At 32.4% G+C, this 144,179-nt stretch overlaps 1 protein-coding gene and 1 long non-coding RNA gene across 2 annotated transcripts; one reads left to right on the plus strand and one right to left on the minus strand.

Moving 5' to 3' along the window:
* The first annotated feature begins 42,794 nt into the window (after positions 1–42,794).
* Positions 42,795–97,813, plus strand: VAChT (Vesicular acetylcholine transporter). The gene is made up of 2 exons (XM_075292883.1): positions 42,795–43,843; positions 95,349–97,813. The coding sequence occupies exon 2, from the start codon at positions 95,851–95,853 to the stop codon at positions 97,648–97,650; it is 1,800 nt and encodes a 599-aa protein (XP_075148998.1). The 5' UTR covers positions 42,795–43,843; positions 95,349–95,850; the 3' UTR covers positions 97,651–97,813.
* Positions 97,814–99,864: 2,051 nt separating this feature from the next.
* Positions 99,865–100,286, minus strand: LOC142219488 (uncharacterized). The gene is made up of 2 exons (XR_012717600.1): positions 100,230–100,286; positions 99,865–100,089 (listed from the first exon to the last, which is right to left on the minus strand). It is a non-coding gene; the product is annotated as an uncharacterized LOC142219488 (long non-coding RNA).
* Between the last annotated feature and the right edge of the window lie 43,893 nt (positions 100,287–144,179).

Below are 144,179 nucleotides of genomic sequence, written 5' to 3' on the forward strand. Positions count from 1 at the left end.
GCACACCCCTAGCTTTGGATAAGGGAAAGGTAGGAACACGTGGCTAGAGTGGTCGCACACCTCTAGCGTTGGAGTAGGGAAGGATAAGGGAAAGGTAGGAACACGTGACTAGAGTGGTCGCACACCCCTAGCTGTGGGAGATAGGATGAGGAATAGGTAGGAACGCGTGGCTAGAGTGGTCGCACACCCCTAGCTGTGGGAGATGGAAGAAGGAATAGGTAGGAACACGTGACTAGAGTGGTCGCACACCTCTAGCTTTGGAATAGGGAAGGATAAGGGAAAGGTAAGAACACGTGACTAGAGTGGTCGCACACCTCTAGTTGTGGGATAAAGGAAAAGGAATAGGTAGGAACACGTGACTAGAGTGGTCGCACACCTCTAGCTTTGGAATAGGGAAGGATAAGGGAAAGGTAGGAACACGTGACTAGAGTGGTCGCACACCCCTAGCTGTGGGAGATAGGATGAGGAATAGGTAGGAACGCGTGGCTAGAGTGGTCGCACACCCCTAGCTGTGGGAGATAGAAGGAGGAATAGGCAGGAACACGCGACTAGAGTGGTCGCACACCTCTAGCTTTGGAATAGGGAAGGATAAGGGAAAGGTAGGAACACGTGACTAGAGTGGTCGCACACCCCTAGCTGTGGGAGATAGGATGAGGAATAGGTAGGAACGCGTGGCTAGAGTGGTCGCACACCCCTAGCTGTGGGAGATAGAAGGAGGAATAGGCAGGAACACGCGACTAGAGTGGTCGCACACCTCTAGTTGTGGGATAAAGAAAGAAGGAATAGGTAGGAACACGTGACTAGAGTGGTCGCACACCTCTAGTTGTGGGTTAAAGGAAAAAGGGATAGGTAGGAACACGTGGCTAGAGTGGTCGCACACCTCTAGCTGTGGGAGATAGAAGGAGGAATAGGTCGGAACACTCGACTAGAGTGGTCGCACACCTCTAGTTGTGGGATAAAGGAAAAGGAATAGGTAGGAACACGCGACTAGAGTGGTCGCACACCTCTAGCTGTGGGAGATAGAAGGAGGAATAGGTTGGAACACGTGGCTAGAGTGGTCGCACACCTCTAGCTGGAGTAGGGAAGGATAAGGGAAAGGTAAGAACTTGCTACAGAGTCTATGTTAACTTCGTCGTGTCTCCACTAAGTTTTTCTGAACATCCACTTACCACGTCGATGTGTCCTGCTTGACTGCTGTGGATTGACTGCCCCGATCTCACACACTGCACGCCTTTTATACTTTTCCTCGTCACGTGTTCTAACGGCAACTTGTTTACTTCTAAATGTAGTAGGTGCTGCTCACTCATGATGTTGTTGGTGTATAACGGTAACTTGTTTACTCCAATTGCTTACGCTATGTTACATACAGTCTTATAACAAAAAGGTAGTTCATTCTTATTATGAGAAACAATTTAACTTATGTATTTAGTAATTTCATATCAATAATAATTTAACTTAAACATAACGCAAATTCAATATTATACAATAAAACTAAACAATTTCAATAAAATTAAAATGATTTCTTAATAAAAAAAAAAAAATACAAAACATAAATGCAAAAATTCCTGCAAAATGGTGTGGCTGGAAACAAGGGTCACCGACTTCCAGCGTCACAGTATCCTCTTAATTTTTGGAAAAAATGTTTAGAAATTATTTCTCTACACAGAAAAAACTATCACCAAAATATTGCCAATTAAAATTTTGATTGCAACTAAACATTTATTCAATTAAAACAGTAATTCATATAATTTTAATCAAACAGGGAAATCTAATTCAGTTAAAAAATGATTGACATTTTTAATTCAACATTTAAATGAAACAATAAATTTTTTGAATTGATTAATTTTGTTACGTTTTTAATTAAAAAAATAATTGAGTTTTACAATTAACATCAAATATATTTTTAATTGATCAACTAAAAAATTAATTGTAATTTATTAATGAAATCAATTAATTTTTTAATCAAGTACTTGTTTATGCCCAATTAAATTTGTAATTGATATTGTGTTTTTCGTGATTGAATACATTTCAATTAAAAAAATAATTGGATCAATTAATTCCGTGATTGAATGAGAACATACATTGTCATTGGCAACTGTTGCCGCAACCTAAGTAATTCGATTGTGGATAACAGTTTTTAATATAACTTTGTACGCAATCTATGGTGGAGAGTAAATATCACTTGCACCAAAAAAAATTAAACTGTTTTATAGGAAGAATGAACAACCTCGCGCGAAAATTGAACTATTTTGTACTCCATGTATTGAGATTTCCACGAAGTGTTGTTAAAACCAGGAAATTTTAGTATGATGTTGTACTTTTTAACTGTTGTTCTCGAAATTACTCCCTCTCATAGAAGAAAAAATTAACTAAAAGTAAATAAGAAAATAATTGGCTCCAAATCGTGACCATTTGAATCATACAATAGTTCATTCTTACTATTTTCGAGAATCGTACGAAAATTTTCATTTGTTTTAGTTAAAAATGGATTTATTATGGTCATTGAACTTTATACTCGCGTTTAGTTCATAAAATGTTTGAGACATACTTAAAAAAAAACACGAAAATTTCTTTGGACTGTTGAAAGTTTCGCAAAAAATAATAAAATTGAACTACAAATAAATAACTTTTTTTTTATAAAAATAAGTTAAATTTGGCGTTAGTTTAACTACGGACATTTTTTTCTGTGTGGCCTGGCCGAACTTTCGGCTCCGGTAAATAAGCCCCCAAGAAATAAGACCTGAAGAGAAAAAATTTGATTGTCTTCGAGTTTAAAAGTTGTATGCATTTCGCTCGGACACACTAAGGGATCAGTCTGTCAGTCTGTCTGTCTGTTACAGCCATCAATAATGAAGCTATAGTCATGAAATTAGGCACATATTCGTTTTTTTTTGTCTGCAGACAGGTCAAGTTCGAACATGGATAGCCAGCCCATCGGTCCAGATTTTGATATATTCTCCATATAAGCCGAGCCCCCGATTGGGGGTCTTGAGTGTCTAGACATCACAATTTTTATTCGATTTCAAAATCTAGAGGTATTTTTTGTGCATAAATGAGTGTGCCGAAAATGGTGTGTTTCGGTCCACATTTTGTTATAGCCCTCATATGGCCCGATCTCCCGATTTTACTTCGTGGGCTTCCAGACGCCGCAATTTTTATCAAATTTGCCTGAAATTAAATATTTTGAGGTACTTTCGGTTCATAAATAGGTGTGGCGAATATGGTGTAATTCGCTCTACAGTTGGATATAGCCCTTTCCCGAATTGACTTGTTTTATGTCTCGACACCCGAAGTTTTATCCGATTCGCCTGAAAATCAAAATCTAGAGGTATTTAGGGTCCATAAATAAGTGTGACGAATATTGTGTGTATGAGTCCATGTTTTGGTATCTCCCTCATATAGACCGATCTCCCGATTTGAACTCTTGAGCGTCTAGACATCTGAATTTTTATTCGATTTGCCTGAAATTCAAAATCTAGAGATATTTTTGGCCCATAAATAAGTGTGCCGAATATGGTGTGTATCATCCATATTTTGCTATACCCCCATATAGACCAATCTCCCGATTTGGATTCTTGAGCTTCTTGACAAATAAATGATAGCGTCCTCTCAGAGTTACAATAGAAATATTTGCTTTAGATAATTTAATGAATGAATCAATTAATGTTTTAATTGAAATTATTAATTGTTTTAATTGAACTATTATTTTTTTTTTTTTTAAGTTCAATTCACACTATTTACTTTTTAATTGAATACGTCACAATTGACATTGGAAAATTTTTCTAAAAAAAAAAATTTCAAGTTTTTAATTGTGTCCATTAAATTTCTAATGGAATTCGTTTTCACAAAAAAAAACAAATGGATCTAGGTTTTATTACACAATGCAACACAAAAATTCCAAACACAAAATAACTTATCCCGGCCGAAAAAACTCAATGAGATGAGAAAAGTAATTTCTGGATATTGCAAGATTGGTTGCCCTTCGGTTTTTATGAGCCCATTAGCGTAGCTAGACAATTTTCCTAGGGGGGGCTATAGCCCCCCTAGCTAAAAATTTATAGACTGAACTTATAGGTTCAATTAATGTTTTATTTCATAAAATTGAATAAAAAATTAGACATCAAAATAACTCGACAATTAATTTATAATGAAGCAACTAAAAGTAGTTCCACACTTTTCCCAGCAAAAAAATTTTGAGTTGTTCTAAAGGCACAACTTTAAAAGCACTTCCAAAAATGTCCTCAATTATTTTAACTACACAGGAAGTTGTTTTACTTCATTTTTTCATATTTTAATGTGTAATTTTTTGTTTTCTTTCAAATAGTTTAAAAAAAAGAGTAAGAATAAATAAATTGGTACAAATTATTCAAATTTTGCCATAAAACTGCTAAACCCATTAAAGAAAAATCGATAATTTTGGAAATTATTCGAGGAAAAACGTTTCAAACAAGCGCCAGAATGCAATAAAAATCATAAAAACAATAAAAAATTATTTATTTGGGAAAATATCACAAAATTTTTTAATTCACATTCAAAACACTGAATTCTGATCTCACCTTAAGAAGTGATGCAAATTCAAATTCAACGGCTGTTGAAACGGTGGACATTTGTCCTATGACAAGCTCATATTACATTAATTGCTTCTCCGCCAATTTTGCACCACTTCTAGACCCAAAAAAAAAACATTTTCACTACTTTTTTGGCGACGCTTTTTTCGCAGCATTATTAAGATATTAATTTATGAAAGAATAGTTTTAATATCAATTACTATTTTTTAATTACATTGACTAAACCAAATCACTCAAAAGGTCAACCACAGCTTTATTTCATAAATATCTGACTTCAAACATTGCCATCGACAACTACTACCACAACCCAAGTAATTCTATTGTTCATGAAATTCTTTAGCGGAACTTTGACATTTATTGAAAAATGGAAAATCATGAACAGAGTTTCAAATTCTGGGAGGGGCTAAAATTTTTCTGGGGGGGTCTAAGCCCCCTCCCCAGAGGCCTTCCTACGCTTATGTATGAGCCTCTATAGTTTTTTCCGCCAAAATCGATTTTGAGTACTTTTTTGCAATTTTTTTTTATACCCACCACCATAGAGTGGTGACGGGGGTATAATAAGTTTGTCTTTCCGTTTGTAACACATCAAAATATCGATTTCCGACTATATAAAGTATATATATTCTTGATCAGGGAGAAATTCAATGACGATATAACCATATCCGTCTGTCTGTCTGTTGTAATCACGCTACAGTCTTCAATAATGAAGCAATCGTGTCGTATTTTTGCACAACATCGTCTTTTATCTGCAGGCAGGTCAAGTTCGAAGATGGGCTATATCGGTGCAGGTTTTGATATAGTCCCCATATAAACCGACCTCCCGATTTGGGGTCTTGGGCTTATAGAAATCATAGTTTTTATCCAATTTGCCTGAAATTTGAAATCTAGAGGTATTTTATGACCATAAAGAGGTGTGCCAAAAACGGTGAGTATCGGTCCATATTTTAGTATAGCCCCCATATAGACCGATTTCCCTATTTTACTTCTTGGGCTTCTATAATCCGTAGTTTTTATCCAATTTGCCTGAAATTGTAAATATTCTAGTATTTTAGGCTCACAAAAACGTGCATCGGATTAAGTTTTTATCGGTCCATTTGGTAATGCCTCCATATAGACCGATTTCACTTCTTGAGGGTATGGAAGGTGCACCAATCATCAAAATTGCTTGAAACTCAATGTCAATCAAGACGTCATTTTATAATTTTCTAGCACACTTACAAAAGATGTTAATAATTCCTCTAAAACTCAAACAAAAATGGTTCTTATAAATCTAGAATCTGATATAGTCTTCATAGGTAAAATCTTTAAATTTATCTTCGTGAAGTGTACTGGTTGAACTACTCTGCTTGATCTGTCCTCAAACACCAGTGCAATTTCAAAGGAAAACCTAATATCTGATTCATGGTGGTGGGCATTTAAGATTCGGCCCGGCCGAACTTACTGCTGTATATACTTGTTTACTTTTACTTTTCGCCATGACCATAGCTCGAAAATATGCCTTAATTTTTTTTGCAGTCTTCAGCAAAGTTATAGTTCTTGACTCGGGCAAAAATGCTGAATACAATAAGTCTGAGAAATTGCATATTCATGCTCAAAACCCCAAAAATGTCGAAAAATTACTACTTTTTTTTTTTATTTATTATTATTCATATATACAATTACAAAATAAAATTCAAGGCCTCTGCGCCAAAAAAAGGCTTAAAAGAAGCAAAATGGCAACAAGTTAACTGCATATAAATATAATGTATATACCAAGATATAACTTTTTAATTCATATAAATACAAGAATAAATTCTAAAATAGTACATAGTATAAATATATATTATAATATTAATATAAATTTAAAAAAAAATGCTACTTGCTATATACACTTAAAATGTAAGGAGCATCTCTACATTTTGGATTAGAAAGTCTTTTAACTCACTCTTAAATCGTGATATACAATTAATGTTTTTCAGATCCCTTGGCAATAAGTTGTATTCGAAGGGTCCAGCATATTTTATACGCTGTTTTGTCATCTCAAGGCGACATCTAACAGTATTAAGTTCCATTGCTTGTCTTGTCATACGATGGGTGTGCGCTAAGTTGGAACCAAATTGCAATGTATGCTTTCCTATACCTCTAACACATTTAGAAACATAAGTATTAATTTGTTGCTTGTACAAACCTCTCACGGGAAGGATACCACTTGCAAAGTTCCTAAATAAATCCCGAGTACGATATCGACGAGGAAGGTTGAAAACTATCTTAAGTGCTCTATTCTGTGCAGATTGAAGAGATCTTATTAGGGAACAACATTTACTAGCATATACTCCCGGCAGGTATGTCAGGTGAGAATGAATAAGGGATTGGTAAAGCATCATTTTCTGCTCCACATTGAGCTTATTTCTCATCCTATTCAATATCCCTATTCCAGATGATATAGTTGACTTTAAGTGCGTTATATGCGTATCCCATGACAAGTTCCTACTAATGTGCATCCCAAGATATTTTACAGCATCACATTCCTTAATAATGTCTCCATCAATATGTACACTCAAGGTAGTATCCTCTCTGGATACATGTGGCCTAAATCGTATCAGTTTTGTCTTCTTCCCGTTCAACTTAAGTCTGTTGACCCTCAAAAACTCCGACAAGATCGACGCATCATATTCAATATGTGTTCGTAAAACTTCCGAATGATTATAACAATATAATAGACATATGTCGTCCGCATATAAAAATAGTTTTCCCCTAAAGGGGATATTTGACAGATCATTAATATATAATTTAAATAACAACGGCCCAAGAACGCTGCCTTGCGGGACACCTGACAAAACGGGCAATTTATCACTGTCAAATTCACCGATTGAAACGTACTGCCACCTATTCTGTAAATAATTCTCAAACAATTCCAATGTTGCTGGAGAAAATCCCAATAAACCTAATTTCGTTATCAATATAGAATGATCGACAAGGTCAAATGCCTTTGTAAGGTCATAAAACACTCCCGCTACTCCTTTATAGCCATTGTCAAACCCATCGCAAATTGAGTCAATTACATTAAGAACAGCCTCTTCTGTTCCTGTACCCTTCATAAATCCATATTGACTCTCAGACAATATGCATTTCTCATCTACATAATCCAACAGTTGTCCAACAATTATTTTTTCCAATATCTTATCAACAAGAGACAAGGTAGTAATCGGACGATAATTCTCAATTGAACTAAGCAGTTTAGCTTTAGGAATTGGTGTTATCTTCTGCAACTTAAGAATTTCAGGATAAACCGAACCGACTTTTTCCGTTTTTCGAATACGGGTGAAAATTTTACCAACAAAAATTATGAATAACTTTCAATTATATGATACGACCACTCCTTGACAAACATGTTTGCAATTTTATTTTTTTTTTTTTAGTTTTTTTTTTGCGAAAAATAGAAGAAAATTGCCAAAAGTGCTTAATCGAGTTTTGAGAAAAAAAAAAAAATATAGAAGCTCATAAAAACCGAACGGAAACACATCTAGCAAAATCCGGAAATTATTTTTCTCCGCTCATCGAGTATTTTCGGATAGGATAAGTGTTTTTTTTGTTTGGAGTCAAAAAGTTGAATATTGCGTCACAGTGTTATATTTGTTACTTATTGTTTGGTAAAAGAATTTTGTTGTTGGAATATTATATTTGCAAAAATGTTTAGCTTAATTATCTAAAGATAAGATTTAAAGAATCTATCATACCTCATCAATCTTCATCGACTGGTCATGGTCATAGTTGGATCGTGATGGGGAGTAATAAAAATCAAGGTTTTACTTTTTGATCAAAAGTACAAACTTTTTTCTACCGTATTGGAATGGAATGAATGCGTGTTACACAGCCATATATTTCGGTTAACTTAAAGTTCAGTCTCTCCAAGAAGCAGAGAAAAAAGGTAATAACGACATTCGTATTAACTGCTACATCAAGCACATAAATCGAATGATTATGAATTTCCTTTGGTTTTTTCGATTTTGGCTATTGCCAACATGACAACCAACAATAGCCATCAATGGTACATGGAGTGGCCTGAAGCTTAGATAGATGTGGGGAATGTGTGAAGGTTTTCTTTTCGAATTTCCCATTTGAATGGCAGGATTGCTTGCTGTTCGAAGTTGTAGTACCACCACCATGGCTACACTAAAATATCGACAACGAAAAACATGTTCTCGATAGTGTCTTGTCCTGTGTTACAAATGTGAGCTCGTTATGAAGGACTTGGTCGTTGTTTTTTTTGGTCTAACCTGGAGTCTTTCCCTGGGCTCTACCTTTATTGCCTCAAGGTTCACATTAAAATAAATGCTTTCGAGTGGGAGATATTTAAGAAAGAAATGTGGAAATATACGGTGGATGGGGAGGAGGGGGTTGGTTGGTTTATTCTTCACAATAAATTTGAACGATGGTTGCTATTCTCTCTCACTCTCTTATTTTTCTAAAGCATGCTACACAGTATGGCTTTTTATTTTGACTGGCAAGGGTGGTTGTTATTTGGAATATCCATGCCTTAGAATTTCGATTTGCTTGTTTTATGACCTACGTTTTTTGGTTTTCTATGTAGCACCACTACATGTGGGTGGTATTCGGTAGTTTTTCTCTTCTCCACCTTGTATTCTAAAACACCTGGCAGTTTTTTTTTTGTTTCGTTTTGGAAAATTGCAAAATCATTGTAGCTTCTTTTTTTCTATTCTATGAGCATTTTTGTTTTCTAGAAAAACAATAGCCCTACTACAAATCTACGAAAATTTGTGTTAGCTTTCCTAAAAATCCTGCTGTAGTCCTTTGGTACAATATTCATAATTAAAAGGCCTGAAGGCCTCTTTTTGAATTTAATTGAAAGCAAATATTAAACAATAGGTTATAACATAATTATCCAGTTGCTTCATGGTAAATTGCTTTCATACTTAAGTTTACTCTTGGTTTTAGCTTAATGGCCTTATTGTGAATTGTTGAATGGAATTCTTCCCAGTTTTTTTTTTTTTGGAAAACAAAGTCTTTATTTACTTTGTTCGTAATTATAATTTTGTTAGGATATGAGTATCTGGAAACGACACAAGAATTTGTTAGAATACAATTCTTGGAAAATTTATCATTGGTAAAGAACAATTCCATAAAATGTATTACATTGAACAAGTATAAACGGCCGTAAGTTCGGCCAGGCCGAATCTTATGTACCCTCCACCATGGATTGCGTAGAAACTTCTACGAAAGACTGCCATCCACAATCGAATTACTTGGGTTGTGGTATCTTAAATCGTTTTCTAAATTGTGAGTTAGTCCATACGTGGTATACATTAGACAAAAAAAAAATGTGTAGGTAAGTCTTCAAATAATTACGGATCGATATGGACTTTTGCACGGTACGTAGGGAGCCAGAATTGACATATGGGGGTCGCTTATATGGGGGCTATATACAATTAGTGATATGGATCTGAGGGCTATATATAACTATAAACCGATATGGACCTAGCTAGGCATGGTTGTTAACGGCCATATACTAGCACAATGTACCAAATTTCAACTGACTCGGATGAAATTTGCTCCTCCAAGAGGCTCCAAAACCAAATCTCGGGATCGGTTTATATGGGGGCTATATGTGATTATGGACTGATATGGACCACTTTTGGCATGGTTGTTAAATGTCATATACTATACACGTACAAAATTTCAACCAGATCGGATAAATTTTGCTTCTCCAAAAGGCACCGGAGGTCAAATCTGGGGATCGGTTTATATGGGTGCTATATATAATTATGGACTGATATGAACCAATTCCTGCAAATTTCAACCGAATCGGATGAATTTTGCTCTTCCAATGGGCTCCGGAGGTCAAATCTGGGGATCGGTTTATATGGGGGCTATATATAATTATGGACCGATGTGGACCAATTTTTGCATAGTTGTTAGAGACCATATACTAACACCATGTACCAAATTCCAGCCGGATCGGATGAAATTTGCTTCTCTTAGAGGCCTCGCAAGCCAAATCGGGGGATCGGTTTATATGAAGGCTATATATAATTATGGACCGATGTGGACCACTTTTTGCATGGTTGTTAGAGACCATATACTAACACCATGTACCAAATTTCAGCCGGATCGGATGAAATTTGCTTCACTTAGAGGCCTCGCAAGCCAAATCGGGGGATCGGTTTATATGGGGGCTATATATAATTATGGACCGATGTGGACCAATTTTTGCATGGTTGTTAGAGACCATAGACTAACACCATGTACCAAATTTCAGTCGGATCGGATGGAATTTGCTTCTCTTAAAGGCCTCGCAAGCCACATTTGGGGGTCCGTTTATATGGGGGCTATACGTAAAAGTGGACCGATATGGCCCATTTGCAATACCATCCGACCTACATCAATAACAACTACTTGTGCCAAGTTTCAAGTCGATAGCTTGTTTCGTTCGGAAGTTAGCGTGATTTCAACAGACGGACGGACGGACGGACGGACATGCTCAGATCGACTCAGAATTTCACCACGACCCAGAATATATATACTTTATGGGGTCTTAGAGCAATATTTCGATGTGTTACAAACGGAATGACAAAGTTAATATACCCCCCATCCTATGGTGGAGGGTATAAAAAGAATCAATATAAACCATTTATCCACCATGGATTAATTACAAACTTATACTAAAAAGCTGACTGTCGAATTACAAAGGCTTTGGTAACAGTTGCCCATGGCAAGGTATCTTAAACCTTCTTAATATTGTCTTTTACATTAAAGGTTAGTCCATGTGGAGTCTATGTTAGACAGAACAAGTATATACAGGCTTAAGTTCGACCGGACCGAATATTAGATACCCACCACCATGAATCACTTATAATAGTTTTCTCTCCAAGACCCACGTCGTAGCTTATTACTTGAAAATATATAGAATTTCAAGTGGATTTTAAGAGATAACTATCTCGCAATGCGTACAAACAATATCTTCAGATGGCAACTTCACCATCTCCAAGCAGTCCATTTCCTTTGTGGACATGTTTTGCTATTTGGGTAGTTTGATGTCTAAAGGGTGATACGGTCAAAATTTGGTCAAGGGAAAACGCGTGTAAATCGGTGAAATCGTTTATTTAAAAAATCAAATTAAATTTCTTTTTCAAGTTCAATTAGTATAAAAATCAGGAAAGATATTCAGTTAGGCTTTCGCTTTTCCAAATCCGAATTTCCGGGCCTCACGCTTGACACCTGCCATCAGATTTTGTACAGCCACCTTGTCCACCTTCTTCGCCGCAGAAAGCCAGTTTACCTTGAACTGCTGCTCGTCCTTAGCAGTTTTTTTGGTCTTCTTTAGGTTCCGCTTGACAATAGCCCAGTATTTCTCAATTGGGCGGAGCTCTGGCGTGTTGGGAGGGTTCTTGTCCTTGGGAACCACCTGCACGTTGTTGGCGGCGTACCACTTGATGGCCTTTTTACCGTAATGGCAAGATGCCAAATCCGGCCAAAACAGTACGGAACAACCGTGTTTCTTCAGGAAAGGCAGCAGACGTTTATTCAAACACTCTTTCACGTAAATTTCTTTGTTGACAGTCCCGGAAGCTATGAAAATGCTGCTTTTCAAGCCACAGGTACAGATGGCTTGCCAAACCAGATATTTCTTTGCGAACTTTGGCAGTTTTATGTGCTTGAAAATATCTGCTACCTTTCCCCTTCCTTTTGCCGTATAAAACTCCTGTCCCGGAAGCTGCTTGTAGTCGGCTTTAACGTAGGTTTCGTCGTCCATTACCACGCAGTCAAACTTCGTCAGCATCGTCGTGTACAGCCTACGGGATCGCGCTTTGGCCGTCGTATTTTGTTTATCATCGCGATTTGGAGTCACTACCTTCTTGTAAGTCGATAGACCGGCTCGTTTTTAGGCTCGATGCACGGTTGTTGACGATACACCCAGCTTATTTGCGGCATCTCGGAGAGAGAGGTTAGGGTTTCGTTTGAAACTACCGGCAACTCTATTTGTCGCCTCAGCGGCTTCCGGTTTTCGATTTCCCCCCGATCCAGACTTCCTGGCTGTCGACAAACGTTCCCCAAACACTTTAATTACATTTGTAACGGTTGATTTGGCAACTTTTAGCGATTTTGCCAGCTTTGCGTGCGAGTAGCTCGGATTTCGCGACGCGCGAGCAAAATTTTGATACGCTGCTCTTCTTGCTTGGACGGCATTTTGACAACTGAAGAGTGAATTCCTAAATCAAAATAGGAGCAACATTCTACACACACGCACCTTCAAAATGAGGGGTGTTCAGGTTTTTTAACTGCAAAATTGAAAAAAAATACGTCAAGTTTATATTGACCAAATTTTGACCGTATCACCCTTTAGTAACAATGGTATAAAAGAGGATATTGGCAACCGACTGAAAAAAGCCAGATCGGTATTTAGCCGTCTGAGAAAATATGGAAAGCTATAAAAATAATACAGAACACAAAAGTCAAAATCTTGAACTCGCGCGTGAATTATACTTCTATATGGAAGCGCAACTTCAAACTTTTGTCAATAAATGCCTTCGCATAATATGTAGTATATTTTGGCCCAATACAATAACAAATTTAGATCTTCATACAAAAGTAAATCAAGAACAAATTTCAAGAAAAAAGACTATAGGGAAATAGAGATGGATTGGTCATTAAATAAGAAAGCCGGCAAACAGCATCTCTAGATGGGCTCTGGAATGGAAACCCCCAAGTATTGAGAATACCAGGACGTCCCAAAAATACTCCCAAAAGGAACATTGGAGGAAAACAAAAAAACCTAAAGAGGTGCAAATGGTACATAAAAAAATAATTCTTTCCTACCAATCGAAATTTTAGACAAACAAAGTACGTTTCTCATTTGCTTTTCGTTGAAAGGAAGTGTATTTGGAAGAAAAGTATATACTTTTTGTGATAAGCGTTTATTCTTTTCCAGGATGTAAAAACAATTTCATAAAGACTACCTCAAAAAAAATTTTTTTCTAGCTAATTGCATTTTGCCTCACATGTTTCTCACTTCCACTAAGCTTTTTAGTTATTAGCTCCTTTTTCTGTAATACAAACAATGTAGAAGAAATTATACCATTTTATAAATTTTAATTTTTTTTTTTACCTTTCGCCTGGACGGAGAATCGAACCGCGGACCATGCAATTTGTAAGCCAACACACTATCCACTGAGCTATGTAGCCGTTATTGTCATCAATAGACAATTACCCATATAAGTTATATTTATATAGCATAGCTTGCGGCGCCCACGAGCCGATTAAACAAAGTTTATTTAACAGAAAAATACATTTAGTTGGGCACCGTAGAGCAGTGGTTGCTACGTCCGACTTGCATGCCAAGGGTCGTGGGTTCGATCCCTGCTTCGATCAAAGTTTTTTTTTACATATATTCCAGATATGGTCGGAAGATTCCGAAAAAATGTTCAACATTACATTCTACTATATTACATTTTTACTATGAACTGTAAAATCTGTCTTATTAAAGACCTAAAGTCAGAAAAGAACAGTGTTTGATATAAACGAAATGGACTGTGTTGTTGGTTCAAAACTAACTTTTTTTATTGAAAAAATAAAAATTTTGTAACAAACGAATTTTTTTGGTGATAAAAGTGTATACTTTTCGAAGCAATTCGAAAACCTCTAACAAAAGAAAAATTTTTCGGTACACGTTTTTCAAACGTTTTTTTCTTTGCGTGTACATAAATTTTTTAGAGGAATATCGAATAGCGTACAAGAAAATGGTTAAAGAACGCGTTGATTTAAAATACAAATTTTGTATATTCTTACCACCATTCTGGAAAATTTACTTTTAGATTCGAACAATTTTGAAGACCGCTGTGCTTCTTATCATCTCAAGAACTGAAATCGGGAGATCGGTCTATATGGAGGCTTGGCACAAAAAATGGACCGATGAAAACTAAATTCGATTCACGTCTTTGTGGTCCTAAACTACCTTCGGTATTTTTAATTTCAGGCAAATCGGATAAATATTCAAGGAAAATCGGATTGCAGAGCCAAGAAGCCAAAGAAGTCAATCCGGGAGATATACACCGGTATATGGGGGCTATACCTAAATACGGACCAATTCATCTATATTCGGCAAACCTATTCTGGCCCTCAAATATCTCTAGATTTCCAATATCAGGCAAATTGAATAATCACGGTTTTTAGAAATCAAAGACCCCAAATCGAAGGGTCGTTTTGTATTGAGCCTATATGAAAACTTTGACCGACATAGTCCACCATACATCTTGACCTGCCTGTCAACAAAAACCGAAGCGGTTCCAAATTTTAGATCAGACAGACACACGGTCATACTTATATCATCTGAGAATTTTTCCCTGATTATATACTTTATATAGTCGGAAATCTATATTTCGATGTGTTATCGGTTCATATCGGGAAGTCTACAAATAATTATGAACCGATAAGACCCATTTTTCGCATGGTTATTAGAGACCAGTGTTGCCAGAAATAGGGGAAATTCCCTACATGTAGGGAAACAAACAAATATTTCTATAGATAATTTTGTCAAATTTTCACAAAATTTTATTTCTATAGAAAATTTTCTCAAAATTTTATTTCTATAGAAAATTTTCTCAAAATTTTATTTCTATAGAAAATTTCTCAAAATTTTATTTCTATAGAAAATTTTCTCAAAATTTTATTTCTATAGAAAATTTTCTCAAAATTTTATTTCTATAGAAAATTTCTCAAAATTTTATTTGTTTTCAATTTTTTCTCATTTTTTTCAATTTTTTCTCAAATTTTTTTTTCTATAGAAAAGTTTTTCGAAAAAAAAATTTTGTATTGAACCCTTTTCCAAAATTTTATTTCTATAGAGATTTGATCTACCAAAACATCACGAATTCTACCAATGTACCAAACAGAAAAAATATTTTTGGTAGAATTCTACCAACTGTGGCAACTTTGGTGGTAATATAAATTTATTTTTACGAAATACTCGTTGTATTTTCATATATTTTAAGATAATAAAGCACATAGAACTATTTTAGTTTTGAAAATTTTGTTTAAATTTAACGAAAAATATTGTAGGGGAAATTGTATGGAAATTTTTTGGGAATGTAGAGGAAAGTAGGGAACTTTTTTTCTCCTTGTACGGTAAACTGAAAATTTTCCCTGGTAACACTGATTAGAGAGCAAAATTTTAGTCGGATTGGATGAAAGTTTGTCCTCCAAGAAAGTACGAAAATCAAATATGGGGATCGGTTTTTATAGGGGCTATATATAATTATGAACCGACCTGAACCATTTTTTGGATACTCATTAGATGGTATAGTTTAACATCGCTTAACATCATTTAAGATTCCGAAAGTCTAATATGGAGATCGGCTTATATTGCCGCTATATATAATTATAGACCGATATGAACCAATTTTAGCATGGTTGTTAAAGGTCATTTACAAACATGGTGTACCAAATTTCAACCGAATCGAATGAAATTTTGTCCTCCAAGAGTCTCCAAAATCAGATTGGGGGTATTCGTTTATATGGGCGCTATACATAATTATGGACCGATATTTACCAATTATTGCCTGTTTATCAGAGAGCATATAAAGGGTGGTTAAATTGTAAGGGCCGATGTTGAATGTGAACCACACCTAAACGCCAAGTTTTTTCCGAATTTTATTTGACATTTCTCTATTTCAGACTTACTTGAACCATGGAGAGATACACAATCCAACAAAGTGTTAAATGCACCCAAAACAAGTGACCCCCACCGTGGAAGAAAATGTACATTTATTTTAGAAAATTTTAACTAAAATAGTTTTCTAATTGTAACATGTTACAAATAAGTTAATACTTTTTGTCAAATTGAAGAAAATTTTTTAAAGATAATTAATTTTTTTCTCTTGTTTAAGAAAATTTCATATGTTGGAAGAAAAAATTGGATTTAAAAATTGTTAAAATGTCTTTAGCGCTGTACGAAGTTCGAAACTGGTACAATTTTAGTAAAATTTATTCATTTGAGGGACTTATGAACTCAATTTAAGCAAACTTCTGCCATTTTAGGAAAATATGAACTATTTTATTTTTTAGTAAAATTGTGCACTATATTTGTATACAACTTTTTTTCTTATTTTTAGTTCACGTCATTAAAGTTAGCAAAAAATTATTTAAATAAGGAACATTTACTCATATTGTGCAAAATTTAACTAAAATCAACTAATCTTCACGAACTAAAATAAAGTTCAGTTGGCATTAGAGCCCCTTTTTTCTGGGTGTGGTTCCAAGAAATGGCAACAGTGGATGATCAATTTTCGAAGAAAATCATCTTCAGTGATGAGGCACATTTTCACCTCAGTGGATTCGTCAATAAACAGAATTGCCGCATTTGGGCGAATGAGAATCCAAGAGTGATTGTCGAAAAACCAATGCACCTACAAAGAGTGACTGTTTGGTGCGGTTTATGGGCTGGCGGCATCGGCGGTATTTTTTCCAAAATGAGGCCGGTCAGGCAGTTACTGTGAATGGTGTTCGCTATCGTAAGATGATAACGAACTTTTTATGGCCCGAATTTGAAGATATAGATATGGACGATATGTGGTTTCAGCAGGACGGTGCCACTTGCCACACAGCTAACGAAACAATGGCTCTTTTGCGCAACAAATTCAATGGCCGTATTAAAGGGTGATTCTTTTGAGGTTAGGATTTTCATGCATTAGTATTTGACAGATCACGTGGGACTTCAGACATGGTGTCAAAGAGAAAGATGCTCAGTATGCTTTGACATTTCATCATGAATAGACTTACGATCTGCCACAACGTCGAATTTTCAGTGAATGGGCCCTAGAAAAGTTGGCAGAAAATCCGCTTTTTTATCGACAAATTTTGTTCAGCGATGAGGCTCATTTCTGGTTGAATGGCTACGTAAATAAGCAAAATTGCCGCATTTGGAGTGAAGAGCAACCAGAAGCCGTTCAAGAACTGCCCATGCATCCCGAAAAATTCACTGTTTGGTGTGGTTTGTACGCTGGTGGAATCATTGGACCGTATTTTTTCAAAGATGCTGTTGGACGCAACGTTACGGTGAATGGCGATCGCTATCGTTCGATGCTAACAAACTTTTTGTTGCCAAAAATGGATGAACTGAACTTGGTTGACATGTGGTTTCAACAAGATGGCGCTACATGCCACACAGCTCGCGATTCTATGGCCATTTTGAGGGAAAACTTCGGAGAACAATTCATCTCAAGAAATGGACCGGTAAGTTGGCCACCAAGATCATGCGATTTGACGCCTTTAGACTATTTTTTGTGGGGCTACGTCAAGTCTAAAGTCTACAGAAATAAGCCAGCAACTATTCCAGCTTTGGAAGACAACATTTCCGAAGAAATTCGGGCTATTCCGGCCGAAATGCTCGAAAAAGTTGCCCAAAATTGGACTTTCCGAATGGACCACCTAAGACGCAGCCGCGGTCAACATTTAAATGAAATTATCTTCAAAAAGTAAATGTCATGGACCAATCTAACGTTTCAAATAAAGAACCGATGAGATTTTGCAAATTTTATGCGTTTTTTTTTTAAAAAAGTTATCAAGCTCTTAACAAATCACCCTTTATCTCACGTAATGGCGATGTCAATTGGCCGCCAAGATCATGTGATTTGATATCGTTGGACTTTTTTCTTTGGGGTTATTTGAAAGAAAAGGTGTACGTAGATAAGTCAGCAACAATTCAAGAGCTAAAGGATGAGATAATTCGGCACATTAACGGCATAAAACCTCCATTATGCCTCAGCGTCATCGAAAATTTGGACCATCGGATGAAGGTGTGCCACCGAGGTCGAGGCGCCCATTTGGCCGATATTTTGTTCCAATCATAATTGAGTAATTTCAATGTATTATAATAAAATAAAATTACAATAATTTCCTAAATAGTTTGTGTTTTATTCAAAATCAACATCGGCCCTTGAAATTTTAACCACCCTTTACTAACATTACGTACCACGTTTCGGATTAGATGAAATTTACTCCTCTAAAAGGCTCGGGAGGTCAAACAACTGCCTGTACCAAGATTCTTCTCGATAGCTTGTTTCGTTGGGAAGTTAGCGTGATTTCAACAGACGGACGGACTGACTCATAATTTCACCAAGACCCAGAATATATAAGTACTTTATGGAGTCTGACATAAATATTTCGTTGTGCTGTGTACGGATTCGTAGCAGGTAACTAGTAACTGATACCTATTGTGAATGGTAACCTATTATTTGAAAAACTTTGGTAATGCTGAGAGCAGAGATGGTCTATATCAAGCTATTTTAGGTTTGCGACATTCGCAAAGTTGAAAACGTCGTAAACTTCACACACGCGTCGTAAATGTAGAAAAAGTTACAAACTTCGCAAACTCAAAATACTTAAGTCCCTTCAGCTAGGAAGCAAATGATATCTAAGATGATGATATTTGCGAAGAAGTTTCAATTCTCAGGAATGTTATTAACGTCTTAAAGACGTTGAGAATAGAGCTATTTCAATTGGAGACTCCAATTACTATGAACTACATGATGGCGCAGTAAACGAGACGGTAGCTATTCGCTCATCCTTTCTTTCCATAATTTCTGTTTAGAGACAATTTTATAAAATAATTTTTTGGCTTATTAGAGCCGATTTCCATACTAATTAAATTTTTTCAAAATTGTAGCTACACGGATGAAAAAGACTGTCTTTAATATGTTTGGCTATAAACATTATATGTTTGGAACACAAATTTTTAAACACAATATTTTTGAGTGCAAGCATATAATGTTCGTAAACTAGCATAACATGTTTGGGACATATATGTTAATATGTTAGAACATATTATGTTTGGGACATAAAATGTTTGTAAATATAATATGCTTGGATGCAAACATATATTAATTTAGAAATAGCCTATTAACATATATGTGTTTAGTAGCTTGGAGCGCTATTTAACAGGGAGCGATATTGAATTAAGTTGGTGGTTGTTGCTTGTTATTACAAAATTAACATTTTATTTTTCCTTGGGCAATTGATCAGCTACTTCTTTGATCCTTACAAACTGTGTGGTCCGCTGTTCGAATCCCCGTCCGGCAAAAGGTAAAATTAAAATAAAAAAAAAAAATCATACAATTGAATAATTTCTTCTACAATGTTTGTATTACAGAAAAAGGTGCTAAGAACTAAAAAATCTCGTGGAAGTGAGAAAGATGTGGGGGAATATACAATTGGGCAGAAACAAAATTTTGAGCATTCAGGTCGAAACCCTATGTTGTTAGCACCTATACCTGTTTACCTGTTTATTTTCATAATTCTTTATAATTGTAAATATATAAATAATTAAATGAAATGTTGAGCACAATATTGTTTGGGAGAATTTTTTTTAAGCATATAATATTTTTGGGTGCAAAATGCTTCCAAACATATTATATGTTCACATAATAACATATTGTTTTTTGGAAGACAACATTATTGAATTTGGATGCAAAAATACAAAATGCTTGGAACTTAGACTACCCAAACATATATTGTTTAGACCAATATGCTTTCAAACATATTATATATTGGAAGAGATCAAACATATAAATGTTTGGGCAATACCCAAAAATGTATATGCTTGAAGCAAAATATGTTTGGGAGTATATGTTACAGAAGCGATTTTTTGTGAGCGTGTAGCCATGCGCTAATGCAACTAAGGCTTGGGTGGACATTGCGAATGAGAGATGTAAAACTAGTAGTTTTTTTCGTATTATACCGTCGTAAACGTATGTCGCAAAAGTCACATTTTGCGACAGGCCAACCATGGCTGAGAGTACGATTTTCATTACTCGTAGTGCAAAAAGGAATGGCTTTTGGTCTACACAGGTAACTTGTTATTTTTAAATCCCCGGTAATGCTACAAAGAACAAGTTTTTGATTACCTGTAATGCTGGAGGAATGCGTCACTCTGATGAAAGCAGCGTGAGTATGCGTGAGCTTGATTAACAAACCAAACTGTCGTGAGTCACAAAAATAATTTCTTCGTGAGTATGCGTTAGTAATGAATTTTTGGAAAATTGCGCTGTCTAACATTATGACTTCGCTTACAATTTTAGTGACACCTACACTGTGAGAAAAACTTCGTTTTTTCGCTTACTTTGCGTCAGCGTGGATACTATCAAAAATATGCCAAACTGTCGTGAGTCACAAAAATAATTTCTTCGTGAGTAATGAATTTTTGGAAAATTGCGCTGTCCAACATTATGACTTCGCTTACAATTTTAGTGACACGTACACTGTGAGAAAAACTTCGTTTTTTCGCTTACTTTGCGTCAGCGTGGATACTATCAAAAATATACCAAACTGTCGTGAGTCACAAAAATAATTTCATCGTGAGTATGCGTTAGTAATGAATTTTTGGAAAACTGCGCTGTCGAACATTATGACTTCGCTTACAATTTTAGTGACACGTACACTGTGAGAAAAAAATCGTTTTTTCGCTTACTTTCCGTCAGCGTGGATACTATCAAAAATATAGTGTGCGAATGTGCGTGAGCATTAGTAAAACATAACTCACGGGCACACCTATACTACAGTATCTGTCAATTCTTGGTAACACTTCGTGTCAAGTAGACTGTATTTCATTTTCTTTTCATTATTCAACAAAATATTATAGTCTATCTCCTTAAAATCGTTTTTTCGCTTACTTTCCGTCAGCGTGGATACTATCAAAAATATAGTGTGCGAATGTGCGTGAGCATTAGTAAAACATAACTCACGGGCACACCTATACTACAGTATCTGTCAATTCTTGGTAACACTTCGTGTCAAGTAGACTGTATTTCATTTTCTTTTCATTATTCAACAAAATATTATAGTCTATCTCCTTAAAAAATTTTAAACCATATCATAAAGTTCTGTGACCTGAATAAATAATCCTCAGTTTACTTAATGTGGCTCTATATACACACTATATTCCTTGGCTTCATTTCATCGAAACCCCCAGCAAAAAGTTTGCTCAAATTCAAAGTATCTTTTGTACGAGGATTACATTAACATCCAGTCACTGATGGATTAATACCTGACCTTTTACCTGAAACAACAATAAACTCATCTGCTCCATCCTTGTCCAACTGCCATGACAGTAAGAAATTTCATTTTCTTACTTTGTCTTCAGCGATTCATTGCATCCTGGTGGATTTTGTGCGGTTTGGTGTGTGTCTGACCAGTTTTCTATGGCCATTTGTCTTTACTCCACCTTATCTTTGTTAAGCAATTGTTCGTCTTGGTTGGCCGGCAAAAGCCAGATATCCTTTAATGGTCCTTTGAATGTCTAGGACGTCGTCATGACATCTTTGTTGTTGCTATTATCATTAAATTAATTTATTATGGTAATTTAATAACTGTTATTTTATTGTGTCGTTATATCGTGGAGGTCTATTTAGGACGATATCAAAGAAGGGGGATGCGAGAGGCCAAGTGAAAATAGGAATATTTTAGGGGGAATAAATTTATCCTTTGGACAAAATTAGTTCATTAAAGTTCCTATAAAATATTGTATTAAAATAAGGGAAAAGAGTGATCACCTAGAATTCATTTCCAGAAAAGAAATTAATTTGTTTTCAAGTACAAACTTAAAATTTGGCAATATCAAAATCTATTTAACGAGAAGCTCTAATTGAAATTAAATTGAAGTCTGAGAGTATCTCAGTTTTTATACCCTCCACATCGAAATAGCGATTTCCGGTTTCACTTCTTGTACATGTTTATCCCAATTGCTAAAAGTATTTAGGATATATCGGTCCAGTTTTGGATATAGCCCCCATACTCTGAATTAAATACTGTCGTAAAACCTAAGATTTCATGTCCTTAAAATACGAATGTGAGTTTTGCTTAGCATAGAAGACGCATTTCTATTTTTATACCCACCACCATAGAATGGTGACGGGGGTATAATAAGTTTGTCATTCCATTTGTAACACATCGTAATATCGATTTCCGACTATATAACAGGCTGGCTGATAAGTCCCCGGTCTGACACATAGATGGCGTCGCTAGTATTCAATGCATATTATTTTTATATAGTACCAACCTTCAAATGATTCGTGTCAAAATTTGACGTCTGTAAGTCAATTAGTTTGTGAGATAGAGCGTCTTTTGTGAAGCAACTTTTGTTATTGTGAAAAAAATGGAAAAAGGAATTTCGTGTTTTGATAAAATACTGTTTTCGGAAGGGAAAAGATACGGTGGAAGCAAAAACTTGGCTTGATAATGAGTTTCCGGACTCTGCCCCAGGGAAATCAACAATAATTGATTGGTATGCAAAATTCAAGCGTGGGCCGCCCGAAAGAGATGGTTACCGACGAAAACATCAGAAAAATCCACAAAATGATTTTGAATGACCGTAAAATGAAGTTGATCGAGATAGCAGAGGCCTTAAAGATATCAAAGGAACGTATTGGTCATATCATTTATCAATATTTGGATATGCGGAAGCTCTGTGCAAAATGGGTGCCGCACGAGCTCACATTTGACCAAAAACAACAACGTGTTGATGATTCTGAGCGGTGTTTGCAGCTGTTAACTCGTAATACACCCGAGTTTTTCTGTCGATATGTGAGAATGGATGAAACATGGCTCCATCACTACACTCCTGAGTCCAATCGACAGCGACCGGTGAACCGTCTCCAAAGCGTGGAAAGACTCAAAAGTCCGCTGGCATAGTAATGGCCTCTGTTTTTTCGAATGCGCATGGAATAATTTCTATCGATTATCTTGATAAGGGAAAAACCATCAACAATGACTATTTTATGGCGTTATTGGAGCGTTTGAAGGTCGAAATCGCGGCAAAACGGCTCCATATGAAGAAGAAAAAAGTGTTGTTCCACCAAGACAACGCACCGTGCCACAAGTCATTGAGAACGATGGCAAAAATTCGAATTGCTTCCCCACCCACCGTATTCTCCAGATCTGGCCCCCAGCGACTTTTTCTTGTTCTCAGACCTCAAAAGGATGCTCGCAAGGAAAAAATTTGGCTGCAATGAAGAGGTGATCGCCGAAACTGAGGCCTATTTTGAGGCAAAACCGAAGGAGTACTACCAAAATGGTATCAAAAAATTGGAAGGTCGTTATAATCGTTGTATCGCTCTTGAAGGAAACTATGTTGAATAATACAAACGAATTTTGACAAAAAAATGTGTTTTTCTTTATTAGACCGGGGACTTATCAGCCTACCTGTTAACCCTTTCGACCCTAAAGTTGCCTGTGGGCAACTTTTTGTATTTTGAGACTCACTGTCAGCGTTGTTTTTGTTTTTGTTCATAAAACTGTAACGGTATCGAAAGCTACAAGTGTTTTCTTCAAGTTGAATGAAAAATCAGCTAATTTGGTTGTCAATTAGCAAAAAATTTTCATTAATACGCACGTACCTCAAGAAAAAAATATTTGCGAATTTAAAAAGAGGTTTTTATACATGTGACATTTTTCAAAAATTACAACTAAAATGTTGAAAGTTCTTATTAAATCTATTGTAGTACATGTCAAGTAAAATATTTCTGGAAGTCAAATCTTAGAATTGCAAAAAAACAACAGATGGGAAATTTTTAAAATTGAAAAGTTGCCTGTGGGCAACATTGGGCAATTGTGGTAGTAAAATTACATATTTTTGAACATAAGACCTGGAGAAAAAAGGTTTGAAAAACAATGATTTTGAAAAAATTTTGAACTTCAATTGGGATGTCCCAGTGACGAGAAATGCGGCGATGATTTGGAAGGAATGAATTTGGAAGGAATCAGAAAAAGGGAGGAAGCCACTTCTTGGCAACATACTAGTGGATTAGCACGAATATCGACGCTTTATAATACTTTGGTTTTTTACACCGCCAGTTAAATTGACATGGGTTAAAAAAAAAAAAAAAAAACATTTTCGTGAGTCACGCGTGATTCACGCGAAGTCGTGAATGAAATTTAAACGAAATCTCGTGAATGTGCGTGAACGGGATTAAAGAAAAATGTGTGGCGCGTGAGCGTGAGTAAAAATCAAATTGTGTTCGTGATTGTGAGTGAGTAAACTTTCTCCGAAATCACGCTCCCGATAAAAATTTACTTTCACGATCCAACTCACGCTCAAGATAAAATTCACGTTAACAATAAAATTCATATTCACGATAAAATTCGCACTCACGGTAAAACAGACACAAAAAGTCACAATCACGAACAAATTCACGTTCACGATTAAATTCAAGCTCACCGATTTTAATCCCCTTTACATATTTAATCACGCTTAAGATTTCAATAGCGTGAGTCACGAGAAATTTCGTTAATTACCAGAATTTTATTGAGCCACGAAAATTGTCGTGTTCCGAAAATATTCGTGACTTACGAGATTTGTCGTGAATTACGAAAATAGTCGTGAATCGTGCGAAAGCGTGAGACATAAACATTGTTCATGTGTGAGCGTGTGCGAGTATGACTTTTCATTTCGTGACCGTGAATTCCTACCCACATGGCATGCGTGAGTACAAATATTTCTTCGTGAATGTGTTTGAGCGTGATTGAAATTCCACTCACGCGCACATCTAAGTATATATTTACTGTAAAATAACAAAAAACCTAACAAAAATCCAATAAAACGTAATACGTCTATCATTACAAAACAAAATAGTTTGTAGTCACAATTGCCCAAAGTTGCCCACAGGCAACATTCTCTACCGCCTAAACGAATGGGCGTGGCGACCCGAAATTTTGGCTAGACACTTCTTAAATGACTTCAACATGATTAAAAGTAAAAAAAAAAAATTTTGCTATACCTATAAAAATTCGGGGTCGAAAGGGTTAAGAATGAATTACAGGGAGCTTAATATAGTAATCATTTGGCGCCAATTATTTTTTGCTTCAATTTTATTTAACTTTTGCTTTCATGAGAAGGAAGAATTTCGTAAATGGTAGTTTCAAATCCAAAAACGCCCGTAAATCGTTCTGATTTTAACAACGCATTATAAAAATAAAAAAAAACAACAAGTATATATGGCCGTAAGTTCGGCCAGGCCGAAACTTATGTACCCTCCACCATGGATTGCGTAGAAACTTCTACTAAAGACTGTCATCCACAATCGAATTACTTGGCTTGCGGATGCAAGGTATCTTAAAACTTCCTAATACTGTAAATTAGTCCAGTTTGACGAAATTTTCTATAGAAATAAAATTTTGACAAAATTTTATATAGAAATAACATTTTGACAAAACTTTCTATAGAAATAAAATGTTGACAAAATTTTCTATAGAAATAAAATTTTAACAAAACATTCAATAGAAATTTTCATACATTATTTTTGGCTCGAGTGGCAACTATGATTATGAACCGATATGGACCAATTTTTCCATGGTTGTTAGAGACATTATACTAACACCACGTACAAATTTCATCCGAATCGGATGAATTTTGCTCCTCCAAGTGTTTCCGTAGGTCAAATCTGGGGATCGATTTATACGGGGGCTATATATACTTATGGACCGATATATACCAATTTTTGCATGGTTGTTAGAGACCATATACTAACACCACGTTCCAAATTTCAACCGCATCTGATGAATTTTGCTCCTCCAAGGGGATCCATAAGCCAAATCTGAGCTTCGGTTTATATGGGGGCTATATATAATTGTGGACCGATTTGGACCAATTTTTGCATGGTTGTTAGATACCATATGCTTACACCTCGTACCACATTTCAACCGGATCGGGTGAATTTGGCCTCGCCAAGATGCTCCGGAGGTCAAATGTGGAGACCGTTTTATGGGGGGGGGGGGGGGATATATATAATTATGGACCGATATGAACCAATTTTTTCATGATTGTTAGAGACCATATACTAACACCACGTACCAAATTTCAACCGGATCGGATGAAATTTGCTTCTCTAAGAGGCTCCGCAAGCCAAATCTAGGCGTCGGTTTATATGGGGGCTATACGTAAAAGTGGTCCAATATTGTCCATTTGCAATACCATCTGACCTACATCAGTAACAACTACTTATGCCTAGTTTCAAGTCGATAGCTTGTTTCGTTCGAAAGTTAGCGTGATTTCAACAGACGGACGGACGGATGGACATGCTTAGATGGACTCAGAATTTCACCACGACCCAGAATATATACTTTATGGGGTCTTAGACCAATATTTCGATGTGTTACAAACGGAATGACAAAGTTAATATACCCCCCATCCTATGGTGGAGGGTATAAAAATGGAGTAGAATTTAATTAAATTTTCCCATAAAAAGTTCACTTTTTTCTGTGTAATTTTTCTACATGTGAAAAACCGTATATTTTTTAATTTTTTAATTTTAAAAACAACTACCTTAACAAAACAAAAAAACATCTGCACTAAATTCACATGGTAATCATCACATTTTTATTATCCTCTTGCGAATACATAAATAAAAGATAAAAACCAAAAGGAAACCAGCTTCCATATCTAAACAAAGGTCATAGAAATTGTAAATTTTAGACAAAAAACATATTAAGTTATAAAGGACACCAGAGTAGTGAACTTAAAGTTTCCACAAGGTTCTATACTTTATTTTTTATAATAAAATAGGCACATGAAATTTGGAAGGTAAATTAAAATTGAAAATAGGATTGTTACACGCCTACATGTACGATGGTTGCCTTTTGTATTTCGGGATAAAAGAACAAAAATTATAAAATCTAATTAAGTTTCCGAATTGTTTTATTAAAAAGGAGAAAATGATAGTATGAGAAAATCAAATTTTTGTTTACATCTAAAAGAATATTCCATACTAAATTAGTTGGTTGGCGAAATTCTAGTTTTAGAGGAAATATTTTTTATGAGTTATAGATTCATTTGACACGAATTTAACATTGAGTCAAATTTTTTCCTTATAATATTTTCATAATTAATTTCATATTAATTCCAAACTGAAAATCCCACTTTTTTTCGTTACATGAATAAAAAGAAATATTTGTTTTAGAAAATTGAATTTCCTTACCCTAAGCAAATTGAATTATTTAAATTAAATTTTTTATCACCTTAACTAGATAGTCTGCTTCATGGCTGGGTGACGGAGAGGGCTGAAGGAATATTTGCTCTAATCAAAGACTAGATGTCACATGGACAAGAACAAGAAATAAACGACCATTTTGGACATCATGTTGTTCCTACTTGACCGCTGAAAATAGACAAAAAAGTGTTTCTCACATGCACGTGTCGAACCAAATAATGCAGCATTTGAAATGATAGCAATGACGACAATGATGATTATACATTTGGTCTTTTCTCAAATGTGCCCAATATCATGGTGACCATGATGGCAAATAAGTCATACCCCGAAAACACGGTTAAAGTAATCGGTCAAAAAAAAAGTGTTCACAGCTTAGATACCTTTGGAGGATGAAAGTATTTTTGTTGTATCCTGAACAATGATGACATGATAACCGCTGAAGAATTTTGGTTTTCATATGGACAATAATAGTTGTCGCATTTTTATACAGTGGAATGAAATTAGAAATTTTGCATGTAAATAAAAACAAGAAATAAATGAAACTCTTGCTCATATGATGTTTTGATGAGTTAAAAATATTAGTCACATACGTCATATTTTTTAGAGGTTTAAATTTTTTCCATAATAAAAATATCAAAAAAAAATCGTATAAAAATGGCGTATTTTGGATTCTATGCATAAAATACTATCGTTTGGATCGTTTTTTTCTCGCAGTAAAAAAAGTTTGTTTGGATGCAAAGTATATCATTTTTGTAATAAACCTGGACATCGTTTGCGGTAAGTAAAAACAATTTAATAAAGACAGACTCAACATTTTTTTATTTTTTATACCCTCCACCATAGGATAGGGGTATATTAACTTTGTCATTCCGTTTGTAACACATCGAAATATTGCTCTTAAACCCCATAAAGTATATATATTCTGGGTCGTGGTGAAATTCTGAGTCGATCTGAGCATGACCGTCCGTCTGTTGACATCACGCTAACTTCCGCACGAAACAAACTATCGACTTGGAACTTGGCACAAGTAGTTGTTATTGATGTAGGTCTGATGGTATTGCAAATGGATCATATCGGTCCACTTTTACGTATAGCCCCCATATAAACGGACCCCCAAATTTGGCTTGCGAATCCTCTAAGAGAAGCAAATTTCATCCGATCCGGCTGAAATTTGGTACATGGTGTTACAATATGATCTCTAACAACCATGCGAAAATTGGTCCACATCGGTCCATAATTACATATAGCCCCCATATAAACCGATCCTCCGATTTGGCTTGCGAATCCTCTAAGAGAAGCAAATTTCATCCGATCCGGCTGAAGTTTGGTACATGATGTTATTTTTGTTATATATGTTATATATGGTCTCTAACAACCATGCAAAAATTGGTCCACATCGGTCCATAATTATATATAGCCCCCATATAAACCGATCACCAGATTTGACCTCCGGAGCCTCTTGGAAGACCAAAATTCATCTGATTCAGTTGAAATTTGGTATGTGGTGTTAATATATGGCCTCAAAAACCCATGCATAAATTGGTCGAAATCGGTCCATAATTATATATTTGCCCCATATAAACCGATCCCCAGATTTGACCTCCGGAGACCCTTGGAAGAGCAAAATTCATCCGATTCGGTTGAAATTTGGTACATGATGTTAATATATGGTATCCAACAACCATGCAGGAATTGGTTCATATCATCCATAATTATATATAGCCCCCATATAAACCGATCCCCAGATTTGACCTCCGGTGCCTTTTGGAGAAGCAAAATTCATCCGATCTGGTTGAAATTTGGTACTTGGTGGTAGTATATGATATTTAATAACCATGCCAAAAATGGTCCATATCAGTCCATAATCATATATAGCCCCCGTATAAACCGATCCCGAGATTTGGTTTTGGAGCCTCTTGGAGGAGCAAATTTCATCCTGAGAGTCTGTTGAAATTTGGTACATTGTGCTAGTATATGGCCGTCAACAATCATGCCTAACTAGGTCAATATCGGTCTATAGTAATATATAGCCTTCAGATAAATCGATCCCCAATCACACAAAAATTGGTCCATATCAAGTCCATAATTGTATATAGCCCCCATACGTAGAAAAAAAATTCACGAAAAATTTTCCAATTAAAATTTTAATTGAGTTTTAAAAAATATTCAATTAATAATTTAATTGAATCAACAAATTTTTTAATTGAAACAAAAATCAATCACGAAAATTAATAGTATCAATTAATTTTTTAATTGGATTTTTTAATTGACCTTCAATTAATTTTTTAATTGATACTATCATATCTGTGATTGAAGGCATTTCAATTAAAAATTAATTGGATCAATTAATTTCGTGATTGAATCAGATTTTTTTTTTTGTGTGTATAAGCGACCTCCATATTGCAATTCTGGCTCTCTACGTACCGTGCAAAAGTCCATATCGATTCGCAATTATTTGTAGACTAACCTATACATAACTTTTTGTCTAATGTATACCACGTACTCACAACTCACAATTTAGAAAACGATGTTAAGAAGTTTTAAGATACCACAACCCAAGTAATTCGGTTGTGGATGACAGTCTTTCGTAGAAGTTTCTACGCAATCAATGGTGGAGGGTACATAAGATTTGGCCTGGCCGAACTTAAGGCTGTATATATTTGTTTGTTTTCGGGCTGATTGCATCTTTTCCTCATATTTCTATCTTCCATACGCTATATTTAGCTATCTCCTTATCTTTCCCTTCTGTAATTTGCCCGGATGGAGAACCGAATCACGGACACGGCTTCCACAGATGATAAATTTTTTATTGTTTGGTAGATTGGTAGAATTCTTTATATTTTGGTGAATTTTGCAAAATATTCCTCGCCAACTAAGATGTACTTCAATTTTTATAGAAATACAATTTTGACAAAATTTTCTATAGAACTAAAATTTTGACAAAATTTTCTATAGAAATAAAATTTTGAGAAAATTTTCTATAGAAATAAAAATTTGACAAAATTTTCTATAGACATAAAATTTTTGAAAAAAATTTCTAGAGAAATAAAATTTTGTGAAAAATATCTATAGAAATAAAATTTTGAGAAAATTTGTATAGAAATAAAATTTTGAGAAAATTTGTATAGAAATAAAATTTTGACAAAATTTTCTATGGAAATAAAATTTGGATAAAATTTGTATGGAAATAAAATTTTAACGAAATTTTCTACAGAAATGAAATTTTGACACAATTTTCTAGAGAAATAAAATTTTGCCAAAATTTTTTATAGAAATAAAATTTTGAGAAAATTTGTATAGAAATTTTATGAAAATGTTTATAGAATTAAAATTTTTTGACAAAATTTTCTATAGAAATAAAATCTTGAAAAAATTTTCTACATAAATAAAATTTAATTTCCATAGAAATAAAATTTTGACACAATTTTGTATAGAAAAAAAAAACATTTTGATAAAAGTTTCTGGAAAAATGAAATTTTGACATAATTTTATAAAGAAACAAAATTTTGGCAAAATTTTGATGAAAAACTTCAAAATAATTTTTTTTAGGCTCAGTTAGACTATTATGCCCGTTGTGATACCACAATGGTGAACTTTTAGGCCCAGTTAGACTATTATGTCCGTTGTGATACCACAATGGTGAACTTCTCTCTTAGTACTTAGTGCTGCCCCATGTTTAGCTTTATTCTTTCCCCCAAACGAAACAAACAAATATCGTTTTCCATTGCTTTTCGCTGAAATAAAATTTTATGAAAATTGTTATAGAAATAAAATTTTGACAAAATTTTCTATAGAAATGAAATTTTGACAAAATTTTTTATAGAAATAAAATTTGTATAGAAATAAAATTTTATGAAAATTTTTATAGAATTAAAATTTTGAAAAAATTTTTAAAAAAATTTCTACAGAAATAACATTTTAGAAAATTTTAGAAAATTTATTTGACAGAAAAATTTGAGACAAGCGGTAGAGTGCATTGAAAATCATTTAAATTTGTACAAATTATTTATTTAGAAAAATATCACAAAAATGTTTAATTCACATCCGAAACACTGAATTCAGATCACATCCTAAAAGGAGATTCAAATTCAGTGCAACGGCTGTTGAATTGGTGGACATCCATCCTATGACAAGCCCATGTTAAACTCATCGCTTCTGCGCTACTTTTGCACCACTTCCGGATCCAAAAAAAACATTTTCACTTCTTTTTTTGGCGAAGCTTTTTTTACTGGGATATATTACTATATTAAATTTTTACTATGAAACTTCAAAATGTGCGTAACTAAAGACTTAAAGTCAGAGAAGGAGTGCTTGATAGAGACGAAAATCACTGTGTTTTTGGTTCAAAAATGATGTTTTTTGTTGCACGAAAACTATAACAACAGAAAAACGTTTTCCAAACGATTTTTGTGTCATTGCGTGAAATATTGAAACTTTGAGGAACCCAAGTGGTTTATAAAATTTCTTAAAATTATGACCACATACTTACTACATCCACCCATTGAGTGTGAATCTCATCATTTGCAAAAAAAAAAAAAAAACAAACAAAACAAGAAATGACCAGCAATTTGCCAATTCGTTTAGTATTTATCACACAAATGGGAAGGACATTAACATCATTTATCTAGATTAGTTTTTGTACATGGCAATGATAAGGCTAAAGCAGGGTTGATGGGAGGTCCCCATGTATGATGCATCACAGAAACCGTTAAGCGCTCAACTTCAAAATAAACGCTTAACACGATTTTGTTGTGTTCATATCACGCCTCTCATTTTTCACCACTAACACCACCCACATAAAATCACAATTACGATAGCAGCAGTGTTTGTTATTCCTAATCGTAAACTCAATCGTAAGGATTTTCTAGTAATTACAATATTCTATAGTCATAGGAAACACAATCAGTAAAGAAAAATTCTTATCTATGATTTTATTGCCAAAGAAAAGAAAAACCGAACTATTACAAATTTTCTATTTCTTTTGTACTGTGAAAGGATTTATGGATAGTTTTTTTTCAATTTCTCGCTTTTTGAAGGATTTCAAGGATGTCGAATACGACGAGCCTTTATAATAGTAGTAAAACAAAAACAACTATGACCCGAATTTATTTTCGCTTTGTTTTTGGTGTAAATGAATACATATCCTCACCATGTAGAAATTGTGTATGTACGTCATCCATACTTTGAATTTGGCCTAATTTTAAATTTGCGTTTTGTTACATTCAATTATATAAGGTTTGCAGTAGAAGTTAATTTTGTAGTTGACAAACATTTAGAATTTTTTTTTTATTCGCTAACGTAATTTTGCACAGTACAAATCATGGAATCGTTTTAAACTGATGATGACAGTAACGATATCGGAATTTTCAATTATCCCTACACTGTTAGAAAAATATGTTTTTCATATGTTCCGATATAAACAAAATGTGTTTCGGGCACGATTTTAAACCACAATATATTTAAGTGCGAACATGTAATTTTCCTAAACTAACACTAAATGTTTGGGACATCTATGTTAATATGTTAGAATATATTATGTTTGGGGCATGAATGTTTCATAAAAATCATATGTGTGAATACAAACATATATAAATTTACAAACTTCAACTAAACATACATATGTTGTGATATTTTATTCAAAGCGACAGAGAGAGTATAGAGATGGAAACCGGGAGAGTTGACGAAAGATATCAATATAACACAGCAAAAGAGTCAAAAGAGAACATTTTCTGTGAAACCGCTTGTATGTTGTTTCGGAAAACTGTTTTATGATAAGGCCAAAAATTTGATATGTTTAAGTCTAAATATTATTTAATTTGAATAAAGAGAATATACATTCTGAACCAAGAGAATAGACATTTGAAAAACAAACAGCTTATGTTTTCGCCTTGAGAGCAGCATTTTATGTATGTGTGGACATGTGTTTTGTTTATCATTTTGGCATTATTTTTTTCTTGGTTCGTTAAAAGAAATCAGGGGTCTTCATAAAAATAACGAAAGGGCACTATACTCTTTTTAGAGTTGGGACGGTAAAATGAAATAAGGAGGAAATAGTGAAAAATTACACAGTAAAATGTAAAAAAACAAAGTTTAGTTTCTCTTTATTAAAAAGTAGTCCACGAGGAGTTGACGGACACCATCAAATATAAAAGCGGGCATTAAGTTCGACTTTTACAGCTAAAACAATTTAAAAAGTTTATTTTCTTTAAAATGAATTATTAAAGAAAAATAAAAGGAATTTTAGAGCGATGGTGTTAAATGCTAGTAAAAAACTGTTCACTCCTAAATAAATTTATGTTTATATTATAAAATTATGTATGTATGTTTATACTCGACTCCACGTTCTTCTTTTGTTAGTTTTTGAATTCCTTCCAAATTTTAAAGTTTTGTACCAAAAACAGTTTTTTGTTACAAAATGGTTATTTTTGCAATAAAAAATAATATTTTATCCAAAAATCATTCAATTTCGTTTATATCAAGCACTGTTACTGACTATAAATCTTTAATAACGCACATTTCGATGTTTCATTTAAAAAAATTAATATAGTATAAATATAAATGTGTAAATTAAAAAAAAAAAAAAAAAATGTTCGGTCGGAGCAGGGATTGAACCCACGACCCTTTGCATGCAAGGCAGACATGCTAACCACTGCTCCACGTGGCAAACAAATGTATGTTTCTGTTAAATAATGTTATGTTTGCATGGGCTCGTGGGCGCTGCAAACTATGCTATATAAATGTAACTTAAAACGATAATTATCTACTGGTGACTATAACAGCTACGTAGCCCAGTGGATAGTGTGTTGGCTTACAAACTGTATGGTCCTCGGTTCGATTCTCCGTGCAGGCGAAAGGTAAAATTTAAAAAATTTATAAAAGTGAATAATTTCTTCAACATTATTTGTATTACAGAGAAAGGTGCCAATAACTAAAAAATTTCGTGGAAGTGAAAATTACGAGTATGTTAGGGAATGAGCACAATCGTGTTTGGGAAAAATTCTTCCAAGCATATAATATTTTTGGCTCAAAATGCTTCCAAACATATAATATGTTCACATAAAACAAACATATTAATGTTTCGGCAGTATGCAATAATATATGTGCTTCCTGCAAAATATGTTTGGAACATATGTTAAAGAAGCGATTTTTTTTGAGGGTGTATAGGATTCCACTATATCCAAATCTAAAAATAAAAAAAAAATAAAAATAAAAAGTGGCTAATAAAAGGATTTTTGTAATTTTTTTATGGATATCGGAAATTCGTAGACACACTGAAAAAAATATTTACGTAATATTAAAGATTATGCAACCTAAATTTTAGGACATGCAATTTACAAATTACTAAGGACAAATTTCTTTAAAATAAATTTTAAAAATTTTAATTAACACAAAGTTCCCTACGGGAAATTGGTGCAAGTTGCCACTGACGGACGCATCACAGAATTGGTACCGATGCTCCAAGTTGCTATTTTTAAATAGTCGTAATTTATTGATTTCCGTACTCGCTTGATATTAAAATCTTTTTGGATCTACACATTTGGTGAAACAATATTATCAGAATAACCTATTGTTCGACATATTTCAAATGCTTTGAAATGTTCGAATGCGATTCGGATGCCTAAAATGAAACAGTTTTCTAAGAGTTTGTCCGAGTGTGGTTCCTGAGGACATGTGGAGTGCTCCTGCTAATTTGTCCCAGGACGTGTCCTTTGGAATGAGTCCAAGACGTGTCCTAAAGTGTAAATTTACCCCGTCAATGACAAACCCATGTTAAAGTGACCATACATTTTGACCAGAACTGGTCCATACACACCAGGGACTAGTCCTGTACCGTAGAGATGTGCACGTGAGTAAAATTGTGCTCACGCACACTCACGACGGAGAAATCTTATTTACGCACACTAAGGCGCGATATTTTTTGGTAGGACTCACGTTCACGAAAAGAAAAGTTGTACTCACGCACGAAAATCTTTTAAATATCGTGACTCACGAAAAATATCGTGACTCACGAAATACGTCGTGATTCACGAATAATTTTATGAGTGATTTACCTATAGAACCTGACTGAAAACATGAGTATGGTAGGGGTGTGCACGTGAGTAATAGTTTACTCACGCTCACACACACTCACGACTGAAAAATCATACTCACGCACACTCACGCACGATATTTTTCAGTAGGACTCACGCTCACGCACACTAACGAAAAGAAAATTTGTGCTCACGCATGTGGCCCCAGAAGCCAGAGTTTTACCCTAATTTGCTTAAAATTTTGCACAAGAACAATTAGTACTATAGTCAAGTGTGCAAAATTTTATTGAGATCGGTTCAGATTTAGATATAGCTCCCATATATATCTTTCGCCCGATATGGACTGATACGGTCCCAGAAGCCAGAGTTTTACCCCAATTTGGTTGAAATTTTGCACTAGGAGTACAATTAGTAGTATAGTCAAGTGTACCAAATTTTATTGAAATCGGTTCAGATTTAGATATAGCTCTCATATATATCGTTCGCCCGATTTACACTCATATGACCACAGAGGCCAATTTTTAACTCCGATTTAGTTGAAATTTTGCACAGGGATTAGAATTAGCATTGTAGCTATGCGTGCCAAATTTGGTTGAAATCGGTTCATATTTAGATATAGCTCCCATATATATATATATATATATAAATGTTTTTTTGATTTCGACAAAAAGGGTCAAAATACCAACATTTTCCTTGTAAAATCGCCACTGCTTAGTGGAAAAGTTGTAAAATGACTCTAATTTTCCTAAACTTCTAATACATATATATCGAGCGATAAATCATAAATAAACTTTTGCGAAGTTTCCTTAAAATTGCTTCAGATTTAAATGTTTCCCATTTTTATACCCACCACCATAGAATGGTGACTGGGGTATAATAAGTTTGTCATTCCGTTTGTAACATATCGAAATATCGATTTCCGACTATATAAAGTATAAATATTCTTGATCAGGGAGAAATTCTAAGACGATATAACGATGTCCGTCTGTCTGTCTGTCTGTTGCAATCAAGCTACAGTCTTCAATAATGAAGCAATCGTGCTGAAATTTTGCACAAACTTGTCTTTTGTCTGCAGGCAGGTCAAATTCGAAGATGTGCTACATCGGTCCAGGTTTCGATATAGTCTATAATCCCCATATAAACCGAACTCCCGATTTGGGGTCTTGGGCTTATAGAAATCGTAGTTTTTATCCAATTTGCTTGAAATTTGAAATCTAGAGGCATTTTATGACCATAAAGAGGTGTGCCAAAAATGGTGAGTATCGGTCCATGTTTTGGAATAGCCCCCATATAGACCGATCTCCCGATTTTATTTCATTGGCTTAGAGAAACCGCAGTTTTTATTCAATTTACCTGAAATTGGAAATCTAGAGGTATTGTAGAACCACAAATACGTGTGCAAAAAATTTTGAGTATCGGTCCATATTTGGGTATAGCCCCCATATAGACCGATCTCCCGATTTTACTTCTTGGGCTTATAGAAACCGCAGTTTTTATCCAATTGGATATCGAGAGGTACTTTAGAATTGGATATCGAGAGGTACTTTAGAACCGTAAAATGGTGAATGGTCCCCATATAAACCGATCTCCCGGTTTAGGGTCTTGGGCTTATAGAAACCGTAGTCTTTATCCAATTTGCCTGAAATTGAAAATCTAGACCATCAAAAGGTGTGCCGAAAATGGTCCGTAGCGTTCCATGTTTTGGTATAGCCCCATATAGACCGATATCCCGATTTAACTTCTTGGGCTTCTAGAATCCGGAGTTTTTATCCAATTTGCCTGAAATTGGAAATCTAGAGGTATTTTAGGACCATAAAGAGGTTTGCCACAAATGGTGAGTATCGGTCCATGTTTTGGTATAGCCCCATATAGACCGATATCCCGATTTAACTTCTTGGGCTTCTAGAATCCGGAGTTTTTATCCAATTTGCCTGAAATTGGAAATCTAGAGGTATTTTCTGGCCATAAAGAGGTGTGCCGAAAACGGTGAATATCGGTTCATATTTTAGTATAGCCCCCATAAGAACGATCTCCCGATTTAACTCCTTGGGTTTCTAGAAACCGTAGTTTTTATCCGATTTGCTTGAAATTGTAAATATTCTGGTATTTTAGGCTCACAAAAACGTGTATCGGATTAAGTTTTTATCGGTCCATTTGGTAATGCCTCCATATAGACCGACTTCACTTCTTGAGGGTATAGAAGGCGCACTGATCATGAAAATTGCTTGAAACTCAATGTAAAATTTCCAGATTTTACTTCTCGGGTGAAAATCTACAGATTTAAGATTTCAAATCAAGACGTTTTTTTATAATTTTCTTGCACACTTACAAGAGATGTTAATGATTCCTCTAAAACTCAAACAAAAATGGTTCTTATAAATCCAGTATCTGATATAGTGCTCATAGGTGAAATTTTTAAATTTATCTTCGGGAAGTGTCCTCAAGTCCTCAAGCCCTCCTGAAATTTCAAAGGAAACCCTAATATTTGGTTCATGGTGGTGGGTATTTAAGATTCGGCCCGAACTTACTTCTGTATATACTTGTTATAATTTCTATTTTTTATAGTTTATGATATCAAGCTTCGAATACAAAAATAAAATTCTGCTATAGTTGATTAAACTATTTTCAAACAAGTAAGGAAAGTCTAAGGTCGGGCGGGGCCGACTATATTATACCCTGCACCACTTTGTAGATCTAAATTTTCGATACCATATCACATCCGTCAAATGTGTTGGGGTCTATATATAAAGGTTTGTCCCAAATACATACATTTAAATATCACTCGATCTGGACAGAATTTGATAGACTTCTACAAAATCTATAGACTCAAAATTTAAGTCCGCACAAGGGTGGAACACAATGTTAGTAAAAAAATATAGAAAACATTTAAATCTGAAGCAATTTTAAGGAAACTTCGCAAAAGTTTATTTATGATTTATCACTCGATATATATGTATTAGAAGTTTAGGAAAATTAGAGTCATTTTTACAACTTTTCGACTAAGCAGTGGCGATTTTACAAGGAAAATGTTGGTATTTTGACCATTTTTGTCGAAAAACATATATATGGGAGCTATATCTAAATCTGAACCGATTTCAACCAAATTTGGCACGCATAGCAACAATGCTAATTCTACTCCCTGTGCAAAATTTCAACTAAATCGGAGCAAAAAATTGGCTTCTGGGGTCATATGAGTGTAAATCGGGCGAAAGCTATATATGGGAGCTATATCTAAATCTAAACCGATTTCAACCAAATTTGGCACGCATAGCTACAATGCTAATTCTAATCCCTGTGCAAAATTTCAACCAAATTGGGGTAAAACTCTGGCTTCTGGGACCGTATTAGTCCATATCGGGCGAAAGATATATATGGGAGCTATATCTAAATCTGAACCGATTTCAATAAAATTTGGCACACTTGACTACAGTACTAATTGTTCTTCTTGTGCAAAATTTTAAGCAAATTAGGGTAAAACTCTGGTTTCTGGGGCCATATAAGTCCATATCGGGCGAAAGATATATATGGGAGCTATATCTAAATCTGAACCGATTTCTTCCAAAATCAATAGGGATCTATTCTGAGCCAAAAAACATACTTGTGCCAAATTTGAAGTCGATTGGACTAAAACTGCGACCTAGACTTTTATTACGGACAGACGGACACCGCCATATCGACTCAAGAGCCCACCCTGAGCATTTTTGCCAAAGACACCATGTGTCTATCTCGTCTCCTTCTGGGTGTTGCAAACATTTGCACTAACTTATAATACCCTGTTCCACAGTGTGGAGCAGGGTATAAAAATATTTTAATTTTAAACTTTTTGGTCGAAAATGGGGTTAAATTACGTGGATGGTGTAAAAGAACGAATGGTCCAATTTTAGCCAAGTTAAACATTTTGTGTAGGTATATTTTAAAGAAACAGCATCTTTGGATCGAAATCAATGCGAAAATCCTTAAGGAAGGAAGGTCAAAATCTTTGAATTCGAGTAAATTTTTAGTGTAAACATCAAAACCGCACACTAGATATCCCAGCAAAAAAAGCATCGCCAAAAAAGTAGTGAAAATTTTTCTTTTTGGGTCCGGAAGTGGTGCAAACTTGCGATGAATTTAACATGAGCTTGTCATAGGACGGATGTCCACCATTTCAATAGCCGTTGCCATTAGCGTAGCTAGACAATTTTCCTAGGGGGGGCTATAGCCCCCCTAGCTAAAAATTTATGGACTGAACTTATAGGTTCAATTAATGTTTTATTTCATAAAATTTAATAAAAAATTAGACATCAAAATAACTCGTCAATTAATTTATAATAAAGCAACTAAAAGTAGTTCCACACTTTTCCCAGCAAAAAATTGTGAGTTGTTCTAAAGTACTTCCAAAAATGCCCTCAATTATTTTAACTACACAGGAAGTTTTTTTACTTGATTTTTTTCATATTTTAATGTGTAATTTTTTGTTTTCTTTTTTTCAAATAGTTTCAAAAAAGAGTAAGAATAAATAAATTAGTACAGATTATTCAAATTTTGCCACAAAACTGCTAAATCCATTATAGAAAAATCGATAATTTTGGAAATTATTCGAGGAAAAACGTTTCAAACAAGCGTCAGAATGCATTAAAATCATAAAAACAATATAAAAATTATTTATTTAGGAAAATATCACAAAATTTTTTAATTCACATTCAAAACACTGAATTCGGATCTCACATTAAGAAGTGATGCAAATTCATTGCAACGGCTGTTGAAACGGTGGACATTTGTCCCATGACAATATTACATTCATTGCTTCTCCGCCAATTTTGCACCACTTCTAGACCAAAAAGAACATTTTCACTACTTTTTTGGCGACGCTTTTTCGCAGCATTATATTAATTTATGAAAAAATAGTTTTAATATCAATTACTATTTGTTTAATTAAATTGACTAAACTAAATCAATCATAAGTTCAACCACAGCTTTATTTCATAAATATCTGACTTCAAACATTGCCATCGGCAACTGCTACCACAACCCAAGTAATTCGATTGTTCATGAAAGGCTTTAGCGGAACTTTGTGCGATTGTATATACTTGTTTAATTTTTATAAAAATTAAAAAAAAACTATTGACATTTATTGAAAAATGGAAAATCATAAATAGAGTTTCAAATTCTGGGGGGGCTAAAATTTTTCTGGGGGGGTCTAAGCCCCCTCCCCAGAGGCCTTCCTACGCTTATGGCCGTTGCACTGAATTGGCATAACTTCTTAAGGTGTGATTAGAATTCAGAGTTTTGGATGTGAATTAAAAAGATTTTTAATATTTTGCCAAATATTTTTTTTTTTACAAGTTTTTTTTAAGATTTTTAATGCTTTCTAAAGGTTGAATTACACATCATGCGTCAATCCGTGCGTTGATGGAAGGGTTGATTTTTTTCTGTTTGCGCAGACTATTCTAGCTTATGATTTCAAAGGGAAATTTCAACTCTTCAATCATCGCTTGGTATGTAATTCTACCTTAATGCTTGTCTGAAACGTTTGACTTGAAATATTTATATAATTTGCAAATTTGTTCTAGACTGGAGTTAGAATTTTTTCGTCAAATTTTTAATATTTTTATTTGTACCATTTTATTAATTCGTAATCTGTTTCTAACTTATTTGATATAAAATAAAAATTTAAAACGAGAGTTATCAAAAATTGAATTAAAAGAACTTCTTGTGTAGTTAAAATAAAAAAATCTTTGGGAGGACATTTTTGGAAGTGCTTTTAAAGTTGTGCCTTTGGAACAACTTCCAAAATTTTTTGCAAGGGTGCTAGTTCCGATACTGAACAATTTTCCCCGTTTAAATTTTGTTTGGTAGTTTTTTCATGTGAAGAAAAATTTTTGGGAGGACATTTTTGGAAGTGCTTTTAAAGTTGTGCCTTTGGAACAACTTCCAAAATTTTTTGCAAGGGTGCTAGTTCCGATACTGAACAATTTTCCCCGTTTAAATTTTGTTTGATAGTTTTTTCATGTGAAGATTGTTAATTCAATTTGTTAATTTAGTTTCGACCCGATTTAAATTGAATTTCAAATAATTGTATCGTAACCGTTGAAAGACCATAAATAATCTTTATTCTTAAAATTCCTTAATAATCCTATTTATGAGGGATCACTAAAAAATATGCAATAATTCTCTCATTCAATTTATGGTTTTTATTTTAATGTTTTTATCAACAGATTTGAAGGCATTAAATCATTTTCATTAAAAGCTTAAGGACTTTACTATGACCTGTTTTTGATATGAAATACCTGTCGGGTCAGTTAATACTAGGCTAATTCGAGGTCAACACTCTGTAATTTTTCATTGTGAGTTTTTCAAAGAAAATGATAATATTTTCTGTATAGTATTTATTACAGAAATTTTGTACGTTTCCATGAAATATAAACAGACACACAAGTGTTGGAAATAATTATTCAAATCAAATGTTAATGAAATTTTGGCTTCAAATTACCCCAAATAGCAGAGAACAACAATAATAACCACAACAATTTATTGTTTGTCCTATGGCAGACCTTTAAATGAGCATGAGAAAATAGCAAATGTTCAAAATATCCTGTCACACAAAAATCACCGAAACCCATACAAATATAGAAGAAATATGAAAAAAAAAATTAAAAGACACACAGACACACCTATAAAAACGCGAAAAGCCAACAGCAATTGGGGTAAGTGTTAGCCAGTAAAGAAAACATCCAGCCTCATGCCATAGAATGTATGCAAACACAGAGAAAAGTTACCAAAGGATACATCAACGACAAAACCAACAACCACAATAACAATAACAACAAAAAGAAAACACAAATATCAATTACAACACCAAGAAAGAGGAAACTCATTGTATTGTTTTATGAGCAAGGCTGGTTATATACCCACAGACATAAATATTTCCCTTTTTTCCCTAAAAGTCTAGCAATGGAGACAATAAAAGAAGAACAAGAAGAATAAGTAGAAATAGAGAAAAGCGCTTGCGCTTCTCAACAGAGATTCCAAAAATTCCTATGAAAAAGCCAGCAATAATCAAACAAGAGAGGTAAATAGAGAGAGAGAGAGAGATTTCTCTACTACCAACAAAGTCCTATAGAATTTGATTCATCACACTTACATTTGTCTACTAAAAGTTAAAGCATACTTTGGGGAGCTTACTAATACAGAGCCTGCGAATTCTCTCCTAATGTTTCTTACACTCTATGGAAATGAAGAGAGCCGGTGATATTTGAAATATTGGAATATGAGTACAAGTGTGCATGTTTGTCTTTTGCCAATGTATGGATGTATGTATGAGTGTGAAATTCAAGGTATCTCGCCATAAGAGTGGGTGGTTATTGGGCGTTTAAAATACTTTCACTGCATCACTGACTGGTACTGAAATTCCAGGCCTGGCACTGGCGCTATCCAATTTACTTCTCCCCCTACGTTTACCATTGCGCACTTTTTTTCTTGTGGGTATTCATCGCCTTGCTCCTTGTGTGTGCACGGGCATGTGCTGGTCTCAACGTGTTCTTGCTACCAGACAGAAGTTACCTTTGCTCTGGCCTGCACGACAACAACGAACGCCACGGTTGCTCGTCCGTAGTCTAGTGTAAAAAAAAAACACCAGACTAAAAAATAAAACACAGAATTCTTGGACATTTCAAAACCAAAGCAAAAGAAAAAAGTATCAGCACACATATCACTCCGCATGAAGGAAGAAAATCGAAATTCGTACGAAAAATCAATTTAAACGGTAAACAAATCCCAACGGAAAAAAGTGTGCATTGTAATTTGAAATGCTTGAGAGAAAGTGTCAGTGAACAGATATTTGAAAAGAAAATTATCGAAAAAAATATATCCTAAAAATATCATTTAAAAAAAAAAGATCTATACAAGGATTACCTTTCAAAGCTAAGGTGACTGCAGTGGAAAGCCATATACAAAAAAGAAATTTTCATAAAAAATAAAAGGAAAATTTTTCAATTTCATTTTAAGAAAATCCTTTTTGAGGAAAAGAAGTGATTCAAAAAGTGTTTCTAGAAAGAATTCTTTATAAATAAAACCCAAGAAAAGAAAATCGTTTAGAAAATTTCGACAGTGGCGTCCTCTAACGAGCCCAATACAAACGCCGCCACAGGCAGTGGCCATAGTGGTGAATCGGCCACTTTGTTTTCCAAATTAAGAAGTTTCTCCATCGGCAGTGGCCCTAATTCGCCACAACGCGTTGTCTCCAATCTACGGGGTTTTGTAACAAATCGCTTGAGTAATATAGCACCCAGTGATACAGGTAAGTGGTTAGAATCCCCTCTACAAAAAAAATATATATTATTATGCAACTAAAAATAAATATCAAATATCTTCTAAAAATAGCAATCTTAAGCACTCCTTTGTAATGAAATTCGCCAAATTTTAAGTAAAGAGATCACACCTGAAAAATTATCCTAAATCTATATAGCTTAAATATATTTAGTAGGTATAGGTTAAAAAAAATTATTTTGGGATATACAACATACTCTATATATGTACCTACCTATACATGTATATAAAATTATTTTTATTCATTTATATATACATATATATGTATATACAGCGAAGAAACTCTCACATTCTCACTTTTCAAGTGGAACCTATTCAGCTGAATTCTTTGCAATTCAGCTCATTTATGTAAAGAGGAATGTGGTTGAATTGAAACATGATAGTAAAGCAAAGAGAACAGGAGTCCGAGAATAAGAAAGAGGCTCCACCAAATGGGTATACAAATTTTATTGGGTCCCATCTCAGAAACTCTTTAGCTCGCTCTCTCTCTTTGTTCTTATTAATAAATTGTATTTGAAAATTATTTTCTTGTGCAAAACTTTGGCGCTTACCTGTATCTCTCATTTCAAGCCCATTCCACTTATGTAATAGGTTTGATTTTGGTCTTTAATGAAATAATATTATTATATATCTTTAGAAATAATTTTTAAAGACAACAATTTTTTTCTAAAAAATGTTCTCCGTTAAAAAAAAACTTAAAATCGATTTTTTTGTTATTGCATACTTTTTGGATTAATTAAAGAAAATTTATGTCGCCTAGAGGTATGCAATTAATTGATTTCCATTAAAATCAATATCAGCATATAAAATGAGTATCTTTCTTACGTTTTGTAAATATACTTTTGCGATTAAAAAGATAAAAAAGACTAGAGATTTTGTGGAAATTTAGCTCCCAAAAAATTTGAAGGATTTGAGGGTATCAAACATTTGGTCTATCTTTATTAAACGTTTCATAAAAACGTCTAAGCAATTTCCGCATTTCCGTTAGAGTCGAATGTCTTTAAAGTAAGGTGAAGTGTCTTTAATTTAAAGCCAAAGCCAATGGAAATTATTACTAGGATACTTGTACTTCAATAATTTGGTCTTCTGTCGAATGTCGTTAATGTAAAGAAAACAATTCGTATTTGAATGTAATAATCTAGGTTATATAATAATTATATTTGATGAAATTTTGAATCATTAGATTTAAGATAACAAAGATTTAATGATATGACGTTTTCGATGCAGTGTTAATTGATTTCTTTTATATTTAATTTAATTATATTAAGTATAATGGTCTCTATCAGCGGTGACAACTGCCGCCTGGGAGTATGCAAAAAATTTCTAATTGAAGAAAATGTATGATTTCATAATTCTGTATAACAAGAAATGTATCATTAAAAGTGAGCCAAAAGTAATACAAAAACATTTTTCGTTATTATGACGAATTTTCTGTTAATCAACGTTACGTTCTTACGTTCGTACTATTAACGAATATTTTCATTGTATTAATGAAAATGTTTCGTTGTGACAATGAAAAAATTTCATTGGCTCAATTTTAATGAAATTTCCTTTAATACAACATTTTTCATTATTATGACGAATTTTCTGTTAATCAACGTAACCGTTCGTACTATTAACGAATATTTTCATTGTATTAATGAAAATGTTTCGTTGTATCAATGAAAAATTTCATTGACTCAATTTTAATGAATTTTTTTTTGTGTGTAGGAATATATATCTTATTTAAATTTTATAATTCAATAAACGATATCTGCATATTAAAAATCAACAACATTTTCTCTTATGTGAAGATACCCATTTTTAAGTCATTTAAGGAAAAAATGACTTGTCCGACTTTTGGACAAGTAACGAAACATTATATTAGAGAAATGCATATTCTATGTTAAACAAAATTGATATATTTTTTCAATGCATAATCCACTTTTAACGCAAAATCGAATTTCGGTTTTATTATTAACGCCCATGTAGCTAACGAAATTTTGAACCGCACTATGGCCATATATGTCACCTTGCCTATATATTCCCTGTGTCAGTTGAGAACTTAACTGCTGAAATTTTTTCAGTTAAAGTTAACCGAAGAGAAGATATTGACACTTTATTTTCTGTTAACTGGCAGTTAAAGCCTAACGGAGTTACATGAAAATGGCCGTAAATGTTAATTTCGGTTATTAGACGATTAACATCAAAAGTTGTTAAACAAATTAGACTCGGTTTACCCAAAAAATTTAATAGATAATTTTTAATATTTGTAACTGTTGGCTCCAACGGTTTTTCTTTTTTGCATTTTGATGAATATCAAAAGTTTTTTGCTCGAATTTAGTCTATTTTCCAAATAAAAAATTTAAGACTATTTTTATTCAAACAACAAAAAAAAAATCGTTTTAACTCTACTTTTCACATTTTTCACGAAAATTCAGTTATAAGGAAAATCGATTTTCGATTTTTTTATCTTTAGTAACAAAGATATATTTCATAATTTATCATTAAAGAAGTGACTATATATGGTAACACTGACTTAGGCTTGCCAGGCGCACTGGTTTAACCAGTACACGTACTGGTTTTTGGCAATTGTACTGGGTTTTCAAATGTACTGATAACAGTACAAAAATGTACTGTTTTTTGCTTTTTGTACTGTTTTTTCAGCATTACATTCAGAACAATTTTTTAGCAAAAGGAACGTACAGTTTTAATTCCTTCATCTTCGTACGTTTTTGATTCAACTTACGTTTTTTTTTAGGTCTCATTGTGAAGTAAAAGAGGCCAACAGTGGTATCGGCCCTAGGTTAGGTTAGGTTAAAGTGGCAGCCAGATTAAATTTCAGGCTCACTTAGACTATCCAGTCCATTGTGATACCACATTTAACTAAAAGTACCTATTCCATAGGGGCACTTCTAGTCTTAACCACTGAACCTTCTCTATTATTTAGTTTTGTTGAACCAACCAGATTGCTCCAAAAACATTAACAAACTGCTTTAGTTAACGTTTTCCAGGTCCGCCTGTAAGCTAAAGCTATATGCTCCTAAAATTCGCTTACGCCTTACACAAAAAGCAGGACACTCACACAAGAGGTGTTTAATTGATTCCTTTTCCTCCACATCATGACAGCTTATACAATAGTTTGCAAATTTGCCTATCAGACAGCGACCCGTTATAGCAGATATCAGGAGTGCTCTCTGACGCCTTGAGAACACTAGCATATCTAGTGTGCGGTTTAAGTTGGGCCATATTTGCTTGGTGTCGTTACAACCCTTGCAATATTGGCCATCATAACAGCCTTCTCACGCAGTAAGAACTTGCAGGTGGCCAGAGGCATACCAACAGATTCTAGTTCCCCTGGAATATGTTAGGTAGTCCCTAGCCTTGCTAACTCATCTGCTTCGCTGTTCCCCGGTATGTTCCTATGGCCAGTCACCCATATTAGGTGAATATTGTACTGCTCAGCCATCTCGTTGAGAGATTTGCGGCAGTCTTTGGCCGTTTTCGAGTTAAGGAACACAGAGTCCAAGGATTTTATTGCACACGCAGAGAAGGAATATGATCACCTCAAACATGTTTCAAGAGCAAAATGTTATTTTTGTAGGGTGACCATGTTACATGCTTGCCGAAATCAGATACATGATTTCCGAGAAAATAATATGGTTGCAAAAACCATGTTACATGGTCACCTCCCAAAAATAACATTTTGCTGTTAAAACATGTTTGAGGTGATCATATTCCTTGTCTGGGTGCAGGTTGACTGTCTGAGTATATATTAAAGCCAAAATTTGTTGGTACATTACTTCTCAGCCAATTCACCACCTATCTTATTGTCAATATTTCACCCTGAAAAACACTACAGTGATTAAGTAATCTTTTCGCTATTCGAATTTCCAGATCTTTTGAATATACTCCGAACGCCATTTGTCCATTCAATTCTATCTTTTATCTTATATATCTTTTACTCCCCGTGGTCTGTGTACACCACGCCTCACTGTTGGGAATTAGAGTTTCAAACTTTTTGTCGAAAAGTGGTTTTGCCAGAGTGTAATCCACTACGTTAGGCACATCTGGCATTACATTGAGGACCGAACTGTGACCGTACATTTTTCCGACCATAGCGATAGCTCGCGCAACCGCACAGCCGTTGTTGCAGCTGACTGTTTAGGCAAAATGTCTAAAGGCAATAGATGCAGCATGACATTAAGGGAGTCTGTTCCTGTCTTACTAAATGCGCCTGAGATACGCTGAACTTTATCTAATCAAGACGGTTTCTGAAGTGCCGACCACCAGACTACAACACCATATAGCATTATATGTCTAACTACTGCCGTGTATAGCCAATGCACAATTTTTGGTTTTCGTTCCCATTTTTTCCCTACACGCAAAGAAAAAAAGTGTTTGGAAAATGTGTACCGAAAACGTTTTTCTTTTGTTAGTGTTTTTAAATTGCTTAGAAAATTTTAAACTTTTATCACCAAAAAAATGCGTTTGTTACAAAATTTTTATTTTTTCAATAAAAAAGTTATTTTTGAAACAACAACACCGTTCATTTCGTTTATAACAAACACTGTTCTTTTCTGACTTTAGGTCTTTAATAAGACACATTTTACAGTTCAAAATTTAATATACTACAATGTAATGTTGAACATTTTTTCGGAATCTTCCGAACATATCTGGAATATATGTAAAAAAAATAAAAAAAATTTGGTCGAAGCAGGGATCGAACCCACGACCCTTGGCATGCAAGTCGGACGTAGCAACCACTGCTCCAAGGTGCCAAACTAAATGTTTGTTTCTGTTAAATAAACTTTGTTTATTCGGTTCGTGGGCGCCGCAAGCTATGCTATATAAATATTATTTATATGGATATTTATCTATTGATGACCATAACAGGTACATAGCTCAGTGGTTAGTGTGTTGGCTTACAAAGTGCATGGTCCGCGGTTCGAAAGGTAAAAATTTTAAAAATTTATAAAATCGTATAATTTTTTCTACATTGTTAGTATTACAGGAAAAGGTGTTAAGAACTAAAAAACCTCGTGGATGTGAGAAAGATGTGAGGGAAAATGCAATTGGCAAGAAAACAATGTTTTTTTTGAGTTTGTCTTTATGAAATTGTTTTTACATCCTGGAAAAGAATAAACGTTTATCACAAAAAGTATATACTTTTCTTCCAAATACACTTCCTTACAGCGAAAAGCAAATGAGAAACGAACTTTGTTTGTCTAAAATTTCGTTTGGAAGGAAAGAATTATTTTTTTTTTGCGTGTACAACTACAACAACCATCTCTACAACAGGTGGGGAGCCACCGTGGTGCAATGGTTAGCATGCCCGCCTTGCATACACATCGTCGTGGGTTCGATTCCTGCTTCGACCGAACACCAAAAAGTTTTTCAGCGGTGGATTATCCCACCTCAGTAATGCTGGTGACATTTCTGAGGGTTTCAAAGCTCCTCTAAGTGGTTTCACTGCAGTGTGGAACGCCGTTCGGACTTGGCTATAAAAAGGAGGTCCCTTGTCATTGAGCTTAACATGGAATCGGGCAGCACTCAGTGATGAGAGAGAAGTTCACCAATGTGGTATCACAATGGACTGAATAGTCTAAGTGAGCCTGATACATCGGCTGCCACCTAACCTAACCTAACCTAACCTACAACAGGTGATGTAAATTTAAAAAAAAATTTTTTAATAAACTTTGTAAATTTTTATTAGAAATATATTTTGATAATTAAAAAACTTTCCACTAACTTTTTTTTTTGTTTTGCATACAAATTAAATGCAATATCAATAAAGTGACATCCAATTATAAACATAAATGTTATGTACATAAATTTCCATTAAAAAAAAGTTGCAGTAGTTGAAAACTTTTCTTTTTGTAAATATATAATCACCACAATTCCCTATGGCAAACGAAAAAGTTATTTTGGACTTTCGTTTATTTAGGTATTCTAACGTGTCCCCTAAAAGTATGCAATATTTTCCCAACTATTTAGTAAACTTATTTTGATTAGAATAGACAAACGAAAAACTTTCAGTAAAGTAAAACTATAAAGTTTTTACTTAAGACAAAATTTATTTTATTGTTTTGGTCTTCAACTTCAAATGTCAATTATTTAATTAATTAAGTAATTTACAAACAAACTTAGATAAAACGAACACATACATATAAAATACTCTCAAACTTGTTTGCACATATATAGCAGTTTATACCATTGAGATAAACACAATGATTGTATAACACACATATGTAATCCTTATAAAATTAGTTTTTGAATTTTTTATTAGATTACGAATTTTGTGAGTGTGTGTGTGTGACTATATTAATGGCTATCAACTTACAGACATATAGTAGGTTACACAATACACATATTCTGAAGGTGTGGGTATGTGGAGGTGGGATAGGTTTTATACAATAGCAACTGACTTGATTGATGGAAACATTTTCGTTACCATTGTTTTGGGGGACAGGGGGTCTATCTTCACACATGTACTTATACCTGCTGGGTATAAATGTGTGTGTCTTTCTGTATATCTGGGAAGGAAATATAGCATAATGTAACGTTACGTAAATTCTTTTGAAACCTGAATGAAATTGTAAATGGTCTTGTTTTTATGTCAAGGATATAACAACAACGATGGACTCTCACACGGACGAAGAAGATATTAAATATAAGTGTGGTTTTGGCCACGTATCCTCCATGCCAATGCCAACAATTGAATACACACCTTTCCTATAACATGAGGAGATTTATATTAAAAATTTGCACCATTTTAATGAACATTAAAGTAGGTCAGGATTGTTGAAGCAAACTTTCACCATCATCCCGAATACCAAAGATAAGCATGGAAGGATATCGGAAATTTTTTATTGCTTCCATTTCAATTTCAATTAACTTGCTTGCTTAATTACATCATAGCAAAAGATAGCTTTATGAAATTCAAACATGCCACCAACGAAGTATTTCTCCGCAAAATTGTTGACCCACTTTTATATTCTTTCATAATTGAGATTATTTCTTATTATTTGTTCAGATTTATTTTTGCCACATTTTCTCGTTGTCACTTTGTTGTCACATTGTAAAATGAAAAAATGGTAGCTAGCTGATATCTGTCCCTTATTGCAATTATTAATGATGTTTGTTTTTCTTGGTTTGCTCAATCAGCTGGATGAGAAATTATTGTAAGCGCACTATATTGCTGACATTTATCTTTCTAATGTGATTTTTGATTTGGGCCATTATAATTTTATGGCTGAAATAATGATTTGGGCCATTATAATTTTATGGCGTCCATAGAAGTGGCATGATGTGATATCTAACTACTGTTGACGTGAATATAAAATCTGCAAATATTTTCCTAATAAACTAATGAATTAAATTATTTTATTTATAAATAAAATTATAAAATGTTAGATAATAGAAAATGCCAATAATAGAAAATGTATGGCAAATATGTATAAAGTGCTTATATTTAATAATTAGAGAAGAAAATGTTCAATCTATTAAATCGGAAACTATGACAATAGGGTGTCCAAATAAACGTATGTTTTTTGGAAAAGGAGCTTTCGGTTTTTAAGATAAAATATTTTCTATACATATATAATTTCAAACAGAAATGTTCTGCCCAAATAAAATTTCAAGAAAATTTTCTATAGAAACAAAACCCAAAATTTTGAAAAAATTTTATAAATGTTGACATAAATTTCTAAAAAAATAATCGAAACAATTTTTTAGAAAATAAAACTTCAAAAAATGTATTTAAAAGATAAATTTTCACAAATTTTTCTAAAAAATAAAGTTTTCGACAAAATCTCAATACAAATAAAAATCAGAGGATTTTTTATGTTTCGAAACAATCAAATAAATGGTATTTTTTAATAAAGGCTTAGGACTCCTTCCCATCACTAAATCAAGTTGAATTTACAGAAGAGCAATTCAGAATATAGCAGGAGAGTGATGTTTTCCGTCCTAGACAAACACCATCAAATATCATATGGTAGTCTCATTATCAAAAAATTATCTACCGGGTTTCGTTGCTGTGGCGTAATAGCGCATTTGTTCCCTTGACATTTCAACTTAATCGGAGAAAATAACTTGACTTTTCAAAATTCCATTGGTCCTCACCAATGAGACACTTTTGTCATATAACTAGGGAGCAACCGTGGTCCAATAGTTAGCATTCCCGCTCTGCATAAAAAGGGTAGTAAGTTCAATGCACGGTTGCCGCAGTTGGTAGAATGCAAACAAAAATTGTAAATTGTTTAATTTAACCAATCTACCAAATTGGTAGAATTCTTATTGGTTTGGTAGATTTTGCAAAATATTTCTCCCCAACAAAGAGGTGCTTTGCAAATTTTCGATAGAAATAAATTTTTGATAACATTTCAATACAAATAAAAATTTGATAATATTTTCAACACAAATAAAATTATGAGAAAACTTTCTATAGAAATAACATTTTCTATAAAAATAAAATTTTGAGAAAGTTTTCTATAGAAATAAAATTTTGAGAAAATTTTCTATAGAAGTAAAATTTTGAGAAAATGTTCTTTAGAAATAAAATTTTCTATAGAAATAAAATTTTGAGAAAATTTTCTATAGAAATAAAATTTTTGAGAAAATTTTCTATAGAAATAAAATTTTTGACAAAATTTTCTATAGAAATAAAATTTTGACAAAATTTTCTATAGAAATAAAATTTTGGCAAAATTTTCTATAGAAATAAAATTTTCCAAAATAAGATTTTTTGTTTTTTTTTTTATTTTTTTTGTAACATTTTGTCCAAATTTCTGAACACCAAAACAGTTTTCAGTGTGGTATAAAAATTTTTGGAGTTAAAAAAACATTTACTACTTTGAAGGAACTGTTATAATTTGGATTTTTAAACTGGCATACTTTTGCTTAATTAATATATGGAAAAAAGAAAATTCGATAAATCATATCCATCTATATTAAAATTTTTATCTTAGATTTATAGCTAGATATGTCCCCTAGAAATGTATTTATTTTAAAGGAGCCTCGTTTTTGGCTCGGAATTAATACCAAAATCATTAAAGGAAGTGAAAAATCTTTAGATTCAAGATGTTTTTTTTTTTTTGAGTATAAATAAATATCGCTAGCCACGTTCCCAGGAATTTGTGAACAAAAAAACGGAGAACTTAAGGTGATTTTTTTAATGAACCATTTAATGAAAATTAAAGTAGGTCAGGATTATTGAAGCAAACTTTCATCCCGAATACTATAGATAAGCATGGCAGAATATCGGAAATTCTTTATTGCTTCCATTTAAGTTTCAATTAACTTGCTTGCTTAATTACATCATAGCAAAAGATAGCTTTATGGAATTCAAACATGCCACCAATGAAGTATTTCTCCGCAAAATTGTTGACCCACTTTTGTATTCTTTCCTAATTGAAATTATTTCTTAGTATTTGTTCAGATTTATTTTTGCAAATTTTCTATAGAAGTAAAATTTTGAGAAAATTTTCTTTAGAAATAAAATTTTGACAAAATTTTCTATAGAAATAAAATTTTGGCAAAATTTTGTATAGAAATAAAATTTTCCAAAATAAGATTTTTTGTTTTTTTTTTATTTTTTTGTAACATTTTGTCCAAATTTCTGAACACCAGAAATTTGACAAAATTTTCTATAGAAATAAAATTTTTGACAAAATTTTCTATAGAAATAAAATTTTGACAAAATTTTCTATAGAAATAAAATTTTGACAAAATTTTCTATAGAAATAAAATTTTGGCAAAATTTTGTATAGAAATAAAATTTTCCAAAATAAGATTTTTTTTATTTTTTATTTTTTTGTAACATTTTGTCCAAATTTCTGAACACCAAAACAGTTTTCAGTGTGGTATAAACATTTTTGGAGTTAAAAAAACATTTACTACTTTGAAGGAACTGCTATAATTTGGATTTTTAAACTGGCATACTTTTGCTTAATTAATATATGGGAAAAAGAAAATTCGATAAATCATATCCATCTATATTAATTTTTTTTATCCTAGATTTATAGCTAGATATGCCCCCTAGAAATGTATTTATTTTAAAGGAGCCTCGTTTTTGGCTCGGAATTAATACCAAAATCATTAAAGGAAGTGAAAAATCTTTAGATTCAAGATTTTTTTTTTTTTTTTTTGAGTATAAATAAATATCGCTAGCCACGTTCCCAGGAATTTGTGAACAAAAAAACGGAGAACTTAAGGGGATTTTGGGAAGGTCGGAATTTGCCTGCTGCATATCCACCCTCTACGTGTCCTCATAAGCAGTGTTGCCAGTATTGGGATTTTTCCCCAAATTGCACTGAACAAAATATTGTCGTGAGACCAAAGATTTCATGTCCTTAAAATACGAATGCAGTTTTTGCTTAGCGTAGAAGACGCATTTCTCTAATATAAAGTTTTTTTCCTTGTCCAAAATCGATAAACTTTTCAATGAAGTCGTGTTGTCCTTATAATTAAGTGATTTGACTTAAAAATGGGTATCATAACATGAAAGAAAATTTTTTGGGCTTTGATAATTCAGAAAAATTCTTTAAAATTAATGAAATTGTCTTTAAATTTATTGTCTTTTTGCATCTTGACTACAAAGCAAAAAATCGTTCAAAAATAGGACATGTTTTTCAACACTTTATTTTAAAGACGTTTTTTACGTGAAACACAGCATAATTTCTACTGGAAGTCGTGTCTAAATTTGGAAAATAAAGTTGTCGTTAACTTGTTTTTAAAGGACTTTGATAGCATATGAAGAAAAAAATCTGAAATAGCGAAAAATTAAAATTTTCTTCCTAGAGTCAAGTACACAAAGCCCAAGTTTAAATGAGAATTGTGTCTTAAAAGTATCCTTACTTGAATTCTCCGCTTCTTTGGCTCGGAATCAATACCAAAATTGTTAAAGTAAAGACAAAATCTTTGGAACCGGGCATGCTTTTTTTCAGTGTGGGGATATTTTTTCGTGAATGGGGACGAACTTTCTGAGTTGGGGACTTGGTGGAAAATTCCAAAAGTTTGGGAATTTTTGTGGGGATTTTTCGAGAAAACAGTTTAATCTTTTTTAACAAAATTTTATTTCTATAGAACATTTTTGTCAAAATTTTATTTCTATAGAAAATTTTGTCAAAATTTTATTTATATAGAAATTTTTTTTTCAAAATTTTATTTCTATAGAAAATTTTGTCAAAATTTTATTTCTATAGAAAATTTTGTCAACTTTTTTTTTATATAGAAAATTTTATTTCTATAGAAAATGGAGACAAGATTTAATTTCTATAGAAAATGTTGTCAAAATTTTATTTCTATATATAACATTTTGTTAAAATTTTATTTTCTATGTATAAAATTGCTTCATTTTTGGTTTTCAAAAAAACTTATAAAAAATGTATTGGGGATTTTTGTGAGGAATCTAAGTTTAAATTGGGGATTTTTGGGGACGAAAACATCATAATTTGTGGATAAGAGCCAGAAAAATACTGTCAACACTGTTGTAGTAAGTCAGGAAATTAATTTTTTTTAATTTGAGTTCGTAAAGAAACCTATTAAATAATTGATACAATATAAATAAATAATTGATACAAAAAAAAATTAATCAAAGTAAAAAAACTAACTCAAATAAGAAAATGATAGAAAGTTTCTACATTTGGTATTAAAATGTTAACAGAAACAATAAGAAAATAATTCAAAGTAAAAATGCAATTGAGAACTTTGTCTCAAATAATAATAATATATTAATTATTCAAATGTAAAGAAAAAATCATCTATAATTTTAATTAAAATAGTATAAGTGCAAAATCATTTAAACTTTTATAAAATTACTCAAAATATTTTAATCAAAAGTGGAAATAACTATAAATAAATAATTGAATGCTCAGTTAAAAATAATTGAAACTGTCGAAAAAATTATTAATTTTCTATGTAGTCTATTTGTTATTTTGAAATAATTCTGTGATTAATTGAACCGATTAATTTTTTGATTGAATTAGAAAAAAATTCAGTATACGCATCAAGGGATTAACAATTTTTACTTTGCAAAAGTAACCGCGTTGACCCTGATACGATGAAATAAAATCATAGCAATTCCTAAAATATTCCATTTTATATGTGTATTTTTTGGGGATATTCCTATTTCATATTGAACTCAATGCTATCTATCTCAAGTTTATTGGCCTATGAACAATGGGTAAAACTTACAAAGTCCTTCATTTCATTGTATGCAGAAAAACATTGCAGCCACTTGATTTCTTTTTTTTTTCCAATTTCTAAAAACGATATCCGTATTATTACTGCAATAATTGTAAAAACCAACAAATAAAACAAAAAACAATCAAGCCGGTCCAACAACTACAACCACATCTATGTCTACTACAATAGCTCACAGGATCATAGAGGATAATTTAAAACCTGACGGACGAACAATAAAAACGACAACAAGAACAATGGAAAGTGTATCGCATAACAGAAAGCTTTTGTCCTAATCCTCCAACACTCGACACTTTTTGCCTCACCGTCATTGTGTGTGTTTTTTTGTTTATTTTTATTGTCCTGACAAAAGAATGGCAGAAGGGCAGAAGCGAAGAGGTACACAGTCAGTCTGTTTAGACTGTGTGTGAATGGCTGAATGGTTGTTTCGGTATGAAAAACCACTTCAAACAGACGACCTCCAACCTAGAGAGAACATCTGCTTGAACCACCATGACAACTCATACCACCAAGCCCACCTCCCCCCAAATACCCACACATATTCATTCTCAATCCTACATTCATTTTGGCTTATCCTTGAGAGTAATGTAAAAAAAAAATCTCTCACACCAAAAATGTGAGAGGAATCTCAACAAGATATTCGTTTGTGTTATCCGAGAGTATACACCAAAAGGGGTGACCAGTTGGTATTTCGAGATCCTTTGGATTTTTCGCGTTTCACGCATACTTATTCAAATGGAATTTGCTTTGGTATGTTCCAACCATTATCTAACATTAGTAGCTCAACTCAACTCCCTCGTAATTTTTTTTGTTTCGCTATGAAATGTCTGGAATTCATGCTAGCAAGACTAAATCAACTTCATATTGGGGCGATGTACTTCATTTATCGGATTTCAGGAAACAAAAAGGAAACAAATGTTTCTTTGAAATTTATGAGGCATAAGGTTAAAGGTCTGAACCCCCACCACCTACCTATCCACTTCACCCCTCCGTCTAAGATGAAGAAAGGCCGCTCTATTGACAAATGAGCTGGAAAGCAATTTGCTAAGCTCGTTATGCCGGATGGAAGGAGTGAGACCCAAAACATTTGCCAGACTTCAATATTGGGTGTGTGTGAAGATGATTGTGTCTTTGTTACAGCTGAACAGTGTCAGGAAGCTGTTAATGATACCAAAGGGAAGTTGTTGGCTAATAATTGTTCCAAACATTTATGGTTATTATTTGTGGGTGGATTTTGAAATAGGAAATATAGGAAAAATTGTAATTATTTTCTATGTTCACTGAGGTGGGTGGGAGTGTGTTTCAATGGCCTAGATCATCCAAAGGAATTGAAAAGAACTCAAGCTATAAGATACTTCTTGGAACCAAACGAAAAAAACAAACCAACTAAAAGAAAGTGAAAATGCTATATAAAGGGGTTTCTAACAAGAGGTGTTATTTTTGTATTCAACAGAAAATTTAATTTTTTTGAGATAAATCTTCAGATGTTTATTTCACAATGAAGAAAAAACTATACCTTTATACGTGAGAAAAAAACGTTTGGAAAATGTGTATAGAAAACATTGTTCTTTTGTTACAATATTTTGAATTTCTTCGAAATGTTTAAACCTATATCACATAAAATCCATTTTTGTTACAAAAAGGTTATTTTTGCATTACAAAATACTTTCTATTACAAAATCATAGTCCATCTCATTTATATGAAGCACTGTTTTTCTCTGGCTTATATCTTAAACAATTCACATTTTGGTTTCCTATTACAAATTAAATATAGTAATATAACCCAGCAAAAAAAGCGTCTCCAAAAAAGTAGTGAAAATGTTATATCTGGATCCGGAAGTGGTGCAAATTTGGCGCAGAAGCGATGAATTTAACATGCACAGAAAAAAAATTCCGTAGTTAAACTAACGCTAAATTTAACTTATTTTTATTGGAAAAAATTTATTTGCTTGTAGTTAAATTTTATTATTTTTATCGAAATTTTCCACAGTTTAATGAAATCTTACTTTTTTTAAGTATGTCTCAAAAATTTTATGAACTAAACGTGAGTATAAAGTTCAATGATCATACATATAAGTTCAATATGAACTAAAGCAAAAGAAGATTTTCGTACGATTCCCAAAAATAGTAAGAACGAACTACTGTATGGTTAAAATGGTCATGATTTGGCGCCAATGATTTTCTTCTTTACTTTTAGTTAATTTTTTCTTCTATGAGATGATGTAATTTCGTGAACTGCAGTTAAAAAGTACAACAGGGCATTAAAATTTCCTGGTTTTAACAACGCTTTGTGGAAATCTCAAAATGTGGAGTAAAATTTAGTTCAATTTTCGTGCGAGGTAGTTCATTCTTCCTATATAACAGTTCACTTTTTTTCGGTGTGGGCTTGTCATAGGACGGATGTCCACCATTTCAACAGCCGTTGCACTGAATTTGAATCACTTTTTAGGGTGTGATTTGAATTCAGTGTTTTGCATGTTAATTGAAAAATTTTGGGATATTTTGCCAAATAAATAATTTTTATAATTTTTTATGATTTTTAATGCATTCTATAGCTTGTTTGAAACGTTTTACCTCTAATATTTTCAAAAATTCACAATTTTTATATTATAGATTTAGTATTTTTATCGACAAAATTTGAATAATTTGTCCCATTTTAGTAATTCTTACTCTGTTTTTAATCTATTTGAAACAAAAAAAGTTAAAATTACCCATTAAAAATATGAAAAAGTGAATTATAAAAAAATTGAATTAAAAGAACTTCCTTTGTAGTTAAAATAAAGAACATCTTTGGTAGGACATTTTTGGAAGTGTTTTTAAAGTTGTGCCTTTAGAACAACTTCCAATTTTTTTTTGCTGGGATAGTGTGCCGAACATCCTTTCAAAAATTCTTGAATATGTGTAGGTTAGGTTAGGTGGCAGCCCGAAGTATCAGGCTCACTTAGACTATTCAGTCCATTGTGATACCACATTGGTGAACTTCTCTCTTATCACTGAGTGCTACCCGATTCCATGTTAAGCTCAATGACAAGGGACCTCCTTTTTATAGCCGAGTCCGAACGGCATTCCACATTGCAGTGGAACCACTTAGAGAAGTTTTGAAACCCTCAGAAATGTCACCAGCATTACTGAGGTGGGATAAACCACCGCTGAAAAACTTTTTGGTGTTCGGTCGAAACAGGAATCGAACCCACGACCTTGTGTACACTGAAAAAATATTGTCGTGAGGTCAAAGATTTCATGTCTTTAAAATACGAATACAAATTTTGCTTAGCATAGAAGACGCATTTCTCTAAAATAAAGTTATTTTCCTTCTCCAAAAGTCGATAAGATTTTCAATGAAGTCGTATTGTCCTTATAATTAAGTGATTTGACTTAAAAATGGGTATCTTAACATGAAAGAAAAAATATTGGGGCTAAGGTCAAATTGACTTTAATAATTCAGAAAAATTCTTTAAATTTAATGAAATTGTCTTTAAATTTGTTGTCTTTTTGCATCGTGACTACAAAGCACAAAATCGTTCAAATATAGGGCATGTTTTTCAATACTTTATTTTAAAGACGTTTTTTACTTGAAATATAGCATAATTTCTACTGGAAGTCGAGTCTTAATTTGGAAAATAAAGTTGCCGTTAACTCGTTTTTAAAGGACTTTGATAGCATATGAAGAAAAAACGCTGAGAAAGCGAAAAATTAAAATTTGCTTCCTAGAAGCAAGTAAAGAAAAACTTACATTTAAAAGAGAATTGTGTCTTAAAAGAATCCTTACTTGTATTCTCCGCTTCTTTGGCTCGGAATCAATACCAAATTTTTTAAAGTAAAGACAAAATCTTTGGAACCGAGTATGCTTTTTTTTCAGTGTATGCAAGGCGGGCATGCTAACCATTGCACCACGGTGTAAAATTCCATTATTTCCGTTTCCAAAACATCGTCTGTAACACTGAAAAAAATATTGTCGTGAGGTCAAAGATTTCATGTCTTTAAAATACGAATACAAATTTTGCTTAGCATAGAAGACGCATATCTCTAAAATAAAGTTATTTTCCTTGTCCAAAAGTCGATAAACTTTTCAATGAAGTCGTATTGTCCTTATAATTAAGTGATTTGACTTAAAAATGGGTATCTTAACATGAAAGAAAAAATATTGGGGCTAAGGTCAAATTGACTTTAATAATTCAGAAAAATTCTTTAAATTTAATGAAATTGTCTTTAAATTTGTTGTCTTTTTGCATCGTGACTACAAAGCAAAAAATCGTTCAAATATAGGACATGTTTTTCAAAACTTTATTTTAAAGAAGTTTTTTACTTCAAACATAGCATAATTTCTACTGGAAGTCGAGTCCTAATTTGGAAAATAAAGTTGCTGGTTACTCGTTTTTAAAGGACTTTGATAGCATATGAAGAAAAAAAGCTGAAAAAGCGAAAATTTTAAATTTGCTTCCTAGAAGCAAGTACACAAAACCTAAATTTAAAAGAGAATTGTGTCTTAAAAGTATCCTTACTTGTATTCTCTGCTTCTTTGGCTCGGAATCAATACCAAATTTTTTAAAGTAAAGACAAAATCTTTGGAACCGAGTATGCTTTTTTTTTAGTGAAAAGAAGGACCTAGCAAAGTGGTTCGTTTTCTTTAAATAAAGTTGTTTTTTACATCGGCTTGTATGTGGCCAACAATGTGGTCTATAAATAGAACATGTTGTTCATTCATGGCTATAGTGATACTTGTTTGTTGACGACAATTAGAGCTTCATGGCATAGTGTGTTGCCTTACATACTGTATGATCTGAAGTTTGATTCTCCGTTTGAACGAAAGGTAAAATGTGAAACATTTTTTAATTGAATAATTTCTACTATAATGTTTGTATTGCAGAAAAAAGTACTGAGAACTAAATAAACCTCACTGGGAAAATATTAAAATAGCCGGTAAAAAAAACAATTTTTTGAGTTAGTTTTTATTAAATTATTTTCACATGCTGTAAACGAGTAAACGTTTATCACAAAAACTCTTCGCTTCTGTTGCAAACAAACTTCCTAACAGCGAAAAGCAAATGGTAAACAATGGTTGAAAATGTTAGCATAAATTTGGGCCTATTTTCTCTTAAAGCGAATTCCCCTTATAGGGGAATTTCGTTTGTCTAAAAGTTCCTTCCGGAGGAAAGTATTTTTTCTTTGTATGTAAGATCCACACGCAGAGAAGAAACATAATTGTCGCAATCAGATTCGAAGAGCAAAATAATATGATAGGAGCTATTTTTGCGGCGACCATGTAACATTTTCACCTGCAACCATGTTGGCTCAGTGAACATGGTTCTAAGAAAAATAAAATTGTCCTCATCTAAAATGTTATTATATCATCTAAAATGTTATTATATCAAAAAAGAATTTTGTTTCCATTAAAAGACAATGGTCACAATCTAAAATGTTATGGTATTCGTCAAAAATGTTTTTCTTCCAGTTAAAAGAACATGGTCACAACCTAAAATGTTTTGATCTTTCTAAGAAAACTTTTTTCGTCGTCGAAAAAAAGACGCCACTTGAGAAAAGAAAAAACAAAATTAACTTTATTTATTTATAAACTAATTCATTGTTTATTTGTATTTATAATGTCGTGCAAGCAAACATCACATATTTTTACACACACTATTTTGGTTCAATTTCAACAATAAGTAAGTAATTTCCATATTTACTTCGTGTCCATCAAATGTACCAACGCAGACATCATGTAACTGCAAATAAAAACCAATTGTACCATATATCAAAATGCAAAACAAAAAACAGGTACATTTTTTCACTTACACTTTCTTTTTTGTTTTTACATAAAACCACGTGCCACAATCAACATACGACTGACACGCAAAATTAAAGTCGTGTGTACCTGATCAATGTTTTTAAAAAATTCTTTTCGCTGCAAAAATTAAATGGTCACGTAAACAATGTACATGGTCTTTATGGCCATGTAATGGTTCTATACGTAACCTTGGAAAAAAGTATTTTATTTGTGTGATAAACGTTTACGTCTTTATGCTATATAAAAAATAATAATAAAGACTAGCTTTAAAAAATAATTTTCTACCTAGTTTCATCTTTCCCATATTTTTCCACACCATTCGTTTAGGTCTCTCCTTTTTCTCTTTCTCTAAGCAAATATCCGATTTTTTATGAGTTGTTTAAAATTGTATTTTTTGGCCGGACAGAAAATCGAACCGCGGATCATTTATTTTTGAAAACCATCACACTATCCACTGGACCATATTGCTCTTATTGTCATCGACAAACAAATCTCGCTCTAGCACTTAACCCACAAACAAAGCATATACGAGTAGTCAATCAATTCTATTTATAGATGAGTACACACAAGCGCATTATAATAAACCAAGTAAATAAACAACTTTAGTTAAAAACGACTGATGCTCTCTTTCTTCTTTCTTTGTGTAGTCACGGAGGTGGAAATGGGTATAATAAACCAATATGATTTTAATGATTTTGTGACTACAATTTAACATATGCAGAAGCTTCCAAAATATGGGGATATTAAAAATATTTGTTAACATAACAAAGTATAAAATAGACTTTTGAATGTATTGAAAATCAAAATCAAATAATGTTGAACGTGTACACTAGACCTGCCAGATTTCCAAAGTTCACATTTTTTAATGAGCACTTACAGTTTTAGAATCTCTCAATGATTGTAATAAGAACTATGAAAAAAGATTTTGAAAAACTTTTGCCAAAAAGTTGCTCAACGCGGTTGAAATCAGGATTTTGGCAATTTTCGAAAATTTTAAAGGTATACGTACAAACAAAATTTTAAATAATTTATTAATAAATATAAGAAATATCTAAAAGCGCAATCTTTGAGCTAAATGTTCAAGCAAATAATAAAAAATTCAAAACGTGAAATTTATTGAGCCGTTTGCTTGCTGTAGCCTCTGGAAATCAAAAAATGCAGAAAATTTCCGCAATTTTTTTTTTCAATGCATTATATGTTTTCGAAAAAATATATATACGTTTGCATATTTTTTATATATTCTTGGAACAATAAGGTATAAAAAAAATTTAGATTAAGAATTTTTGGATGTGTCATTAGTCGCTAAAAAATTAATTTCTTTATGAAAGTCTCACTGTTTTTTCAGTGTACAGTGACTCGAACCTGTGTTTTCTGCACCATACGCGTTAACAGTCGCCTTAGCACATTGCACCACCGAGGGAGTTGCCATAATAACGTCTAACGATTATTTTAAGACTTTTCATGGCCAAAGAAAAACGAATGCCGTTCATGAAATCGTGAACGCCCGTGGACGAAATTATGAACATTCAGTTTTGATTTTTTGTGAACGTTTCCGTTTCATTTTGTCACCGTCTTTTCACGACTATCGAACGTAATTTTTTCTATTAGTGTATTTCATAAAATTTTTGAGACATACTTGGTATAAGGAAAAATCCATTGGGCTGTGGAAAATTAAAAAAAAAATAAAGAAAAAGATAAAGATAAATAATTTGCAATAAAAATAACTTAAATTTAGCACTAGTTTAACTACCAATATTTTTTTCTATGTAAAAATGTGCAATGCCAAAGTGTCGAGAGTGGTGAAGTCAAAAGTTAACTTTTTCCTTTTAAATATTTCGAAAACATTCTATTTATTCGAAAAGTAGAATTTACAAAGGTTAGGTTAGGTGGCAGCCCGGTGTATCAGGCTCACTTAGACTATTCAGACCATTGTGATACCACATTGGTGAACTTCTCTCTTATCTGCATTACATCACATTCGATCAAGTTTTAATACACACTTTCGCTCAATAATTACAATTATGGGGATGATATGGAGTGTTAGGCCACGGTATTTAACAGTCCCGGCTCGTTTGCTTCTCACTACGATGGGACTATACTTTTAAGATTACCCCCAATTGTTTGTTGGAATCTGAATGTAACTAATTTTGAATCCTATACAGGTTTGCGGTTTCTAATCTCACTTGACATTGTTATTGTGAATTGATTTCAATAGCAAGCCGATTTGTTTTAACCCCATATACTCTCTCTCTCTCTGTCTCATTTAAACTCTTTTTTTTCACATTCTATTTACGTTAACATTTGTAGGGTTTCTTGTCATGTTTAACAGCAATTAACCTTAGCATGTTCTTTTGGGCTATTTTTAGATTATCTACTTTACAATGTCCCCTAATTGATAGTGACAAAACAAGTGTACACATTCCATACTCTTTTCAAGTAGACACTGGGCGTTACGTTAATTACAAAGAATGTAAACAAAATCAAATATCCGGAAGGAAGAGAAAATTCATGATAATTCATTGCGAAAAAAAAGGTTTTGCAACGTCTGTCATTTGCATCGCCACTGATTTGTAAATACCAGTCAGTCTGATTATTCAAGTTGAAATTAAGTTTTCTTTTCCTTCATTACATTGAAATCTAATTCAGATTGTAGATGATGAAAGGTTATCGATTATCTAACATAACATTGACAATTAATGCAATCGATTTGAGAACGAGAAAAATACATAAAAAAGATTTAAAGTCATGGAAATGAACGAAAATTATAGAATCAATATCAGAAGTATTTAAAAAAAATACATCAGTTAAAATTTTTGATTTTGTTGGAATTTTTAACTAAGTTTTTAGTTAATTAAAGATTAACATTGACAATTAATGCAATCGATTTTAGAACGAGAAAAATACATAAGAAAGATTTAAAGTCATGGAAATGAACGAAAATCAGAGAATCAATCTCAGAATTATGTAAAAAAATACATCTGTTAAAAATTTTGATTTTTTTTTTTGGAATTTTTAATTAAGTTTTTAGTTTATTAGTTTAAAAATTTAATTGTTTTTGCATCCAAAACTCAATTAATTGTTGAAGTGATACAATCAATTATCTATTGAACTGCACTTCAATTGCCATTTTTAGTTATAAAGCTATCGGCATCAATATTTTAAATAAAAAAATTAATTTCCCACGCCAATAGCTTTAGCTTAATTTTATTCATTGTAATTTATTTATTTATTTTAAGTCTATGGATATAAATCCTTACAGACTACTGCTTAATAATAAATTATTTCTAAAATTTAAATTTCAATTATAATAAATCTGTAACTTAAATATTAATAAAAAATTTAATTATTTTACCCTTAGATGAAATAATTTTCATTTTATAATATTTCATATGATTTAGAACTTTTTTTTATGAATTTTCTGATTATAATTATAATTGGATTTTTTTTTTGGATTTGAGTCAAAATTTAATGGACCAAAAAAAAAATAATATATTCCGAATAATATCCCAGCAAAAAAAGAGCTTCCAAAAAAGTAGTTTGGATCCCCAATATGTGATCCGGAAGTAGTGCAAACTTGGATCATCTCCAATGAATTTTACATGGGCTTGTCATAGGACGAAAATACTCTCTTTTTGGATCCCTTGCATTGCTTTAGAAGTTGTGCCCTGGAAGTTAATTTGAATGAAGAAATTTAAAACGCGAAAAAATTTTTTTTTCAACCAATTTAATTTTTTTTCAACCATATTTTTTATTACACTATTATTTTCCTATTATCTAATTTTTTACAATTTGAAAAACTTTTTCGCTCCGACCAGGGCTTAAACCTGGGTTTGATGGCACCATAACAGAACGCCTTAGCACACTCAGCCACAAACGCCATTGAACATAAAGCGTGAAAGGTCAATTCAAATGTTTGTGATATGATCGTACGACACCAAAGAATAACATTCTAATTGCTTCTCGAGATGTTCTTTATTAGTATGAACGAAAAACTAAGAAACGCTGGTTCAAATCTCACCAGAGGCAATTTTTTATCAAATATTTTTCTAAAAAATATATTTTTTTTGTTTTGCATCGTTTTAACTTTTTATTTTCGGCATATATTTTCGTATAAATATATTTTTTTTTTATTAAAAATCAACAAAAAAAATAAAAATTCTCGTAATTTGCAAGCCCTTCTCAAAAGAATTTCCATGGAAGCGAAAAAGTCAAACGCCACAGGTTCAAATCCCAGAGGGCATGCAATTTATTTTATTATTATTTTTTTGATTGATTGATTGAAGTATCCGATAAAATTTGCATTTTTAAAATTACATTTATTTGTATATGAATACATTTATTGATATATTGCAAAACGAGAAAGAAAATTCGATATATGAGATCTGTATCGTAATTTTAAATTTATAGAGCCTAGATTTAAAGCTAGATAGCTCCCTAAAAATGTTTTTATTTTAAGGAAGCATTATCTTTAAAGCTATATAGCTCCCTACAAATGTCTTTATTTTAAGGAAGCGTTATCTTTGGCTCGGAATCAAGACCAAAATCTTTAAGGGAAGGTCAAAATCTTTGAATTCAAGTAAACTTTTAAGTGTAACTCTTTCAAAATTACTTTATTTCTCCATGTACACGGTTGAAAAAGACTGTTTTTCATATGTTTGGCTATAAACATTATATGTTTGGAACACAAATTTTTAAACACAATATTTTTGAGTGCAAGCATATAATGTTCATAAACTAGCATAACATGTTTGGGACATATATGTTAATATGTTAGAACATATTATGTTTGGGACATAAAATGTTTGTAAATATAATATGCTTGAATGCAAAAATTTATTAATTTAGAAATAGCCTATAAACATATATGTGTTTAGTAGCTTGGAGCGCTATTTAACAGGGAGCGATATTGAATTAAGTTGGTGGTTGTTGCTTGTTATTACAAAATTAACATCTTATTTTTCCTTGGGCAATTGATCAGCTACTTCTTTGATCCTTACAAACTGTGTGGTCCGCTGTTCGAATCCCCGTCCGGCAAAAGGTAAAATTAAAATAAAAAAAATCATAAAATTGAATAATTTCTTCTACAATGTTTGTATTACAGAAAAAGGTGCTAAGAACTAAAAAATCTCGTGGAAGTGAGAAAGATGTCGGGGAATATACAATTGGGCAGAAACAAAATTTTGAGCATTTATTTTCATAATTCATTATGATTGTAAATATATAAATAAATAAATAAAATTTTGAGCACAATATTGTTTGGGAGAATTTTTTTAAGCATATAATATTTTTGGGTGCAAAATGCTTCCAAACATATTATATGGTCATATAATAACATATTGTTTTTTGGAAGACAACATTATTGAATTTGGATGCAAAAATACAAAATGTTTGGAACTTAGACTACCCAAACATATATTGTTTACACCAATATGCTTTCAAACATATTATATATTGGTAGAGATCAAACATATAAATGTTTGGGCAATACCCAAAAATGTATATGCTTGAAGCAAAATATGTTTGGGAGTATATGTTACAGAAGCGATTTTTTGTGAGGGTGTAGTTGTTGAAACACTCTAGGCTTACATGGTCACTGTCCAATTCTCATAATAGTCTATACAAAACAACAAGACCCAAATCCATGTAATTTCCTCTTATTCCGGTAATTATTGGATTTGTATGTGGCCATGTAACGCCTTTGAAATAGGTTGATGTAAAAAAAAGAAAAAGTTATAAAAACTGAAACACATTGTAGCCCTGGGCTCATGTAAATGTTCCGTTGAAAAGTGTTGTGATATTGGATTAAGTATCCATTTCAAGTGCAAGTGGCCACAAATGCAAACGCACTCACACAAAATCAATTTTCCTCTTCTCATCAATCGCCAGTAGCTACTGAACTAAAAAAAAGTAGGTTAATTGCAGTTTACAATTAAGCGAAGAACTTGTATCGTTAGATCTAAATCTATAGGCAAACATATTTCTCGTATTATTATGGAAGAAAGTAATAAAACAAAATTTTCGAATATTGGCATAAAATTGACTTCAAATAGCGTGTCCTAGTTTTAAACAAAAATTTCTCAGTAAAAAAAGCGTCGCCAAAAAAATAGTGAAAATGTGCACACTGAAAAAAATATTGTCGTGAGGCCAAAGATTTCATGTCCTTAAAATACGAATGCATAGCATAGCATAGAAGACGTATTTCTCTAATGCAAAGTGTTTTTCCTTGTCCAAAAGTCGATTAACTATTCATTAAAGTCGTGTTGTCCTTATAATTAAGTGATTGGACTTAAAAATGGGTGTCATAACATGAAAGAAACATATTTTGGGCTAAGGTCAACTTGACTTTAATAATTCAGAAAAATTCTTTAAATTGAATGAAATTGTCTTTAAATTTGTTGTCTTTTTGCATCTTGACTACAAAGCAACAAATCGTTCAAAAACACGACATGTTTTTCAACACATTATTTTAAAGACGTTTTTTACTTGAATCATAGCATAATTTCCACTGGATGGCGTGCCTGAATTTGGAAAATAAAGTTGTCGTTAACTTGTTTTCAAATGACTTTGATAGCATATGAAGAAAAAAAGCTGAAAAAGAGAAATATTAAACTTTGCTTCCTAGAAGCAAGTACACAAAACCCAAATTTAAAAGAGAATTGTGTCTTAAAAGTATCCTTACTTGAATTCTGCGCTTCTTTGGCTCGGAATTAATACCAAATTGTTAAAGTAAAGACAAAATCTTTGGAACCGGGTATGCTTTTTCTTCAGTGCAAGATTGACGCAGAAGCGATGAATATAACATGGGCTCGTCATAGGGCGGATGTCCACCGTCTCAACAGCTGTTGTGCTGAATTTGCATCACTTCTTAAGGTGTGATCCGAACTCAGTGTTTAGATATGAATTGAAAAAAAATTGTGTTAAAATTACACATTAAAATATGTAAAAAACCAGTTATAAACAAGTATATACAGCCGTAAGTTCGGCCAGGCCGAAGCTTATGAACCCTCCACCATGGATTGCGTAGAAACTTCTACTGAAGACTGTCATCCACAATCGAATTTCTTGGGTTGCGGTAACAATTGCCGATGGCAAGGTATCTTAAAACTTCCTAACACCGTAATATATACCACATAGTCCATACGTGTTATATATTAAACTAAAAAAGACCGATTAAATGCGTATATAATTAAGTTTAAAGTTTCTATAGAAATAAAATTTTGACAACATTTTCTATAGAAGTAAAATTTGGAAAAAAATTTCTATAGAAATAAAATTCTGACAACATTTTCCATACAAATAAAATTTTGACAAAATGTTCTATAGAAATAAAATTTGACAAAATTTTCTATATAACTAAAATTTTGACAAAATTTTCTATAGAAATAACATTTTGACAATGTTTTCTATAAAAATAAAATTTTGGTAGATTATTTTTGGCTCGAGCGGCAACCATGATTATGAACCGATAAGAACCAATTTTTGTGTAATTGGGGATCGCCTATATATAACTTTAGACCGATATGGACCAATTTTGGCATGCTTATTAGCGGCCTTATACTAACACCACGTTGCAAATTTCAACTGGATCGGATGAATTTTGCTCCTCTAAGAGGCTCCGGAGATCAAATCTGGGGAACGGTTTTTATGGGGGCTATATATAATTATGGACCGATATGGACCAATTCTTGCATGGTTGTTAGAGACCATATACTAACACCACGTACCCAATTTCAACCGGATCGGATGAATTTTGCTCCTCTAAGAGGCTCCGGAGGTCAAATCTGGGGATCGGCTTATATGGGGGCTATATATAATTATGGACCGATATGGACCAATTTTGGCATGGTTGTTAGAGACAATATACTAACACCATGTATCAAATTTCAGCCGGATCGGATGAAATTTGGTTCTCTTAGAGGCTCTGCAAGCCAAATCGGGGGATCGGTTTATATGGGGGCTATATGTAATTATGGACCGATATAGACCAATTTCTGCATGGTTGTTAGAGACCATATACTAACACCATGTACCATGTGGTCGTGGGTTCGATTCCTGCTTCGACCGAACACCAAAAAGTTTTTCAGCTGTGGAATACCCCACCTCAATGCTGGTGACATTTCTGAGGGTTTTAAAGCTTCTCTAAGTGGTTTCACTGCAAAGTGGAACGCCGTTCGGACTCGGCTATAAAAAGGAGGTCCCTTGTCATTGAGCTTAACATGGAATCGGGCAGCACTCAGTGATAAGAGAGAAGTTCACCAATGTGGTATCACAATGGACTGAATAGTCTAAGTGAGTCTGATACATCGGGCTGCCACCTAACCTAACCTAACCTCATCTTTGGGAGGAAATTTTTGGAAGGGCTTTCAAAATTAAACCTTTAGAAAAACGTCCAAATTTGCTGGGATGATATTTGCTTCTACAATAAGGTTTCCACTGATTTAACTAAAATTTGATTCTGAAGTAATGTTCACCATTCACATTTTTAGATAAGTCCCTCTTACATGACAGTTTCAGTTTACATACATGTGCTTCCTTGTGTTTGTATTCAATATCACATGTAAAGAACACACCTACTTTTCATTCAAAGGTGTGTTTGTTAGATTACAGCGAAAAAGTAAAACAAAAAAATTCACGAAAAATCAATAGAAACAAGGTACTTTCGAAAAAGGAAAGAAAACACGCAAACATTTCCCCCATTTACTGTATTATAGAACAGAGTAAGGTGGTGTCATTGCTTGCCATGTTAAAGGAAATCTTCATCAAAAGTCTTAATATTGAAATCGCCCTCACCGACACACAAACACTCACATATACATATATTCTTACGTATATATCCTTGTAACATGAAACCACTGTTATGGTGCAAATGACAAGGGGGGCCGCCGTCGTCCTTGCTGGCACAACATATCACAACAAAAGATCAGCACGTACTTATTTGCATAAGATTGAAGAAAAATGATAGAAACGTTAAAGAGAAAAAACAAGAACAATCTCATAGTAACGAAATCCTTGGAGAGTAAAATGTTAAAAAATGTTTCATGGATTTAAGACACTGATGGCTTTTGGGATTTGGCATTGGATGGACTTTTCTTTAATTTAAATCCCCAAAGTATGCTTTACATTTTTTTTTGATATTTATCAGATTGGAAAATTTCTTTTTTGCAGATTAGATAATTTTATGGGAATTTACAAATACGTTACTTTGATTGGATAACCATACAATGTTAGTGAGAAACAAAACATAAGAAAAATGTTACTTCCCTATGGGAAATGGATCAACCCCAGGATAGGTACAGGACTAGTACCTGGTGTGTTTGGACCAGTCCCAGTTCTGGTCTAAACGTATGGAAGGGACCGGCCACTTTAACATGGATTTTACATTGACGGGGTAAATTTACACGATAGGACAGGGCTTGAACTCATTCCAAAGGACACGTCCTGGAACAACTTAGTAGGACTACCCCATAAACAGGTCTTCATGAGCCAGTCTGGGACAAACTCTTGGGAACCAGTTTCATTTTAAGCATCCGAATCGCACCAGAAATGACAAGTTTTTCGAACATGTTGAACAATAGATAATTCTGATTTTTGTATTTTAGTAGAAGTGTAGATCCAATTAGATTTTAATATCAAGAGAGTATAGAAATCAATAAATTATATGAAAATTTAAAAAAAAAATATGATAAACTAGAGCACTGGAGCACTAGTCCTGTGATATGTCCATTCGTGTCAATTTGCACCAATTTCCCGTAGGGTTATTATTAAAAAAAAAATTAATATAGTATATTTTAAGATATACACACAAAGAAACAAGTGTTTGGAAAATGTCTTACTTTTGTTAAAGTTTTTTGAATTTCCTCTAAAATTTCAAATTTTATATTACAAAAATTTTATATTACAAAATTTTGCTTTTGCAATAAAAAATAATTTTTGATCCAAAAACTTAGTCCATTTCGTTTATATCAAGCACTGTTCTTTTCTGACTTTAAGTCTTTAATAAGACACATTTTGAAGTTTCATAGTAAACATTTAATTCAGTTGTATGTAATATCGAACATCTTTTTGGAATCTTCCGAAAATTTTTTGGAATATATGGAAAATTACCTTATTACCGTTTTCTAAAAGAACTTTTTGGTATTTGGTAGAAGCAAGGATTGAATCCACAACCCTTTTATATGCAAGGCGGGCATGGTAACCATTGCTCCACGGTGGCCAAGTAAAGGTTTATTTCTGTTAAATAAAGTTTCTTTATATCGGTTCGTGGGCGCCGAAAACTATGCTTTATAAATATATTTGAATATAAAATTAAAATGATTAAAATTAATTTTATATTCAAATTATTCGTTCAAAAAAGTGTGATATAAAGTATTTAAATGTAAATTTTGAGAAAATAATTTTACGAAATACCCAGGAAGAAGTCAACAAATATTGCACTCAAAAAAAAAGTGAACTCTCTGTTTCGCTAAAGCCAATTTAACTTTATTTTAGTTCATGAAATTATTATGTTTGGAGAAAGTTTCCTTTACTCTAATAATATTTTGCTTACGTTAGTTGAATGAACTAAAAAAAACGGGAACAATTGTACACAAATGAAGCAGAGAAAATTAAATTTAGAAAATTTGTTTTTCTCACAAAATAGTTGATTATTTCTTTAAATTTATAAATTTGACCACAAATGCGCGCATCTTGAACTTCATATGGCATTAAAGATATTCTTGCCATTTTGAACTCCAATTTTTTCTTTCAAACTATAAAATTTTCTTTAACATGTAAAAAAATGAATTACGTCTAATAAATGTTCTTGAATTTGTCGAAAAACATTTACTTATTTTTTGTGATATCAGCGTTTGTAATAGTGTTTAGTTAAAATTTTCTAAAAATAATTAAAATTTTCTAAAATTAACTAAATTTTTTCTTCCTCGTGGTTTCACTGTTTTTTTCAGTGTGATGAAACGTTTGGATAAAAATGTAAAAAAGTTTTCTTCTTTACATCAATGAATTTAGGTCCAATTAGCTAAATAAAATATAAAAGAAAAATATTCGATTAAAAATTTCATTGGTTCAACGAATTTTTGAATTTAAACAAAAACCAACCACAAAAAGTAATTTTATCAATTAAGTTTTTAATTGACTTTGGTGATTGATACCATAATTTCTGTGATTGAAGACATTTCAATTATAAATTAATTTGATTAATTTGACGGAGCTTCGTCGCTTAAAATCACTTAAAGTCACTCAATGATTAAATGTAAGACAGATGCACATCATCAGGACGCCAATGTAATTTATATCATATTTGTTCTTTGCCTTTTTTTCTTGAGAATTATTTTTCAATTGTGATGCATCTAAGATTTATTATGTCTTCATTTTATAGCATACGTTTAGGGTTCATGGGTGATGTGACTGTGCAACATACCCTAATGACTTGTCTATTATTATTATACTCTAAATTTAGTTGGGATAATAGTAACATTGCTGAAATTTTTTGGATTCAGTCCAAACACAGAAAAAAATTTCACGAACATTTTTCCAATTTATGTCTTAATTGAGTTGTAAAAAATATTCAATTAAAAATTTAATTGATTCAAGAAATTTTGTAATTGAAACAAAACTCAATCACAAAAATTAATAAATAATTGACTGTCAATTAATTTTTTATTTGATACTATCATTTCTCTGATTGAAGACATTTCAAGTAAAAAATTAATTAGATCAATAAATTTCGTGATTGAATCAGAAAAAAAAAAAATATTTTGTGTGTACTGAAATGTAAGTCTGATGTACCTCAATCGACCACATTTCTCTCACGGATCTTATTTTAGCCTTTCCAAAAAAAAACCCTATTCAGTTTATTTTCATCTAACATTTATTACTCCTCCGTTTTTTATTCAGAATTTTAGGGGTCATGGATGGTATAGCTGTCAAACATACATTTAGGCGTCTCTATGAGAAGTACAGTCTTCTGTGTAATTTATTACTCTCTCGGACCTGAATTGAATTTTTTTATACAGATCATGTTTGTCCTTTGCCAATTTATTTTCACCGCCATTTTCTTTTCTAGAAAATGATTTTCCAATTGTGATGCTTCTAAGATTTATTAGATCTCTATTTTATAGCAGACTTTTAGGGTTCATGGGTGGTGTGAAAGTCAAACATATATTTAGGTGTCTCTGGTGACCCATACGATAACTGCTCTTAAAGACTATGCGAATATTTGTACAAAGTAATGATTTTTTTATACAATTTCGTTTTTTTTTCTTCTATTCATTGGCTGTTTGCTAAAGATCATAAAAACATTAAGTGGGCGTAGTTTAATAATAAAAACAAAAAATACATATATAAAAAAGGAAAAACAACCAAAGCTATAAGCAACTCGTATAATAGCCATAAATTTCCATTTTTACGATTTGGAAATTTTAACACATTCATAGATACATATGGGAATTTCACGAGTAACATACACGGATATATAGACACATAAACATAAAACCGTGTGAGTGTATGTAACAATTTTTACTTCAGTGATATGTGTTTGTATGGATGACATGTCGAACAAAAGTGAAAACATAAACATCTTTCCAGCCCCATCAACTCACGTAGCACATGTGTTCATTTTTCTCACTCACAAAAAGAAAACAATGTAAAAGCATACTTTAAGGCATATACGAATTCTTAACGGGATAATGAACATTTCTCTAGAGACCAGTTAATTTCTTTCACATTTATAACCGGTTTTATATTACTTCGTCTTAGTGAAGAACAATTTAATGTAACACTGGCAACGGTGCTTGTCGGTTTCACAGCAATCTCGAATCTAATTTGTGCTTTTTTTTTCAGTTGTATTGCCTAAAAGTAGACTATGAAAAACATTACAAATGTTAACATTTGCTATGTAACGAATTTGTGTGGGAGGGGTGCCTAGCGTACAAAGTACGAACTACAATTGTGTCGTTTGTAGCACATTACCTACCAGTTGTGACAAACGAGGGAGGTTATGTTTTAATGTTAGCCAAACTTGTGATAGAAACAACCACCTTTTTCTTGATACTACAAAAATTTCCTTAGACCTTGTTTGGATATTCATTTGTTCTTCTTTGTTACATTACATTGTAGTTTTTCTCATTTCCTTTATTATTTTCCTTAAAGCTGGGTGTGTTTATGTCTGCGGAATGACTTTTACTTTATTAACACCCTCCCCACCCCCCCCCCCCCCACCTCTTTGTTCCTATTCCAGCAAAAAGTTCTATGTTTTGTTTTGACACCAAACCGCTATAAAACTTATTAAGATACTATGGAAAAGGAAAAAAATTGGTTGCACAGTGGCGCCAAAAGGATTTTTATTTTATTCATCTCGGAGAATGTTGATGACACCATCTACTTCCTATATTAAAAATCGAGATAAACTGAAAAAATGAGAGCGAGAATCGATTCCTGTGACAAATCCATTAAAGTTTACACACATTTCCCGCAGAGTAATTTCTTCTCAATTTTATCCAAAGCCGATGAGATTTACAGTTCAGGGTATAAGCCTGGTTTATCAATCATAGAACAAAAGTATTGCATACTTTCAGGCTATGCAAGTGTCGGCACTCTTAGTACGATTCAATCAAGACAGGATTAAATATATTTGTGAAATTAATTAGAGTAAAGCCCTTTTTACCAGCAAGGCAGTTAGATGGGCTATCATCTCAGAGGATTTTGATTACACCATCTAGATGCAAATTTAAAAAGATGAACTGAAGAATTGTGTACGAAAAACGTATGTATATGAAGAATTAATGTAATGAAATATTTACTAAATTCATGATTGAAGTTGTTGTTATACAATATATTTTTTCTAAAATCAATAAAATTACTTTGATGAAATAAAACCCCGTGGGGCCCTATTCTTGAGACTTATTTCATTGTTGTGGGGTATTATTGCATAGAAAAATTTGACTTTATTTCAATACGAAACAAAACACCAAACCATGGGGCATTTTTTCATTTTAATTTTTGGGTCTTATTTCGTGTGGGCTTATTTTCCGAATCTATGATTTAGTATAATTATTTAGAAAACGTTTGCAGTGCAAAAACTTATTCTGAAAGTGGCACAATATAACCAAAATGATGTACAAAGAGTGTCATTTAGTGGTGTAACAAAATTAAGAAATAAGACTGATATTTGGTTTATGATTAAGGATTTTTCGAAAGAAACCGAGTTTGACCCTTTAAGAAGATTTATTTACAATGACAAAGCAAATATAAAACAAAAAAATAAATATTTTTTTTCGGATTAAATAAAAAATTGAAAATCACAAAATCTCCATGGAACTGAATATCCTTGACTCAATGCTTTTAAAACTTTTAAGAAAAATCAGAAAGGTTTTCAACAAAAAATTTTTACGACAAAAAAAATTATACAATAAAAATCTTTGTAGTCAAATTGTTTTTTTTTATATCTCAAATATTTAAAAGCTCTTCGATACTTGTTCTGAATGTTAAGAAATTTATTGGAGTGAGACATTTTTTTAATACTGCTCTCCGTCTTTACACCATTTCCAACAACCTCTAATATGCTACCTTATGATAGATTAAATTCTCATTGTTATTCTGTACAGCATTTTCGTTTGTCGTGTTACCGATGATATCCGTAATAATATACTATGTATTTATTGTTTATGTTGATGGTTTTCACCTACGGAAAGAAAATAAAAAAAACTTAGCTTAATCCTACATCAGCATCAGTAACATAAACCACTAACAAGCATAGTGGGAGAAGGTTGAGAGGATATACGAAAGTTATAAATAAAATATAATGGATAACAACTAGATTCGGATTCAGCCTAAAGGTATACTATACATTTTGTGATATCCTTAAAATATGCAAGAAACTGAAAAATATTTCTTGAATTTTAAAATAAAATGCATAAATTAACGATATTGTTGAAGAAGAAATTGAAAAAGTTAAGGTTTGGGAAAGCTGAAGGCAATTAGCATAATGTTGAAAAGTATATTAAAGAAAGAAAGAAAGAAAAGAGATAAACATTTCCCGGGGAACATTTTTGATAAATTTATTTGGAAAGTTTTAAATAATTATCACTAGTATTAGCTATAAGAAGGAAGTAAAAATATATATTTATGGAACTTTCAACGAAAATTAGTTTATGAATAAGTTTAGAGTTGATGCTAAATACCAGTTAGTTAAATTTGGCGTCTGAAATAAATTCAAAACTTCAATGAAAGAATGATAGTTGAAAATTAATTCTTTTATAGATGGCTAAATAAGGCAAAATACACTAGTTTACACTAAAAATTTACACTTGATGAAAATCAACTTTTGTATTTTGAGCTGTTGAATTCGAAAAAAAATGTTTAAAAATTTTTATGGAACAGTTTTTTAGATATCCCGCTATTTTTAAATTTTCGCTCTTTTTTGACTAAACACAATATATCTCGAGTTATAAATGTCAGATTATAACGTTGTTGGTATTTAACCGAAAAATGACAAAGTTATAAGCAATTGAATGATGTGAAATCATTCAAATATGAGCCACTAACCCACCCAAAAATGCATTTCTCTGTGGCAGAGAGAAATTCTTGTGTGGGTGATAGGCCCATATTTGCATGAATTGCCATCGGATTTGTTCACTCAATTGCTAATAACTTGGCCATTTTTCGGTTAAATACTAAGAACGTTATAATCGGAAATTTCTAACTCGAGATAAAATATATTGTGTTTAGTGAAAAAAGAAGCTCAAAATACATAAGAAAAGTTGATTTTCATCAAGTGTACATGAATTTTTATACCCTCCACCATACGATGAGGGTATATTAACTTTGTCATTCCGTTTGTAACACATCGAAATATTGTTCTAAGACCCCATAAAGTATATATATTCTGGGTCGTGGTGAAATTCTGAGTCGATCTGAGCATGTCCGTCCGTCTGTTGAAATAACGCTAACTTCCGAACGAAACAAGCTATCGACTTGGAACTTGGCACAAGTAGTTTTTATTGATGTAGGTCAGATGATATTGCAAATGGGCCATATCGGTCCACTTTTACGTATAGCCCCCATATAAACGGACTCCCAAATTTGGCTTGCCGATCCTCTAAGAGAAGCAAATTTCATACGATCCGGCTGAAATTTGGTACGGGTGTTAGTATATGATCTCTAACAACCATGCAAAAATTGGTCCACATCGGTCCATAATTATATATAGCCCCCATATAAACCGATCCCCCGATTTGGCTTGCGGAGCTTCTAAAAGAAGCAAATTTCATCCGATCCCGCTGAAATTTGGTACATGGTGTTGGTATATGGTCTCTGAGAACCATGCAAAAATTGGTCCACATCGGTCCATAATTATATATAGCCCCCGTATAAACCGATCCCCAGATTTGGCTTGCGGAGCTTCTAAGAGAAGCAAATTTCATCCGATCCGATTGAAATTAGGTATATGGTGTTAGCATATGATCTCTAACAACAACGCAAATACTGGTCCACATCGGTTCATAATTACATATAGCCCACATATAAACCAATCCCCCGATTTGACCTCCGGAGCCTCGTGGAAGAGCAAAATTAAACCGATTCGGTTGAAATTTGGTACGTGGTGTTAATATATGGCCTCAAACACCCATGCAAAAATTGGTCGAAATCGGTCCATAATTATATATAGCCCCCATATAAACCGATCCCCAGATTTGACCTCCGGAGCCCCTTGGAAGAGCAAAATTCATCCGATTCGGTTGAAATTTGGTACGTGATGTTAGTATATGATATTTAACAACCACGCCAAAAGTGGTCCATATCAGTCCATAATCATATATAGCCCCCATATAAACCGATCCCTAGATTTGGTTTTGGAGCCACTTGGAGGAGGAAATTTCATCCGAGTCAGTTGAAATTTGGTACATTGTGCTAGTATGTGGCCGTTAACAACAATGTCTAACTAGGTCCATATCGGTCTATAGTTATATATAGCCCTCAGATAAATAGATCCCCAATCACCCAAAAATTGGTCCATATCAATTTCATAATTGTATATAGCCCACATATAAGCGACCCTCATATTTCAATTCTGACTCTCTACGTACCGTGCAAAAGTCCATATCGATTCGTAATTATTTGTAGACTTACCTATACATACCTTTTTGTCTAATATATACCACGTATGGACTAACTCACAATTTAGAAAACGATGTTAAGAAGTTTTAAGATACCACAACCCAATTAATTCGATTGTGGATGACAGTCTTTCGTAGAAGTTTCTACGCAATCCATGGTGGAGGGTACATAAGATTCGGCATGGCCGAACTTACGGCCGTATATACTTGTTTTTTGTTTATTTCAATCAGCAAAGCATATGCTATTAATGAGAAAATTGTGAATTTAAAATTTACTTAGGCCACAGTCCTCAAAAAATCTTGTTTTTATAATAAAAAAAAATTAAATATCTCATTTTGTTGAAAAAAAATCCATCATCATTTCCATTTGCTTGCCCTCATAGAACTTTAATGGTAAGAATGAAATATATTTCTTTTTCTAAATTTAGGATTCTAACTACTTCAATAAGACATAAGACTAAGGAATGAAAAAAGAACGTATTTCTTTTTTTTTGTGCAATGAATAGAAGGTAAAGTTAATAAGCTTTATTATAATCATCCCTTATAGTAACCTCTCCAACGTTCAAAATTCACAATAATATTTTCCTTCGAAAACACCACCATTAAAACATTTCATTGTGGATTCTTTTTCAAATCCTATGGCATGGCATGAGTAATGTTTGCTCTTTGGCAAATAAATTATTAATAATTCGAAAACGAAAGAAAGAACATTAATAAAATTTGATGATGTACACGAATCACATCAAAATGAAAATGAAATAATTTATCTTGTGAATTTTTGATGAAATGCCACATGTTGTGATGAATTGCCCTCTACTCTAAGAAGATCTAAATGTTATTAATATTTCAATAAAAGTTCTATTAAGAAAAAATATAAATGCTTGTAGGAGGAGAAATAAAATGGAAGCATTGGTAACATTAAAAGATCAAAGCTTTTAAGGAAATTTACTTGAGCCTAAAAGTATACAATTATCTATAAGTTAATACATTTTGTCGATGATAGCTTTAGATGTTATTTATATATAATATGTTAATAGCATATAATTATTAAATAAAAATGAGATTTATATACATAGAAAATATAATGGAATTTATGCAAATAGGGCATATTGTGCTTTGACACTTAAAAAAAAAAACTTTCTAACAAGACAACGTTTGAGATCAATGAAGGACTTATTAAATGTGATTCTGAGTCGATTGCTACACATAATAACAATAGTTTAATAGAAGTTCCAATCAAAACTCTGTTTAACGAATATCCTGTTTAGCGAAAATCCAATTTCTTTACATTACAATCTACACTGAAAAAAAAAAAATTATAACCTAATCTGAACGATTATGTAACCTAAATTTTAGGCCACGCTATTTACACAATAGTTGGGAAAATTTTCTTTAAAGTGAGGACATATAGTTTAAATAAAGTTTATAATATTTGTTTGATTTTTTTTTTTCATTAAATTTAGGACATGAATCATGGTAATTTGATTCTTCCAGCTAATTTTGTATGTCTTTGAAGTAAGGTCAATTTGGCTTTCAGTAAAGAAAAACTTTTTTGATTCAAAGTAATCATCTTTAAATTAACTGAAATGTTGCATCTTTACATTTAAAATAAAAAAGCTTCGAAATACAAAAGGCTAAGATTTTTTTTGTATTTTGCATCTTTGATTAAATTTTTTTTGGAATTAGGAGAGCATTTTTTACTTTGAAGTATCACGCAAAAAATTTTTTTTTTGATTCAATCACGAAATTAATTGACCCAAATAATTTTTTTATTGAAATGTCTTCAATCACAGAAAAGATAATATTAATTAAAAAATTACTTGAAAGTCAATTAAAAAATTAATTGATACAATTAATTGATTTTTGTTTCAATTAAAAAAATTGTTAAATCAATTAAATTTTTAATTGAATATTTTTTAAAACTCAATTAAAACTTTAATTGGAAATATGTTCGTGCATTTTTTTTCTGCGTAAGATTTAAATTGGAAAAATGTTCATTAAATTTTTTTTCTGAGATCTATTGTAATTGAGTTTTTATACCCTCCACCATATGATGGGGGGTACATACATTTTTTCATTCCGTTGTAACATATCGAAATATTGTTGTCAGACCCCAAACTAAAAAAAAAATATTTACATGGTATTAAAGATTTATTTATTTGTTTATTTATTTTTGTTTTTAATTTATTTATTTATTTATACTACAGATGAAGACTTACGGCTTACATTTACTATACAGGAATTTTGGTTAAAAGGTAGTTTCCCTTAAGCAAATTAAATTTTAGGATGCGCAATTTACACAACAAATTTCATTAGAATAATGAAATGTGAATTAGAAGAAGGTCTACCTCAAACATTTTTTCTTTAAATTTAAAAAATGTATTTATTTTAAAGATGTCACATCTATGGCTCGGAATCAAAACCAAACCCCTAAAGGGAAGGTCAAAATCTTTGGATCCATGTAAACTTTTTTGGAGTGCACAAAGCATATATATTCTAGGTCGATCTAGCGATGTCCGCAATTATACATACTCATATATAGCCCTCAAATAAACCGGCCTCCCAAAATGTGTCTTCTGTGTCCTCATGGAGGAACATTTTTCATTGTTTAAAGAAAAAAAAAACATATGACATTCAAGATGGACAAATTTTGGGAAAAATTTACAAATTTTAGTTAAATATTTAGTCAAATATTTGTGCTTAATTTTTGTATAATTTTTTCCCCCTTAGGATAGGTTAGGTTAGGTGGCAGCCCGATGTATCAGGCTCACTTAGACTATTCAGTCCATTGTGATACCACATTGGTGAACTTCTCTCTTACCACTGAGTGCTGCCCGATTCCATGTTAAGCTCAATGAAAAGGGACCTCCTTTTTATAGCCAAGTCCGAACGGCGTTCCACATTGCACTGAAACCACTTAGAGAAGATTTGAAACCCTCAGAAATGTCACCAGCATTACTGAGGTGGGGTAATCCACCGCTGAAAAACTTTTTGGTGTTCGGTCGAAGCAGGAATCGAACCCACGACCTTGTGTATGTAAGGCGGGCGTGCTAACCATTGCACCACGGTAACTAAAGTAAACAAATTTATAGGGAAGGAATAATAATTTCCAGGAACGGAAGATAATGATATGCTATGGGAATTCGAACACAATGTAGCATAATTTATTTACAATACAGTTTGAAAAATAGTTTTTTTATACGGAAAAAAATGTTCCCGTTAAAAACGTTCATACATTGTTCATTTTACGACACAAGATCGATATAATTTTAAATAAGGGTAAATTTCATATATATATATTTTTTTAATATTTTAACTCCCTTTGCGAGGACATTCGAAAACTACACTCTAGCTCCCCATATAGCTTCGAGTTATTTCTCGATGTTATTTTAAAGTAGGGGCTGTAGTCTAAAAACACTAAAAATATTTTCCATATTTATGAGCACTAAAATGCATTTTTATAAACTTCATTGGAAGTTCTTCCAAAGGCATACCTTTAAAAGCTCTTCCAAACATGTCCTCCCAAAGATGGAGGAAGTTCTTTTAATTCAATTTTTTATAAGTCGCTTTTTCATATTTTTAATGGATAATTTTAACTTTTTTTATTTCAAACGGGTTAACAATATAGTAAGAATTAATAAAATGGAGCAAATTATGAAAATTTTGTCGAAAAAAATGTTAAATCCAATCTGGAGAAATTGCGAATTTTTGAAAATATTTGAGGTTAAATGTTTCACACAAGTGTTAGAATGCATTAAAAATTATAAAAAAATTATAAAATTTAATTATTTTAAATGAAAATTAAAATAAGGATACATTAAAATTAAAATAAGGATACAGATCCCATTTATCAAATTTTCATTCTATTTTTCCGATATATTAATAAAGCTATTCACATACAAACAAATGCCAGTTGAAAAATCCAAATTATGACGGATATTTCGAAGTAAAAAATATTTTTTTAATTCCAAAAAAAAAACTTTAAACTAATGATGCTAATTCCTCAAAATAAGTCTTAGCTTATATTTGAAGCGATTTTATATTAAATCTAATGATTCAATATTTCAGTTAATTTAAGGACGATTTATTTAAATCAAAAATGTGTTTCTTTACTTTAACGAAAATTTGCCTTAGTTTAGAGTCATGCAACTTTAACGAAGGGACGCAAATTTTCAAAATGTGTATCTTAAATTGAATGAAAAAATTTTTGAAGCAAAGATTATAAACTTTCTTTTAATTAAAATTTCATTATTTTAAAGAAATTTGTCCTTAATAGTGTGTAAATTGCGCATCCTAAAATTGAGGTTATGTAATCTTTAATATCACGTAAATATTTTTTTCATCGAAATGGTGGACATCCGTCCCATGACAAGCCCATGTTGAATTCATCGCTTCTGCGTCATTTTTGCACCACTTCCGGATCCGGAACATTTTCACTACTTTTTTGGCGACGCTTTTTTACTGGGCAATTAACGAATAATCTGAGAACATTTTTTTAAATTATGAGTCCCTAGTTTAGGTTAGGTTAGGTATAGTGTCAGCCCGAGATTTCAGGCTCATTTCAGGTTTCCAATTCCGAAATATAAATAGCGTTCCACATTGCGGTGAAGCCACTTAGAGATGTTTTGAAACACTCAGAATTGTCACCAGCATTACAGAGAGGTGATAATCCACCGTTGATAAACTTTTTGATGTTTCATCGAAAATTGGGTCGTGGGTCCAACCCTGCGCATGTATGCTAGCCATTGTACCACGGTGGCTCCCAAAGTAAATGAACATTCATACAAAACCTATAGGTGATATTATTTCAGATTCTTTTTTGTGTTTTTCTCACACTTTGAAAAGTGTTATATCGCTTATTTTCGTAAGATCATTTGGTCACCACTCAAGATCCAAATTTTCAGAACAAAATCATATAGATTTTTAACTACATTCAACAAAAGGTTTACTTGGATCCAACGATGTTGACCTTCCCTTGAGGATTTTAGTATTGATTTCTAGCCAAAGATGCGGTTCTTTAAAATAAAAATATTTTTAGCTAAATCTAGAATCAATAAAATTAACCCTCTAATGCCCAAGCCCGCCTTTAGGCGGGCTTCATTGAATAAGGAAGCTTTTAGTAAAACACACGTTAAGACAACAAAAATGGGCAAAATAAAAATAAAACGTATTTGAAACTATTCAAGAGGCTTTGCAGCATATGTTGAATTTTATGGTATATTTTTTTCTTGCTTAGTTCTCTTGCTTTTGTGTCGTTAACATTGAAAATTTTATCAGATGGCAAAAAACTTGGGGCATTAGAGGGTTAAAATTAGAATACAGATCTGATTTATCGAATTTTCACTCTCTTTTCGCGGTATATTCCCAGCAAAAAAAAATTGGAAGTTCTTCTAAGGGCACAACTTTAACAGCACTTCGAAAAATGTCCTCCCAAAGATGTTCTTTATTTTAACTACACAGGAAGTTCGTTTATTTAAAATTTTTATAACTAGCTTTTTCATATTTTTAATGGGTAATTTTAACTTTTTTCGCTTCAAATAGATTAAAAATAGAGTAAGAATTAATAAAATGGGACAAATTATTAAAATTTTATCGATAAAAATGCTAAATCCATTATAGAAAAATTACGAATTTTTGAAAATATTTGATGTCAAACGTTTCAGACAATCCTCAAAATGCATTAAAAATCATAAAAAAAATATTTATTTGGCAAAATATCACAAAAAAAAATTAATTAACATCCAAAATAATGAATTGGGGTCACCTAAAAAGTCATTCAGATTCAGTGCAACGGCTGTTGAAATGATGAACATCCGTCCTATCGCTTCTGCGCCAATTTTGCACCACTTCCGGATCCTACACTGAAAAAAAAGCATGCCCGGTTCCAAAGATTTTGTCTTTACTTTAAAAAAATTGGTATTGATTCCGAGCCAAAGAAGTAAGGAATACAATTAAGGACACTTTTAAGACACAATTCTCTTTTAAATTAAGTTTTCGTCATATGCTGTCAAAGTCCTTTAAAAACGAGTTAACGACAACTTTATTTTCCGAATTAAGACTCGACTTCCAGTAGAAATTATGCAATGTTTCAAGTAAAAAACTTCTTTAAAATAAAGTTTTGAAAAACATGTCCTATATTTGAACGATTTTTTGCTTTGTAGTCAAGATGCAAAAAGACAACAAATTTAAAGACAATTTCATTAAATTTAAAGAATTTTTCTGAATTATTAAAGTCAAGTTGACCTTAGCCCAAACAATTTTTCTTTCATGTTATGATACCCATTTTTAAGTCAAATCCCTTAATTATAAGGACAATACGACTTCATTGAGAAGTTTATCGACTTTTGGATAAGGAAAAAAAACTTTATATTAGAGAAATGCGTCTTCTATGCTAAGCAAAATTTGCATTCGTATTTTAAAGACATGAAATCTTTGACCTCACGACAATATATTTTTCAGTGTAAAGGAACATTTTCATTACTTTTTTGGCGACGCTTTTGTACGTAAATAGCATTTGTTAATAATGCTATTTACGTACAAAAAAATGCCAGTTTAAAAATCCAAATTATAGCGGATACTTCAAAGTAAAAAATGTTTTCTGAGTTCAAAAAAAAAAAAAAAAAAAATATATATATATATATATATATATATATATATATATATATATATATATATATATATATATATATATATATATATATATATATATATATATATATATATATATATATATATATATATATATATATATATATATATATATATATATATATATATATATATATATATATATATATATATATATATATATATATATATATATATATATATATATATATATTTTAAACCAAAGATGCTAAATCCTCAAAATAAGTCTTAGTCTATATTTGAAGCGTTTTTATCTTAAATCTAAAGATTCAACATTTCAGTTAATATATTTTCTTTATTTTAAGGAAAACTTGCCTTCGTTCAAAGACGTGCCACTTTAACGGAGGGCTTCAAATTTCCAAAATGTTGTGTCCTGAATTTAATGATAAAACAAGATTATAAGCTTCATTTCAATTTAAATTTTATTATTTTAAACAATTTTTCCTTAATATTTTGTAAATTGGGCATAATCGTCGATTAGTCGAAGCTTTGACTTTTGTATGCTAATTCAAGTGTAAATTTGGGTATTTAAGTTGAAATTGATTTACTCATAAATATCTTTGTTAGTGAAAATGAAACGAAAAATTCTTTATCCATTTGTAGTCGTTTGTTTGTATCAAAATAATTTTTTTTTTGAGTGTATATTGCCTTAAAACTAATTTTGAAACATTGCTGTATATGCATAGCTTGGGAATATTGCCAGTTGGAAAACATTTCTGTGTATATATGCGTATACAACAATAAATTGGTGATGGCATATTTTGTGGTTTCATAAAGTGTTCAAATTGAAAGCATACCTTAAGGCTGCGTAATAAAATGCTATGGAAAATTTGCCATTGCATATCACGGCATGATTCGAGTTTGCGTATTATAAATGTTTCGCAATAGTTATGGCTTAGCTTTTGCCAGTTTATATTCATATATATTATTATTATATTCAATTCGAAAGAACTTAAAATCATGCCATTTTGCGTAGGAGGTCATGGAGTTGAAGGTTGACTTTTGTTATTTTATGTTTATGACACCTCGTTTCCTTTGGTTACGTAAATATTTCTCTTTGAAGAGGTTTAACCCCCAACTGAGTTCTTCCTTTAGCCACTGCAGGTGTTATTATCAGAATTAATCCGGGGGTGGAAACTACTGTTTGCAAGTGAGTGAAAAAATAATTTAAATTTTTTTATCAAAAGAAAATGTTTATAGAGGCGAATTTATAGATATTGAAATTTTGCATTTTCATATTATTGGGATTAGGAGTTGCTCTTTTTTGTTTACACATTTTCTTGGAAATAAAATCACGGAAACCTTTAACCCTCTAATGCCCAATCCCGCCTTTAGGCGGGCTTCATTAAATGAGGAAGCTTTTAGTAAAACACATCTTAAGCCAACAAGAATGGGTAAAATAAAAAGAATACTTAGTTAAAACTGTTCAAGAGGCTTTGCAGCATATACTGAATTTTACCGTATACATTTTTCTTGTGTCGTTTTCTCGATTTTGTATAGTTAACATTGAATATTTAATCAGCGGGCAAAAAAAAATGGGGCATTAGAGGGTTAACATAATTTATTATGAAAATATATATTTATATATATCCAGAGAACGAAACCAAAACATATACATTTTATAAGTTTTGAACCTACTTTTAGCCATTTATTGGTAGAGTTTTATAGAGTTATAACCCCTTTGATTGATAATATCCTTTCAAATTTCAAAAGTCAATTATTTTTCCCCAATATACAAAAAAACTTCACTCTATAATTGTATGGCACTTGACAAAGCAATAATTAAAGTACGCGTGGCCACAATAATGGACACGTGAAACCACTACACACGAACAATGACCATATAACCTTGGTACCTTTCAACAATGCCATCCATTCTCAGTCCATATGACCTAAAGATCTAACGAATTTGACAAAAGCGAAAGAGTGAAATAAAAGGAAACGGAAATACAATAATTCGTCTTAAACCGATAATCATAAATACGTCATTACGGAAATGAGCTTTACTGTAAGGCCGAGTGAAATCATAATCAAGGTATTGCCATTCGAAAGAGTTCTTAACCGGAGAACAGTAGTCAAAAATCTTAGCCTACAAAGGCAAAAACATCACCGTATTTTTGTTTTTCAATTAACATTTTAATTGAATTTAAAAAAAATATTAAATTAAAAATTGAATTGGTTCAATAATTTTTTTAATTGTAACAAAAATCCATCACAACAATTAATTGGATCAATTTATAATTTAATTGGAACAATTAATTTTATAGTTAACTTTATTGATGGATACACACAAAAATTTTTTTCAAATTCCATCACGAAATTAATTGATATAATTAATTTTTTAATTGAAATGTCTTCAATCACGAAAATGATAGTATCACAGTTTTAATTGGGCATAAAATATATTTGATTAAAAAATTATTTAATTTTATTTGAAAATTTCAATTAACTTTTTGATTGATTCAATTAAAAATTTAATTGATGTTGTTTGCAAAACTAAATTCATTTTTATACCCTCCACCATAGGATGGGGGGTATATTAACTTTGTCATTCCGTTTGTAACACATCGAAATATTGCTCTAAGACCCCATAAAGTATATATATATATATATATACCGGTCGTGGTGAATTCTGAGTCGATCTGAGCATGTCCGTCCGTCCGTCTGTTGAAATCACGCTAACTTCCGAACGAAACAAGCTATCTACTTGAAACTAGGCACAAGTAGTTGTTATTGATGTAGGTCGGATGGTATTACAAATGGGCCATATCGGTCCACTTTTACGTATAGCCCCCATATAAACGGACCCCCAAATTTGGCTTGCAGACCCTCTCAGAGAAGCAAATTTCATCCGATCCGGCTGAAATTTGGTACAGGGTCTCCAATACCCATGCAGAAATTGGTCGAAATCGGTCCATAATTATATATAGCCCCCATATAAACCGATCCCCAGATTTGACCTCCGGAGCCCCTTGGAAGAGCAAAATTCATCCGATCCGGTTGAAATTTGGAACATGGTGTTAGAATGTGGTCTCCAACAAACACGCAAAAATTGGTCGAAATCGGTCCATAATTATATATAGCCCCCATATAAACCGATCCCCAGATTTGACCTCCGGAGCCCCTTGGAAGAGCAAAATTCTTCCGATTCGGTTGAAATTTGGTACGTGGTGTTAGTATATGGTCTCAAATATCCATGCAAAAATTGGTCGAAATCGGTCCATAATTATATATAGCCCCCATATAAACCGATCCCCAGATTTGACCTCCGGTGCCTTTTGGAGAAGCAAAATTCATCCGACCTGCTTGAAATTTGGTACGTGGTGGTAGTATATGATATTTTACAACCATGCCAAAAGTGGTCCATAATCATATATAGACCACATATAAACCGATCCCGAGATTTGGTTTTGGAGCCTCTTGGAGGAGCAAATTTCATCCGAGTGAGTTGAAATTTGGTACATAGTGTTAGTATATGGCCGTTAACAACCATGCCTAACTAGGTCCATATCGGTCTATAGTTATATATAGCCCTCAGATAAATCGATCCCCAATCACACAAAAATTGGTCCATATCAAGTGCATAATTCTATATAGCCCCCATATAAGCGACCTCCGTATTTCAATTCTGGCTCTCTATGTACCGTGCAAAAAGTCCATATCGATTCGTAATTATTTGTAGACTTAACTATACATAACTTTTTTGTCTAATATATACCACGTATGGACTAACTCACAATTTAGAAAACGATGTTAAGAAGTTTTAAGATACCACAACCCAAGTAATTCGATTGTGAATGACAGTCTTTCGTAGAAGTTTCTACGCAATCCGTGGTGGAGGGTACATAAGATTCGGCCTGGCCGAACTTACGGCCGTATATACTTGTTTGAACTAAAAACGTAACTTACTTTGTAACTGACTTAGTCTCCCGAGTTTGTTATAAGTTACTTGTATCAATTAATTTTTTATCTTAAAATTTTGAATCACTGACTTAACTGATTTAATGCTTCTACCTTTATTAAAAAGTTAATTGTATCAATTAATTTATTAATTGAAAAGTTTCCAACTTCAATTAACTTTTTAATTGAAAATATTTCGTTGATATTTTTTCTGTGTACTATCATTTCTGTGATTGAAGTCATTTCAATTAAAAATTAATTGGCTTTAATTAATTAATTTAATAAATTTCGTGATTGAAGACAAGAAAAATTTTTTCTGTGTACAAAGGAATAACAATTTTGAAATGTGTGCTTAGCAATGTTCCATCTTATTTATCTGTAGTATCAAAAGGAGGAGAATAGTTCCCGACAGTCGACGTTTATCACGCCATGGGAGCCATCGTGGGGCAATGGTTAGCATGTCCGCCTTGTATACAAAGGGTCATGGGTTCGTACTAGAGGTGTGCGCGTGAATACGAGTTTACTCACACTCTCACACACATTCACAACGGAAAAATCTTACGCACGCACATTCTTTCACGATATTGCCCGATAGGACTCACGCATACTCACGAAAAGAAAATTTGTACTCACGCACGAAAATGTCGTGACTCACGAAAAATATCGTGAATCAGTAATAATTTTATGAGTAATTTACCTTAGCGACGTGTCTGAAAACAGGTGTCACTAAAATTGTAAATGAATTTAACTCTTAAGCGATTTATGTTGGCGAACGGGATTATTTTCGTGAGCGTAATTCGTTACTCGCGCACACTCACTAAGATACTATTTTCGTTAACCACGCCCACGCAAGACATTTTGGTTTATTAATCACGCTCACGCACACTCACACCGTTGCCATGAGCGTGGCTCACGACTCAAGAGTGAGTCACGAAAATTTTCGCAAGTCACGACAATTTCGTGTCACTTGCAAACCTCTAGTTCGAACACCAAAAAGTTTTTCAGATGTGGTTTACCCTTTCTCAGCAATGATGGTGAAATTTCTGAACGGGTCAAAGCTTCTTTAAGTGGTTTCGCAATAATGTAAGATTTCGTTCGAACTCGCTTATAAAAAGAGGTCACTGGCTATTGAGCTAAACATGGAATCATGCAGCACTCAGTGGTAAGAGAGAAGTTCACTAATGATCTGAATATATATAAAAATATATCAAACCACGCACAAAAACAAATTTCACGAAAATTTTTCCAATTAAAATTTTAATTGAGTTTTAAAAAATATTCAATTAAAAATTTAATTGATTCAACAAATTTTTTAATTGAAACACAAATCGATCAAAAATTAATTTTTAATTGGATCAATTAATTTTTCAATTCAATTTTCAATTGATCAACCAATTTTTTAATTGATACTATCATTTCTGTAATTGAAGACATTTCAATGTCTTCACCTTCCGGCCGATGGGTTAGTCTTGCATTCAGGGCGTAATAGCCGTAGTTGAATTTCTCCTTCTGATTGTGCTGAAACACCGTCAAAACTGCACTGAAATATTCTCGCTTTTGCAACTTATCGTGACCTAAGCGATCGTTTGAAGCTCTTACTGTCTCAGTAGTCTCTCGCACCGACGGATATATCTCTTTTTAAACTTTTTATCTTTGTGGTATATATTTATTTTCACACCACTGTGCGACATACGAACCTTAGGTATTAAAGGTGAATTGGTGTAAAGTACTCGAATGTTTTTTTATTTTCATATTCTTTTGATTCGAAAAACGAACGAAGCGAAAAAACCCCTTAAGCTGCACGCAACTCAGTCGTTGTAGAAGGATGGGGGGCCAACGTTTTCAAAAGGGCTACATTCTGCTTCAGGTTTTCCGCCAGCCAAAGCGACGGTGTAGAAAGGCCTTCGTTAATTTTGTAAATTTGAGTTATTTTCATTATTCATGTTATTGTTGTTCTTTGGTTTATATATCGCCCCCTTGACACACACACATACACTCACACATAAGTATATCCTTATTCCATGTGAATTGTTGCCAGAACTAAGGAGGATAAGTCATTAAATTTTCATGACCATGTTTGCAGAACACAACTGCAGTGTTTTAGTGTGGGTGAAAATGTATGTGTGTATTTTGAAGAGGTGAAATAAAAATTGTGGAACATTTTTGAGGGTAGTAAAGTAAAGTAAATTTGAGGAATGGTGGATTTGCTCTGTTGCCAGGATCAAATACGCGACTCCAAAATTTTTGTTGTTGCTTAATTATAGTATATTATAATTATTTGGTGTTGTTTTGGTTTCGGTAGCCCATGACGCCGTATTTGAAGTTGGTTAGTTCATTGTCCCCATAGCACAGTGGTATAATTGTCCACATTTGATGTTCCTTACAAAAATTTCAATAAATGTGGTATGATGTCTTTTCCTAAAGTAAAAATGTATGATAATATCAAAACAAGTTCTTTACTCTGCATGTACCATATTCTAGAGTAAAAAAATGAATTAATAAATTTGAGCAATAATTGGGGAGAATTGAATCGTAAATATTTTTTCCACTTTATGTCTAATCATAATCTATACTTTCTAGAAAATTTCTCTATCAAAAAAAATTTCTTCATATGAATAGATATTGTAAGAAAATCTCTATTTTTTTTAATTCCTTTGTGGTGTGCAAAGCAAAGAAATATTGGAAGAGAAAACGCCAAATATTATTAATGCATCTTTATCTTGTATCCTTTTGAACAGCTTGAGACTTACTATAGTCAGAGTAGAAGTTCATGAGAAATTTGTCAGGTGTACAGGGGAACATGTAGCACAGAGGTAGATTTTTTGCGTCTTATCTTTTTTTATTTATATTTTCAACTTGCACTGAAATAAAGCCTACACGATTTCATAGATTTTGTTTCTACACTAAAAAATTAAGTTGCTTTAAGAGTCAATTCTCTTTCACGTTTAAATTTGGGTTTTGCGTACTTGATACCGGGAACCAAATTTGAATGTATTCGTTTCTTCTTCTTTATTTATCGGGTGGCATGGAAGGAAAATGGACTCAAATAATCAATTTTTTAAAAACACTAAGTTAGTTAAGAAAGTAATTGAAAATAGTTAGGTTAGGTTAGCTTAGGTTAGGTGGCAGCCCGATGTATCAGACTCACTTAGACTATTCAGTCCATTGTGATACCACATTGTGATACCACAAATACAACTTCTCTCTTATCACTGAGTGCTGCCCGATTCCATGTTAAGCCTAATGACAAGGGACCTCCTCTTTATAGCCGAGTCCGAACGGCGTTCCACATTGCAGTGAAACCACTTAGAGAAGCTTTGAAACCCTCAGAAATGTCACCAGCATTACTGAGGTGGAATAATCCACCGCTGAAAAACTTTTTTGGTGTTCGGTCGAAGCAGGAATCGAACCCACGACCTTGTGTATGCAAGGCGGGCATGCTAACCATTGCACCACGGTGGTTTTAAGTGAAAAATTAATTGAGTTTTGAAAAAAACATTAATTAAATGTTGTGATATTAATTGAAATTTGCCAATTAAATCAATTAATGTTTTAATCAAGCATTTTTTAATGTCCAATTAAAACTGTGATTGATACTATCATTTTCGTGATATTTCGTGAATAATCTTTTGTATTAGGACAATATATCATGTCTTCAAGTTCGAATGCCATTTTTGTATGGGTATCTTTATATAAATGAAAATTCCTTTCAACTTGACTTTGATAAATCTGAAGTATTCTTCAATTTAATGAAATCGTCTTTAAATTCGATATTTTGTGTCTTGATGGCAAATCTAAAATATGTTAAAAAATAGAAGTCATCTTTCAAGACTTTATTTTACACTGAAAAAAAAGCATGCCCAGTTCCAAAGATTTTGTCTTTACTTTAAAAAATTTGGTATTGATTCCGAGCCAAAGAAGCGGAGAATACAAGTAAGGATACTTTTAAGACACAATTCTCTTTTAAATTTCGGTTTGGTGTACTTGCTTATAGGAAGCAAATTTTAATTTTTCGCTTTCTCAGCTTTTTTTCTCCATATGCTATCAAAGTCCTTTAAAAACGAGTTAACGACAACTTTATTTTCCAAATTAAGACTCGACTTCCAGTAGAAATTATGCTATATTTCAAGTAAAAAACGTCTTTAAAATAAATTATTGAAAAACATGTCCTATATTTGAACGATTTTTTGCTTTGTAGTCACGATGCAAAAAGACAACAAATTTAAAGACAATTTCATTAAATTTAAAGAATTTTTCTGAATTATTAAAGTCAATTTGACCTTAGCCCCAATATTTGAAAGACATGAAATATTTGATTTCACAACAATATTTTTTTCAGTGTAGAGACTCCTTTTTAAAAATATCATAATTTATACTTGAATTCGAAATTAAATTTGGAATTAAAGGTTGTGTTTAATACACTTATGGAAGAATCCATAAATTAAGTACCAAAATTTAAACGTGAATTTCATCTTAAAAGTTTCCTGGCCCCTTTGGTCCGGAATCAGTGCAACTCAACTTCGATACCGTCTTTTTAAAGAAGTCAGCGCAAATTCACTAAGGACTTCTAACTTTTGTTCAAATTCATTGCACCTAAAATATGTGAGTAACTTGTATTCACCAAAAATTATATAAAAAATTTAAATACTAATGCACATACATACATATTCATAGCAATTAAAATGTCAATTAATTGTCGAAGGAATTTGTATAGCCTACTATTTTGAATATGGGGTAAGATTTTAAAACAACGTTTGAATCTTTCTATACATATAGTACAATTGAATAAAGGAAATAATATAAAAATGAATTGAAAGCCACAATTTTTGTAGACACTAAAACTGTATCATTTTTAATTACGATTTCTAAACTCACATTTATCCCTTGGCGATACAATTCAATTCAATTTGTCAATACAATTCAAAGAAATTCAATAAAATTAGGAAACAGTTTCGAACTAATAAAAAGCTTTGATTTAAAATTGTATTGCTTCCTGCAATATCAAGTATTTATGAATCAATACCAAATATCCTTATATATCCTTTTGGATCCAAGTTTATTTAAGCACCCGATTTTCACAAATAAATTCATATTATTCTAAAATAGTAAAAAATCTTCTTGGGATTTGATTATTAACTTTTACTACATTTACATATTAAATTGAAATTTAAGTATATCGATAGAAATATATGGTTGCCGAATTTTTGAAGGGCTTATCTGCAATATTATGTGATAATGGGAATTATTGCAGGGTCATATATATAGGATCAAAATATATTTATATAGGGTCAAAATATTTAAAATAATTTTCATGTATATTCTATTTTTTAACATATAGTAAATAGAGCAAATAAATAGTCTGTAAAATAAAACTAAATTGTTTTATGATTGAAATGTATGTTAAACCAGTGAAATGTAGATCAATATCAAAACAAAATGGAAATCTCCAACAAATCATTTAAGAAAAATTGTTGCCACAAAAAATGTATTCAAAAATGAAAAAAAATCATAAAACATTTGCACATTAATACTAAAGGTAAAAAAATACCATTGAAAATTCAATTTTGTAACAAAAATGAAAGAAAATTTTACATAAAACAAAAGAAGAAAAGCTATTAACCTTTCGCTGCACAGAAACAACATTTCAATCATAAAAAAGAAATCAAAGCAAAAATGTTTTAGTTCATATTCGGGATATTAACGAATAAAAAAAAAAACAAATATCGTATACTAACAAATAAAATGAAAATTATTGTATGAGAAAGTTATATCAAAAATCTAATAAAAAATTAAAAATTACAAAGAGAAAAAAAATTAATTGAAATCTTGTTTCTGTGTCGTTAAAGGTTGTGGCCACTAAACAAATGTAACGAAAACTCACACCACTACAACCACCACCATTACCAACACCACCACCTCCACCTAAAAAGCTGTTACTGGGACAAATGGAAAAAGGAGCTTAGAAGGAGAATAAATTAAATAGAGAATTGGCAAAGCATTAGCAAGAAGGAGCCAGAAGGAAATATGTGCCTGAATTAGAAAAGAAAGGACGATTACAAAAAAAAAAAAAAATAATGGATTTTGTTGCTGAAAACAAAAACTCAAAAACTAAAGGATAGTACAGGATACTCAAAATAAAAAATATATATATTCAAAAGAAATTTTAAAGGCACACCTAAAAATTTCAACCAAAAAAGAAGAGTACAAAAAACGATCTCTAGCATTTAAGCCTTAGAACTGCAACAACAAAAACTCCAACAACAAAAAAAAAAGAATTAGTTAAAAAATATTTTTCAATTTTTCGTATTACACACTCTGAGCAGCTGAAGTTAATATCTCTCTTACAAAATGTCTTCATTCACCATACCTGTCATCAATCTGGAAGTGAAGGAGGTTAAGGATATTGTGTGGGAAAAAATTCGAGAACCAGTCAATCAAAGACGTCTGGTCTTGGTTATAGTGTCCATTGCCCTGCTTTTGGATAACATGTTGTACATGGTGATTGTGCCTATAATACCCGACTATCTAAGAGAAATCGGAAGTTTTGAAGTGGATGAAGTGACACCTGGACCTGTCAGGGACAATCGTACGGGCCTTGTATTACCCGTTCATCATGATCATCATGGCCAGGATTCGGCCACGGGTATACTTTTCGCCTCCAAGGCCATTGTCCAGCTAATGGTTAATCCTTTCTCAGGAGGCCTAATTGATAAGATTGGCTACGACATTCCCATGATGGTTGGCCTCACGATTATGTTCTTCTCAACGGCGGTATTTGCCTGTGGCAGCAGTTACAGTGTTCTGTTCTTTGCTCGGTCTCTACAAGGAGCTGGTTCAGCTTTTGCTGATACCTCAGGCCTAGCCATGATTGCCGATCGCTTTACCGAAGAGAATGAAAGATCTCAGGCATTAGGTATTGCCTTGGCATTCATCAGCTTTGGCTGTCTGGTAGCACCTCCCTTTGGAGGAGCCCTATATCAATTTGCCGGCAAGGAAGTACCCTTCCTTATATTGGCCCTGGTGTGTCTTATAGACGGCCTTATGTTGCTGCTTGTAATGAAGCCCATCAAAGAACAGTTGGCCCAGAGTAGAGAGGTCAAACAGGAGACCATACCCATATGGCGTTTGCTAATGGATCCCTATATTGCTGTGTGTGCTGGGGCCTTGACCATGTCCAATGTGGCCCTGGCCTTCTTGGAACCCACCATTTCGCTGTGGATGGAAGACAATATGACCACCGAAAATTGGAAAATCGGTATGGTGTGGCTGCCCGCTTTTTTCCCTCATGTTTTGGGGGTGGTGATCACTGTGAAAATGGCTCGAAAATATCCCCAACATCAATGGCTAATGGCTGCCGGTGGCTTGGCCCTGGAGGGCCTCTCCTGTTTCATTATACCCTTCTGTACCTCCTACAAAATGCTCATGATTCCTATATGTGTCATATGTTTTGGCATTGCCCTCATCGATACTGCCCTCTTGCCCACCCTGGGCTATCTGGTGGATGTCCGTTATGTATCGGTTTATGGTTCCATTTATGCCATAGCTGATATTTCCTATTCAATAGCCTACGCGGTGGGGCCCATTATAGCCGGAGGCATAGTAGAGGCTATTGGCTTTACAGCCTTAAATTTCCTTATAGCCTTTTCCAATTTAATCTATGTGCCCATTTTGAGAAAGTTACGGAACATCTACGATTTCAAGCCTTTCGAGAATGAGGCCAATATTCTTATGCAAGATCCTCCCAATAAAGAATATCAAACGTATGTTATGCAGGATCAACAGCCTGTGGAGGGAGATTTCAAAAATCATCTTGAATATGGTCAACAATATCAGCAAGAGCAGGAAACCAATTTGGATGAGGGAGGCTATGATTATCAATCGCAGCAAGGAGGCTATCAACAGCAAGGAGGCGGTGGTGGAGGTGGTGGTTATCAACAAGATGCCCAATATCAACAGTCCTATCAGCCTGGCTATCAGGAGCAAGGTGGTATGTATCAACAATCATCCTCAGATAGCAGACATCTTCCTCAGCAACGTGTGGCAAATCCCTTTCAACAACAACAACAGGCCGGCGGTGGAGCAGCAAGTAGCGGTCCCGGCTCCAGTGGTCCTGGTGGTCCAGCAAATCCCTTCAGACAAGGATTTTAAACTGTTGTCTTATACAAAATTAGCGGTAATTTATTTTTGTTTCTATTTTATTGATCGTTTATCTTTGAGATTTCGTTAGAACAACAACAACAACAAAAACATAAACAAATGTTAGTTAGTTCATTTTCCTCACCATGTTACGTTGTTCCCCCAAAAACAAAAAACTTTCAGTTGTAATTATCGAAACCAAACGTGTTAATGTTAAACTTATAGAAAAATAAATAGTTATAAAAAAAACAAACAAACAAACAAACAAAGTGGTTCTATTACACTATAACATAGTTATCTCTTAAACAAGAAGAAAAAGGAAACTAAACTGAAAAACAAAACCAAAAACCTCTAAAAAATTTATTATATAACAAAAAAAAAACGCAGATTGTTTCATATCTCTAATTATAATGATAATTTAATTAAGTAACTACAAGCAACACCACTTTTTTATATATACATATCATATATAAAAAAATGTATTATACACTAAAAGAAATTTATATGAATTTTTTTTTCCGAATCCCTGTTATGTATTTTCTTATAAGCCCTTATAAAAAAAATATTTTTAACTTCCTTTACTCAAGTATCCATTAAGTTCTAAGTAATTTAGAATATACACATATATATATATATTTATAAATAAAATATTATTACTATTAAAATATTTAGAATATATAAGGCAAACGACAAACCATTATCACAAACATATCATGAAAACTTAAATTTTAAGACTTAAATATAAGTATATAATATACTATATCATTAGGCATATACATATATATGTATACATATCATATATATGGGTATCCATATATATACATATATATTTATTTATTATTATTTATTATGTATATTTATTTATGTACATCAAAGTAATCAAGCTTTTGTGGCACATAGTACTTATATTCTAGATTCACATAAAAAATACTGATACTTTTTTCGAATCTATTTTTAGATTTTTTCCTTTATTGAAAATTTTTATTGCCGTATATACAAAAGAGGAGATTTTTGATAGACATATACTACGTCTTTTCTAACTTTGATTAAATTAAATTTCTAACTGGATCAAGTAATGTTTTAATTATTTATGGCAAATTATAGTACACCTAGACCTCGCTTTGCGTCGCAAATACGTTCCAAAAAAATAAGACGCAAACTGAAACGACGCAAAGTGAATTATGAGTTTCTATGGCAAACTATGAAAAGATTGGAGATAGATAATAACGCAACTTTGGATAATAACGCCACAAACAAAAGTTACATAATACAACTCAATAATTCATTTATTTGGTATCACAACAGTCTCATTATTTTTTTATATTTTTATCAATTTATTCTAAAGTAATATTTGAGTGAACTAGGAAACGGAAATATCATATTTACTTCTTTGTCATTGTCCAGTGAAAAAAATTTCAAGGAAATATTTTTACTCTATTGAATTTAAAAGTACCTTGAGAAATTAGAGTTGTCATAATGTAGCTTAGAAAACATATCCAATAGCAAATGGAATTAAATTTCTAAGAAATATGAGCACTTCCGAAGGAAGAAATGTTTATTAATGAAATTGCAAGAAATATTGTCGTTATGATTCTCCAAATAAAAATAGATGGGAAGAGGGGGCAGATGGGCAGGGGGCATTCTAAAATTGTCTAAGGCCCTTTTAAAGCAAACATTATGAAGTGCCATTGAAAAAGCTCAAGTGCTTAATAGATGAATTCTCAGAAGCTAAATTTAAAATTTAATGTTTTAATAAAAAAAAAAATACTAAATTGTAAATTTAAATTTTGGAAATCATTACTGCTGAATGTCGCTAGACCGCATCAAAGACAATAAACTCTAGGAAGATAGGGAATTGGCTACTGAGGAGATCAAACCATTTACTACCGTGTAAGTTTCATACTCGAACCAAACGCGTATACGACAAGTGTTGACATAGCATTAAAATGCAAATAAAAAGAAATTAAGTGCACGACATAAATTTCCTTAAACGGGAAAATGTAATTTTTTTGTTGTTGCCTAAAATTTAATATTGTTTCATTAAGAAAATTAAGTTTTTCATTTAAAAAATAAAAACGAAAAATAAGGACCTTATCGGAAACGCAGTGTTGCGCTGCAACTGCTGCGAAACATTGATTTTGTTGCGCAGCTGTTGCCGATCAGCTGTTGCAGCTGCTTTTTTGTTGCATATTTTGTTTGCAATTTAGAACGCAAAAACACCACAAATGGAAAAGTATATAATAAATTTTATTTGTGAATTAGATGACTCTTCAAATGGGTCAAATCTATGTTATTTACAGAAAAAAAGATATCTAAAGTATAAAAAGCGAAATTTAATACTGCAACAAGTTTGCAAGACGATACGAAGAATTCCAAAAATTTTGGGATACTTTGAAGTCGTCAATCAATATCCGGATGATGTTTTTTTCAATCACTTCCGTATGAGCCGATCTACATTTCAAGTAAGCATAACAATATTTGTTAAACGTGTGTGTAAAATCCCTGATTTCAGTCCTTGCTGTGTGCGTTTGAACCATTCTGGATAACACGTAGCAAGGGCCGTTGTGCGTATAATTTGGAAGAATGCTTACTTATCACTTTGTGGAAGATGAGTAATGGTTGTGTGAGCTTCCGGCATATAAGTGATCGGTTTAACGTAGGAATGGGCACGGCCCATTAAAAATCATCGAAAAACTCCCATTTAGTAGCGTTTCTTCCAGTCTCCTTGTTTCTCTTTTTTATTCTTTTATAGGTCGTTTGCATATTTATAAATTTCCTATTTGTCTGCTCCTTCGTGAGCCTGAAATCAGGTTTATTTTCCTTAATTTTGCCGACCACTTTGCTCCATAACACTGATTGTTTTTTTCGGCCTGACGCAAAGTCGCCCTCCATATCCAAACGTGCTCTTACTATTAATTTAGTTGTCTTGGAATCAACCTCTACCCTAAAAAATTATAAAAATATAATAAAAATATTATAAACATATAATATAATATATAAAAAACAAAAATAAATTGAAAATTTTAATACTTACTCGTTCTCTGCATCAGCCATTTTTATACTGCGTGTTTTTTACTACGTTTGCGCAACATATGCTACATTGTTGCATTTTAGAACATATGACGCTTGCAGTGTTGCCGGATGTTGCAATTATGAATGTGATGCGCAGCAGTTGCAGCGCAACACTGCGTTTCCGAAAAGGCCCTAAATAAACAAAATTACAAACATGTATGGAACTAACATGGTAAATGCAACATTTGGTATGAAGCAAACCAATTTCCTATCTTCCTAAAGTTTATCGTCTTTGGGCCGAATAGTACTGGAGATTGTGATGAAAATCAAAAAAAAAATTGACCTAATATTGAATATACAGCTGGAGAAAAATTGTGGAAATATTTGCTCAAACCAATACCATTCCGGATCTACTAGAGATTGTAATGAAAATCATAAAATTGAAAATTTAATTTTTTCAAATAGTAAAAGAGAGGAATTTTAGGCCTTTGCCAAACTTGATAAATTTTTTTTTTTTTTAATTTTTAAAATTTTTAAAAATTCGAATTTTGATTTTAACGCTGAGCTTGGTCATCATAAAAAGGCAATTAGTCTATTCTGAAAAGTCAATCAATCAATTGGACTTTTGCATCATCAAAATTGTACACTGAAAAAAAAGCATGCCAGGTTCTAAAGATTTTGTCTTTACATTAACAATTTTCGTATTGATTCCAAGCCAAAGAAGCGGAGAATAGAAGTAAGGATACTTTTAAGACACAATATTCTCTTTTAAATTTGGGTTTTGTGTACTTGCTTCTAGGAAGCAAATTATAATTTTTCGCTTTCTCACCTTATTTTCTTTATATGCTATCAAAGTCCCTTAAAAACGAGTTAACGACAACTTTATTTTCCAAATTAAGACTCGACTTCCAGTAGAAATTATGCTATGTTTCAAGTAAAAAACTTCTTTAAAATAAAGTTTTGAAAAACATATCCTATACACTGAAAAAACAGTGAACCCACCAGGAAGAAAACTTTCGGTTAATTTTAGAAAATTTTGAATATTTGTAGAAAATTTTAACTAAACAGTATTACGAACGTTGGCATCACGCCGAATTCATAAAAATAAGTAAATATTTTTCGACAAATTCAAGAAAATTTATTAGACATAACTAAGTATTTTCACTAGTTAAAGAAAATTTTGTAGTTTGAAGGAAAAATTTGGAGTTCAAAATTGCAAGAATGTCTTTAGTGACATACGAAGTTCATGATGGACGCATTTTTGGTAAAATTTACAAATTTATAGAAATTCTGAACTATTTGGTGGAAGACACGAATTTAGTTAATGTTTATGCTTCATTTGAGTATATTTTTTCCCTCTGTTTTAGTTAATTTAACTAACGTACACAAAAACTTATTAGAGTAAAGGAAACTTTCTCCAAACATAATAATTCCATGAACTAAAATAAAGTTAAATTGGCTTTAGTGAAATAGAGAGTTCACTTTTTTTTGAGTGTATTTGAACGATTTTTTGCTTTGTAGTTAAGATGCAAAAAGGCAACAAATTTAAAGAAAATTTCATTAAATTTAAAGAATTTATCTGAATTATTAAAGTCAAGTTGACCTTAGCCCAAACGTGCTTTCTTTCAGGTTATGATACCTATTTTTAAGTCAAATCACTTAATTATAAGGACAATACGACTTCATTGAAAATCTTATCGACTTTTGGACAAGGAAAAAAACTTTATATTAGAGAAATACGTCTTCTATGCTAAGCAAAATTTGCATTCGTATTTTAAAGACATGAAATCTTTGACCTCACGACAATATTTTTTTGTCAGTGTAATATACAATATTTTTTTTTAATTTTTAAGGAATTTTATTGTAACTGAGCAGTAAAATTGTATTTCTTTGATTTCATTTGTGTTATAAAATAATTAAAAAGTTGAGATACTACTCTGAAAAAAAGTAAATAAACAATAAATAAATCATATTAAAAGTTTTTTTTTGTTTGCTTCATAAGACTTCATTTATTGCCCAAATGAATAATATTACATATTTAACTATTCATAGTCGAAATTTATAAAAAAAAACTTTTCTTTTCAAAAATCTCCTCTTATATATAGTTTTATATTTATTTTTAAATTCTTGCACTATTGTAACCCGTGAATAATACAAACTTGCCATAACTTAAGCTTAAGTTAAGTCCTTCAGAACAATACTTTCTACTTTCTATTATTTTTTTGTTTTATTTTCCCCAAAATATTATGTAAATTTCAAAGGAATCAATAAGAGAATCTCATTATATATTAATCAAGAAAGAAAATCAACTATAACACTTTCATTGAAAAAAAGACCGTGTTAAGCTAAATAACCAAAGAATTATAGAATTTAAGACCAACCAGAAATCGTATCATATCAGTCAAAGGACAAAAACGCGATATTTTAGCCATTAAGCCTTAGATTTAGCATAAATATCAAGATAATGAGAAAATTAAAGAGAAATTTGCAATAATCGTAGTCAATAGAATTCCGAAACCAAATATCATTGACATATCCAAATAAAATGCACAAAACGTTCTAAAATACATAGAAACCGGGTAAATAAAGGAAAACCAAAAACCATTAAATGTCCATGGTTTGGAATACATCGTTTAGGATAATTGAAAATTTCTCAGGATTTTTCATAAGAAAAATAAAAATAAATATTTAGTTATTGTTTTTTATTTCCGTATACTGTGATTACCAAAAGGATGTGATAAGAGAACAAATTTGCTATATTTTCAATTAGTTTAGAAATTTCAATTGATGGATTGATATGGGCAATATATGATCTGTATATACTTTACAATACTATGCTCTTTAGTAAAAAGATACACATATCCATGTGTGCAGGCATTTGCATTAATTTTTTCCATACAAAATAGATGAAGCGAACTTGAATATCAGTACGTAATTAGTCTATAGTTATTTTACACTTGAAAGTTGGATTAAGCATAATATAAATGTACATTTCCAAGAATTTAATACAATTTTATTGTTGGATTTTTTCATTAATACAGAAAAGAATAATAAGTTGGAACGGAATTATTTGTTAATTGAATCATCATTTATGAATTCTTAAAAAAGTATTCTAATAAAAACTTAATTTAAATCGTTTCAATAATTGAATTTGAGTCATCGACAAAAGAATTTATTTATGGAACTTTCGACCTTGTCATTAAACTAAAATCTTTATATGTGTGCAAAATTAAATATAAAGTAAATAATTTTCTTAGAATTTTTCCTGGCTTTAAAATAAGTTAAGATTCTTACTGAGTAGAAAATGAATCCGCTGAGTGGTTCCGCTGATTTTAACCACAGCCAGTAATTTTCTTTTTGTCCATTCGACGCCGGCGCCAAAAAAATTGGCTTATATCGACTGAAATGTAGCCAAATAATAAAAAATAATAATAATAATAAATATGAAATAAGCTTCCAGCATCTATCATTCTCTGCCCAAGCAAGTGGAAATCTCCCCCCAATATAATGATGCAATACAACGTTTCTAAAAAATTAGCAAAAATCATGCACAACAGAGAAGAATAAAATTAAATTAACTGAGGTATTGTTTTTTCGCTTAAATATAAGTAAGCTTTATATAGGCTAATATTTATATTGAAGGTTTTGTATCCTAGGTATTAAAATTTTAAATTAAAAAAAAAAAAACATTTTTTACTAATTATCGGTTTTAAATCTCATCCGAATTGATTAAGGAAAAACCAGATATGAATGATATTGAAATAATATTTTCCATTAATAAGAAGTACACAACGTTTGTGTGTGCAAATTCAATATATTGTTTTTATGTTTCTGTCCAATATATTTGATCTAAATTATTTACATGGGCTGACTAAAACAAATTAAGAACAGAATTAAGATGAAATTACCTGCTTCTTTTGACGCATATAGAAGTCTCTTATGTGTATATTTCCATATTCAAAGATTCTTAATAAAGGATATGAATTGATATGGGCAATATATGATCTGTATATATTTTACAATACTATGCTCTTTAGTAAAAATATAGACATATCCTTGTGTGCAGGCATTTTTGAATGTTGCATTAATTTTTTCCATAGAATATAGATGAAGTGAACTTGAATATCAGTACAAAATTACTCTAATAGCCGTGATCTATAGTTATTTTAAACTTGAAGGTTGGATTAAGAATAATATAAGTGTACATCTCCATGAATTTAATACAATTCTACGGTTGGATTTTTACATTAATACAAAAAAGAATAATAATAATAATGGAAAGGAATTATTTGTTAGTTGAATAATCATTTATGAATTCTTAAAAAAGTATTCTGATAAAAACTTAATTTAAATCGTTTAAAGAATTGAATTTGAGTCATCGACAAAAGAAATTAATTTTGGAACTTTCGTCCTTGTCATTAAACTAAAATGTTTATATGTGTACAAAAAAAATCAAATTCTTTTGCCGCATAAGAAGTATCTTATGTGTATATTTCCATATGCAAAGATTCTTCATGAATGGTTTACTACTTTTTTAGTCAGAAGCTATGATTAGTAGCTTAGTTCATAGTAAATCCTCGCAACAGTGACTTAAGAAATATCAGATAATTTCCAAGAAACATCAACCTCTTCTGGAATATTCATCAGAAATATATATGGTGGAAACTTTTGCTTATGCAAGGTATAAAAAGAGGGTTTACAAAAAAGTCGATAAACTAAATTAACAGAAAACCCTGAGCCTGCAAGTGAATTGATTTAGGCATAATACATCAAGTACACTATTTGGACGTACTTGCTCTATTAACGACAGTATATTGAATCAATGTGTGCAAATTCCAAACTTTTTATTCGACATTTTACTTCAAAAATTCTCGAATCTTCCTTAGATATGAATTTTCAATCTTCAAACTAAATGATCGGGAAAAAATGGTAAACGCTCGAGGTTTGGTTATATCTGTTCTTAAACACAACGTACAAGAAGCCTATGTGTGCATCTTCAAATCTCTTGTAACACCATTACTTGTATCAAATTCGTAAACTTTAAGAAGTTAAGTTAAGAAGAAGGTTACAATCTAGTATATATTAAAAAAAATGGTGTACGTAGTAATTCATTATTGGAAGTTACCAACATTCTTTAATGTAAAAAATGGTCTTGTTACACAATAAAATTGTATTTTTTTAATAAATTGAAATAATTTAACAAAAAGCTGTCATTGTTATAGGAATTTTAAGAAACTTTTGTTTGAGAAAAAAGTCTTCGAAAGGCTTTGACTCATTAAGTACATTATATCAGCTGTATTAAGACAATTTCAAATGTCCAAATCACCAAATTGATTTCTACACATCCTTAAGTAATCCAGTATCAAAGACATTTCAAACTTAACATAAGACACAACCAAGGTAACGATACATATCAGAGTCTTACGGCTCGCCTAGTAAAAATTACCAAAAAGTGATATTAAAACTATTGCTAATTAAGTACTAAAATTACGTATAACTATACATATTCATAGTTATATACTTATAGCTCTATATATATATATATATACATACTATATAAATATACATATATTCTAATTATATATATTTATCTTTATAAATAAATATGAAATTTTATCAATTTTTTTAGATATTTTTATTGAAACTATCAAATGCACTGTATTAAACGATTTATTGCAATTGTGAAAAAAATATATTATAGCTTCTACATTTCTATGTATATACAAAATTATTTTTCCTTTTGTTATAGTTCAAATATAAATGTATAAAATTGAAAAAAAATCTGTAATATTTTTAAATTGATATTTATCTACCTACCAATCAATTATAATTTTGGGATTTTTATGACGGTTTATATTAGACTTTGAAATATGTGAAAATTTATCAAAACTTATTTATCAGAAGTCGATAATAACAGTCATAATTTTCTGCAATAAAATCAATTAGAACAGTTTCAATTAAAATGATGTTAGCATATGTGTGTGTGTACCTTGTATAAAGAATTTATATTAACAAATGTAAATGATTAATATTAAACAAAACAAACATCGCAACAAATATAACACTAAGGAAAATTGGAAAATGGTTACAGCGGTTCTGTATCTGCTGCCAAACAGAAATAATATTGATATATTTTTCAGAAAGTTTTATTGGTTAAAATTAATAAAAGTAGCTAGTCAGTTATAGAATTAGTGGAAAAATGTATAGTCCATATGTCGAAATTGGCAATGCTACAAAATTGTATTTCTTTGCATGGAAACTAACTACATCAATGAATATATCCATCAGTCCTTTTTCAACTAGTAAGAAGATTAGCCCCTAGTTACCTAGATGCTGGCAATATCCATCAGTCCTTTTTCAACTAGTAAGAAGATTAGTCCCTAGCTGCCTAGATGCTGGCAATTGTTTACAAAAAAACTGTATTCCTTTTTTCCAGTTTCCCTTAGATTATTACTATTTTCAGTATATACAAAACAAACATTTTTTTAAAATTATATTGCAAAATCACTTATCCAAAATTTATTGATTTTAGAATTCAATGTTTTTCATAGATATTATATTATTAAAAATATTATAACAAAATAATAGCAATTATATTAAACTAGAGTTATTTCAATTGATTTAAAATGTATTAAAATATGTCTATTGAAAAATATCACTGTACACCATAAACATATCAGAAAATACGGCCATTTATTATTATGAAGTTTTAATAACAATGACAAACTACAAGCTACCCATCATTTTAAATAAATATTCGTATATTTTTTTGTAATTAATTTCACTTTACTGTGATGCAATATTAATATAGGATATTTTTAGTTTAATATATATTTAGTATATATTGTTTATTTTAAATGTAAACAGCTTGCTTTGGAGAAAGTTGAGTTTATAGCTTTAAAATAGTTGATAATGGGAAGATGTTATCAGGAACATATGCTAAGTGGTCTTGAATTTTACAAGATGTTAAATATGTTACTGTGTGCAAAATAAATTTTCTTTTATGAAGGTTTTTTGACAGTCTATTTTAATTAATATAAACCACCTCAAATAGGTTTGTTATGTTATTTTTGGGTGGTGATCATGTAACATGGTTTTCGCAACCATGCTATTTTCTCGGATATCATGTATCTGATTTCGGCAAGCATGTTATATTTGACGAGAAAATAACATTTTAGTGACAAACATGTTACATGGTCACCATACAAAAATAACATTTTTCTTTGGAAAAATGTTTGAAGTGATCATATTTCTTCTCTGCGTGTAGTTTAAAATGCAATTCAGTTTTCTTACCGCCATTTTCATGGAGCTCTGTTAAGCTTAAACTGCCAGTTAACAGAAAGTAAATTGAAAATATCTTCTCTCCTATAATCATTAGCTGAAATGAAAAATTTTCAGCAGATAACTGACATATGGAACAATAGGCAAGATGACAAGTATGTCAATAATATGATTTAAAAGATTCTTAGCTAACTTAGCATTAACGGAGCTTCATAAAAATGACACTTACCCCCATTTTCATGAAGCTCCGTTAGTGCTGCGTTAGCTAACGAACTTTTATACCTAACCATGGACATATCTGCCATCTTGCTTATATATTTCATATGCCAGTTATGAACTTAACTGCTGAAAATTTTTCAGTTAAAGTTAACCGAAGAGAAGATATTTGCAATTTTCTCTCTATTAACTGGCAGTTAAAGTCTAACGGAGATACATGAAAATGGCCGTTAGTGTTGATGATAGTGTGATTTGCTTTTTTGCATTATAAGGAAATCGTTTACTTTCGTCTAAAGCAAATTTTATAAGAACATATAATCCATACGCCTTAATACCTATATGAAAAGTTATAGTTTGTCATATGCCACCCGTCTGTGATGCATTACAGAGAGAATTTAAAGCATTTACGGAATTGATTGTGCAAATCTAGTAAAAAAGTTATATCGTAGGCTTCCTATAAACATACATATTTTAAAAATCTTCCATGGGTGCAAGCCCAATAACGATTTTTGTGGGCTTTTATGGAAAGTCGCCAAAACGCATTATATTTATTTTGATTTACTGTCCTACGACATCTTCATCGAAAACCCAAAAATTACCTTAAGAAAGTCTAAATTTTTTATATGTTTGAAGCCCTTGCACTCACATTTTAGGCCACTTTACATCATATTCGGGGGAAATTGTTAAAATTTCGACCAAATGTTTAGGAAAATATACGAAGTTAATTATACTTTAAATATTAATGGTATTAGTTTTACTGCTGATAAATACGCACAAATCAGGTTACGATAAGAAATGTTTCTTTATATAAGGTTAGAAAATCTGAGAGGGAATTTATCACAATTTGGCTACATGCAAGCCTTTGAATATTAAATATGTATGAGTTTTGACATTTATGAAAAATTAATATAGTAATTTTGACAACGCCACATTATTTCACTAGGTATTTACATCGACACACCATATTTTATTTATATGTGTGCGATTTTGGGAAGGCCAAGTTTGAATTTGTAAGCCCGTAAATAACCAAATATGTATGAAGATATGAGTTCTGACATTTAAGAAGAATTGATACAGTAATATTAACAACGACACTCTATTTCGCTATATATTTGGCTTCAGATACCATAATTTATTTACGTGAGTGCGATTTTGGGAAGGCCAAGTTTGAATTTGTAAGCCCGTAAATAACCAAATATGTATGAAGATATGAATTCTGACATTTAAGAAGAATTGATATAGTAATATTGACTACGACGCACTATTTCGCTACATATTTGGCTTCAGATACCACAATTTATTTACGTGTGTGCGATTTTGGGAAGGCCAAGTTTGAATTTGTAAGCCCGTAAATATCCAAATATATATGAAGATATGAGTTCTGACATTTAAGAAGAATTGATACAGTAATATTAACAACGACACACTATTTCGCTACATATTTGGCTTCAGATACCATAATTTATCTACGTGTGTGCGATTTTGGGAAGGACAACATTGAATTGGTAAGCCCGTAAATATCCAAATACGTATGAAGATATGAGTTCTGACCTTTAAGAAGAATTGATACAGTAATACGACGCAATATTTCACTAGTTATTTACATCGACACACCATATTTTATTTACATGTGTGCGATTTGGGGAAGGCCAAGTTTGAATTTATAAAGCCGCAAATAACCAAATATGAGTTCTGACATTAAACAAGAATTGATATAGTCATATTGACTACGACACACTATTTCGCTACATCTTTCGCTTCAGATACCATACTTTATTTACATGTGTGCGATTTTGGGAAAGCCAAAATTGAATTTGTAAGTCTGCTATATAGCGTATATTTTACCAAACCATTGGTATCAAACCGTAAACTGATAAATAGTATCTCAGAATCTAAATAGTATAACTGTGTGGTTTATATCCCTTATATAAGATGATAAAATGCAATACAAAAATTCAATATCAGCAACTAAATTCAATCTAAGCATGTAAGTATCTTAAATTAAATTAACAGACAAAATTAAAAACATTCAATATAGCATTTACATCTATTTGAACTATTTCCAAAACCATTTAATAAAATTTTACTTAAAGAATGTTGTGATGAACTTTTTTATGTACACTCAAATTGAAGATTACCCTTATGTTTATCAAAGTGCTGCAATTCTCCAAAACAAGCTATATGCAACAGTTTAGTACAATTAATTTCTACATTTTTATACAAATATAGATATATTTTTTGTTATTTAGTTTTTTGTTATACTTTTACACACTACATAGCTACACATATTATCTCTCTAAAAGGATATTGTACAAAATAATGTGTAAACATATACATATATAATTTTCTATTAAGTAATTTTAAATACAACAAACGCATGTCGAATGAGAACAATTACAAAAAAATCTCCCATCAAAAAGTTTCAATTAAATAAAAAAAAGAAAATATAGAAAAAAATCAACAAATATGAAAACAGAACCATATAAATAAAAAATATATTTATATATATATATAAAAAATAATCAAATATCTAATTGTAAATAATTGAAAAAAATATATAAAATATATATGAATTATTTATGTTATAAAATAAAAGATAGGTAGAAAAGTTGAAAGTAAATGTAATACCCAAGAAAAAAAGATTTGAGAAGAAATTAAAATGGAAAAATAATATAGTAAACCTACAAACGAAACGAAATGCTAATCCTCCAACAAAATAAAAAGCAATATTTTAAATTAGTTCATTTGTAATAAAAATATTTGGATATACTCATAATCATAATGAAAATATCATGTGAAAATTTTTATTTTTTTTAACTCATTGCTATTTATTTTTGATTATTTTACAATTTTTAAGGTTATTAGTTTATATTTGCAAAATATCTTTGTGAACAAATACGACTTCATTATCATAGTGAACTATTTCATATATATAGTGAACGTTTCTTTAGGTTTACATTCTAGCAAACTATGTGAACAAGGTGTTATTTTCAGAACAAAAAGGCTTTAGTTGCAACAATCCATATGAAAATATTCGTAAAATAAATGACTAATTTCATAACATTTAGCAACAAGATTTTTATGCAATTTTGAGAAAATTATATGGCTCACAAAAAGATTTCGTGTTCGTAACTCATACAATTTAAAAACAAACTTCATAGACTGTATGAACATTTTCATATAATATTTAAATGAATTCATATTCATGGTCAAAGCCAATATTTTTTATTTTCGATATTAATAGATATTTTTAATTTTTTTTTTTTACATAATGAAGGATTCGAATGAAACTAAACTAACCCAATACCAATTAAAAAATTTATTTAAAAATATTTGCCATTGAAAAAGTACACATTTTCTATTTTTCTCAAATAAGGAAAGTACAAATGAACATGAAGATTAAGCTTGAGGCATTATTACTCAGCAGTATAAAAATTTCGGTAGTCGATTTCAGAAAGTGTTTCGCCGATTTCAAAGATTATGACTTTGTATGATGAATTTGAAGCTGATTTTAAGAACCATGAAAATCGATTTGAGGCAATTTCCTGAAAAGTCAAAAATTAGTAACCTATATGGTTGAATTTGTAGCTCAAAAAATCTTATCATCGATATAAAAATCGTTCAACTAAATTCATTACAAAATGCAAACTTTAAATGGAAAAATTTATTTATGAAAAAGTTTTTCCTCATACACAAAAAAAAAAAACAATATAACCAAAACATCTCCAATTAAAAAGTTGATTGAACTTGACATTTTATACATTTTATATAATTAAAAAAAAAAATATTATATATATGTTTTGTAACGGTAAGGTAAACAATCTATTTCCAAATAAAAATATAATTACCCTACGGGAAATTGGTGCAAATTGCCTCTGACGGACCTATCACAGAACTGGTACTTGTGCTCACACACAAAAATAAAATTTTCTGGTTCAATCACGAAATTAATTGATCCAATTAATTTTTTAATTGAAATGTCTTCAATCAAAGAGAAGATAGTATCAACTAAAAAAATTAATTGAAGGTCAATTAAAAAATTAATTGATCCAATTAAAAAATTAATTGATACTATTAATTTTTGTGATTGATTTTTGTTTCAATTAAAAAATTTGTTGAATCAATTAAATTTTTAAATGAATATTTTTTAAAACTCAATTAAAATTTTAATTGGAAAAATTTCCGTGAAATTTTTTTCTGTGCAGTTAGTTGGAATTTTAGAATAGTCGTAATTTATTTATTTCCGTATTCGTTTGATATTAAAATCTTAGATCCATTAAGATTTTAATATCAAGCATTTTCATATATACATATTGGACATATTCCAAAAGTTTTTTTCATTTCGGTTTCGATTGGGATGCCCAAATTTAAAAGGAATTCTAAGAGTTTGTCCGAGACTTGTTCCTGCGGACCTCTCTATGGGTTGATCCTGCTAAATTGTTCCAGGACGTGTCCTTTGGGATGAGACGCGTCCTAAAATGTAAATTTACCCCGTCAATGGCAAACCCATGTTAAAGTGACCGGTCCCTTCCATACGTTTTGACCAGAATGGGGACTGGTCCTGTACCGGTTCTGTGGTTGATCCATTTCCCGTATGGTAAAAATATTATATGGACAAAATATGTTTCTACTTTTTTTTATTGAAACAATTAAGAAATTAATTGAATCGATTAATGTTTCAATAAATTAATTCTGTATCCATTACATGCTATCATTTTCGTGATTGAAGCAATTTCAAAAAAAAAAAATTTAATGGATTGATTAATTTCGTGATTGACTAAGAAAAAAAAAACAATTTTCTGTGTATAAATCAATTTCATTTTTCCACAAAGATATTTCAAGCAGTGTTTTTTTTCTAATTTATTTTGTAATCAATACCGTTTTATGCAAATTTATTTATTTAAGCTTGTTTATAATTATATTTAATTTTTCCTCATTACATTCTTATGATTTTTTATACAGCTTCTTCAGTAGACCAAAACATACAAATTCAGCAAAATAATTTTATATATAATTCAAACATATGGTTTCTTGAAATTATAACGAAAATTGCAATATCCAAGATATAGAAAAAATAAAAAAAACCTCCCCGCCTCCCACAATTAATGCAATAGACCAAAAAACCATTCAGTTTATTGGAAAATAAGTCAATATATCAAGTCTATTATGTAAAGATTAGCAATTCATTATTAAAATACATACAAAAATAATTAAAACATAACCTAAAAAACAAAACATTAATAAAATATAAACCACCAAAACAATTAAGAAAATTTAGATAAACAAATAAATCATGGATATAAATAATTCACTCAAGTATATAAAAAATAAAAGTAAAATTAACAAATATAAAAATATAACATAAATATTTAAGACAAATAACTAAAAAATGTGTAAAGTAAAAAAAGCCCTAAATTACTTAAATAAAATATTTTTTAGAAAAATTCGAAAAAAAAAACAAAATTATAAAATACCAAAACAGAAAGAGAGCCGGCAATGTGTAATATTTGTGAAGTAATATAAAAAATTATTAAATAATTATAAATTATTATAAAACCAAAAAATAAAAAAAAACGAAATATTAAAAAAAATATAAATATATAATACCTATATAGTTATAAAATATATATAGAAAAAAATAAAGACAATTATTGTAATCTATATTAAAAAAAAATTAATTGAAAACAGAAAGATATATTATATGCAAGTATTAGCTATGTTAATATCAAAGCCACTGAAAATCATTAAGGCGCACTCACAGTAGCAAGAATATGCAACAATTCCAGAATTTGGTGTGGGATAAGGATATGAATACAGCTTCGCCTATATAGTTCAAGAGCTGATTATATATACATATACATTCATACACAATACTTTATGTATTTACCGAAATATATATCATATTTAGAGAATAAAATTACGCATATCCTCGCATAAATTAATATTATGCATATGCGTTTATATATAGATATACTATTAAATATATGCTAACATATAATAATAAAAAAAAAAAACAAAAAGTGAAATCTAATTCAATATGAAATTAGTCAAACATATGTATTGTAGTAGCGATATACTCTACTTATAAATACTTATGTGGTTTAGTTAAATAATTCTACAAAAACAAACAAAACATCATATCTAATGTTTCCAGGAAGAAAAGAGATAGCATCTTAAATATTATTAAAAAAAAAAAACAAAATCTAATTAAAACTAATTTAATATGTTCAATAAGAAATGAGTTCATATTTTTTAAGTTCATAATAAAACTATACAATTAATTTAAAAAAAAAAATATATATTAAATTAAAAAAAAACTAAATAAATAAATAAATAACTATACAATACATATTCAAAAAATCAACCTATCCAAACAAGTTATTTTACTAGAAAAACTAGAGAAATCAATAATCAACCTATTTACCATCTATGAAGAAAGGCAAACCCAACGTAAGAAATTTCCATAAAGAAGTTAAATGAAGGACAAAGGTATTAAACGTTTTTCGAATTTCATTAATTCACAATAATATCCAAAAATCATATTGTATTAATTAAAATGCCAGCATTCGATTGTAAGAGAACAACTTTTATTCATTCACAATCATAGCTAAAATGATATTGCATTAATTGATATGAAATTATTCAAAATTTTGGCACTAAAAATAGATGGCGTGTCTCAAAGAGAAAACATTAAAATATTTAAGCAAACCCTAAGATGGCAACACTGCCAACAGCTGTTTTCGTGAATTTACAATAACGACATATGTTGTATTTTTGACCAAACATAAAAGTCGTGGTTTCCAAGGAGTCTCTACTCTTAATTTCAAAGAAAAAAAGTCGTGGTATATGAGCAACTAAATGCACAAAAATATAAAATATAATAGTAGGCTTGGCTAAAAATCACAATACAGAACAAGTTGAGACTTGAAAATCTTCAAATTTTGATAATTAACAAAACATTGGATACCTTAAGCCGTGAAGGACTAAAAGAAAACAGAGTACTCGTTTATCCAGGACATCTCCAAAAATATGCAACACTGCCATCAGCCGTTTAAAAACAATCACAGAAAAGAAGTGAAATCTTGCATTTTTAATGTATGAAATGCTCCAATTAGTAATAAATATTTACTGCTGCGATTATTTATGACACTGTATCACTTTGAATTTCATGTTTTCCGATAAAAATAGTCACAATAAATTGCTATTGTGAATCGAAGAAGCGTTAACATCGGCGCTACTTGCACTGATGAGATGTTCTAGATAGAACACCAGTGCAACGATGTTCTGGATAGCCCATATAAATGTTGCATTCAGTGATAAAAGAAAATAGCCCCTAATATTATTTGTTTGGATGAATTACTTTACTTTATTACAATTTTCCTTTACACGATTCTGCCAGTTATTCACAATAACGTCCTATTGTGGTTAAACCTGAAAAAAGTCGTCAATTCGGGATAACCCATAGAAATTTTTGATTCATTATCAAAAGAAAACATACGTGTATGAATGAAGTGACACTTTATTCAAATTTATTCTGACAATACCAGGACATGAATGTTCTCTTTAACTTATTGAATGTCCTATCCAGTATTTTTGGAAACTGCCAACAATCACAGTTTGGTCACAAAGGCCTTTTCGGTTAACTCTTGCACTTTATAAAATTCTTGTAATTCTAACATAGGTTTCCATCACAAATTATTCACAATAAATCGTTATTGTGAGTTGGTGAAGTGGCACTGCACTAAAATTCATCCTGGCAATACTGGTGCATGGATAATCTGTTTACTTCATAGAATTCCCTATCCTGTATTTTATGAAGTTGTTCGTTTTCAATGAATTTGGTTTTCTTGGTTAACTCTTGCAACTAATAAAATTCTTTGTTTCCCACCAAAAATTATATGGCTGACATTAAAAACAAATCTTTAGTGGAAGAATTTCCAATCAGCGGGTGCAATTCACCCCAACCGGAAGCATTTCCTCGTGCCATATTCCACTTGAAGGTTTTGAAAACAGCTTTGATGTGTTTGAGCCGAGTGTTGCGTGATAAACGACCGCAATATTTATAAGACACAACAATGTGATTTTGCAGCACGTTCGGCCAAATGTTATACAACTCATAAATACTCAAACAGAAAGTCCTGACCCACCCTTTATATAACCCAGACATTGGTTCTTTAGTTTCCTTTGGTTCCGATCAATGAGAGGCGTCATATCGATCTGATATATCAGCATTTTCGTTCCTATGTGAAAAAGTTGAACGTTTCGCAGATTGAGTCAAAAGGCGAGTCGGGTTTTCGTCATGAAACATTTAAAAAAATTCCAAACTTTTAATTTGCGCTCCCAATATATAGAACACATTATTAAAATCTATTCTCAGGAGTTTGATATATTTCAATTTAATATCCATTCACAATAATGTCCTATTGTGAATGAGTGAATATGTAGATTTCATTTTGTAATACCATCAACAAAATGTAATTTATTTTAATAATTAGAATTTCGATAATACAAAAAGGTAGTTTCTAATAATTTACTATTTTGAATCTATTGGAATTTACTATGCAAAATATCGCATATATATGTAAAAAGAAAATTACAGATTCCCAAAAAAAAAACAAACAGTGGACTTACTGTTCCATCTGTTTTCGGTATAAATTCTAAAAAAAATTGAAAAATTACCAAATTTTTTAATCTTCACTCCCAATATGTGAATTTTTAATTTAAGATCTATTTACGATAATACCTTATTGTGAATGAGTGAAAATATAGATTTCATTTTGCAATATCACAAAAAAAAATTAAATTTTTTTGATAGCTATTATTTCGGTAATAAAAAAAATAATTCACAACAATTTACTATTGTGAATCTATTGGAATTATATTATGTAGTAGATGTAATAGCAAGAGAGCATTTACAGGACCCACAAACTTTTGAATCAGAAATAAAAGCTATTTTAACGTATTTACATATTCAAAATTTATTTAAGCAATTTCTTAAGCCATTCTTTGCCCTTTTGATAACAATTTGTTGGAAATTTCAAAACCAAAAAAAAAATATATCTTTAATCTGGCCACCTCGTACGCTTTCCATATTAATTGAACAACATACATATATAATTTTTACACAACCAAAAAAAAAAAAGGAAAAAACTCCCAATTACATATATCATAATCATAACAACAAACTAGAAAACCAAAACACAAACAAATAGATTCGTGAAATTAATTAATTTAAACAGAAAAAAGCCGAATAAAAACAAAATCAGTGAAATTTTTGATTAAACTTTAATGCGTTCGTAATTCACTATTATTATATTAAATGTTAAATGCCCAAAATAAAATAATAAAAAAACAACAAAAAATAAACCATCAAAATAAATATGTTATACAAAAAAAAAAGAGGAAAATGAAAGAAACACAACAATACTACCAAGATACAGCAACAACCAAGAAGAAACAAGAAAACAACAATACAGAATAATATGTAAAATTATAAAAACCAAAACTAAATAAAAAAAATGATTAATATTACAAGAAAATATAATTGTTAACCAAAAATAAAAAGAAATAGTGTTTTATTTGAAAATTCGTATTGCATTGAAATTTAGAGGTAGTTTTACTAATCCAGCAAACAATTTAGGAAGTTCGCAAGTTATTACTTTTGATGTACACACAAAAATTCTCTATGAACTCCAAAAAGTTTATTGACAAAACGTTTATTGGCATTGATTTCGAGCCAAAGATGTCGCATCTTTAAAATAAATACAAATATTAGGGAGCTACCTAGCTTTAAATTTAGGCTCAATAAAACTTAAATTAGAATACAGATCGATTTTCGGTTTGAAATATATTAGTACAGCTATTTATGTATAAATAAAATTCACTTAAAAACTACAAATTATAACAAATACTTCACTCAAAAAAAAGTTTACTTGGATCCAAAGATTTTGACCTTCCCTCAAGGATTTTGGTATTGATTCCGAGCCAAAGATGCCGCTTCATAAAAATAAAGAACTTTGCGACCTATCTGGCTTTAAATCTAGGACCAATAAAATTAAAATTAGGATACAGATCTCATTTATCGAATTTTCAATCTCTTCGCGGTTTATTAATAAAGGTACTCACGAACAAACAAATGCCAGTTTAAAAATACAAATTATGACAGATACTTCAAAGTAAAATATGTTTTCTTAATTCCAAAAAAAAAACTTTAAACCAAAGACGCTAAATCCTCAAAATAAGTCTTAGCCTATATTTGAAGCGTTTTTATCTTAAATCTAAAGTTTCAATATTTCAGTTCATTTAAGGACAATTCCTTTAAAATAAAAATATAAATTTAAAAAAAAATGTGTTTCTTTACTTTAAGGAAAATTGGAATTAGTTCTTCAAAGACATGCGACTTTAACGGAGGGATGCAAATTTACAAAATTTGTGTCCTAAATTTAGTGAAAAAAGTTTTTGAAGCAAAGATTATAAACTTCATTTTAATTAAAATGTCATTATTTTAAAGAAATTTGTCCTTAACATTTTGTAAATTTCGCATCCTAAAATTTAAGTTGCGTAATCTTTAATATCAGGAAAATATTTTTTTCAGTGTTCAAAATAATTTTTTTCTTAATTCCAAAAAAAAAAAAATTAACAAAATACTCAAAATAAGTCGTCGCCAATATTTGAAGCGTTTTTATCTTAAATCTAAAGATTCAATATATCAATTAATTTAAAGGCACAAAAGGTTTTAATTATTTTAACGTATTCAAAAATGCGTATCCTATATTTAATAAACAAATTTTTGAAGCAAAGACTATGAACTTTCTTTTTATTAAAATTGTAAAGCTGAACATATCGTGAGAATGAATGCAAAACATTTTCACAATCATAGTTTTAATTGGGCATAACACATATTTGATTAAAAAATTAATTGATTTGATTTGAAAATTTCAATTAATTTTTTTATTGATTCAATTAATGTCGATTGGGAGCCTCAATCAGTTTTTATACACAGCAAAAAAAAATTCACGAAATTTTTTTCAATTAAAATTTTAATTGAGTTTTAAGAAATATTCAATTAAAAATTTAATTGATTCAACAAATTTTTTAATTGAAACAAAAACCAAGCACAAACATTAATAGTATCAAATAATTTTTTATTTGGATCAAATAATTTTTTAATTGGTCTTCAATTAATTTTTTAATTGAAACTATCATTTCTGTAATTGAAGGCATGTCAATTACAGAATTAATTGAATCAATTAATTTCGTGATTGAATCAGAATTGTTTTTTGTGTGTACCCACCAGCATAGAATATATTTATATATATATAGCCTGTCTGGCTGTCTGTCTGTCTGTTGTATCACGCTACAGTCTTCAATAATAAAGCAATCGTGCTGAAATTTCGCACAAACTCTGCAGGTCAAGTTCTAAGATGGGCTATATCGGTCCAAGTGTTGATATAGTCCTTATATAAACCGACCTCCCGATTTGGGGTATTGGGCATATAAAAACCTTTGTGTCTATCCAATTTGCCTGAAATTGGAAATCTATAGGTATTTTATGACCAAAAACAGGTGTGCCAAAAATGGTGAGTATCGGTCCACGTTTTGGTATAGCCCCCATATAGCCCGATCTCCGATCTCTTATATTTCTAGGGCTTATAGAATCGATAGTTTCTATCCAATTCGCCTGAAATTGGAAATCTAGAGGTATTTTAGCACCATAAAGAGGTGTGCCAAAAATGGTGACTATCGGTTGATGTTTAGGCATATAGACCGATTTGCCGATTATACTTCTTGGGCTTCTAGAATCCGTAGTTATTATCCAATTTGGTTGAAATTTGAAATCTAGATGTATTTTAGGACCATAAAGAGGTGTGCTAAAAATGGTAAGTATCGGTCCAGGTTTTGGTATATCCCCCATATAGACCGATCTCCCGATTTGGGGTCTTGGGCTTATAGAATCCGTAGTTTTTATCCAATTTTGGAGCCACCGTGGTGCAATGGTTAGCATGCCCGCCTTGTATACAAAAGGTCGTGGTTTCGATTCCTGCTTCGACCGAACACCAAAAAGTTTTTCAGCGGTGGATTATCCCACCTCAGTAATGCTGGTGACATTTCCGAGGGTTTCAAATCTTCTCTAAGTGGTTTCACTGCAATGTGGAACGCCGTTCGGACTCGGCTATAAAAAGGAGGTCCCTTTTCATTGAGCTTAACGTGGAATCGGCCAGCACTCAGTGATAAGAGAGAAGTTCACCAATGTGGTATCACAATGGACTGAATAGTCTAAGTGAGCATGATACATCGGGCTGCCACCTAACATAACATAACATATCCAATTTGGCTGAAATTGGAAATCTAGAGTTATTTTAGAACAATAAAGAGGTGTGCCGAAAATGGTGAGTATCGGTCCATGTTTTGGTATAGCCCCCATATACATCGATCTCCAGTTTTTACTTCTTGGGCGTCTAAAATCTGTAGTTTTTATCCAATTTGCCTGAAATTAGAAATCTAGAGGTATTTTAAAACCCTAAAGAGGTGTGATGAAAATGATGAGTATCGGACCATGTTTTTATATAGCCCCCATATAGACCGATCTCCAGATTTTATTCTTGGGCTTATAGAAACCGTAGTTTTTATCCAACTTGCCTCAAATTGGAAAGAGGTATTTTAGGACCATAAAAAGGTATGCCGAAAATGGTGAGTATAGGTCCATGTTTTGATATAGCCATCAGATAGACCAATCTCCCGATATTACTTTATAGGCTTCTTGATATTACTTTATAGGCTTCTTGTCCACTTTGCCTGAAATCGAAAATCTGGAGGTTTTTAGGAATGCAAATTTTAAATCTAGAAATATTTTAGGAACATAAAGAGATGTGCCGAAAATGGTGAATATCGGTCCATGTGCACTGATAATGAAAATTGCTTGAAACTTAATTATAGTTTCCAGATTTTACTTCTGGTAATCATTTAAAAAATCTACAGATGTTAGATTTTAAATCAAGACGTTATTTCATTTTCTTGCACACGATGTTGATGATTTCTCTAAAACTCAAACAAATATGGTTCTTATAAATCCAGAAACTGCTCTAGTCTTCATAGGTAAAATCTTTGAATTTATCTTCGGAAAGTGTACTGGTTGAACTGATCTGCTTGTCACCAAATCCCCCTGAAATTTTCACAGGAAACTATAATATTTGATTCATGGTGGTGCACGCAGAGAAGAAACATGATTGTCACAATCATATTCGAAGAGCAAAATAATATGATAGGAGCTATTTTTGCGGCGACCATGTAACATTTTAACCTGCAACCATGTTGGATCAGTGAACATGGTTCTAAGAAAAATATAATTGTCCTCATCTAAAATGTTATTATATTGATAAAAAGAATTTTGTTTGAATGAAAATACAATGGTCACGATTTAAAATGTTATGGTATTCATTCAAAATGTTTTTCTTCTAGTTAAAAGAACATGGTCACAACCTAAAATGTTTTGATCTTTTTGAAAAAACTTTTTTCATCGTCGAAAAAAGGACACCACTTGAGAAAAGAAAACATAAAATTAACTTTATTTATTTGTTTTTATTTATTTATAAACTAATTCATTGCTTGTTTGTATTTATAATGTCGTGCAAGCAAACATCACATATTTTTACACACACTATTTTATTTCAATTTCAACAATAAGTAATAATTCCATATTTACATCGTGTGCCCATCAAATGTACAAACGCAGACATCATCTAACTGCAAATAAAAATAAATGATCCATATAGCAAAATTCAGAACAAAAAACAGGTATATTTTTCAATTAAACTTTCCTTTTTTGTGTTCACATAAAACCACGTGCCACTTATGAATAAATAAATTAACCCAAAACACAGTAAATCCGTATTCTCCGTCCATTCCAAGAAAAAATCAACACATGACTGACGCGCAAAATGAAAATCGTGTGTACCTGCTCAATGTTTTTATAAAATTCTTTTCGCTACAAAAAAGTTAAAAAATTAAATGGTCACGAAAAAAATGTAAATGGTCTTTATGGCCATGTAATGGTTCTAGACATATCTATACTTAACCTATAAAAATACTTTTTTCCCTGTAAAAAAGTAAAAAAAATTGAATGGTCAGGTACATGATTTTCCCGACCATTTAATGGTCTCAAATTCTATCATTTAAATGATAGAACATGTTTGCGGTATTTGAGAACCATTCAAATGCTTATTGCCACCATACATTTTTCTCCGCTCGAAAACTATTTTTACAAAGACAAAATACATGGTTTTCGCGGCAATTACATGCTCTAGATAAGCATTAAATGGATGCGGCAACCATGTCCAAACATGGTTTTTCTGTGCGTGTGGGTATTTAAGATTCGGCCCGGCCGAACTTACTGCTTTATATACTGGTTTTTAATTGATTCAATTGATTATTAAGTCAAACTTCAATCCAATTACTCCAATTAATTTTTTAATTAAACTGTTAAACGGAACAATTAATTGTTTACGTAGTAAAAACAGAGTGAAGAATTTCAATCATTTTCTTAACAAACTTTGTGTTTTCTTTCGGAAAATCGAAGTTTTAGGCAAGCAAAGTTGATTCTTTGGCGCTAATTTTTGTTTTAAATACACTGAAAAATTATTGTCGTCAGGTCAAAGATTTCATGTCTTTAAAATACAAATGCAAATTTTGCTTAGCATAGAAGACGCATTTCTGTAATAAAAGTTTTTTTTTCTGTGTCCAAAAGTCGACTAACTTCTGCAATGAAGTCGCATTTTCCTTATAATTAAGTAATTTGACTTAAAAATGGATATCATAACATGAAAGAAATTTTTTTTGGGCTTGGGTCAACATGACTTTAATAATTCTGAAAAATTCTTTAAAATGAATGAAATCTTCTTTAAATTTTTTGTCTTCTTGCATCTTGACTACAAAGCAAAAAATCGTTCAAATATAGGACATATTTTTCAACACTTTATTTTAAAGACGTTTTTTACTTACTTACTTAAACATAGCATAATTTCTGCTGGAAGTCGAGCCTGAATTTGGAAAATAAAGTTGTCGTTAATTCGTTTTTAAAGGACTTTGATAGCATATGAAAAAAAAATCTGAAAAAACGAAAAATTAAAATTTTCTTCTTAGAAGCAAATACTCAAACTTCAAATTTAAAAGATAATTGTGTCTTGAAAGTATCCTTATTTGTATTCTCCGCTTCTTTGGCTCGGAATCAATACCAACATTTTTAAAGTAAAGACAAAGTCTTTGGAACCGGGCATGCTGTTTTTTCAGTGTAGGTAAGATTAGGTATAGTGGCCGCCCGATATTTTTAGGCTCCTTAGAATATAAAGTCCCTTGTGATACAGTCCCTAGTGAAAATCTGTCTTATCAATGAGTGGTGGCCGATTCTACGTTGAGCTTATACCCGCGTCTGAATGGTATTTTAAATTACGGTGAACCCCATTTGAGCGTGTTTTGAGGATCAAGAGACCTTAGAACATTGCCTTTGTCCCTGTCCTGCCTTTACTAGGTAATGAGTTAATCATATCAGTGAAGATTTGATTCGGGACCTGTCCCAGTTTAGAAACAACGACTGAAATTAAATTATGGAATTCGTTTGAGACACAGAGTTCGTGGAATAAAAGAAGAGTAAAATGGAAAGAAGATGTTAGAGCGCACAACAAACTGAATACGGGCTTAGATGTAGCGTATGTCAGCCGACATGAAACAGGGCAACCTGAATCTTCTTTTCAACCTAACCTAAGCGAACTTAATAAATATTTTCATACTATAAGACAAATTCGTTTTATTATACCCACAATGTTCTACATGAAATGTAGATAAAATATAGCTGATAAAATAACCTCTAAAAAACGGTCTTTCGTCCCTCTGCAAAGGAAACATATGATGTTTTGGGGGTGCTAGATCTAGATGTGTTAATATTAGCAATAATAACCTAAGGATGAGTCAGTGTTCATTACCAGTGGAGGAAAAAAATACTAAGGGGGGAGGTAAAAATACATTATAGCATAAATAAATTATAAGCAAACAGACAAAGTATGAAGGGACAGAGTGGGAAGATTATTCAAATGGTAAAAATGAAAAATCAACAGCAAGTGCACAATTGTACACAAACATAGGCACTACATGCTAATAAACCTTCCGAAACAGCATGGAACTCAAACATCACCCAGACAACTTTAAATCCCATTGGCAAACATCAAACATAAGGCATGACATGGTATGGCAACTTCATTCTGCCGTCCCCCGCTTGGCAAAGTAGCCCATCTGCAAAAATATCTCAATGTAGCAGTAGAAAAAAAATACCCAAAACCGAAGGAACCCCTGTTTGGTAGCCATGATGATGATGCTGTTTTTATGCCCACACCACTTTGCGTGGGGTGAAGAAAGTCAGCCATGAAAATGGCAAAAACAGATGTGCCTAGCCACAGGCATTCACCAAAGGATTCCAAACTTCAAACTTTTCATCTGCAAGAGGCATTGGGATGTTGAGGTAAAACAGATGCAGAAAAAGATTCCCAGGTCATGAATAAAATTTAAAATAAGCTCAAGACGATGGTGTGCTTGGCATTTGAAGATACCATCAAAAAGGATTCCAAAATCGGTTCTCGTTAAAGCTGAATTGGTTTCTGTAGTTCTAATAAGATTTTTTGAGAGGTCTAAAAAAGGCTGTAGCCCAACAAAAACTCTAATTTGCAAACAAAACCCTGGAAGAAACTTATCTCAAAATTGGTAAGTACTTACTACTAAAGCGATATTTAGTTTTCTTTTGTGAGGCGAGTTGCGAATGTGCACAATTTGGGCAGAATTGCTGGGTTCACAATTGAGAGGTAACTGTTCTCGTACCTGGAGCTGACGGATCGTAGCTGGTATAGGGTCGATCTTGTGATAGGTGATGGTCTTCCACGAAGCTCAAAGCTGCAATTGTAGGAAGACATTGCATTCTGAACCGCTGCCACGTGCTCAGCCTCTAATGCCACCCTTATTCACTATTCACTGTTATCGTTGGTCAGATGATTAATTGGTTGTAGGACTTTTTCAAAGTCTAACCAGATGTCTTTGGCTCGTTCAGATGGTGCCCTCCTACACAATTTTTTTTCTGATTCAATCACGAAATTAATTGATCCAATTTTAATTTATTTGAAATATCTTCAATAATACAAATGATTGTATCACTTAAAAAATTAATTGAAAGTCAATTAAAAAATTAATGCATACTATTAAACTTTGTGATTGCATTTTTTTTTCAATTAAAAAATTTGTTGAATCAAATACATTTGTAATTGAATATTTCTTAAAACTCAATTAAGACTTCACGAATTTTTTTTATGTAGATGTGGCATGGACTGGGCGGTTTGCCTCACTGCTGTTTATCAGGTGCTGGTGGGTGTGGAGGGCATAATGTTGCCTCACCGATAGCATTTTGGTCTCATGTTGAACATAATGTGTCTTGTTTCTTGGAGTGATATTTAGTGGCAACCCGTAGCCCAGTACTCTGTATCGTTGGAATATTTCTCTTTTAGATCTCGCTTATATTGGGAATAGAGGTGTGCACGTGAGTAATAGTTTACTCACGCACACTCACGACGGAAAAATCTTACTCACACACGATATTGTTTGGTAGGTCTCACGCACACTCACGAAAAGAAAACTTTTACTCACGCACGAAAATGTCGTGACTCACGAATAATTTTATGAGTAATTTACCTGAGGGACGTGTCTGAAATCATGAGCTCGATTAAAATCGAGAGCGTTATTAAACTCTTAACATTCTAGGTGTCACTAAAATTCCAAATGAATTTAAGTTTTAAGCGTTTTATGTTGGAGAGCGGGATTATTTTCGTGAGCGTAATTCGTTATTCACACACACTCACGAAGATATTGTTTTCGTGACTCACGCTCACGCACGACATTTTGATTTGTTAATCACGCACATTCACACCGTTGACACGAGCCTGACTCACGCGTCATGTCACGAAAATTTTCGTGAGTTACGACAATTTCGTGTCACGTGCACACCTCTTATTGGGAGTTCAAACGGGTACCGCATAATCGATAAGGGGCGTAGCCGCCATGGCTGCGATTAGATTGAAGATGTTGGAAGAATGGACGGAAACACAAGACATGACGAACCATCAAAGGATAGTAGGGCAGACGGAGGGTGAAATGGCCGATACAGCAACAATCCATGATCGCATTCCTGAGGTGGTTATACACGCTCACAAAAAATCGCTTCTGTAACATATACTCCCAAACATATTTTGCTTCAAGCATATACATTTTTGGCTATTGCCCAAACATTTATATGTTTGATCTCTTCCAATATATAATATGTTTGAAAGCATATTGGTCTAAACAATATATGTTTGGGTAGTCAATTTCCAAACATTTTGTATTTTTGCATCCAAATTCAATAATGTTGTCTTCCAAAAAACAATATGTTATTATGTGAACATATAATATGTTTGGAAGCATTTTGCACCCAAAAATATTACATGCTTAAAAAAATTCTCCCAAACAATATTGTGCTCAAAATTTTATTTATATATTTACAATCATAATTAATTATGAAAATAAACAGGTAATATAGGTGCTAACAACATATGTTTTCGACCTGAATGCTCAAAATTTTGTTTCTGCCCAATTGTACATTCCTCCACATCTTTCTCACTTCCACGAGATTTTTTAGTTCTTAGCACCTTTTTCTGTAATACAAACATTGTAGAAGAAATTATTCAATTGTATGATTTTTTTATTTATTTTAATTTTACCTTTTGCCGGACGGGGATTCGAACAGCGGACCACACAGTTTATAAGGATCAAAGAAGTAGCTGATCAATTGCCGAAGGAAAAATAAAATGTTAATTTTGTAATAACAAGCAACAACCACCAACTTAATTCAATATCGCTCCCTGTTAAATAGCGCTCCAAGCTACTAAACACATATATGTTTATAGGCTATTTCTAAATTAATATATGTTTGCATCCAAGCATATTATATTTAAAAACATTTTATGTCCCAAACATAATATGTTCTAACATATTAACATATATGTCCCAAACATGTTATGCTAGTTTATGAACATTATATGCTTGCACTCAAAAATATTGTGTTTAAAAGTTTGTGTTCCAAACATATAATGTTTATAGCCAAACATATGAAAAACAGTCTTTTTCATCCGTGTAGCTGCCGAGTGTGACATTCCGGCGACAGTAAGATGATCCTGGAAGAATGGGACACTAGAACAGATACCAGAGTTAAATACCTGCTACATCGATGGATCGTATATGGGTAAGAGGAAGGAACTAGGCATATATTTGGAGAACCCAGACACTGAAATCCTATAACGATTACCGGACTACAGCACAATCCTGCAGGCAGAACTACATGCCATAATGAAAGGGCTCGGAAATAACACGACGCCACAAGACTTGAACATTTTCACAGATTTCCGGAGTCCAATGACGGCAATACTAGACATTCCAATCGTATTGGAATGCAAAAGCATGATCAACGAATATTCGGAATATAGCAGAATCCCCATCATATGGGTGCCAGAATAAGAAGAAAGGTAAAGGCAAATGAACTGGTGAACTTCAGTTGGGCAGCGCCTAAGGACGGTCTATATGGCGACCCAGCAAGCTAAGATTCATTTTCCCAAGTATAGATGACTGGGAGGAAAAGCTCATACTTTTCGGAGATCTGAACATTTATACGGACGGATCGAAGATGGCTGAAGGCACGGGCAGTTTATCTACTGCGAGGAGCTAGGAATCACGGAGTCATATGGAATTGGCAACGCATGCAGTATCTTTAAGACGGAGGCTCTTGGTATTGCCAAAGCTGCGGAGCTCCTGTTGATGAGACCGATATTCAGAAGCGATATCTGCTTCTTCATCGACAGTCAGGCAGCAATGAAGGCCTTGGATAATACGAACATAACGTCAGAGGCAGTCAGCCGCTGTCGTAGAGAACTCAGCAATTATGGAATAAAGGGCAATGATGAGGCAGATGTACTGGCTAAGGAAGGTGCACGCGGCACGGATAACATCGCCATGGACGTTTTCCTCCGCTATATTTATATACATACAGGGTCAATGCTAACTATGATGAAATGCCGAAGGAACGATGGACTTCCTCTGAGGGTTGCGAGCAGACCAAGCTGATATGGAACGAGAAGAGTAATAGGAACTCAGGATTTCTAATGGCTACCATTTTCCGTACTACGGATTTGGTGTCAACCTCTATAACCTAACCTAACCTATGTGAGACGAGTAGGATGAATGGGCACGGCAGACACATAAAGCGATGTGGACCAAAGCAATTATCGGAGGGGGAACGAAAATACTATTGGGTGAACCAGATAAGAAAAAGACTTGAGGACTTCTCAAGGAGAGCGGGAGGACAATTTCAGGAAAACCGTGGGAATAATGTCCATGCACCTAGAGAGCAGATCAGTGCCGAATAGGAGCAGCAAAGGATAGTGCATCTAGGGCGTGTTTTGAGGATGATGAGTCCTTGGAACACTAGCTTTGTCACTGGCCTGCCTTCACTAGACAAAGAGTTAACCGTATCGGTAAAGAGGATTCGGGACATGGCCCAGATTGGAAATAGTGGTTACCCAGATAAAAAAGACTGTAGAACTACTCAAGGAAAGTAAGACAATAGTCACTATGACCATGGGAATTGAGAGCACAGCTGTATCGAATAGGAGCAGCAGGAAATTGTGTATTTTGAGGATGATGAGACCTTGAAACACTATCTTTTTCACTTTCCTGTCTTTACTAGGCAAAGAGTTAACCATATCGGTGAAGAGGTGAATTGGGACACAGCTTCGAAACAGCGACTAGAAACAAATCGTTAGAGACACAAGGTTAGGTTAGGTGGCAGTCCGATGTATCAGGCTCACTTAGACTATTCAGTCCATTGTGATACCACATTGGTGAACTTCTCTCTTATCACTGAGTGCTGCCAGATTCCATGTTAAGCTCAATGACAAGGGACCTCCATTTTATAGCCGAGTCCGAACGGCATTCCATATTGCAGTGAAACCACTTAGAGAAGCTTTGAAACCCTCAGAAATGTCACCAGCATTACTGAGGTGGGATAATCCACCGCTGAAAAACTTTTTGGTGTTCGGTCGAAGCAGGAATCGAACCCACGACCTTGTGTATGCAAGGCGGGCATCCTAACCATTGCACTACGGTGGCTCCCATAGAGACCCAAAGTTCTTGAAATAAAAGGAGGAAGTTAGAACGCACAACAAGAATATTGACTTAGGTGTACGTCAGCCGGCATGAGGCAGGGCATCCTGAATCCTCTATTCACCCTAACCTAACCTCCCTCTTTTCCTTATTGAAATTTCGAACATTTTAAAATAAATATCCCCGTGTATTTCTTTAAGTGTATTGCACTAATTATAAATTACCTTTTGCTGTCTATTCGCCCCAAATTGGTCGATGATATTGCCCTCTCCATATCCATTAGTATTTGGATTTTTGATTAACATTAAATAAACTTTTAACGGCTTTATCATATGGCCATAGACAATAAGGGTAGTTATGGAAAAACATCCTCTGTGCCCCCTCAAATTTTCATTTCGTTGGCAAGAGCAACAGACTTTCAATAAACAACCCTCGCACACATGCATACATATGCGATCAAATAAAAAATTTCACATTTACATGAAGATTGATATCCACACACACACAAACACCAACATATATCCTCTGGTGTTTGTGGTACGCAATGATGACCGGAAGGTATACAAAAGTAAATGGAAACGGTAATAATCGTCGTCATCATCATCATCGTAGCTATTGACATGGTGAAAGGAAAAATACCATAGCCGGAAGCTGGACATGAAACATGCACGTGTATTTGTGTGTTCCTGACAGGATGATTGCATGTTTGCAATTTCCATTAGCACCAACCAGTATACATAGTAAATTCTCAAAATGTGGGGAAACATTTCTTTCTAGAAGCGGAGATGTGAAAAGGCCACCATCTATAGAGAGAGAAATAGAATTTATTGCAAACTGAAAACGTATTTTTGGAAATAGCCCACCAGGTAATTTCGTAGTTGATGTGAATGCTAAATTGTTAGCCGCGAGCTAGCATCTCTTAAACCCAAGGCCACTAAAAGAAATTGAAAAAAAATAAGGTTTACGGTTTTATTCATTCAATCAATTTATGATTCTTATTATATAGAATGGCTTATTTACTGAATCACTTGGAAGTTGAATTTTAAATTGTGGAAAAAAATAAATTTATTTCCTTCGTAGAATTAAATAAATTGCTATCAATTATTTATGTCTTCAAAGAACTCAATAGTTGAAAATGGAATCAATATTTCTCAAATTGGTTCATATTCCACGAAGATATTTCGTATGGATGGAATTCTAAAGTGTGTATATATAACAAATATGCGAAGATCACAAAATAACATCTTGAGGCACTGCGGGGAACCTCTGGAGTATAATATTTACAGGATGTATTAAAACCAATATCTGGTTGTTATCATTTCGAAACTGCTCGTCTGACAGTTAATAGATATATTCCAGTGACAGTTCATTGTATTGTTTACAAACTTACAAAAGCATTTTGATCTATTGCATTCAGGAATAAAGTTATTCGTAATGGAGAGTGATAATATGGTTGTTTTATATGTGACTCCAACTCCAACAAACTCCAATGGCTATCGTTAGAGACCTCCAGAATTTCAATGTGAATAAATTGTTTTCTTTATCTTAGCCTGATATCAATGAATGTTGTTTATTTATTCGAGCTTATTGGCCAGGTAGACGAAGGGAATTGACACTATTATTGGAATGCAAAAGCATAATCAACGAATACTTGGAATCATATTGAAATTGCTCATCTGACAGCTAACAGATATATTCCAGTGACAGTTCATTATATTGTTTACAAACTTACAAAAGCATTTTGATCTATTGCATTCAGGAATAAAGTTGTTCGTAATGGAATCAAGAGTGATAATATGGTTGCTTTATATGTGGCTCCAACTCCAACAAACTCCAATGGCTATCGTTAGAGACCTCCAGAATTTCAATGTGAATAAATTGTTTTCTTTATCTTAGCCTGATCTCAATGATATCAATGAATGTTGTTTAATGTCCAAATGGTTTATCTTATTTTACAATATTTATTCGAGCTTATTGGTCAGGAAGACGAAGGGAATTGACACTATTATTGGAATGCAAAAGCATAATCAACGAATACTTGGAATATAGCAGTATCCTCATCATATGGGTGCTGGAGTAAGAGGAAACGGAAAGGCAACACATAGGGAACTCAAAAAATAATAGAAGTAAAGCAGATCGAGTTGGATGAATGGGCACGAGAGGCACATAAAACGATGAAAATACTATCGGGTGACACAGATAAGAAAAGGACTGCACAGAGAATACAGATTAGTTGTGACAATCGAATTTATTGCCAACCTCCTTTTGGCAGTTGTGCCACCCGACTTATTCGGTCGACACAACCAATATATCATATGGTGTTGGTTGGGTCTGCCGACGAAATTGGTTGTTGCTACCTTCATCATTCGGTTGTGTTGCCCAACTTTGATAATCCTAATGACCGAATTAAAAGCCAATTTCGTCCCAGTTAAATATTATATTTTATTTCATTAAAATATATGTATGTATATATAAAATCTAAATACAAAGTAGGTGCCATCGAAAGATGAAAATTGCACTAAATCAACTCATGTACCCTCTGCCGAAATCATCCTATACGGCAAGAAATCTTTACTAAAAATAAAATAAAAATTGATTAATAAATGGAATGGTTGAAATCAACTAAATACGATAGAATATCGGCCGGGCCTTATCTTAATGGTGAATATCTGTTACTAGCAGATTGCAAATAATTACAAACCTTCCTATTTGTGAACATAAATTCACAATTTGCCAAATGTCTTGGAGAGGTCCAGCCCATTTGTAAAATTGTAAAAATGTTATAAATGTTTCGGGAACCTCCTTAACCTCCACGATTATTTTTAATACATGCTAGATATTAAGATTGTTGATTTATTTTGAGTCCTCTAAAAAATTAATTTGCAATACAAACCATTGTTTTGAACTTTTGTTTTGTCCCGAGAAAACATTTCTTATACCATTCATGGTGTACTGTGATCCCATTCTTGGCGAAGAGATGATAAAATTTTGTTTTTGGTATCGTTGCCTCTATTTAAAATTTTGAAATAAAATTCTTTATTCTTCTTCTTCAAAAAAAAAAAAAAAACAAATGACATTTTATAAATATTTTAAATCATATTCGGCTATGAATAATATATGACAATGGTGGTTACTAAATGATAGTTAAAAATTTTCCTCACGGATGGTCGTATCAACCAATACGAATCAAAATTATTCGAAGGAGGTAAATTTGGTTACTACAACCATTTATGTTGTGAAATTGACACTATTAAACGATTGAAAAGACAAATATCAAACAAGTATATACGGCCGTAAGTTCGGCCAGGCCGAATCTTATGTACCCTCCACCATGGATTGCGTAGAAACTTCTACGAAAGGCTGTCATCCACAGTGGAATTACTTGTTATCTTAAAACTTCTTAGGCTATGGTCACACTAGGCAAATATTTGACCAAACTGAGGGTCAAACATTTTTCCAGAACTATTTTCCAAATATCTGGATACGGTTTTGGAAAATATGCCTACCATGATGTTATATATCCAATATGAGCTAAGAATGTCTGTTGGTTTGGCTGTGGCGACGGATTCTGTTTTGATTTCTGTCAAATATTTTCCCAGTGTGACCAAAGCATTAACATAGTTTTCTAAATTGTGAGTTAGTCCATACGTGGTATATATTAGACAAAAAGGTATACAGTCGACTCCGCTTTACTGAAACGTTAAAAATGCAGCCATTTAATTTCAGTTATCCGAAGTTTTTGCTAAAGCGGACTACGGATAACTGAAAAAAACTTCCAGTAATGCGAACTTCGGATAACTGAAAAAGTTTCAGTAAAGCGGACTCCGTATAACTGGAAAAAATCCACTCAATTTCAGTTAACCGAACTTATGACCAATGCTATGTACATAAAATAATAAAAACAAGGTGTTTGATTCCGTGTGTGTGCCATCTACAATTTTACCTTTCAGTTGATTTTATTTACAGAGTGATTTAAACTGTTTTGAAAGTGCCATCTTCACTTGAAATAAAGCGTTCTCAATACGGAGAAGAAAATGTACTCTCTCTCAATAGCGAGAATGTGGCATTTTCAGTAAAGCGAAGTCATACTAATGTGACGAAACTCATTTGAACACAAAAAACTTTTCAGTAATCCGATTTTTTCAGTTAAGCGGAGTAATTTAAATGAAATGGACAGAAAAAACAACTGGGGAATGCGATCGATTTCAGTTATCCGAGGTTTTTCAGTAAAGCGCATTGCGCTAAAGCGGAGTCGACTGTATATAGGTAAGTCTACAAATAATCACGAATCGATATGGACGTTTGCACGGTACGTAGAGAGCCAGAATTGAAATATGGGGGTCGCTTATATGGGGGCTATATACAATTATGAACTTGATATGGACCAATATTTGTTTGATTGGGGGTCGATTTATCTGAGGGCTATATATAACTATAGACCGATATGGACCTAGTTAGGCATGGTTGTTAACGGCCATATACAAGCACAATGTACCAAATTTCAACTGACTCGGATGAAACTAGCTCCTCCAAGAGGCTCCAAAACCAAATATCGGGATCGGTTTATATGGGGGCTATATATGATTACGGACTGATATGGACCACTTTTGGCATGGTTGTTAAATATGATATACTACCACCACGTACCAAATTTAAACCACATCGGATGAATTCTCCAAAAGGCACCGGAGGTCAAATCTGGGGATCGGTTTATATGGAGGCTATATATAATTATGGACTGATATGAACCAATTCCTGCATGGTTTTTGGATACCATGTACTAACATCACGTACCAAATTTCAACAGAATCGGTTGAATTTTGCTCTTCCAAGAGGCTCCGGAGGCCAAATCTGGGGATCGGTATATATGGGGGCTATATATAATTATGGCCCGATTTCAACCAATTTTTGCGTGGGAGTTTGAGGCCATATATTAACACCACGTACCAAATTTCAACTGAATCAGAAGAAATTTTGTCTTCCAAGAGGCTCCGGAGGTCAAATCTGGTGATCGGTTTATATAGGGGCTATATATAATTATGGGCGGATGTGGACCAATTTTTGCATGGTTGTTAGAAACCATATACTAACACCATGTACCAAATTTCAGCCGGATCGGATGAAATTTGCTTCTCTTAGAGGCCTCGCAAGCCAAATCGGGGGATCGGTTTATATGGGGGCTATATACAATTATGGACCGATGTGGACCAATTTTTGCATAGTTATTAGAGACCATATACTAACATCATGTACTAAATTTCAGCCGGATCGGATGAAATTTGCTTCTCTTAGAGGCCTCGAAAGCCAAATTTGGGGGTCTGTTTATATGGGGGCTATATATAATTATGGACCGATGTGGACCAATTTTTGCATGGTTATTAGAGACCATATACTAATATCATGTACTAAATTTCAGCCGGATCGGATGAAATTTGCTTCTCTTAGAGGCCTCGCAAGCCAAATTTGGGGGTCTGTTTATATGGGTGCTATACGTAAAAGTGGACCGATATGGCCCATTTTCAATACCATCCGACCTACATCAATAACAACTACTTGTGCCAAGTTTCAAGTCGATAGCTTGTTTCGTTCGGAAGTTAGCGTGATTTCAACAGACGGACGGACGGACGGACATGATCAGATCGACTCAGAATTTCACCACGACCCAGAATATATATACTTTATGGGGTATTAGAGCAATATTTCGATGTGTTACAAACGGAACGACAATGTTAATATACCCTATGGTGGAGGGTATAAAAATAAGATTAAGAGATTGTAGTTATATAAGAAGATGATGTACAGTGGTGGTGAAAAATGTTTCAATTTGGGAAGAAAATTCTCATATGTAATTTTTATAACATGTTAGCATATAAGACCCAAAATGTATCATCTCCCCCCGCCAGATCTATACTAAAGGCTATATAAATTCGAAATAGCCAGCAATGAAATATGTGTATAGTCAGACTTGTGTAGATTAGTGCACTAAAAAAAAGTAGGAAGGAAGAAGGAACTAACTCATGCGAAAACTGAACTAAGTTATACTCGATATTTTAAGATTTTCCCAGTTCACAAAATTACACCCTTTCCTAGAAGAAAAAATGAACTAAAAGTAAAGAACAAAATTATTAACGCCAAATCATGACCATTTGATGGTTAATTCATTCAGTAGTTCATACTTACTATTTTTTGGGAATCGTACTAAAATTTTCTTTTGCTTTAGTTCATATTGAATTTATGTGTACGGTAGAAAGTATCTACCCTCGTTTGTTTATAAAATGTGTGAGGCATACTTAAAAAAAGTATAATTTCATTAGGCTGTCTTTAAATAAAGTACACCAATGGACAACTGGGGTCGAAAGCTCAAATGTAGCAAATCTGTTCATCTTGTCTTGAAAATTGCCTCAAAATAGGCAATTAACAAGTGCCTTTTTCAAAATCAGCAAAATAAATGGGTTTTACAATGAATTCAAAATTAAATTGTAAAATTCATATTGATAAAAAGTGTGAAGAACTAAATATTCAGTTTTCTCCACAGATAATAAACTCTTAATATATAATCAAGCATTAAAGCCAATATGCGCACATCCCAATAATTGAATGCCATATAACATTCAACTATGGGGATATGCGGCAAACAGTTCTATCGAAAAAATACAAAGGTTTCGAAACAAAGTGATAAGAAACACATTAAACGCTCCATTATTAATTCCATGAACTAAAATAAAGTTAAATTGGCTTAAGTGAATAGAGGGTTCACTGTTTTTTGAGTGTGGCTTTAAGGAGGTTCCTCCTTTCATTTCTACCGCACAATGGCTTTTAAAATCTCCGGCAGTTTACGGCTGTCATCCTCAATTACTTAGGTTGTGGTAACAGTTTCAGGTGGTAGGGTATCTTAACTTCAGTGTCTTCTAAATTGTACATTAGTCTATAGTCTATGTTAGCCAAATCAGCCAAAAAATCTGATTAAATATATATAACAGGTTGGCTGACAAGTCCCCGGTCTAACAAAGAATAACACATTTGTTTGTCAAAATTCGTTTTAATTACTCAACATAGTTTCCTTCAAGAGCGATACAACGATTATAACGACCTTCCAATTTTTTGATACCATTTTGGTAGTACTCCTTCGGTTTTGCCTCAAAATAGGCCTCCGTTTCGGCGATCACCTCTTCATTGCAGCCAAATTTTTTCCCTGCGAGCATCCTTTTGAGGTCTGAGAACAAGAAAAAGTCGCTGGGGCCAGATCTGAAGAATACGGTGGGTGGGGAAGCAATTCGAAGCCCAATTCATGAATTTTTGCGATCGTCCTCAATGACTTGTGGCACGGTGCGTTGTCTTGGTGGAACAATACTTTCATCTTCTTCATATAATATTTATATTTTTTAAAGGATTCTAACGCTTGTCGGAAACGTTTGACCTCAAATATTTTCAAAAATGTACAATTTTTATACCCACCACCATAGAATGGTGACGGGGGGTCATTCCGTTTGTAAAACATCGAAATATAGATTTCCGACTATATAAAGTATATATATTCTTCATCAGGGAGAAATTCTAAGACGCTACAGCCTTCAATAATAGAGCTATCGTTCTGAAATTTGGCACAGAATCGTCTTTTGTTTGCAGGCAGGGCTATATCGGTCCAAGTTTTGATATAGTCCCCATATAAACCGACCTCCCAATTTGGGTTCTTGGGATTATAAAAACTGTAGTTTTTATCGAATTTGCCTGAAATTTGAAATCTAGAGGGAATTTAGGACCATCAAAAAGTGAACCGAAAATGGTGCCTATCGGTCCATGTTTTGGTATAGCCCCCATATGGATCGATTACCCTATTTTGCTTCTTGGGCGTCTAGAAAATGTATTTTCTATCCGATTTGCCTAAAATTGGTAATCTAGAGGTATTCTAGGAAAATGGTGAGTATCGGTCCTTGTTTTGATATAGCCCTCATATAAACCGATCTCCCGATTTTATTCCTTGGGCTTCTAGAATCCGTAGTTTTTATCCAATTTACCTGAAATTTGAAATCTAGAGGTACACTAGTAATATAAAGAGATGTGCCGAAAATGGTGAGTACCGGTCCATGTTTTGATATAGGCCCCATATAGACCGATCTCCCGATTTTACTTCTTGGACTTCTAGAATCCGTAGTTTTTATCCAATTTGCTTGAAATTGGAAATTTAGAGGTATTCTCGGACCATAAAGAGGTGTGCCGAATATATTGAGTATCGATACAATTTTTTATATAGCCTCTTTATGGGGTCTAGATACTATAACTACAATTAAATGTGCTGAATACCGTGTGTATCCTTCCATGTTTGGTATAGCCCGCATTACACCGAACTCCCGATTTATCTCCTAGGGTTTCTAAAAATTTTAGTTTTTATCCGATTTGAAAATATACTGGCATTTTAGACCCATAACAAAGTGTATATGATTTAGTTTTATCGGTCCATTTGGTAAGGCCTCCATATGGACCGATTTCACTGTTGAGGGTATAGAAGGCGCACTGATCATGAAAATTGCTTGAAACTGAATGCAAAATTTCCAGATTTTACTTCTCGTAATCATTTAAATAATTGGGATGAAAATCTACAGATTTTAGATTTCAAATCAGGGTGTTATTTCATCATTTTCTTGCACACTTACAAAAAATGTTTATGATTCCTCTACAACTCAAGCAAAAAATGGTTCTTATAAATTCAGAATCTGATCTAGTCTTCATAGGTAAAATCTTTATATTTATCTGTGAGAAGCGTACTGGTTGAATTGATCTGCTTGGGAAAGTATCTGTCATTGGGAGTGCATCTTCTGGAAGTGCTTTTAAAGTTGTGCCTTTGGAAGAACTTCCAAATTTTTTTGCTGGGTACTTAACTACCCAGTTAAATTTGAACAGTTAAATTTGAACTTGACAAAAGTTAAAGCAAACAGTTGCAAAAAATCTTCTTCGCGTTGAATTGCATACGATCAAAAAAAGGATCGATCACTGAAAAAAGGCTCCTGTCGATTGGTCGAAACAAATGCTCCAAAAATTCGATCGCGGTGCTTCGAGACATGTCTAGGACATCGCGAATGGGACCGAAAATACCAAAAGTGCCTCGACAATTGGTTCAAACTCATGCAAAAGTGTATAGATGTTAATTGGGAATATTTCGAAAAAGAATAAAATGGACTTGAATGTTTAATATTTCGTTTTGTTCTCTAATCACGATATATAAAATGCCACCCTCATATATATGTACTTGAACGTTATATGCAATTTCAATGCTATATATTTAATTTTAAATTTTGTTTAACTTTCAATTATAACTTTCCTCTAAAGTTCACAAAATATTACGCAGCAACCCTTTTTGAACAAACATATTCCCTGTAATTCAATTAAAATCCTTATGAATGTATTTCTATGGCAAAGGAAATGCTTACCTCAAGCGATTCATTAAGTCATTTGGCAGTTGCGGTGCGTGGGCTTGCCCTATTCAAAAATTAAGACAATACCGCTGAGAGTTAAACCATTTGAAGAAAATCATACAAATAAAACACAAGAAGAAGAAGAAGACGAAGAGCAATTACAATATACGAGCTGCATAAAAAAGCGAACGAGCCACAAATACCAACATCCGCCTGGCAACCATTGAGCAAAAACCTGAATATGCCAACACAAAGCCAAACAATCGGGAAACGGAAGGATATGAAAAATTCTACGTGCACTTGGCATTATTTTGCGTTCTTGCGTTAATGGTAACAGCAAAAACAACAAAAACAACAACAGTGTGTTTTTTGTTATTTGAGAAATCCATAAAAGGCATTTGAATGCTACCGTAATCTTTTGTTTGAATTTCTGTGTTCTTTTTTCTTTTTCACTTTCCCAGAATTTCAGAGTCTATCAGTGAAGTAGATCTTTCTTTGCAAGCCAGGTATAGAGCGAAGTAAATGTCTGAAAGGTCATAAGACCACAAAATCTAATATGCAACGAATAACAGACCCCCTACCCAGAAGCAGATATCGCAAAATACCATGAGGGGAAAAAACTCCAACTCCAAATCATCGCCAAGAACCCCAAAGAAGGGAAGCATCAATAAAATTGTGGCTACATTGACACGAATAGAAGAACAAGTGAAAAAGTTTGAAGTAATGTTGTGACCCCACCAGTCATTCAGTCAATCTTTCACTTGGTCTGTACTTTGTTGGTTGTTTGGTACCAGTTGTGGTTATTTGTTTGTGTGTGTGTTTGAGTACATTTTTGGTGCCAGTACCATAACATTTTGTGGTAATGTCCCAGTAATGCCTGCAAGCTACCACAAAAAAAGGGATGAAAACCAGCATGAACTATACGAAAAAGCCTACGGGTAGTGGTGTTTATGCGTGTCACATTCAGGCACATACCACCAAGCCAGAAAAAAATCTCCAAACTGAGGGTAAGACAAAAGGGATGCACAGTGTATAAATTTAAATAAAATCTTAATAAATGTTATGACTTGTTTGCACTGAAAAAAAGCATGCCCGGTTCCAAAGATTTAGTCTTTACTTTAATAATTTTGGTATTGATTCCGAGCCAAAGAAGCGGGGAATACAAGTAAGGATACTTTTAAGACACAATTCTCTTTTAAATTTGGATTTTGTGTACTTGCTACTAGGAAGCAAATTTTAATGTTTCGTTTTCAGCTTTTTTTCTTCATATGCCATCAAAGTCCCTTAAAAACGAGTTAACGACAACTTTATTTTCAAGTAAAAAACGTCTTTAAAATAAAGTGTTGAAAAACATGTCCTATTTTTGAACGATTTTTTGCTTTGTAGTCAAGCTACAAAAAGGCAACCAATTTAAAGACAATTTCATTAATTTTAAAGAATTTTTCTGAATTATTAAAGTCAAGTTGACCCTACCACAAAAAATTTTTCTTTCATGTTATGATACCCATTTTTAAGTCAAATCACTTAACTATAAAGACAATACGACTTCATTGAAAAGTTTATCGACTTTTGGACAAGGAAAAAAACTTTATATTAGAGAAATGCGTCTTCCATGCTAAGCAAAATTTGCATTCGTATTTTAAGGACATGAAATCTTTGGCCTCACGACAATATTTTTTTCAGTGTGTACACTTACGGCCAGAGAATAAAGCCGACCCATTTTCGTCGGTGACGGCTGACATTAAATTTGCCTCCGTCGGCTTGACGGCTAAGGCGATATAAATTTGTATATTCGACGGCGGACAACCATCCATTATAAAATCAATTTGAAGTTATCCGAATGAGATTAGTTGTACAACCAATCATACAATCAATTTCACATTTCATTCAAAAATCAATTTGATACTGGTCGATTGTGGGTGGAAGGTCACTTTGCCACCCTTTTGACATATTTTCTGTTCCCAAGCTTTTGGGAAAGTGATTCACACAAAATTTCTAATTGAAATTTATTCAACTGCAAAAAGCATTGTATCAATTAACACTTTAAGTAATACAATTAATTTGTGCGATTGATTTTTATTTTAATTAAAAAAATTGGTTGCATCTGAATTTTTAATTGAAAATTATTTACTTCCAATTTTAATTGGCAATACCTTGGTGATAGTTTTTTTGTGTTGTGTTCTTCGATTTTTTATACCCACCACCATAGAATGGTAACGGGGGTATAATAAGTTTGTCATTCCATTTGTAACACATCGAAATATCCATTTCCGACTATATAAAGTATATATATTCTTGATCAGGGAGAAATTCTAAGACGATATAAGCATGTCCGTCTGTCTGTTGTAATCACGCTACAGCCTTCAATAATTGCGCTATCGTCCTGAAATTTGGCACAGATTTGTTTGCAGGCAGGTCAAGTTCGAAGATGAGGTATATCGGTTCTAGTTTTGATATAGTCCGCATATAAACCGACCTACCGATTTGGGTTCTTGGGCTTATAAAAACTGTAGTTTTTATCGAATTTGCCTGAAATTGGAAATCTAAAGGTATTTTAGGACCATCAAAAAGTGTACCGAAAATTGTGCCTATCGGTCCATGTTTTGGTATAGCCCCCATATGGACCGATTTCCCGATTTTGCTTCTTGGGCGTCTAGAAAATGTATTTTTTATCCGATTTGCCTAAAATTAATTAAATCTAATTAAATCTAGAGGTACTCTAGGACCCTAAAGACGTGTGCCGAAAATGGTGAGTATCGGTCCATGGTTTCATATAGCCACCATATAGACCGATCTCCCGATTTTACTTCTTGGTCTTCTAGAATCCTTAGTTTTAATCCAATTTACCTGAAATTTGAAATCTAGAGATACTCTAGGACCTTAAAGACGTGTGCCGAAAATGGTGAGTACCGGTCCATGTTTTTATATAGCCACCATATAGACCGATCTCCCGATTTTATGTTCTTGGGCTTCTAGAATCCGTAGTTTTTATCCAATTTGCCTGAAATTTTGAATTTAAAGGAATTCTAGGAAACTAAAGAGATGTGCCGAGAATGGTGATTATCGGACCATGTTTTGATATAGCCACCATATAGACCGATCTCCCGATTTTATTTCTTGGTCTTCTAGAATCCGTAATTTTTACCCAATTTGCGTCAAATCGGAAATCTAGAGGTATTCTAGGAAAATAAAGTGATGTGCCGAAAACTGTGAGTATCGGTCCATGTTTTGATATAGCCCCCATATAGACCAATCTCCCGATTTTATGTTCTTGGGCTTCTAGTATGCGTAGTTTTTATCAAATTTGCCTGAAATTTGGATTTTAGAGGTATTCTAGGAAAATAAAGAGATGTGCCGAAAACGGTGAGTATCGGTCCATGTTTTGATATAGCCCCCATATAGACCGATCTCCCGATTTTATGTTCTTGGGCTTCTAGAATCCGTAGCTTTTATCCAATTTGCCTGAAATTTGGAATTTAGAGGTATTCTAGGAAAATAAAGATGTGCCGAGAATGGTTATTATCGGACCATGTTTTGATATAGCCGCATATAAACCGATCTCCCGATTTTACTCCTTGGGCTTCTAGAATTCGTAGTTTTTATCCAATTTGCCTAAAATTGGAAATGTATAGGTATTCTAGGAAAATAATGAGATGTGCCGAAAATGGTGAGTACCGGTCCATGTTTTAATATAGCCCCCATATAGACCGATCTCCCGATTTTACTTCTTGGGCTTCTAGAATCCGTAATTTGTACCCAAGTGATTTAAAGAGTTGTGCCGAAAATGGTGATTATCTGACCATGTTTTGATATAGCCCCCATATAGACCGATCTCCCGATTTACTTCTTGGGCTTCTAGAATCCGTAGTTTCTATCCAATTTGTCTGAAATTGGCAATTTAGAGGTATTCTAGGACCATAAAGAGGTGTGCCGAATATATTGAGTATCGGTACGAATATATTGAGTATCGGTACAGTATCGGTTTGATATAGACCCCTTATAAACCGGCCGTCCAATTTGGGGTCTAGATTCTAGAACTACAATTAAATGTGCTGAATACTTTGTGTATCCTTCCATATTTTGGTATAGCCCCCATTACACCGAACTCCCGATAATCTCCTAGAGTTTCTAAAAATTGTAGTTTTTATCCGATTTGCCACAAATTGAAAATATACTGGCATTTTAGACCCATAACAAATAGTATATGATTTAGTTTTATCCGTTCATTAGGTAAGGCCTCCATATAGACCGATTTCACTTATTGAGGGTATAGAAGGCGCACTGATCATGAAAATTGCTTGAAACTGAATGCAAAATTTCCAGATTTTACTTCTCGTAATCATTTAAATAATTGGGATGAAAATCTACAGATTTTAAATTTCAAATCAAGGCGTTATTTCATCATTTTCTTGCACACTTACAAGAAATGTTTATGATTCCTCTAAAACTCAAACAAAAAATGGTTCTTATAAATTCAGAATCTGATCTAGTCTTCATAGGTAAAATCTTTACATTTATCTGTGGGAAGCGTACTGGTTGAAAATATCTGTCATCAAACCCCCCTGAAATTTTCAAAGGAAACTATTATATTTGATTCATGGTGGTGGGTATTTAAGAGTCGGCCCGGCCGAACTTACTGCTGTATATACTTGTTTTTTAATTTTTTGCTTTTAACCACTGTAACTTTCTATATTCCTAATCCCACTCTTCCACGTCCCTGTTATTTTTTTATTGGTTATATTTCGGCACGCATTTAGATTTCTTGTTAATGATAAAAATTTCAAACAGGATTTGTTTTGGCAATTTAAATGTTTCTCTCCTTCATTTGCTTTGCTTGATGTTATTCTCCTCACCCACTTAAGAATAATGGTGTGTCTGCCTGCAAGGGCAGGCGTTTGCTATCGTTAATGAGGATGTTCAAAGGCATTGCTCTCCTTGTGTGTGTGGTACACGTACTGCTTTTTTTCTTGCCGGAACCCATTTGGGCATAATGCCAAAGCAACAAAAAAAACATGATTTTTTCATTGAAGGATTACATTTTTATCGTTGTTGTGACTTCGTAGAGGGGATTTGCTTACAAAGCAGCCATTATTGCTATGACAATTGGAGACTTGATGAAATTGCGAGATGGGGTACAACCAGCATCATAGGCCGAATGACGGAGGAGGGTTATGGGGGGGGGGGGGTGCGATGATAAAGACATATGCTATGGTTGATTATTATTGGTATTTAAGCGTGATTTTTGTAGCTTAATAATGTTTGTTTACTTCTTCTCATTTTGCTAGATTCCATAAATCATTTTATCACGTTAGCCCAAAAGATGGTAAGGCCAATAATCAAGCTATTTTGGGGGATTTTCACGGATTGTATTATGTGGGCAATGAAAACTTTGTAGATTTTTAT

This window comes from Haematobia irritans, chromosome 1 (assembly GCF_050003625.1).
Source record: "Haematobia irritans isolate KBUSLIRL chromosome 1, ASM5000362v1, whole genome shotgun sequence".
Taxonomy (NCBI): Eukaryota; Metazoa; Arthropoda; class Insecta; order Diptera; family Muscidae; genus Haematobia; species Haematobia irritans.

What these genes read in the sequence shown, in the direction of transcription:
- VAChT (XM_075292883.1), top strand. Translation starts at nt 95,851, where the DNA reads ATGTCTTCATTCACCATACCTGTCATCAATCTGGAAGTGAAGGAGGTT.